At 42.6% G+C, this 144,179-nt stretch overlaps 2 protein-coding genes across 2 annotated transcripts; one reads left to right on the top strand and one right to left on the bottom strand.

Moving 5' to 3' along the window:
• Positions 1-36,454: 36,454 nt before the first annotated feature.
• Positions 36,455-76,309, top strand: LOC104382191 (amine oxidase [flavin-containing] A). Its single transcript, XM_086615419.1, has 15 exons — positions 36,455-36,668; positions 48,357-48,451; positions 51,041-51,178; positions 58,219-58,323; positions 59,519-59,610; positions 62,226-62,367; positions 64,184-64,333; positions 65,640-65,799; positions 67,056-67,152; positions 68,720-68,773; positions 69,697-69,754; positions 70,271-70,368; positions 74,061-74,172; positions 75,622-75,684; positions 76,154-76,309. The coding sequence occupies exons 1-15, from the start codon at positions 36,455-36,457 to the stop codon at positions 76,307-76,309; spliced, it is 1,734 nt and encodes a 577-aa protein (XP_086471545.1).
• A 13,890-nt stretch (positions 76,310-90,199) lies between these two features.
• LOC104382192 (amine oxidase [flavin-containing] B) lies at positions 90,200-123,894 on the bottom strand. Its single transcript, XM_086608505.1, is given in 18 exon segments — positions 90,200-90,355; positions 90,773-90,835; positions 92,504-92,615; positions 93,740-93,837; positions 94,795-94,852; positions 99,763-99,816; positions 100,610-100,706; positions 102,125-102,284; positions 102,835-102,909; positions 102,911-102,942; positions 102,945-102,978; positions 104,280-104,421; positions 106,828-106,919; positions 107,677-107,781; positions 120,320-120,457; positions 121,402-121,423; positions 121,425-121,484; positions 123,839-123,894. Coding segments are annotated over 18 exon segments (1,554 nt in total).
• Positions 123,895-144,179: the final 20,285 nt, after the last annotated feature.

Raw genomic sequence — 144,179 nt, 5'->3', positions numbered from 1 at the left:
AGTATGTTATTTTTTAATAAGCAGCAGCTAAATGGATTGACATTCCTGCCAAAACTGGGGGCTATGTCTGTGTGGGTATCCTGCAGAGGCACAGGGATAAAGTGTGCTGTAAGCTGAATTCCACAAAAAAAAAAAATGTGCAGGACATTTAGCTTCCAGTTTAAGATAAGAGAAATGTAGGTTAAGTTCAAGCTCTGCCACACTCAAAGGAGAGCTTTTCATTGCTGGGTGACCCAAGACATGCAAAGTAAAACTTAAGCACTCAACTGAGATGAAGTATTATCTCACTGCAGGGAACAGAATCATGCTTTCTAACAGAAATTATAGAAATGCAATTCAGAAAAATTTTCTATTGCTGAAAGCATCACAACGAGCTCTAGTCTACATTTAAAATGCAATTATGTGTGTGCAGCTACCCATCGGCTGGTCCTCCCCTTGGAAAGTAAGGATTCTGTGCTAAACTGTTTTTTGCAATGTGTCAGAGAAGGAGCCTGCATCTGTAGGGTCACTGAAGCCACTGCAGCCCACGATGAAAGGCAAGGGAAGTCTCACAGGACCTGTATCAGGACTGCAAAGACAAGATGCCTTTGGTTTCAATCTGTAAAAATTGTGATTCTTTAATATCTAGAATAATTTTTATTCTTTTTGACAGAAAAGGAAAACACGGAGAAACAGCCTGCAGTGTGGAGTTTTGCTTCTTTAGAACTTGCGTGTCTACATTTCTGGGGAATGACAGAGGCTGAGGGTGAACCCGTCAGCGGGAAAGGCAGACACATCCAATGGGGGAGAAAGCAGCAAAGCAACACACACGAGAGAGGAGAGAGAGGGTGGGGCAGAGGCATAGGTGTCCAACAAAAACCATCATTAGAGAAGTTGTGGACTGCAGAACAGGAAGGCTGTGTGGCTGAATAAAGTACCAGCGCCACCAAAGGACACCAAATAGCTGTCAGAAGAAGAAATCAGAAGCGGAGCAGCAGCCAACAACAAAACACGTGAGGGGGCTCAAGGCTTTGGTCAAAGGAAAAGATGCAGCGCTGCACATCAACACCGAAAGAGCCAGAGAGGCACGGAGTGAGAGAAGAGGGATTGTCAAGCAATAAAGCCAGAGGAATCAGGCTGAGCAGTAGGAGAAGAAATGGATGGTAACTAAGAGAAAGACAAGATGGAGTGCAAGTCACAGGAAAAAGTGTTGGCAAATGAAGAGCAGGATGCTCTCAGCACAAGGCTGAACTGGTTTGGAGCAATATTGCGAAGAAAGCAGGTTATTTCGAGCTGGGGCTCCTGTAAGATGTTGCTGTAATTCAGGTTAGCCCATCAGCCTGGCTTCTGGCCAGGGGCTGCCAGGCACAACATCAGAGTGCAAGGCAACAGGCTGGATTCATGTTATTGAAATCAAATAAAATTTTAGAAATCCTGCTAGAGGGGTTGATTCATTATAATACTTTTCCATGAAACAGTCAATATTCTTTGTCAGTTCCTTGGCATTTTATTAGATGTAAAAGGTGAAGACTGAATAAACATATCCGAGTCAGACAAGGGAGGCAAGGTTTTACCAGCACAGGCTCCAAATGGCTGCATGGGCTGGAAAAGTAGGTGGACCCACCTGCATCTAGATAGATCGTGTAGGTTGTCCCAAGTGAGCACTAAAAGCCTTCTACCACATTTCATTTTAAAAGTAATCGTAAAAAGTAATTAAATGATGTGTATAATGCCTTTCTATCTCATCATTTCTATAGTTCACCTTTCTTTGGAGTTTGACCTTAGAGAGAAAGAAAAATAATAACTATTTCATTTTAGAAATCCCTGTAATTGACATCAACGGCTTTTTTCATACAAATGCAGTAGGATTTAATGGTAGGAGACTCTGGATGGCTGGGGACATGTTGGACTTTAAACCTAACTTTTGAAGAGTGCTAGTAGCATCAAGCCTAATGGGTGTGTAATATTAGTAGAATACAGCCAGGGGATGGGAAATGAAGAGAATATTTTTTCTTAGGGAGTCGAAATGCAAAGTATAATCCTACAGTAGATTAAAATTGGAGATATTAAAGGTATTTCAAATTATCAATATGTCTGTAGTTTATCACAGGGATGCTATCATCATGAACACAATAGATATCAGTGTAATTTCACCAGGAAACTTTTGAGATGTTTTAAGCTCTACTTAGATAGTTCTGCTTTCTGTTAAATCCTGCTCTCCAGAAGTCAAGCCAATGGGGACTGCAGTCTCCACAGCAATGTAAGCAAGAATAAGTGACGGTTCACACCAAGCATGTGTTAATGATGGCAGCAGAGCTACTGTTTCATAACAAGTATCACAAAAATGACATATACTCCCAAGGACAATACAAGGAATGAGGAATGATGCTAAAAGGTTTTGGAAGGAGTATTCACATTCTGAGCGCTTTCACTGTGTAACAACTTTCCTTCACTCCTAGCTTTCATATTTTGATGAAATAACACTTCATCCATATTATCTGTGAGATGAGTTTTCTGAGATGTTCATAGGCTGAAGTCTGCAGACCGAATCATTCAAGATTTTCTATAGGCCTGATTCTGCACCAGGAAAGTTGATGTGAATTTTACTGCTGATTTGTCAGGGCACCTGATGCTTTTATCTTAGAAAATGTTCATATGAAACAAAGTTTAAACTACTTTTGATATTACATTTTATTATTTTAATATGCTAACAGAAATTAAATGAGCTAGTGCTGATACAGACCTAGATGATGTGAACTGTATAAAATTAAAGGCTCTGAAGAGCAGACTGCAAGCAGCAGGCCACAATAGCACAAGTAGTAAGCAAAACTAATCTTTAAAAATACATTAATTTTTATGGAAGTAGAGGTTATTTGTTCTGGTAACACACTAGACACTTTTACAACATAGGAGGCAAATTGATTAAGCATTCCCTGAAAACTGCGGAAACGCGAATGGTCTGACCAACCTCATCCCTCCCTTCTTCCCTGCCCAAGAAAAAGCAATACATAACACTGAGAGTTTCTATACTTTCCTGGTTAGAATGTAGTCTTCAGTTGAAACTTTGATGTGATATGCAAGTTTTAAAGAGAAAATACTCACCTCTTAATGTAGATTGAATAGTAACTGTAAAATAGGATGTATCCTATAATTTCAGATGTGCTGTCTCCTGTTGTCTTCTCATGCTGTTCTGCCGATTTCTGGGGATATGGACTGAGAAGCCATTCACTGGACTATGCAAAATGAGCCAGGGAATTGCATGTCTTCAGAAATCATTCGTTTATTCCTTTCTGTCATTAAGGTTTGTATTATACTATACTATACTATACTATACTATACTATACTATACTATACTATACTATACTATATCATATAAATGATATATAATATAATTATATATAGTTATATATACTATAATTATATATTATGTATAATACACTATATACTATATACTATATACTATATACACTATATACTACATGCTATATCATATTATGTTATTTCATATTATATCTTATGATATGATGTGATATTATATTATATTAATTATATTATGGTGCTGTATCTATTAGAGCCTTATGGGTAAATGGAACAAGAATTTGTTTACTTCTGCCAGTGTTTGTGACAATTATTAGAACCACAAATCTCTGCTTTGCACTAAATTACATTTCAAGGGCTTCTGCTGTACATAAAAAAGGAGGCTTGTCCTGGTGACACAGTGCCATAGACCAGACCTTGCAATAGGTCCTTGCCACAGCACAGAGTGTGGGAAGGGCTGGAGGAGCAAGCAGGGCATCAGCCCTGGGCTCCCCCAGGCACTGTCTGCCTGGCAGTGCTTCAGCAGAGAGTTTCCCTGGGCTCTGCACCACTCCAGCAGTCCTGACCTCCCCAGCCCTCAGGTGCCGTAGAAGAAAAGCTGAGTGTCAGCAGTTGACTGGCTCTGACACTATTAAAAAGTCCCTCTGTAGGCCATGGAGATGGGTTTTATCAGCTGTGAATGTCCCTTGGTCACGCACCAGGAACCCTCTTACAAGCCTTGATAAATATAGAATAGTGAGTAACACTACAGAAATGCTAGCAGCTCGTATTGAGGCTGACTGTGTTTCAGTGTGGAAAAGTAAATGTTCAGAGATATTTACTTATTACATTGAGAGCTTTACTTTGAACCAGGCACCCATCAGACATTCATTTCACATCCCAAAGTTTCCCAAAATAAATGTCCAGTCTCCCAGTGAAGGCAATACGTGATTAAGGGTCTTTCTCAAAAAAAAGAGGATCATAGAATCATAGAATCATAGAAGGGTTAGGGTTGGAAGATACAGATACCACTCTTTATCTTTAGCACGCACACACCTATTGGGATGTGGTCTGATGAAGATGATCTGAAGAATAATCAGGTCCTTGCACAGCTAAAGGCTTTAAGCATGAAAAACTGAATGTGACTATTTTGACATCGTACACAGATACCTGCAATTTACCAGAAAGTAAAGTCCCTAGATATAGCTGTATTGGCTTCCAAAATGGATGCTATCAACAATCCCTGACAGGTTTCCAGTACTGATTATGCTTAATTTTACTCACATAAAAGTATACCATTCAAGGAGCTCATGCCATTTTCTAATGGACACCCATATAGGACAAAACCAACATATTTGACCTGAGCTCTGCCGTGATGTTGAGGAACCAGTGTTCCAGCAACAACATCCATCAGTGTTTCAGACAAAAAAATCTTACGATTGAAAAGAATGAGATTAAGCAGTAAAATCCTTTTAAAGCCAGCACATTGTCCATGTCAGGAACTGCAGCGGCAACGGCAGGGTATTTTAGTCTGGAAAGGTAGCTTGGGTAGTATCAATAATGGTCCTTGCTAGTGTAATCAAACTCCAAGTGACAAAACAGGACTGAATTCACCCACATCAGAAGCAGGTGCCACTCCATGGATTGCAGACTCTCAGCCAGCCTACATTTGGCTCAGCTCGTAAGACTGTGCATTTCTGACAGACCCTTTCAAGCCCCTCTCTTTCTACATACAGAAGATCCTCTCTTTCCGTATGTGGTAACATTTTTATCAAAGTCAACAGAGACTGGCTGAGATCTCTGGTTAGTTTGACTTCATTTCCCTGAATCACAGTGTAGCACCATAATTAACCCTTCAATTTGCTGAAACCCAAAAACACACACCGGGATTAGTATCAGACCGAACCATCCCAGCAGGCGCCTGTCAGAGTATCGCTTCTTCCTCTGTCTCCCTGATACCTTTATCTCTATAAGGCAGGTGTTTCCTGCTTAGTGTTTGTGATCTGTGGAGAGGTTAAAGCAAGCTAATGCAATTTGGTTCCAGTTCAGCAGAGCTTGTAAGCACGGAGCTTAATTTGATTGGAGTCCCCGGGACTATTACGTTGTGCGTTATTAACTGTGTGCTTAGATGATTCGCTAGCCTGGGAAAGGACTTCCCAATTTTGTAGATCTCTAATAGACAGTAAGACTGTCTAGACAGTGCCCAAAACAACCATTGTTTTTCAGTAGTTGTTTGGCAGGAGCTTTTCCTCCTCCATGCATTTTGCAATGACACTTTGCTTGAATATTGCGCTGAGCCCAAGAGCCCAGGGTCTGAATGCAGAGAATTTACATGAGTTATGTAAATTATGGATCCTGAAGTCCCAAGCTCTGCAGTTTGCCATCTCTGTTAAGAGAAGTCTCACAGGAGGCTGATTATACAGTTAATTCAACCAGTCAGCTGTGTTGTGTTCCCTCTTTCCCGCTCCATATTGCATTGTGCAACTGAAGTGAACTACTGTAAGTCTGTGAGAAAAATTGCATTGCCTACATGTTTTCATCAGCTGAGTCAACTGCTTACTCTTCTCAGCCTCACAATATCAAGACTCAAGACGGCCAGTCCTCTACTCCACAGACCTGACCTGCCCAAGAACGAGTCTAGCTTTTTACCTTCTTCTCAGTTTTCAACTATTTATTTCACGCATGAAAGATGACTGGGGATTGGGAGATGGTAGTAATAGAAGAGCAGTTCTTGTACCCTTAGAGGACAATCCTTCCATCTGAGCCCTGACGGTCCTCGCTATCCACTTGTTGGATGCTCTCCATCAGGGATGCCTCAACAGCACCGTGAATGCCTCCTCGTGAATGCCTACAGCAAGGCAGGCAGGTGCTGCTACCCCATATGTATCTCAAATGAACATTTAAATTAACGAAGCATAAAAATAGCCACAGTTCCTTGAAATCAATCGCAGACTTTAATGGTACGAAACCCTAATGCTGGAGCTTTTCCCTGGAAAATGAAATTTCTTCCAAGAGAACAGATATTAACATTATAAATTAAAACATACCAAAGTCATAAATCTCTGTCACAAAACTGACTGACCTTAGATCATAGAGTTGCTGTGCTAGAACACTCTCCTGTAAACTGGACGAGAGAGGGACATAACATTTAAAAGTATTAGTTATACCAATTGGGAAAAGCAGTGCATTTTTCTCTTCTATGTATCAGAAATTAAACATTTCAGTGTTCATTCCCTGGTTGTTTGTGCCATTTCAAAAGAGCAACCACAATTAAAGGAACATATGACCTTCTTTTGTCCTCGAAGGAGACTCAAGTATTCCTCTGGTGTAATGCAGCTGGCTGCAGCAAACAAAATCTTGTAAGCCATTTATGTAAGTGTAATGGTGTCATACTAAACCAAAGAAAACTTCCTCTTGCCCTGTGTGCCAATGCTGGACACAGGGATCATGTGAGAATATCAGATGATCAGTAATAAACCTCATGTGGTTCGCAACAAAAATGGAAAACGCAGTAAAAATCTGCGGATATTTTTCTACTCTTTGGACATTGTTTCCAATTCAGAATTTTCCCTGGCATTGACCTATCTAGATTTTTGATGAACATATCAATGATTTTCCATAGATACAAAAGACTATAAAGCTTAGTTCTTAAGTCAGCACACCACTTGCCTCCCAAAACATGCAAAGTAGACCGTGTAAAAATGACCTAGTATGTGTGCATGGATGGTGTGCGTGTGTACACAGAAGTGTACTACAGATTGCCAAGTGATTCTTTGCCATATGACACACAGTTCACCACCTAAACTAAAGGTCAAGCTTTTTTTTACACCTGATTCGAGCAGTGATGAGGCCAGAAGAAAAAGGAAGGAAAGAATATAAAAGTTTTAGAATATATGAATTATAGAAATACAGAAAGTCAGGCAACTAAAATAAAATTACATGCCTCTGAATTGATGCAGAAGGGCTGTGCTTCCAAGGTGTATTCTGGAATTGCTGTAAGCTTATGGAAATAGGAGGGCTGGCACAGCCAAAAGGAGGAAAAAAAAAAAAAAGAAATAAGTCTCTGTGTCAGGCCCACAGCATACAGATTCAGGCAACCCCTTTGCAAGAGAGGAGGAGAGATTCTACTGTTGTTTAAAAAAACAAACCCCGAAACAGTAGGGTCCCAGCCCTGAGTGAGCCAGACCAAGCTCTTGTACCAGTATACAAAACAATCAAAAGTGATCAAAAAGATCAGTGGGATTTTGTCTTTAGTTTGCCCTTCTAAATCAGGAGAACAATGTGAATCGCCTTTTATTCAGTGGGGTTTTCAGACAGAATTAGCTGAGACTGGTGTTCTTTCATTGTAAAGACAGAACCACCAAGGGGCAGATGTCTGTGGAAAAGCAAATGGTTCCCATTGTCTTTCCTGAAGGAATAACAAAACAGCGATAGTTCCATTTCTATTTCCTTGCCACAGGAGAGGAGTAAAAAGAATGAAACCCAACAGCAGGGATTCCCAAGTGGACAAGGTACAGAGAAAACATCATCTGACTTCCTTACACTTTATGGCAAATTTTGCACGTTTGAATTTGCAATTAGCTCACGGTGGAGCTGGATGAAACTCATAGGACACGCCTGCTGGGGGCGGCCAGCTCTAAGCAAATCCTGCTGTAGACCGAAGAATCCAAAAGGGGATGTCAGGGCCCCTCCGCGCCGCGGCGGCGGACCGGAGCATCCTCCCGTCAGCCCCCGTCGGCAGGAGCTGCCGTTGCCATGGCAGCACGGATGCTTTCAGTTGCATCGGCATAAAACCTGTGCTCCAGTGCTCTGCCCTTACAACCCTGTGGACCTTTTCTCCGCGAATGCGGGTGACTTTACAGACTTTGGGAGTTCTCCATGTCTGTTGAAAGCAGGGTGGACGATTCAGCCCTGAAATCATTTTAAATTATTTTCCGCCCCGCTGGATTTATTTTTTTGGAGGGGGGGGGAGTAGGGGCGGTGCAGTGTCCTTGTCATTTGAGCACACGCTGCGTGCGAAGGGCTCTGTAAACAGCCGGAGCTCGGTGCCAGGCAGGGATGCACGGAGACGCAGGGGGCGGGCGGGCGAGGCGCGGAGCGGCCGCGGGCAGCCCAGCCCCGCTCCCGGCCCCGCTCCCAGCCCCGCTCCCGCTCCCGGACCCGGGTACGGCGCGGTGCGGTGCGGAGCTGCCGGCGGTTTTCCCGGGCCGATGCCGCCCTCTGGCGGGCTGCGAGACCGGCAGCCGGTGCTGGGGAGCTCCAGGCAACCTTATTCCTGTAGCGGAAGAAAAAAAAAAAAAAAAAAAACAAATCACGGCTACTCCCTGCTCTCTGGAAAAATGCTGACCTTTCCAAACGCAGGGCGCACGCACGTAGAGTTAGCAGAAGCAGCACTTTTTTTTCTCTCTTTTTTCTCCATTATACATTCGTTTATATGTTTACGGATCTATTTGTATGCGCCTGTCACATCTGGGATACGTGAATGTCATAACAACTACTAGCACATATAGAAAGCTCCTGTCAGAGACAACCAGCACAGGTGGACAAATTGTGGGTCTGTGTAGTGTTTAATTAGAGGTCTGTCGAAGCAAACGTGCTCTCCCTCCAACCCTAACGCTCACCAGGCACTGGCTTTCCCGGGCAGCTTGCTGGAGAAAGCACCTTGTGTGAGAGCTTTCCCATGAGAGTACCTTCTCACCGGTTTCAGACACCAAAAAGCCCTCAAAAGCGGCCCTGTAGACCCAACTTGCATGTGTTGTTCAGCAGTTCTTAGGATACAGAAATCCTCCCTTCAGTAGGAAGGCTCCAAGAAGAAAGGATATCTGGACCCAGTCAGAGATTTCAGACACTGCTTTAAATCCTGTGAGCTCATCTGGTCAAAGCTACAAAGGCCAATGGTGTCCCTACCCTGCCAAAGCCCATGTTGCTGGGACTTAACGTGGGTGCCCGGACACGTCTGAGATGCTGAGCTGGGGCCTCAAGTTCTCACCTGGAAAACAGATAGGATTGTGCCTCCTTGCTTTGTTTGCATGTACAGGAAAGAGCAAGAGGACTCAGCTGGTGTGAGACAGGAGTGATGAAACCTACTGTGACAAAACTTTAAGCATCACAGACTGAAGTATCTCCAGAAGCAAAGGCGTTGGCTCTCTGAGCCCTGGCTGCACTGAGTCACCTTCTCAGGAACCGAAACAGGTGACTTTGCACTATAAAGGAGGGTTTACACCTTCTTGACCCACTTGGACAAAGATGATTGTGATGGGTTTGTGTAAAGGGGTTCTGGTGGCAGGAGAGGGGATTTGCTCCCTGTGACTTCCCTGGTTTCGGAACCAGGTCAGACCCAGTTCTGGCCACCAAATTGGACTCCCATCCCCCTCGGGGTTGAGCAATCAGTGCCTCTGCGAATTGCCTTATTTAAGTTGGGACAAAGGAACCGGAAAAAGGTACTTTTCCCTGGAGTGAGGAGAGAAGGGAGGAGGGCACTGACCCCGCTCCCCGGCTCCCTGACGGACGGCTGCCCACACCAGGCTGGCACCACCCTCTGAGGATGGCAGCAGCCGAGCCGCTTGGGGAACTCAGGGAGCACCCCACTCCCGGGGTGCCTGCTGGGCTGAGTTCACCCAGAGAGGACTGAGATCTGAGAGAAACGGCCACACAGACACCGGGTCAGTGAAGATGGAACGGGACGAGGTGTGCCGGAGCTGAGTTTCCCCTGCAGCCGGTAGTGAGACGGCAGGCGACCCCCCTGCAGCCAGGACAGACTCGGTGGAGCAGAGATCCACTCGCAGCCCATGGAGAAGCCCACGTGGAAGAAGAGATGCCTGGGCCTGAGGACGGTCACGGAGAATGGGACGCGCGACAAGGTAGAGATGCATCTAGAGTCCGTGTGACGACGCATGACGGAGCGAGTGGCAACAACTCCCTAAGAATCTGTGACTGTGGTAAAAGCCCACACTGGAGCAATCCGATGGGCAAGGATTGCATCCTGCGGGTAGGACTCACACTGGAGAAGTCTGTGGATTTTCCTTGTGAGTAGGGGATCCACTGGAGCAAGGGAAAAGGGTGTAAGGACTCCTCCTTCAAGAAAAGGAGCGGCAGTAACAACATGGGATGAACTGACCTGCACTCCCGCTTTCCCTGTCCCCCTGTGCCACTGGGGGAGGAGGTAGAGCTGGGAAGAAAAGGAAAGGGAAGGAGGTGTTGTTTTTAAGATCTGAATTTGTTTCTTTTTATCCTCTCAAGTAACTGTTCATGTTTCTCTTTATCCTTTCAAGTAACTGTTAATAAATTGTTTTGCTTTATTCCCAAGCCAAGTCTGTTTTGCCCGGGACCATGGTTGGTGGGTGCTCCCTCGCTGTTCTTGTCTCGACCCTCAGTCCTTTTTATTATATTTTTCTCCTCTCCACTTCACTGGGGAAAGAGTGAGAGAGCGGCTGTGTGGAGTTTAGTTGCCAGATTGACCTAAACCACGACAATGATTCATTCTCATTCTTTGAGAATCTAGGTTAAACACGAACTCCACTCAGCAACTTTGTAAGTTGGATGTGCATATTCCAACAGCTGTAACACTGGATGGTCTTAGATGTTTTCAGGCTGTTGTGCTCTCTAGGCGTTTCTCGGTTGGCAGCAGGCTTCAGGGCTATGGCAACAAGAAAGGCTGCAAACCAGCAGCAACAAGGAAGTCCACACTTGCACCCCACCCAGCCCCAGGCTACAGGGGACCAAGGCGCGTGGAGCAGCTAGGGGAGTGGATAACATTTTTTCCGCTAAATTAATCTTTCCCTGGAAATGGAATGCAAGAGCTTCCGAGACTTGATCTCAAGAGCAAATCCTATTTATTTGCTATGTTATTCGTAATCCCCTTGGATCAGTAACGCCCAGCTTTCCAGCTCCCAGCACATCTGTGCAGCTGCATCTCGGAGCTTAGCAGTGGTTTGGGCACCATGAGGAAATAACACAGCAGAGTTGCTGGTCTTGGAAGGATGATAGGAAAAAAAATGATCATTAGTACAAAAGGTTTGGAGGATAGAGCCATGGCACTAGAGGGACCTGCAAGCATTTTACACTGATATATTTCTCCCCGACTGTAAAGGGTAAGAAGGCATCACAGAAACAGCCCCAGTACAAACACTCACTTGCCAGTGAGCCTCAACAAGCGTGGAGGCTCTTCCCAAGGCCTTTATTGCTTATCACAGGCAATAACAATTTATTTCAGTGTCTTTGCTGTTAGATCTAATAGCCAAACAGAGGTATGAAAGACCCAAGTTGACACTCAGGTTGAAATCTATTGCTCTGCCTAATCATGGTATAACCAGTCACAGCTAAACAACAAATCACCAGTGTGGCTATAAATTGTGTATTTGCATAAATAAATAAACAGGCAGTCTTGTGCATTCAGCTTTCCCCTTGCATCACGTGGTTTCTCTACGACACTCCTGAGGACTTCTCAGTGTTGCTGCTCAAGCTCCCTAATCTTTAGTGACATCAGGATTGTCAGTTTTTCACCAGGTTGAAAAGCATCAATGTTTGGTTTTGCTGAGTCCAGAGAACATTCGGGTACATTTGGACTGCATCCATTTCAGAGAAAGAGATCCAAACCATACAGAAGAGGAAAGATAGAAGAGATGTCCTGAACATCTGTGGTCATGAAATAATCAGTTACCCTCCTTTACAAAGGTAGGGAGACTCACCACACTTTTCTGGGTGCTTCCCAATCCTGTCTCCCAACCGAAATCTCCCCTGCAGTTTTACTGTTGTGTGTGGTTAAAAAGCTCCTGCTTTTCAGCCCACTGTGGACATAATTATTGCTATGTATTCTCATTTGTAGCACACTTTGGTATCTTTGGGAAATAAAAGACAGCAAATGCCTACAGAATATGACGATTATCCATAGATTTCGTATTTTCTGGATGAACAGAGGGAGCAGCAGGCTATTAATCACATCTGTATGAACCTTTACATTATATTTGCTTCATCTCAGTCCCTTTGGTGTTCATTATTGCTTTCTCTTTCTGCTGTTGCTTGATACAGTGAAGTAGACTTGGACACTTTGCAATTCCTTGAATAGGATCAATGCAGCAAAGCGCTTTCAACTCATGCATAGAATCATAGAATCATAGAATAGTTTGGGTTGGAAAGGACCTTTAAAGGTCATCTAGTCCAACTCCCCTGCAATGAGCAGGGACACCTTCCCCTAGATCAGGTTGCTCAGACCCCCATCCAACCTGACCTTGAATGTTTCAAGGGATGGGGCATCTACCTCCTCCCTGGGCAACCTGTTCCAGTGTTTCACCACCCTCATTGTTAAAAAGTCTTCCTTACATCCAGTCTAAATCTACCCTTTTTTTAGTTTAAAACCATTGTCCCTTGTCCTATCAAACAGGCATGCTTCTCTTGATTTCAGGGAAGGAAAAGCGAATTTAAGGGCATCTGCACTAGTGACTGCTGACTCAGTCCTTCCAATTTTGCTCCAAATCCTTTTAAGAGTCCATCTAGTTCCATTTTATGTAGCCTTGCAACCATATTCTCTCCTTAAAAATGGCCCTTTGCCACAATTAGTATCTACAAAGAGTGAAGTACATGGCTGTTTTCCCCATTATCTTTTGTACACTCAGTGCCAGGATCTGCACTTTAAGTGAAAACACAAAATAGCAGGAGAGAAAGGGAGGCTTAGGAGGACCCCATGAGAAAGATAATATGACAAAGGGGTGAAAGACTTGGCAGACCTCAACCCTTTTTGTTTTTCTTAAATCGGATCATTGTGGCTCTGTTTAGGTATTTGTGCGTACTGCAGAGGTGGTTTACTTTTTCATATTGTTAATAACATTAAACATAGATTATTAAACATCTATCTGAAATAATGAAATTTAGCATTAAAAAGACATCTAATTTTAAGTTATTCTGTTTCTGTGGACACAATATGGTTCAACAAAAGGCGCAACATGCTTCACCAGCTTAGAAATTAGCTTTTCAGACAGTCCAGTCCTCTGATCTGTGCCTATTGTTCCAGCTGCTCCAGTGCCTGGGAGCTCTGAATGTCACCAGCCACAAAAGCCGTGCAGAGCTTCAAATCCAAGGTTAAGGCAAGCAAGTAAGGGAGATCATGGTATTGCTTGGTCCATATTAAAGACAGGTTTGTGCACTGAGCCTCGGATGCATTGAAGGAAATTTCGTTCTTTTATCCAGCTGAAGATCTCAGTGAGAGGTATTTACCAACATGTCATTATCTCCAAGATACCCTAAATAATTTACCTTGAGTAAGTTTTTCTGGACAACTCTGAGCAGGTCTTGTCTTGTACCTGTGCGACTTCCACAGCAAAATCCCAGAAGACAGCAACAATTGTCTGCCTCCTGTAACAGGGGTGTGAACTCCTACCCTCCTACCCATCCCAACACAGGGGACATTAATAGCACATGTCCATAATAGCCTCTGCAGAGCTCTTGGTAGTTAAAATACCAAAACACTCACTTGGGCAATCCTTGGCAAAAGCCACAAGAAGGCCTCAGGTCAGCTTCTCAGATTCATCACATCACGCGTTCCTGATGAACCTCTCCAAAAGATGGCTTTAGGTCTCTTTGCCAGCACACTGCGTGGCTCTGCAGAAGTACAGCTCTGATCTTGTTTTAACTGCTTAGCATGTCTTCTGCTAACACAGACAAAATATCTCATTGTGGTGTATTGACCCTGGCCAGACACCAGACACCCACCAAAGCAGCTCTATCACTCCCCTCCTCAGCTGGACAGGAGAGAGAAAATATAATAAAAGGCTTCTGCATTGAGATAAGGACAAGGAGAAATCACTCACCAATTACCGTTATGGACAAAACAGACTAGACTTGGGGAAATTAGTTTAATTTATTACCAATTAAATCAGAGTAGGATCACGAGAAATAAAACCAAATGTTAAAAACACCTTACCCTCACCCGTTCCTTCTTCCTGGTCTCATCTTTACTCCCAAATTCTCTGCCTCCTCCCCTACAGTGCTGCAGAGGGACTGGGAATGTAGGTTGTGGTCAGTTCATCACACACTCTCTCTGCTGCTCCTTCCTCCCCGGAGGACTCCTCATACTCTTTGCCTGCTCCAGCATGGGGTCCCTCCCACAAGAGACAGTCTTCCATGAACTGCTCCAGAATGGGTTCTTTCCACAGGGTGCAGTTGCTCAGGAACAGACTGCTCCAGCATGGGGTCCCTCCCACGGGAGACAGTCTTCCATTAACTGCTCCAGAGTGGGTCCTTTCCACAGGGTGCAGCTGCTCAGGAACAGACTGCTCCAGTGTGTGTCTCCCACAAGGACACAAATCCTGCCAGCAAACCTGCTGCAGCACGGGCTTCTCATGGGGTCACAGCCTCCTTCGGGCATCCACCTGCTCTGGTGTGGTGTCCTCCATGGACTTCAGGTCAATATCTGCTCCACCATTAACCTCTGTTAGCTGCAGAGGGACAGCCCATAGTCTCCTCCAGGGACTGAAGGTGTATCTCTGCTCCACTGTTAAACTACATGGGCTGCAAAAGTACAGCCATGGTCTTCTCCAGAGGCTGCAAGGGAATCTCTGCTCCAGTGTTTGAAACACCTCTTCCCCCTTCTCCTTCACTGACTTTGGTGTCTGCAGAGTCGTTTCATATATTCTCACTCCTCTCTCCAGCTGCAGTTGCCCTTGCACAGTTTTTTTCCCCCTTCTTAAATATGTTGTCACAGAGGTGCTACCATCATCACTGATGGGCTTGGCCTTGGACAGTGGCGAGTCTGTTTTGGAGCTGGCTGGCATTGGGCCTGTCAGATATAGGGGAATCTTCTAGCAGCTTCTCACAGAAACCACCCCTGTAGCCTCCCAGCTACCAAAACCTTGTCACACAAACCCAATACACTCACCCTGTTCCTTCTTATTTTAGAAAAGTAAAAGATTCCACTAGCGATCCTGTCAGACCATGACTTCTCTTGACTTTGTTATTTTTCCTCTTTTTCCACCCATATACCCATTAGATGTAGTCTGCTGCTGGTTTAAGGAAGACTTGAGCCTTTCTGCCAGAATCAAGCTTATTAATTCGAACATAAAAATTCAGAAAGTAACGCGAAACAAATTTTACATAAGCTACTGCCACCTTTTAATTCTGACTTGTCTTAATTTCTCCCCTCACAATTTCCTCCAATAGGGACCAATCATCAAACAAGACCCACTAACCTTCAGTCCGTGTCCTTACAGGAGCAGACCATCTGCAATAAACATACCGGTGTTCATCCGACCAGCGCAAAGCACCTCTACACTTATTGATGCTGATGTAATTTTAGTTTGGTTTTCTGGTCATTACATTGCACTCAATCGACTAAAAAAAGAATATCAATTGTTAGTACTTTTGCTGGTATCTTGAGCCTCAGCTTGGCTACAGTCTCTGACTGGAACAACCTGCATGAGACATACCCCACTGAAACACAGCATTTGCTGTAAAAGAGAAGAACAAAACTATAAAACAACAGAAAGCCCATAGGATATTTGTCAGTCTGAAAGAAACCAAAGCCTGAGTGATAAACCTGGCTCTTCTTTGTAAGGATGTAATCTTAAAATGACTTCTTCAGAGGCATAGTTTCCAACCCCAGGAGTGGACTGTAATGGAAATTACTCATGTTCTTGCTCTGTCAGGATCTTGCAGGTTCAGGGCTGTATTCTCAGCTAATACCAGTGAGCATCACTTCTCTACAGTCAGGCCCAGGCAACGTTACCTAGATCTGGTCCAGTGGTTCTTCTCAGACAGGTACTTATTTTTTTTCTCACTAACTCTCTGTCCCTCTAAAAGCCCATACAGCCTTCTTCTTATCAGTATTTGAGAAGGAACAGTGTGGGTTCCTCATCTCAGATGTTCTTCAGACTCTTCAGTATTCATTAGATATTCCCTCCAGACAGTCCTGTTAGGTAGACTTAAATAAGATACACCAAAGTGAAAGCTGTTATCAGAAGTGGAGGATTTAATTGATCCTTGCATTCATTCACCACATAGATATTTGGGCTTTGGGCAAAGTCATTCAGAGGTTTTGTTTTTTTCTACATTACTCCCTTTTCTTGGTAATCCAAGTCACGCATGAGAAATAGTATTTAGCAGTGTAATTTCGTGCCTAATGAAGCTTGAAATTATTGGTTGTGTCCACTGATGGATGAATAGTGGACATTGATCCAAATCATGGAGTTTAAGCCTTTTTAGTTCAGCAATTCGTTAGCAACAATTAGCATACACCATGTGGGACATAAGACGTTCTTAGCTACAGCAATCAGTTAACTTTCTGTGCAGCCTGCCAAACAAGTCATCTCAGGGCGTAGCTCTGTCAGCACAGGTGGGGACTGATCCATCTGTGAGCACAAACCAGAAGAGCTGAGGAAGACAGTGTGCGCAGAAGAACCTGATCCTGCATTAATGAGAGCATGGCTACGCAACCACCTCTCTGCTCATTGATGAGGACTTCATGTAATTCAGGTCATCCTGGGCATGTCTTTTCTTGTCCTGTTCTTCTTTACCTTGGAGTCTCATGGGATAGTAAGGAAGCCCACAGACATCCTGAGGTTTACTGTGTGGGGACTCGATGCAGACATCCAGCTATGATTTGATCCTCAGCAGGGGTGTCCCCACAGGCTCACAGGTCAGCACAGTCTAATTTTCACATCCAGTGCCAAAGCTAAGAAGATGAGAGGACTCAGCTTTTCTTCAGTTCAATAGATATGAGAGTAACTATTTGCTGAGCTGTTTCGACAGTACTGAAGCATTTGAGATGTGTACACCAGCTAATGTGCCAGTGCTTTTTCTAAACTCTTCCCCAGTAGGCTACTTTTCTTTAACCAACCTCTATACATCTTGCTGCATGAACAACTTGCTCTGTTGGAAACGTAGAACTGAATTTTGTCTCACAGCATACTTATTCTCAGTTAGCTAGTCACTTGATTTAGTCTAGCCTAGCACACTTAGCCACTCTGCAGCAGTGTGCAGGTCAGATCACAAAGCTTATGTTAGAAAAATGCCCATTTTTAATGCTCACGCTTGATGATCCCAAATAGATCTCTTCACACAAAGCAAACGAGACGAGAAGCTGGTGGACGAGAAGCTCAATATGAGCCAGCAATGTGCTCTTGCGGCCCAGAAGGCCAACCGCGTCCTGGGCTGCATCAAGAGGAGCGTGGCCAGCAGGTCGAGGGAGGTGATTCTCCCCCTCTACTCTGCCCTCGTGAGACCTCACTTGGAGTATTGCGTCCAGTTCTGGAGTCCCCAACATAAGAAGGACATGGACCAGTTGGAGAGGGTCCAGAGGAGGGCCACGAAGATGATAAGAGGGCTGGAGCACCTTTCCTATGAGGACAGGCTGAAAGAGTTGGGGCTGTTCAGCCTGGAGAAGAGGAGGCTCCGGGGTGACCTTATAGCGGTCTTCCAGTACCTCAAGGGGGCCTACAAGAAAGATGGGGAGAGGCTGTTCAGGAGGGCCTGTTGTGATAGGACAAGGGGTAATGGTTTTAAAATAGAGGGAGGTAGATTCAGGTTGGATATTAGGAAAAAAATTTTTACCATGAGAGTTGTAGAACACTGGAACAGGTTGCCCAGAGAGGTGGTGGATGCTCCATCCCTGGAGACGTTCAAGGCCCAGTTGGATGAGGCCCTGAGCAACCTGATCTAGTTGGAGATATCCCTGTTCCTTGCAGGGGGTTTGGACTAGATGGCCTTTGAAGGCCCCTTCCAGCCCTAACGATTCTATGATTCTATGATTCTATGAAACATTACCAAGAACCTCAAAACATGAGATTAGATCACGCTGATTAGACCACGCATGAAATACAGAAATCTGGGGGTGAAAAGTAATTATTTGTTGCCTGCCCAGGGGAGCCACTAATTTCTCTCAGCACTGAAAGCTCAACAGGTAGAAATGACCAGTGCCTGCCAACAACTCTTTCTCCAGATCCTTCTCCTTCCCCTGGTCTCCCTCCACTCACTTCTCGCACCCTATCCTGGTCTCTGCAGCCCCGCAGCAGCTGGAGCTTGGCCGTGCCTCGTCTCCCTGTCCGGACTCATATGTTTCCTCCCACAAGCGAGAGGGCTGCAGCTCAGGGCCAGAGTCCAGCTCCAGCTAAATCCACCTAATTGCTTCTTGTCTGCAGCATTAACAATCCTGGAATATCAATTACTGGGAGTGTACAAATCTCACAGCATCAGCCTAAAATATTCCCAGACAATCTCTATCAATATTAAACATGCTGGACGGTGCTCTTCTTAGAGCACATCAAAGTGGTAAAATACTGTTCGATGCAGAAACAACCTTTTTTTTTCTATAGGAATTAAGTATTCAATTAAGATAAAGCAAGAATGAGTCAATGATATTGGATGCCGGTCAGGTCCAGCCTTTGAGAGAATACTCTGCTTCAGGGTGCTGCACGCCATGGTCTACATAGGATGCAGGACTAAGAAACACCACCAGAGTGGCTTTTGTTGCCTCTATAGAAGGTTATCCTGTAGGATCCTTGAAAACACAAGTTTCTAGAGACTATCCAAGGAGAAAAGACCATCAGATCTTTCAAAAGACAAAAACACTTCCAAAGTTCTTGTGCCATCAAAAGTTATGACATCTTTTGAAAGAGATGATGGCATTTTGAGTTTCGTTATTGTTTACCTAATTCTGTGCAAGGGCTCGGTTGGGAAGGGAGTTTGAGTATTTTAACAGTATAAATGGGGGGAAAAAAAAAAAAGAAGCAAAGAAAAACCATTATGTCTGTTAATTTCTAAAATCTCAATTTAAGTTTAGAGACGAGGAGTGTTGTTAAAGATCCAGTACAACTCTGGAGTTTTGCTTTTCTGGCAGGCAGCCAAGCGTGAAGAAAGATGCTGATGCCTTTACTGCACTATTTCTGAAGCTTTCAGAGAAACACACTTTATGTCCTGAAAACTTGAAGTACAAGACATTGAGTAGCAAAGGGTATGGCAGCAGCAGAGTGTGGCAGGCTTTTTAAAAGCCTCATTATAAAGCCCCGTTCCCTACCCATCAGCCAAGGGGCTGCGTGCTCCTATGCCATAGAGGGTCTTTCACAGCCGAGAAGTGACCCATTGGGAAAGTAAATGCCTCAGCTTTTCCAGCCAGCCCATCAGAGGCGGCGTGGGGCCTGACATCAGCCTGGGCAGCAGCTGGGTACCGCAGGAGGTGGCTCCCCTGAACCCAACTTGGCTGCTTTCCTTGGAGAGGAGAGTGCCCAGGGAATCCCATGGGCTGTCCTCTTATTTGGGACAGTGCCCTCCTTGCTCACAGCTTACTCACCTCTCAACAAATTGCATCCCTAAGGCCCTTCAAGGGGCCTACTCAGCAGGAGCGAGGATGGTCTAATCCAGCCTTGATCCAGTTCATGAAGACACACACTACCCAAAACCACCCATCAGAAAAAGCCCCCCAAATTAGTCTGACAAAAGGTGTGTGAAGAGGTGAGGGGAAGAGGAAAGGGGAGATATCCAAAGGCACTGGTACCAGGGGAGTCACTGTGAGCATGTTGCAGGTGTCTCTGGGAAGAGCAAGGGGTAAGGTGGGAAGGGGAGGCTGATGAGGTGGAGGGACAGTGCTTACCCTTGCTGAAGAGGTGTAAGTCCATTACAAATGACAGACAGGCTATGTAAGCTAGAAGGAAGCTCTGGTGAAAAAAAAAAAAAGCTTGAGGGAGAGTGACTGGAAATCTGCCTGCCAGAAAAAAGACCTGGGAGTGCTGGCTGACAGCTGGCTGATCATGAGCCAGCAGTGTGCCCAGGTGGCACAATTCTACTAGATCAGGGTGCTCAGAGCCCATCCAGCCTGATCTTGAATGTGTCCAGGGATGGGGCATCTACCATCTTTCTGGGCAACTTGTTCCAGTGTTCCACTGCCCTCATTGTAAAAAAATTCTTCCTTATATCCAGTCTAAATCTACTCTCTTTTAGTTTAAAACCATTACCCCTTGTCCTATTGATACAGCTCTACTGAAAAATCTGTCACCAAATGTGGAGGTCAAGTACCAGGAGCTGGAGAGAAAGAGGCAATGGAGTGACAGCCTATGACTGCGTAACTCTTTACTGCCACTGTTTTGGCTTAGAAATCTTCCTTACTGTTAATTAGTGGCTAATGTTTACCACTGAGATTTTTATTCATGTTCTGGAGGAAGGAGAACAGATTCAAGCCAGCTATGTTGGACCACAGGAATGTAATTTGTCTTAGCTTGTGAGATGTCTGTAATCTGCTATTTAAGGTCTGCTACAAGGAGCACCTATGGCCCCTGATGTTAATTCTTTAGGTTAAGCTTAGCTAGCTTATGATTTTACCTCTGAATATCTACATATAAGCCACCGGTGTCTCAACTGCAATGGTGGCTGTTGAATGGCACATACTCTCTTGTCATTTTCTCTCCAGACACAACTGAGGTTGTAAATTTCCCTGAGAAACATCATGATGAGGGCTAAATCTTTGTAAAGACAACCCTTTCCGGTATGTTTAAGAATATGAAGTCTGTCACGTTTGTGCTCATTGCCATGTTCTCAAAATGTCTCAGTCAAATGTCACTGAAGCAAAGGAGGTGAATATCATTATTTCAATTAACAAGTTATGCAAAAGACCAGCAACGTGCTCTGCCGCTGGTGAGATGAGCAGTCTCAGAAAGCTTGTTCCACTTCTGTGGCTCTTTGAGTTTGATCAATTTAAACAGAAATAGATGTGAAACTCCACCTCTGGCTCATTTGTCCCAGCAGTACTTCTCCTACGCCTGTCCTGAACACTGGAGCACCCTGAGGAAGGGATACTGGTGGCTGTGGGACTTTCCTCCCTGCCTATGAAGAGCTCATGAGGCTTGGGAAGGGGAGTCTTGCTGCAGAGTGGGGTCCAGCCTGTGGCGACAGCACTTCAGGGGCAGTATCAGTGTAGGCGAGCACATCCTCTATCCCGGCCCCATGGCCTCTGAACAGGAACACGTCATGTCTTGGCCTGCATCATGGTGCCCTGGGAGAGGAGCGTGGAACCTGGCAGGGGTGACACAGGCAAGCTCCCATCCACCAGCGCTGTGCGAGCAGCAGATAAGGAACAAGGAGATAAGTGATAAACATAGAGATGTATTCAGTGCCCAGGCGGCCTGGGAACCTGCGTTTGCTGACGTCCCCGGGAGATAACTTGCCCTTTGTTGTGCCAGCTGTGTCTGTCCCTGCCTGGAAAGCAATACCTGGTTTATACTACCTGTCTTATAGTGCCAATAGCGTGCATGAAGTGGGTTTTGCGTAGCGTATTTGCAAATATTGTATAAATATTTCATATATCGTCCAGCCTGCGTTTTAGTCTGGAGAGAAAGAAGGAAAGCATTTATTATAGCTGAGTATTAGTACAAGCACTGTAGAGAAGTGTAGAAAGGGATCTGTCTTTCTAATTGTTATAAAACATCTTGTCTCCAGAAGCTTGCTCCGGAGGGTGCCATATATTTTTATATAAATCATTATGCTTGGACAGAAATTATAATTGCACTACTGCAAATGTTGTATTTTTATACCAGCTGCCTCAGACTTGACTGTAGAGAAACAGAAATAAAGAAAACAACACTTGAAAGCTCAGGATTTCTCTTCTAAGAACCATGCAAAAAATTTAGGGTGTTTTCTCAAAGTTACTACAACTCTTAGATTCCCCATACAACTCAGATGCAAAGCAAGTACTGCCGGTTCTTCTGACTCCAACAAAAATTTTATGGTTATGAGACTTTGTCTTTAAAGCTTTGGATTCCAGGTTCTTATGATTATATGAAAATCTTGGACTGTGCTGTTCTTAAAGAAGTGAGCTTCTACTGTCCATAGCTGCAGAGAAGAAGCTGCAGCTATAACTTGGTATAAGCTAACAATGCAAAAGAAGTAGTAGAAATACCTCTTTTCTTTCTGGGTTTTCCTTTTTTTCTAAGTCTCAAGAGTTTTAAATCCATTTTTTTATTTAGCAGGGCCTATCCGATGGTGCTGGACATATGCCACCCACAATCCTGGAAACTTTGTGAGAATAAGACCATGCGTACCCGAAGATCTGGGGGCAACCACTGCCCATGTGGTTCCCTTTTGTCACCTGCCTATGTCTCTAGCCATCAGGCTTTATACATCAACAGATGGCTTCAGCCTTGCTTTCATGGGTAGCTGGAGAGGGACTGCTTAGCCACGGACAGGTCGTTTCTCACAGATTACAAATCGCCAGATGAGCTGGAGTAGTTGGGAAAGAAGAACGTCACATCCACGGCTGTTGGGCTTCAAAAATGCTCCCAACATCAGTTCCAGAGCATGATGAGAAAGAAGCATGAGAGGATGTAGAGTTTCTCTGAGGCGTGAAGTCTCTTTGATGGTCCCCCCGCTTCTCCTCCAAAGCATACAGTGGAACCAAACCCATGGCTTGGAGATGCTAAGCATCTGGAAGAAAAAGTGGATGCTGACTCCTGCAAGAAGAGCCACCTTTGTAGAATCTCATCTTTTATATCCCATCTTAATCAGATGGACCGTGGCCATAGATGCATGAAAATGCAAAATAATCGGGGAGAACTATGGTCTTTTCCAGCCTCAAAGGTTGAACTTATCAAAAAGTCTGGCTTTGTGGAAGTTTGAAGGGATTCATCAGCAGCGTTTCACCCACACTTGCACCAGAGCCGCACATCTGCTTCTGCAACAAGCGCTGGGAGCGTGGGGTGTGCAGGCATGGCAGCTGCTGCGGCCTCCCTCCTGGTCAGACCCTGACATCCGACAGTGGGTGACAGCCTGTGCCATGGCTGAGTATGCCAAACTGCATGACAAAAAGCACTGCCTAATGCCACTGCATCATTTGAGTCATAGCTTTGCATCAGCAATTTGATGATTAGATTTTAGCCCTGCCTATGCCTAAGCAATCTTCAGAAATCAGTAAGCTCTAAGAAAAAGAATTGTTTCTTGCCCACCTGCTTTTGCAGTAGGTGTCGCAGGTATCTGCCTGCTATTCATGGAAACGAGAGAAAAGTTCAGCTGACTATTACATTATCTGTGCTAAAAAAAGTTCAGCAGCTGCTAACAAAAATTCAGAAATCAATTACTTTTAGGAAAAAAAATTATCAGTTAATAAAATGTTTGACAGGTACTCCAGGATTTTGATGTTTCTACATTCATGCCACCACAACTGCAATCCTAGACAAGAGAAAAGCATCCTCTCTCCTTTTTTTTCATTTCTTTTACAGTTGCATAGAAATTCCTGCTGCATTCTGGAATGGATTTCTGCTGGATAGCCAGAAAACACATTTGTTAACTACCTAAATATTCTGTTTGTTAATGCATTGGTTTATTTATAACAGGTTTTCCCTTTTCTGAATTAGGATTTCTTTTTTCAAAGGCTTTGTCAGCTTCTGGTGTAATGGACTGTGGAAGTAATCTTGGCACATGGACTTTGTTCGTTCTAAATTTCTTCAGACTAGTGCTGAGCAGAGGCTAATGTGTGCTTAAACCTTAAGGATTTTGTGTGCTTATGTGTGTACACATGTCTATATGAATAAAAAATTTTATACACACACAGTTCCTCTGTCACAAGGATGTGGGAACAAGAATAAGATTTTGGCTCCAGTCATCACTGCCAAGTTGTTGCTAGACATACTCTTGTCTGACAGATCTTGTGCTGCAATAGTAGCAGGTTGATGGCTGGCAGCTATCAAAATGCAGGTAAAACTAGAAGCATGAAAGCCGGATAGTTACCTGAGCTGTCCACATATCTCAAACTAAAAACCAGTCTGTCTTTATTTATTTAGACAAACTCGGTGATGGACTCAATAAGAAATTCCCAGAGGGAGCAGAATAAAATCAGCACATCTGCCTTGAGGATGATAGAGCGGGAAATTTTTCTCTTGGGACCTCAGCACTTCCCTTTCCAGTCTCAGCCATGCCAGAGAAGCACTGAAGTGCACAAAAATATAAGTAGGAGCCCTGATCCTGTCTCTTGAGCTCATGCATCTCATCACTCTACATGCCCAAAGTGACAGAGCACCTGAAGGCGGCATCCCTACATGCCGTGCAGGAACTTGTCTGGTCCATGTCATTTCTTTTCCAGTTCTAGTTGATGTTGGAAGGCAAGTTTTTATTTTTCTGAAGTATCTTTATTTTCTTTGCAAGAACGTATTTATATTGCCAACCGCTGCCACACATTTACCTGTAAATACAATTTAGGCTGGATAAATTGTTCCTGTGAAATATACTACTCTCTTTGGGAACTGTACAGACAACCTAGATGTCTTCTGGTTAGATGAAATCAGGAGACACGAATAGTACTCAGAATCACTCTCTCCTCAGTTGTCCTGACAATCAGGGATGCTTCTGGTTATAGGTGTCCTAGAAATAAATTAGTAATGTCTTTTCACATACAGGAGGCTTGAAACTGTTCAGTTCACATGAGTGCTTAAGCAGAAGCCACGCAAGCAGGAGATCCAACTTCTTCTCCAGGCTTGGGGGAGCGGACCCTGGCAGCCAGCACACCCTGCAGGTTGGCAGCTGGTCTGTGGATCGACAACACCTCTGTCACACTTGCCTGCAAACTGCTTTGCTTGCCCTTTGCTACTAGACTGTGGCTTTTTTCCTAGTTGGAGGGAAAGCCTCATGCTAAGCATGAGCTGAAGGCCTGAGACCTCCCAGGCAGGGGGTAATGCAGCACTGGCAGGGGACACAGCTGCTGCGAGGTACTAGAGACATGGGCAACCAGATCATCACCCCCAGACCACAGCAGCTCTGAGGGGTCTGTCACTGAATGGGTCCAAGTCTGCAGTGCGTCAACTGGGAGCAAGCGGCTCAGCTGCCCAGTCGTGCAGCCAGGAGAACCGCACTGTACCCTGCCCAGGGCAATGGATGGGGGGCAAAGCTATCCCTATGTCCCCTCTTGTTTCCTGGCTGTAGACAATCACTCACGCAACATATCTCCCAAATCATCAAGTCAGGGCTGCTCCACCCAAACAGTCAATTGTTCTCGGACAATATTAACCTGTCAGCTCTGCACGTGCACTGACTGCTGACTGCAGCAGGCAGGATAACCAAAGCTTTTGTGTCAAGAAGGATTTTCTACTTTATTGCACAGCACTGAACGATATACAAAAAAACACACCAAAAAAACCCCAACATGCAGATAATCAATATGTTTTACTCTACAAGTATCTGAATTACATGGCATAATACATGAACAGATATTTTTCTTCTGTGGAAAATAAGGTAAAAAGATCTAGCATAATCCTGATAGGAGCATATTTGATAAACAGGATTATTTCCAATCAGATTAGTCACCAAGGGATCTGAATGTGATCAGCACACCTCAGACAAACAAGGAGTCTGAGAAGATGGCAAGCACGAAAAAGAAAAGAGTAGCTATTGAAACGAAATGAAAACGAGCATAGCTCTTTCACAGAGCTGTGGTTCAAATAGGCACAGAAAAACATAACAAAGTGTTCTGGGAGCGGCTCACACTAATACTCACGTCCTAGCCCACAGGAATTGTAGATCTAAAACTTTATTGTAATTTTATTTATTCCTTCTTTTTCCAGGAATCTCCTGTCAACAGTCATTCCCTCATCACATAAATGCTTTCTCAGGAAAAAATGTGTAACTGAGTATTATCTCCTTAGAACTATATTTGAAAGCCAGTCAAATTGCAGAGGAGGTAAAATTCTCCTTTCAAAAGACTCTGTGATTCACCACTGTGTAACCTTCAACACCTGCAAACACAAAACGTCCTGCAGATAAAAAGTTCAGGCAGATACAAAACCTTACACACAGGAGATTGCCACAGTTCAGAAAGCACACTTTCACACTAAAGAGCAAACACACCGACTTGTTTGTTGCCATAGGCTCACTTAACAGCTCTATGGCATAGTAAAACTAAAACCTGCCAGAAGTCAAACTCCAGAGAGCACCAAATCAGATATATGGTTACTTAAGCATAGTACAGATGATACACAGAAAGAGTCCTTATGCTGAGGCATTGCATCAGGTAAGGCAAGCAGCTCCAGTGTGGACACTCCAAATTACTAGAGGCTGGTGAAGCTGCAGGAACTGCTCTCAGGTGGCTCTGTCATGTAAACAAGAGAAAAAGTCCAGAAAGGGAAATTCTTTTTTTTCCAGAAAAGGAAATGCAGAAAAAGCTGAAGTGAGACCCATAGACCGCTTGCTAATGGTTCTTGCAGCTTCTGGCTTGGCTGGGAGCTTCAGCCTGTGCTGTCACACTCAGACTCTGCAACCTGTGGTGAAGTGTCCTCAGAAGGGGCAGAAATCGGCCTTTGGAGGCACTGTCTTTCCTCCAGTGCCTTTTCAGTGCTTTGCAAACACACAAGCGAAGGTGCTGTGAGTCACTCCTCCGGGCCAGACGCCTCTGCTCCCAAGCCCCAGTGTAGGCGTCGCGTCACCCGGGGCTGATGGTGCAGACCCCTGTCCCCACGGCCTCCCGGGGCACTTTCCTAAAGACTCAGGAGCACGAGGGACCCACAGAGCTGCCGGCTCTGCATCTCTCGCTCCCAACTCAACGGACGGGACGCACAGCTTCACCGTCTGGTCACACGGTGACAGCAGGGACTTTGCCACCCTGACCGGGCGCCTGCGCTGGCACTGCACGTCCTACGCTGTAGCTGTGTGTGTGCAAGTCCTGCGCTGTGCTTGTCGTGTGTGCCAAAGGCATCAGCAGAACATAAACACAGCTGCCTCCTGCTGCTGTAGATTGTACTTACAGCTGTGCTCGGCGTTTTGGCTCTGGGTAAATCAGCGCCGCTGAGGCAGGCAGCAAGCAGCTCACATTTGAGAATAGTTTTCCTGTCCCTCCTCCCTGTTGCCCTGACACTACCAACTGAACTTTGGTTGCTTTGCTCTGCCCGTACCGTGCAGAACCCTGAGAGGCCCTGCAGGCTCAGGGTGCTTGCTGTGTGTGCAGCTGAAAGCAGCAGGGCTGCGTATCTATTTGGCAATCGAGAAGGTACACGTACTCAGGCACTGCCACCTGGCTTCTGGGACCATCTTTTTGAAACTGGCAGTGGTTACTGCTAAATAGAGCTCTGAAAAACTACGCAAGGTGGTGCTGATGGATATCATCTCAGAGTACAGCCAGGTTTTTTTCTTTTACTGGAAGCACGTTGCCGATTTACCTTGATCAGAGGTTAATTTCAGCTGGTTTTGTTGGTTTTTTTTTTCTTAAATTTAGAGACAGATTAAGACGTTTTTTCTCTGACGCAGTCAAAAAGTTTAATATGTTACTAAGTGGCACGAAGCAGAAGTAATCAACAGTATTCTAGAGCGTGTTTTGATAGCACCAGATAAGTGATTGTGACTATCGTAATATTGACATCATTTAGTTACACTAGAACTCAATAAAGATTGCTAACAATTCTCATTATTTTAACTGTAACCAATTTATTCACAGCTCTTAACTACAAAATCTGCTAATTCGTTGCTTTGGTTGATTTCTAATAATTCATTATCTGAATTTGAGCAACTGTGCAAGGGAAAAGGATGTGCTTACCTCTAAGTCAGACTTAGGAACGAGCATGATGTTATTTCCAAGGTTTGTTTTAACACCCAAAACCATTTCTTAGAAGCTTAAAACCGTTTTAGGATCTGAGATTCTCTATTCGGGTTTGTGAAAAGGAAAACAGGCAATTAACATTATTTACTCAAGACAAAAATGTGATTCCTTGGGTCACACTAGAAAGAGTGCTGAATCCAGAGGGTAGCTTCCAGTCAAGGACTTTCAAGAAAAGCAGAAATGGCATCTTGGAAATAAGCCTTTCTGTCCTCAGTTCAGCTACCTGACAGAGATGGGGAAAGGTGTCTCTGTGAGTGATTTCTACCCAGTGGAATTTGGGGGCAAGGCGCCTGGGGCTGCGGCACAGGAAGCGGAGTGCTGGCAGAAAGGGTTGTTAAGCTCCCAAACCCTGCAGTTAAATTTGCTTCTTGGGAGGGGTGCTGAGGGTTTTAGACATTCAGTGAAGTAGTCTTTAATCTAGAAGGGAGATGAAGGTGTTCACATGGCTTCAGCTGACTACATCCCATACAGGATTTGCAGAGGAGAACGGCCTTTCTTTCTTTTTGGATGCTTTCTATAGGCTTCCAACACTGGTTTACCTGATAGACAGTGAGAGGGCAGGACAAATTTCTCTGACCTACTTTTAGCAAAAGTTTTTGATGTTTTTTGTTGTAGTATCAAAGGCTAAAGTTCAGTCGCTCTAACTGGATTCTGTATTCGGGCTGGTGTTTCCACCAGGCTCTTTCTTACTCTCAGATCAAATCTTATTGTACTCCCTTGGTATTTAAATGCATCCACTAATGATCTGCGCTGATCTCCTCATATTCCTATAACAGCTGCTCTACTTCTAAAATCCTGTTCAAACTGCAGCCAGGGTTTGTGATCTATAACCAATTCTTGTTCTCCAGATGTACTATCACGTTCATATTGCTGTTATCTCTTATACAAGCTTTGATCTGCTATCAAATGATAGCAGAAATCCATGAACTGTATACAAACCACTTTTCTATGGAGCTGATAATTAAAGGAACATTTTGTTAATATCACTGAAAGCGCATTGTAAAACCCAATGCATAAAAATTATCTGATAGTGAGATGGTGGTGAAGGACGCGTACAAAACTTGATAGCAGCAACAACACTGTATCATATAAATCTGTTTCAGGTGCTTTAAAAAACGTGAGCAAAGTTCAGTTCTTCACACAAAGTCCTCTCCACTAGCTGGAGCATATATTGTGCAATATCAACGTTCTCCCCTCCAAAGGTCAAAAGGCACTTGCACTTACACAATAGCTGAAGACTGAAAAGTGAGTCCAGGCAAATCAGCAGGAGCTGCTAAACTACGAATAGAATTAAGTCAATGTAATATGCCCTCAGAAATATAATAGTGTAAGTCTGGCTTTCAGTGACTCAGAGATCTAAAATGTACAGATTGAATGTTAAACCCATGCCTGCTGAGGAGCTAAGTCCAGGAGGGAAGACTCAGAAAACTCTCCCCGTGTCCAGCAGCAATGGCTGCTCTGCCACAGCTGCTCCTTGCCATCACCTACACACCTGGTTAGGGTCTTGGTGTGCCTTTCGGCCAAAACCCTTGCAGAAATCTCCCACTGGCAGCTATTTGGGCAATTCCTTTCGACCACAGCAGCATGTTCTGAACTGCCTGGGTGGCCACTTTGCCTTAGCTTGCCCCTTCTGTTGTGCAATGAAAGCATCACGTGTGCTGCCTAGCAAGGTCTTTCCCCTTGAAAATGGGAGGAAGGAGCTCCAGAGGTTTGAGCAGTACCTGGAGCCCTTCTTACAGACCTTTCTTGCAGTCTCTCCCACTTACTGATCTCATATTGGACCTTCTATTGGAGCTGAAAGTGTCAGTGGAACTAAGCATCCAGAAGGATTTATCTAATTTAAGCTTGTTGAAATCATTGCAGGGTTTCTTTTACTTGAAAGCAAAGAAAGACATACATATGTTTGAAATCCTTATTACCACAGTCAGTGAATATATTTTACCTCATAGTTATAAAAAAATCTCCCTTTATAGACAAATGAGTCATGAAGATAGAGAGAAAGACTTCACGTCTGTCTTAAAAGTGGTGGTTGAACTAACACGTATAATTAAAGACAAAGGCCAGTGAGCTAAAGAGAATAAAAATGAGTTACCAGCATAATATTTTTAGTCACACGTATTAACTTTAACTGGAACTGCCTCTATTTGTTTTGTTAGCATGAGTCATATATCTGAAACTATGTTGCTTTCACATCTTATGTTAAAAAAAACAACCACACACCCATGGGGATTCTAAAATTTTAAAGGCAACAACAATATTTTGTGATCGCCTAGTACAGAAAATGTTTATCGAGAGATTGCCTGGAACCTGCTGGTGCCACTCTAGTGGAATTAGCTATGGAATTATAAAGATATCTAAAAATCATTGCTTTCTTTCAGAAAAGCTTTGTACAGGAGAAGGCTGAGTCCTGAGAAAAAATGAGCTTATCGCACTTCACCTACTTCTTCCTGAAGCACTGTGTACATGTCTTTTAATACCAGGAAGCAAACTCTCCTTGATCTGCCTATGGTCATATGGAACAACCGCTTCTTTGTACCAGAGCTGTCTGGGCATATCTGACTTCTTCTGGTACATGGAGATTTTGGCTTTATTTCACCCACAGATGAAGTCTGCCCAATGCTCATTAATATTTTTCAAGATCTACTTCATATCAAAATATTCAACAATTTTGAGACTTACTTCATATCAAAATATTCAACAATTTTGAGACTTACACAAAGATGAGAGTTTGATGCTGTTGAAAGATCAACAACAATTTTAGTCAGACTGCACACTCATGCAGGGAAGTTACTTCAAAAATTTTTAATGAGGTAGTTCAGTTTCCTTCCCAAACTATCTTCTGAATTTTTGTACCCCATATGCCTACGAATTTGTATTATAAAACAAAATAAAGAGTTGGAAACATTTTACAAAACGAAATTATTGATAGTATCCTCGCACAGAAAAAAAATATCTACCTAAATCCTTAGTGGCTAAAAATACTTAAAATTTTATTCCACATTTCTGTGAAGTCAAAAAATCTTTTGGTGGCTTGAGGTAGTGAGACTTTATCCAGTGAGTATGTAACAGGTTTCTCTGAGGGAACAGAAAACTTCACTGTGTGTAGCTGAGGGCATTCTCCTTTAGGGCACAAGTCTCAGCTTGTATTTTGTTCTGTTCCTAGGTGTAGAGGAGCACTTTGAAATTTGGATTAATGTTTTAAATATATTCTAGTAGATTTACCTAGGGACATTAAAGTCATAGTAGTTGACCTTTTCCTCATGGCTTTAAGAAAACTCATTACATGCGGTTGCTTATTTTCCTTTCCTCATCTCCACTGGAAGTTTCCAGGCCCCTAAATGCAGGGCAATCACATGAACAATGCCTTCTGCATCTGGCACTGCGGAGGGGAACAAGGTCTCTGGAGCAATGCAGGGGATGGAAAGCTGAAGAGCAGAAACTCTGCCAGTGATGGAGGCTGGCTTGGAGCACCCTGCTCTCCGCATGCCCCTCCGTGTCCCACTGCCACCATCTTGCACTCGGATGGACATCGCACCAGAAAATCTGTTGGGTTGAGGGATTGGGAGACATGGGTCAAGGAGAGGGTGAGCACTGAATTTTTATTGCCTGTGTTTATATTTCAAAAGATTCCTGATTGTTATTACATGATAAAATGAACTAATCTAATGTTAATAGCCACGAGCAGCAATAATTTGCCTCAAGGTGCTTATTCATTGATTAGAATTTAGCACAGAGCCTGAAATGGAGATAGCCAGGAAGCATGAAGTCGCTGTAGTTGTTGAAAACATGCCAGTAAAAATGAACAGTCATGTATAAACATGTCACAGTCATCTTTGTGTATGAAAACATTTTTCATACTAGTGAAGACTGTTTCTATCAGACTGATGATTGTTTTCTGACCGTTTAGAACACACATCTAAGTAAAAAAGTGGATTTGAAAACCTAAGAATATACATCCTAGTCAATAAAAATGTCCATTAGTACTCTACAATACCATTCACAGCTTACTAATTTGGTTCTTACCAATTTTTACCAACCTGTCACACAATCTTTTTTACAAATCCCCTGCTGGAGTCATTTCAGTTGGTCTAAATACCTACTTATTCGATGGACCAGAGAGAAGCAGAGACATTGCATGAACATCCCCTAGGATGGTTCTGCTGGATCTGCTTTGGGCAGGAGACTGGATTGCCTCTTCCTTGCTATGTGGGAATATGTGTTTTCTCTCTTTCCACTTTCGTAAAACCCTTGGAGAGACTTTGATCTGGAGTCGTTTGTTTGGATTTTGTTTGTTTCAGAGGAAAGTGCTCTATAGCTTGAAACATTTTACAGAACAATATTTTCTTTTTTTTTTTTCTGCTCATGGTGTACAACATTGTGCATTTACATGTGCTACATTGCCTTTTATCATTTCCTTTACTGATAAGGTCCTTGGAAGAAAAATTCAACTCTGTAAACATTGTTAGCACTGTGAATTAATTGATGACCCCAAATTTAGCACAAGGTAGTCTAAAATACTGTTCCAAAGTAGAAAACTGTCCTTAGAAAATACAGTATCACCTACAGCTGAGGCTCGAAGTTGCTCCATACTGTGCACGCTGTTGCACAACAAAAGGACTCCCAACAGAACTATTGAGCCTGATGTTTGGAAGAGTTTGGTTTATTTTTCGCAGTTTCAGCTTAATGTTAGAACAGAGTAGTAACCATATAATCACCAGAATTAAAATGTTTATGAATGGAAATTTATGTGAATCAAGCTTTGCAAAAGGCTCTGATACTCTCCGGGAAGCTCATCTTTGTGCCTGCTAAGTGGAGTGCTAATCAACACAGATGACGAGTTAATGGCAAAAATTTCAGCTGGCGGTAACTCTTAAGATGGCATGTTCTAGGATATTTCAGATAAGCTCAGTTGATATTGTTAAAATACAAGAATTATGTGACTTTAGAGGTGGCTAAGTGGTGGTAATTATGATCTTAATAATGACAGTCTTCTACTGATAACGCATTCTTGCCTTACAGCATTTAGGTTCTCTCTATTTAGCTGTCAAAAGACATTCATAAAACAAATAAAGAACTAAAAAGTTGCACGGTATACATGAATGTGTAATAGACAATGGTTTTTATTTTGACAAACCAATTTTATTTTAATGCCAAGGATTTTCCCTATGTTTGTATTCCAATTTTAAGATGCATTGGCAAAATAAAGTTAACAGTGAAATCAAGACGGAATGAAAAACATCTGTGACTTCCACAATGATTATGACTGATTTTACTCAACTTTTGGGGTACTGGGCAGGTGCAAAATAACACATAATTGTGACTACTGATGACATGACCTGAGGAGTTTGACTTCCTTACGTCAGTAGTTGGTAACACTGAAAGCAAAACACTTGTAATGCAATAAAGAAATTAGTGATGACACTTATCTTTGGATATTTTTCTTCATGTTCTTTGACCAAGAAATTGATGCATTTTTGCCCATTCTTGGGACTACATGACAATTTATGTTGTTGATGACGCAGCTAAGTGGAAGTCTTGCTCTAGATGTTCCACTGTATTTCTCAGTAACTTTTGTGGTTTTTTCCTGGTAAATGCAAAAATCTATGTTAGTCCCGTGACTTTCTATACCTTCACATTAATGATCATGTGCATTCTGCAAGCTCAGCAAATTATTACTACAACTTATTCAGTGAACCAGACAGATTGCTAGGAAATAGTTTCAGCAACAGTGGCTTCCTATGCCAGCCCTTCAGAGTTGTCCCCTGTCTTTTTATAGTGCATAAGGAATAGGACTCATTGGCAAGCACTTCTTTATTATTTAACTCTCTGTTCTGAGCAACAATTAACTTCTTTCCAAATAAAAACTTATTTGCTTGGAATAAAATTTCCTTTACTGTAAAGTTTGCCATCTCTATTTTCTGTTCATTTCTGAACAAATTTCAAATTTCTCTTTGAAAACATGGTCATAACATTTAGGAAAGGAGGATCACTCTCAATATGACACATCATCTGCTTCCTTCCCTGCATCTCACGTTTTCAGCAAGTCCTCAGCAAATCCTGATGGAGCCAACTGAGAGGTTGACAAAATCTCCTTAATCATCTTCCATTGAGTTCATCCTGTTGTTCTCAAGAAAGGCTTCAGCATCTGCTTGGGTTCTGGTTTGTTTTGGGTTTTTTTTTAATCCTAGATGTCTGCGGATCTATATGAGTTGAGGCAGAATTATTTCGAGGTCTCTTATTTGCATCATACAGATGCTAAGGGCTTAGCAGTTATGCAGTTCTGACAGCCATTGCTACCCCTGGAGGCTGCTAATGCCTGAGATAATCTCTGGTAGCCCCTTAGATACTTTTTCAGTCTTTACCCTAAGGGTTGAGGCAACCATAATGTCTACAATTCACACTTTGATGTCATCCTTCATTGTTAGAGCTGCTCCAGGTAACACCACTTCAATCTCCATTGTTCTTTAACAAGTCTGTTGCAGCTCTTTTTTAGCACTAGAGATTTTTTTTTGGCAAGCTTACCTATTAGCAAGTTATCTAGATACACACAAGTTTCCTGTTGTTATCACAGAGGATGTTTTTCTTATTTTCCTCCAGACTTGGCTTCTGGATTATGAGGGAGGTGCTGCTTGGTGAAGTTTTTTAATCGTCAGATTCCCTGTGCCCTGCTTCATGGGGTCAGCAGAGCTGTGAGAGTGGATATTCTTATCATCCTCAAGAAGCAAAGATTTTTTTCCCCAACAAGCACGAATGGCTGTTGGTACTTTGCATTTTCTGTTTCAGAATACATATCACTTGCATAGTCTTGGACTGTCCCTTTTTTGCTCACTTTGCTCTGGCATGCAAGCAGCGGCAATCTCAGTGATAATGAATTTCTGTGTCAGTAGATGATCTCTTAGAGCAGTAGGGATCTTGTTCTTATTTGCTATAGCACCTGACACTTGTGTATCTGCAGCTAGTGCAACACAATTAGCACTGCACATCTGCTTTACTTTTTAGAGTACCTGTTTTTATTTTGGAAGAAGATCCGTTATTTTGTCTCTCGTACTTTCAATCCATGTGGAGCTTGATGATTTCATAGGTATTTCTGCCTTCAGTCACTGTTGTCATAGAATCATAGAATGGTTGGGTTGGAAGGCACCTTTAAAGGTCATGTAGTCCAACTCCCCTGCAATAAGCAGGGACACCTTCCACCAGATCAGGTTGCTCAGATCCCCATCCAACCTGACCTTGAATGTTTCCAGAGATGGGGCATCTATCAGCTCTCTGGGCAACCTGTTCCAGTGTTTCATCGCCCTCATCATAAAAAATTTCTTATATCTAGTCTGAATCTACCCTCCTTTAGCTCAAAACCATTAACCCTTGTCCTATTGCTACAGGCCCTAATAAAAAGTCTGTTCCTGTCTTTCTTATAAGGCCCCTTTAAGTACTAGAGGACTGTTATAAGGATTCCTCAGAGCCTTCTCTTCTCCAGGCTGAACAATTCCAACTCTCTCGGCCTATCCTCATAGGAGAGGTGTTCCGTCCCTCTGATCACTTTTGTGACCCTCCTCTGGACCTGCTCCAACAGGTCTATGTCTTGCTCATTTGGCACAATTAGCACAACCCAACAAGTCTTAATTTTTCCCACTGTAAGAAAGGCCAGGCATTTCTGAGGACACCAACTATGTAATGTTGCACTCTCATTCAGTTCTTTGATCATACCCAGGTATGGCGTATCATTGCAGAACTGGGCAACTATCAGAACTTACATCAATTTTTAACATAGAGTGGCACTGGGATTTTCTGTAGTTGTAAAGGTCTTCTGTGCTTACTTGAAAGGGGACAGACAGGCTCTCTGTTTTTTCTACTTAGCTTCACAGAGATGACATTTACACTTTGGCAATAAAAATCGTACGAGCTGTAAAACGCATGAAAAAATCACAACCATCATGTATTTCAGAGCCGTAACAGCAGAAGTACAAACAAAATTGGTATTTTGGCAACCAGTTATTATTTCAGGCGTTCTCTTCGGGAAACGACTTTCGTGCAAAGGTTAACCCTTCACTCCCTGGCTCACGGACCGAGTGCTATTTGATTCTAGTACAAGCTGAGGCTTGCATACTGTTGTAACCTGTGACGCAGTAGCTCCATGGATATCCTCCTCTCCCACACTCACTGCTAGCATCATTTCTAAATTTTAGTAAATAATAAAGGCTTCGTGAGCGCAGGCTGCTAGAGCTGTCGCATCCTGCCGCAGGGACGCTGTCACCCACCTGCCTCCAGCCCTTCTGGTGACCCCGCGATGGGCTGGCGCGAAACAGCGCCGGGCCCGACCCGGCCCCAGGCAAAACGTACACTGAGATGCAGCGTTTGGCTGCGGATTTCCCCCAGCGGTCTCCGCCGCCCTCCCGCTCCGCCGCAGCCTCTCACCGCCCCGTCGGGCCGGGCCGGGGCGCAGGGGCGAAGGCCTGAGGGGCGTGGCTAGTAAAGACCCCGCCCCCAGGCGGCGCCCATTGGCGGCGGCTGCGCGGGCTCCGCCCAGGGGCCGGCGGGAGGGCGGGGCGCTGTCCGCGCGCCAGAGCCGGGTCGGAGCCGTCGCCGCCGCCGCGGGAGGGCGGGATGGAGACAGCGGCCGGGACGGGGGGCAGCGACATGGCCGAGAAATACGACGTGGTCGTGATCGGGGGAGGCATCTCAGGTGGGTCCGGGGAGGGGAGCGGCGCGGCCACCGCGCATCCGCCGGCCTCCCCCGGGGCATCACCCCGGGAGCGGTCCCGGAGCCCGTCCGGCGCTGGGTACGGCGGGAGGCACCGGGGCCGGGGTTCTCCCGGCTGGGCAGCGCGGGGCCTGGGAGCGGCGAGTCCGGGTGTGGCTCTTCCCCATAGCTGGCCTTAAGGATTGGGCGATGGTTAACGAGAGTGTCAGATCTTCAGGGGCTTCAGATACACTTGGGAGAAAAATGGGGGAAAAATATCCAGATCGTTATTTTCAGACGTATTCGCTTCTTCTTGCATTGATTTGTACTTCGTGCTTATCAGAAGACAGGCTGTAGGAAAACTGACTTTATAATGCCTACAGGTGCAGGAGAATGCAGAGATAGAGGATTTTTGCATCACAGAAATACGGTCTTTTTAAGTTGGGTTTTTTAGGTTGCCCTTGCAGGGCTGATGCTTGTAGTCTTTTGATAAATAGTGCAGTGGGAATATCTGTAAAAACAGGTTAGGTTTTGTTACTATGAGAAGAGCTGTACTACAGATAGCCAGATTCCTCCAGTGCGATGGACTCTTCACACTTTGCTAGGAAATACTTCCCAAAATACTCTTCAGATCTACTTTAACACTGGCAAGTGCATTGTGGCCCCTGATCCTCATGCTTTAAAAAAAAAAAAAAAAAAGTAATTGTGGCACCTGATGGTACCTAAGATCAGAATGTTGCTATGTTGGAGAAAATCTGTGTTTGGTTTGTCCATTGGATAACTATTGTGTTAGCAGCTTTGGCCGTGTTTCAGTTTTCAGGGAGTCTTTACTTCACTAATGATTCAGAAAAGGTGAGTTCTGTGACTGAGTGACTTCAGTGATACTATAACCATTATTTCTATAGGTAAAATTAGTTGTTATTAGAATGGAGGAGGAGTCAGAGGCTTTCCTTTTTTTAATCTGCAATGAATTAATGCACGAAACAGCAAATTGTTTACTTAATTACATTATTTCATTTGCTAAACCAGCAGTAATTGTTTAAATAATTATTTGTAACAAAGTAATTATGTAAATAATCCGTGGTGTCATCAAACAGACCTAGTTTTGCTTGCTTTTTAGTTTTACCAGGTGCCTGGGCATTTTCCTGCTGGCAGGAGTCATTTGATCTTCATCCTTAAGGTTCCTTCATCCTAAGATAATGCACAGAGTGCATTTAGGGAATTACCACCTGTACTGTGTGCAACTGATGGTGACGTGGTCTTAGTATGGTTTTTAGGGCTCTGAGAAGCTCTTCTTCCCTTAAGGATCCCTTGATCCTCTGACTTTCCAACCTGTAGCAGTGTTTTGGAAAATGCATCGAGCATTTCTAAGTTGTATTTTGCCTCACTGGTACAAGAATCAGTAAGTTACTTCAGAACACTTATGCCTTGGACTAAAGCCTGGTGTGCAGTCTGAAATGGAGCCCAGCAGGAAATTTCAAGGCGTTACAGTCCTTGAAAATTCATCAGCGGCATTAGGAAGACAAGTAAATATGTCACAACACTGTTGGGGTACGGGGATGTTTGTCTTGCCAATGGAAACGCTTATGTCATGCCAGTGGCATAGAAATTGCTGTTTGCCTGTTACAAATTAGAATTGGCATCATTTTAAGAAAGCAGCCTTATGAAAATGAATGCTTTATTTCATAATTAATCCATCTTTATAATTCCTATCAGCTCTTGGTTGTTTTTTTTTTTTTCACACAGCTGCTCTGTCACTACCATTCCTGTACCAGTGTACCTACACCTCAGTTCTGTGAGGGGTTAGACAGTGCTGCTTTCTAGTCTTAAAAAAAAAAAAAAAGTGATCTGTATCTAGAATTTTGGTTCTGTTGAGATAAATAGTAAAACATGTTCCAGTATAGACAGGCTTTCACCCTCTACATCTCTCTGACTCCAGTCTTGACTTGCTACTGCTTATTTCTCTGAAGATACGTTTGCAATTGCCAGTTCTGATAAGATTGCTGTCTTCTCTCCTACTATATCTTAAATAGCCATTACCTGATGCTTGCAAGAAAGGATAGGAAACTTTGGGATAAACTAGTTCTTTACTAGAAATACAGGAAATGTATATCAGGTATAAGCAAGCTGCTTGTTATATTAACTGAGCTTCCCAGGAGTGAGATTGTGGCTTTTAAAAATATTTGTAAAATATTTGCAAAACTAAGCTCAAATCCTGACTGGTACCTCGGGAGATATCTATTCCTCCAAGTAAACCATGATCTTGAGAGCCAGTTTCTGTACAACATAGGGCACACTTCTTGTCCGTGCTCCTGGCCTCTCTATGCACACATCTGTACGTGGTCATTCACGGGGACACAGAATCCACTCTGCCTGTAGGAAGCTGCGAACTAGGGATGGAGGGAGCTTCTGCAAAGAGTGCGTCACAGTCGGGAAGCTCTTGGAAGATGAACTCGGCTCTGGTGGCCTCTACCGCTGAGATTTTCCTGCTGTACCCTATGGAATCATGTTCAAACTGTCCAGTCTGCATCAGCTAGTATGTTCGGACCCCTACAGAGAGGGAGCTGTGGAGCTTGGGCTGGATTCCTCTTTTCACATGGGCGTGCATGATAAAAATGTGGATGGTGGCCAGGAAAGGCCCCAGGCACATGTTTGTATCATTCTTAATGAACAGTGTCCCCTGTAATACAGTTAATGTTAATTATAATATTTTATACTCAAGCATATTAAATAAACTGATGCCTCAAGTTAAAGACTTTCCTCATACCCACAAGGAGTTCTTATTAGTGTGCCTTGAATATTGCTCCCGTTTTCTATTTATAGGGTTTTTCTACTGAACTGAAGAGGGTGTTCTGGTTTGGATTGATTTTGACCTTTTTCTTGTGCCTTTTGGTTCAGGCTATGTAATCTCATTTGTTAAACACAGCAAGCTGACAGCACGTGATGTGCCGTGGATGCGTGTTTGGTTAATCGGTAGGATCGTAACCCTGACATCCCATGAGAGAGCCCTCTGACTCTTGAGTTAAGGGGCTGCACTAATTGAGGACTGGGAGATTGTCATCCTCTGTGTGGACTAACTACTATATTGACAGCTTCCAGAAATTGTCTCTTTTATGCAACAAGTCACTGTCATACCTCTCCTGACACTTTGTCCCCATCCCAGCTGCATTACCTGCTCCACAAGCTAAGGCCACAATTACAGGCAAATTCAGATTTTGGCTCCTTAGCCCTAGCATGGAGCATGCACAGTTGCTCTGAGATACAAGATGGGTTCTGAGGAGGGCCAGGAGGCTCAATCACTGCTCGTTAATGGACAGCATTAAGTGCTTGGAGAGTTTTGACAGAAACCTCACATATTTCAGCTTTTCAGATCTAAAAAATGGCTGCTGCCTCCATGTGACTTGCAATTCCTCAAAACTTTCTAACTGACCTTATTGGGGCATATTTTCACATTGATAGCAAAATGCGCTATGTTGACTCAAAGGCTACCTCCTTGCCAAATTTCAAGTTGCTGCCAGAACTTCCAAAATAGGAAAGGAAAAAAAAAAAAAAGCCATCAGTTTTCAAAATCAAGGAAGAATATTTGTTTCCTGGAGGTTTAGACATAGCCAGCCAATTTTGTCCCAAGATTTTCCAGCAAAAAATACTCAGCCTGAAAAACAGACTTTGAAAATTCAAGCTTAAATAGTTTGAAATTTGCCAAAAAAGAGCATAAGCAAAACACCTCAACTTTTTCAGTGGGAAGTATGGGAGTACATTTGTATGCCAGCCTGAACTTACATATGAATTTTGGACACTGGAAGGTCCACTTTGTCAAAAGAAGGCATAGAGAATTAAGAATGTTTGCCTACATAATGCAAACCAGAGAATCATCAGATATGGAGAAGTATGTCCAGAGGCGGGCAAGTCCAAGAGAACTTGTACACAAATATCTTTTGGAAGAAATTTCAGGACATCGTGTTACAAGAGCAAAGCATAAGGGAAACACAGCCATAATGGAAACTTGCACTGAAGATTATCATTCTCTGACATGGAAAGTTCTTATTTCCAAATAAAACCACATTTGCTCCTAGCTCGAAACACGGAGATCTCATGGCTCAGCAGAACGGCTGCTTAGGTTTGTCAGCCGTGTGCAGGAAACAGCACTGTTTTCTATTGCACTTATGGAGGAGGCCAAGGGCCACAAATTGTAGGAGAAGCTGGGATGTAAAAATAGTAGTAATTAGTCTTTATATTGAAATAAAACATATGATACACTATTAAGGCTTTTTTTTTTTTTCCCTCTCCATGGAGGAGCGCTATGCGTTGGCATCTCCTGCGCCATGGTGCGTGATTGACAACCTTACCACTTGAGCTGCCTACGCGTTGGCTGTGGTCTCTGAGTGAAAGACTGAATAATGAGGAAATGCAGATTTTCCTTGCTTGCTATAATGGCAGCACAACGTATGTTGTATACTGCTCTGTTTGTTTTGACAGCATGCCAAGCTGCTGGTGGGTGGTAGTGTCAGATAAACTGTCAAATACAGAGTTACTGGAGGAAGATATAATCAGTCCCACCTGTGTAAATCTGGAGTAGTTTTCAGTAGTTTTTTTTTTTCTAGTATTACTTCTAAATTTACCCAGAATTTGACCTGTAGAAGTGTAAGAGCTGGTTCCTAAAATGTATCCTGTGTTTATCTCTTTACATTTGCCCTGTGCTGGGCTCCGGCCACCTGGTTCCTTCCCACTCGCTTTCTGGATCCAACAGGAAAACTGATAATCGGTGATAATATTGTCACTTGGTACCATAAATTCCTAAAGGCCATTTTTTGAGATGCAGAAATAAATAGCAATGTTTCACAGAGCTCTCTGTTCCCCATGTACCACTAGCAAGCTGACTGCCATTATGAGAATAATTTACAGCAGAAGCAAAACAATCAGACCCTCGTATAAAGTGTGATGGATGTTATGTACAATGCTCACAAATAAGCAGAAATAGTAGTTTCCATTTGCTGCCTTCTTCATAACGTGTTCTAATATTTTGCTACTAAAAATGCAAAACCTTTTGACCACGCCATGACGGTGGGGCATGGCTTTTGGTTAAGACACTCCTTTGTGTTATGCTCAGTGCTAGATTTGGCCAAAATATGGTTGTGATGTGTTCATTATATAACCAGATGTAGAAATATTATTATTTTCTTCATCTTTCATCATGGTCTTCGTGTGGCTTTCTATGGTAAATACATCATTTATAAGCATTGTGTAACCCAGGAGGTAACCTGAGTGGTCACAGCTGGTTCTGCTTCTGAATGAAGAATATGTCAGGTTTGTTTCTGGCAAAACCAAAATGTACACCAGCATGATTCATAGGTTGGCAAATTCAGAGCTCCTAAGACAGCACTGTAAACCCATGGTTCATTCTTGATGAGTGGATTTTGCACCATGCCTCAGGCTTAGGTGAAAGGTGTTGAAAGGTGGGAAAGAGTCTTCCTGTTAGCTAGATGGGTCTGAGGTCTCGAAGAATGTTATTCACTCCAGTGAGCAAAAGAAATAGCCAAGAAGTCAGGACAGATCTCTAAATATCCTAGCATAACAAAAACAGGCATGGGACAGGCATTATGTCTTTCCAGGAATACCAATGCTGATGTTCTTGATATTTGTCATAATGACATTGAACATAGTTTTGCAGCAACAGTTTTTCACATACGTATTTAGCTGAACATCATTGATTAACTCACAGGGATTTATTCTGCATACTGACCAAACCAATGATCAATAGTTAAAAAATGTATATAATTACCTTAGATGTTTCCATTAACTAGATGGTATCAAACCGTTGTCATCTTAACTGATGCTATTAATTTTGTTATGTAAGGAGAAGGTAGATGCAGCATTTCTAACCCCATGCTTATACTAGTTAACTTTATTTTGGGGGGAGGGTGTTATCCTGGGGAAGAGATGTTTACTGCAACGGGCTTTGGACTTGAAAATCCCAGTGGGTGCGTATGGAGGAGTGGATTCATCCTCGGGATACAATTCCCTCTTCCTGCCCACTGTGTTTCTGTTAACGCTGTCCATGAGAATCGGGCTTTGTACCCTTCAGAACAAGGCTTGCATCTGTTGAAAGTGTTTAGACAGTAGTGCCATTGAAACCAGTCAGAGTGGCTGGGTCTCAGTTGGACAATGTCCTCTATAATAGAAAATATTTATTATCTTTTGGTTGAAATCTTTGATGAAACAAAAATTTTTATTATTGTTGTTGTCAAAGGGGGAAGAAAGAATTGATGAAAAAGAAATGAAAAACATTTACCTGAAAATGACAAAATAAATAAATGGAACCTCATTCACAGTATCAAGTATTCTACAACAAGGATTGTGAAAGAATGTATGGAAAGCTAAAATACAGTTTCTGACAAACAGAAAGTTAGTGAGTTTAAACTGTATTAGGCAACATTGAAGAAGAAATGAATGTAGACTTGTGATCTGCACTGTATATTGTTGCTGTTTTGTGCAAATTTAAGGGACTGTAGTTTAATTAATAAGGGTGGTGGGTTTTTTTTTTCATTTCAGTGGCAGTTTTAAATCTTCGAATCCTTAATCTGTGAAAGAAAACAGTTCTTTCATTCTCAGCCTTCTATATGTTGTTGACCATCAGTGTTTCCTGTGGTCAGTCTGATGTAATTTAGTATATTTTAACTATATTTTAAAACTTATTTAAATACCATGGTGTGCAAAAAAAATTCCAGTGAAAAGAAAATTGAGGAGGAGGGAGAAGGACAAGAAAGAGGTGAGGAAGGGAGATTTTACCCTACGGTCACAGCAGAAATGTTTTGCATCTCTTATTGACAGGTTCATGTTTACTTGGCAAAGAGACTTCTAGCTGAATAATGAGAGCTGATTCTAAGGTCACCATTGCCAGATTTAATTACTCAATTGTGTTTGGAAAAAGTTAAGTTTTCCGTCAGTGAAACAGTAAAAATAATCACAGCATTAGCATGCCATTAGAGTGGAACTTCAATGAAGATATATTGGCAATCGTCTTACTTTATTGATGTGTATTAGAATAATGAGTGAAAAAGTTTTGAAATTATTCCCCTGCTTAAGATCAGAAAAATGTAGAGATTTTCCAGAAAGACTTTTTCCATATGTTATTCAAAGCCTGCCAGAACACTGTAGCAGTTAGCCGTCTTTCACACAATGTAATTATCCCACTCTATGTGGGATAACGCATGGATTAACAAGGATTTTACAAAGGAATGTTGTATTAGTTTGGTTTTGGTAAACTTTCAGCCTGATAGTGGATCCATAAAAGGCAAATGCACATTGTCAAAGAAGCTAGCGAGTAGGCAACCAATGCATCTAGAAAACCAGTAGACAGTTACCTTTTCAAGAGTAACTTTCTCTGCCTTTGTTTCAGTATGCTCAATATGGCACATACATAGCGGCCTCAGTTTGAAAGGTTGAAAGGTTAAAAGGTTAATGGTCATCACTCCCTTGCACTGCCCTTGCATGTTTTGGAGATGTTCAGCGTACATCATGTAAGGATTGCTGTCTCTGGGAAAGATGCTGGTGATTTTTGCTTCCAATCACAGTGTATCAGTGAATCTGTTTGATGTTGTAGATTTACAGAGCCTGGATTTTGAACAGCAGAATTACTGTACTATGACTACAGAATTACTATCACATTTCCAATAAAATAACTTTTTAAAAACTCCCACCATTTGTGTTACAGAACTCATATCTGCTCATATGTCCAATATCAACCCCAGTCAGTATTGAGGCAACTTGGAATTATTCTTACAAACACTACCCTTATAAAGGTTTCACTACAAAATAGGGAAACATTTCCCATATTACAGGGCTCATTTGGGAATCAAGCTCAGGTCTCTTAAGTCTCAGAATTGTGCACTACCTGTGGAGTTGAACCTTTCTCTCCTACAAGGTAAAGACATGCTTTGTTGTATTTTCCATCAGGCTACATATAAAATTCAGTGTTGTTCAGCATTTCTGCGTTTCAGCCTTGGTGTATGACTGGTAGTCTGCAGATTGGCATAAATTCATCGTAGTTTCTTTTTTCAAAATTTTTTTTAAACTATATATCCAGTGTTTCGATGCACTTGAAACTACTTTGCTTGATAGGATTATGACAATTTTCTGGAATAAAAGCAGCAGCAGTATTATCTGTGGCAGCAGCGATTTTGAATCCTTAATAGCACTGCAAAATCAATAGGAATAGAGCTTCCCTGCATGGCATCTTCAGATAGAGGGAGCTTGGTGTGAAATTGCCATAGAAACCCTCGTGGAGGATGTATAAGTCATCCCACCTTGTTTATTCTCATCTAATAACAAGCGAATTTCTACAGCCAGATACTTCAAATGAGGCATGGTTTTGGCAGACTCCTTTCATCATTCTGAGGCGAGTAGTGTATTTCTAATTCATAGAAAAGAGAGGTCACAGCCCGGTGCTCGGTGCATCCCGGCATGGCGTGCTCGCAGGACGCTGTGGATATCCACAATATCCCAGGACGTTGTGGCTGGTGTCTGAGGCCACGCATGGTGGAGGATCGTGACTTTAGGGCAGTGCTCGCGTTGCGGGAGGCCCTTGTGGTGTGGAAGTCCTGCCCTCCCCCTTGGCAGCTCCAGAAAGGTGCACGATGTCCTCTGGGGAGGTAGTGGAGATGTCAGAGAGGAGGTGAGAGGGTAGTTCTGTGGAGCCTGAGGGGTGCGGAGCAGGTAGAGATGGGGCAAGCAGCTGTGAAGGAGTTCTCTCTCTCATTCTTACCCCATTGATCAAACAGAAATGAACAGTCGCTCTCTGGTGTCCAGTCCTGTAGAGAGTACTTGAAGAGCGACAAAAGTCTTGAAAATTCAAGTTATTGAGAAAATAAAGGGAAAGTATGCAATCTGTTTAGAGGTTAATTGCGTATCAAAATCACGTGGGCTGCAAGACCTGTGGGATGCTTAAGACATATCTGGGGAAGCACCCATATATATTCGATCACACCATAGCAGAGCTGAAGAGTTGGGTTCCATAGACAGCAACATAGAGATATCTTGTGTATGAGTCTTGTTGCTAGTCCTCCATTTTGAAAGAAAACTGTTCCCGTGCTTTAAGCAAATAAATGCATAATAACACTCCTTAACCAATGTGTTTTGCATTGTTTTTATTTCTGAGTTGGGTCCGCTCCCAGTTGCCAGTAGGTCATCACTGTCCCCATGTATCTCTTGCCCTTGCCCAACCTATGTAGCTGTGAAGCCTTTTGGTTTTTTGGATCAGTGTCTAAGGTGACACTTGAGTTAACAAAAATGAAACTAAAAACCTGTAAGGCTGGAGTGTGAGAAGTACAGTTTAACAAGCAAACAGGTCAGAGAACCTCCGTCATATTACCACATGTTCTTCATCCTTTGGTAATGCTTGATTTCATAGAATCATAGAATCATAGAATGGTTAGGGTTGGAAGGGACCTTAAAGATCATCTAGTTCCAACCCCGTTGCCATGGGCAGGGAAACCCTCCACTACACCAGGTTGCTCAAAGCCTCATCCAACCTGGCCTTGAACACTTCCAGGGATGGGGCATCCACAACTTCTCTGGGCAACCTGTTCCACTGCCTCACCACCCTCAGAGGGAAAAATTTCTTTCTTATATCTAACCTAAATCTGCCGTCTTTCAGTTTAAATCCATTGCCCCTTGTCCTATCACTACACACCCTTGTAAAAAGTCCCTCTCCAGCTTTCCTGTAGGCCCCCTTTAGGTACTGGAAAGCTGCTATAAGATCACCCCAGAGCCTTCTCTTCTCCAGGCTGAACAGCCCCAACTCTCTCAGCCTGTCTTCATAGCAGAGGTGCTCCAGCCCTCTAATCATCTTCGTGGCCCTCCTCTGGACCCACTCCAGTAGCTCCATGTCCTTCTTGTATTGGGGACTCCAGAGCTGAACACAGCATTCCAGGTGGGGTCTCACGAGAGTTGAGTATAGGGGCAGAATCACTTCCCTCGACCTGCTGGCCACACTTCTTTTGATACAGCCCAGGATACGGTTGGCAATATACGATTTGCATATATTGTATACTTAAGCTGTAAACCAGTAGTAAGCTTATCTTCCAACCCAGTCCAGTGCAACCATTATTCTTCTTAAACAGCTGTGGCATGAACATAGCTATAGTAAACAGCATGAAATGATGGTCTTAGGCTCTGAGAATTTGCATACTTTTTTTTTCACTGCTTCATTTCCATAGGGTAATGCATGAATGCACTGTGCATTTTTTGAAGAGTTTTATATCTACAGTAAACTTTCTTACAAAAGAATGACCTACTCATGGCCGAGTGTCTAGTGGTATTTATGCAGAATAGAGGAATTCAACCTTTTATTTTATGCATGTAGCAAATCCACTTTTTGTGACAAAATCCACTATGTATTTTGAAAAATAATTTTTCCTCATATAAAAAATACAAATATTTGTAAGAAAATACTGCAGTTTGTGTTCCCAACATTATAAACTTATGTCTTCTATGTTTATGTTAAGGAAGAAGAGAACACCATCACCCAAAGGATTAACTGTAAAAAAATTGTAAAATTTTCTCTATAGACTTTCATACAAGAAAAAAATGATCAAAAACTACTGAAAAAATTAGATCCATTTATAAGGTGTTCACTCCACTGACAAATGTCTTGCATTTTTGAAAATTAGAATATTAAATAGATGGAAGAATCAAGTTTACTTCTGCTCCAGCAGCAATCTAAAGAATATGGTGCAAGGATGTAAAGTTATTTTTAGATGAGTATGGAAATTGTATATATAGTTTTTGTCAATGTAAGACATTTGAACTTCCTCAGTTCTGGTTTCGAGTGAATGGTGTTCAACTTCCCCATTAAAAGATTATGTGCACAGAAGTTTATGGGCTGTTCTGTATTGTCCTCAGACTAAATGAGTACACTTAATGCTGCCTAGAACGATTTCTCTCCTCTAGTCTTTTCAGACGTGCATTCTTTGTAGGCTCACAAACAGTTGCTTTTAATCACATTTGGAGGTAGTGTAATAAACATGAATATAATATTATTATTCCTTACTGCGGGGTATCTTGGAAGTTCTGATCAATAAGGCTGGCTTTCGTATACTTAAGGAGGGGAAACAACTCCAAAGAAACAATGCTTCAGTGCCAAATCGGCCTGCAGGGCAACGGGATAATCTGATTTCCCAAACTCATGATTGCTTTTTACAATTTCAGGTTGCATCTGTCAAAAGCAAAGAGGACTCCTGTCCTATTGAATTTTCAGTTGTCTCTAGTGCCTCCATCACAAAGTCCCATAATTAGATGATTTTTGCTAAGACCATAATTCCTTTTAGAAAGCATCTACATACAGCCTGTTTGATTGCCATGGTCAAACTCCATTGCTTAAAATGAATCTTGACAGTGAGGCAGACTTTCTTTCTGCATATGAATGAGGACAATGGATAGCAATAGTGTGGAGAGTTGATGAGTGAGAGAAGTTGGAAGCCTATCTTGATGGAACATGCCTATTTAGTATATTATTATTTCTATCACTCTAGCACTGCAAGCCCCACGAGCTGGGTTCTGCCTTTCTATACACTGCACAAATGAAGAGTAAGATGTGTGTCCGTTAGCAATTGAGATTTTACTGGTTTTAAAATGCAAAATGCTATCCTGAAGGAGGAAACTTCAGTCTGTGAATGCCATTTATGGAGATGGTTATAACATGCAACTGAGCAGCAGCCACAACATGAAAAGTTTCTGACTTCTCTCAGGAATTTTTGAAAACAGTATTGAAATCTCTGACCTTGAAGCTTTGGTTCAGTTTTTGACCATTAACATGGCTGATCGCTGCCACTTGCTTTAAAGCACTTTCTCTTTTTCTGGTAGGTTTGTCGGCTGCCAAATTGCTGTCTGAGTCTGGGGTCAGCGTGGTGGTTCTTGAGGCCCGGGACAGAGTTGGAGGAAGGACATTCACTATCAGGGTAAGTGCTTCATGAGGTGCTGGACTCTCACGTGTGCTGGTCTACGAGGTGGCAAATTTGACTCCTATCTTCAAGAAGAGCAAGAAGGAGGACCCAGGGAACTGTAGTCCGGTCAGCCTCAACTCAATCCCTGGGAAGGTGATAGAGCAACTAATCCTGGACACCATTTCCAGGCACATGAAGAACAAGAAAGTAATCAGTCAGCATGAATTCACCAAGAGGAAGTCATGTTTAACCAACCTGATAACCTCCTATGATGAAATGATTGGCTTGGTAGATGAGGGAAGAACAGTGGGTGTTTACCTAGACTTCAGTAGTTCAACATTGTCTCACATAAGATCCTCATAGACAAGCTGGTTGAGCAGACAGTGAGATGGACTGAAAACTGGCTGAACAGCCTGGTCCAGAGGATGGTGATCAGTGGTACAACGTCTAGTTGGAGGCCAGTAACTTGTGGGGTACTCCAGAGGTCAATACTGGATGGGATCCTGTTCAACATCTTCATTAAAGATCTGGATGATGAAGAGACTGAAGCATCTCTCCTATGAGGGAAGGCTGAGAGAGCTGAGACTGTTTAGCCTAGAGAAGAGAAGGTTGAAAGAGGATCTCATTAGTGTATAGAAGGGAGGGAAGGAAGGATGCAAAGAGGATGGAGGCAGGCTCTTTCCAGTGGTGCCCGGTGGCAGGACAAGAGGCAATGGGCAAAAACTGAAACACAGGAGATTCAAACCATCTAAACATTAGGAAAGACTTTTTTACTGTGAGGGTAACTGAGCACTGGCACAGGTTGCCCAAGGAGGTTGTGGTGCCTCCCTCCTTGGAGATATTCAGAAGCTATCTGGACACAGTCCTGGGCAACTGGCTCTAGGTGACCTTACTAGAGCAGGAGAGGTTGGACTTAGATGACCTCCAGAGGTCCCTTCTGGCCTCAACTATTCTGCAGTTCTGTTGAGTTTGACATCATTAACCAGGGGCAAAGAGGAAGAGTAGATTTCCCAAAGACGACAGATGTCTCAAGTTGCCATTACTTTTGTTCAGTAGTAGAGCTCTGTTTGGACAGGTTGCATTGCAATATATGCCAGTGGGCTTCTCTTGTCAGGAGGTGCTTTAAAATTGGTCTGGAAGCTACTCTGAGCAGGAGGTGCTTTAAAATTGGTCTGGAAGCTACTCTGAGAGCCATCAAATGGGATTTGGGGGCCTAACCAGAAGTGTGTAGTGCCATTTTAAAATGCCCTAGGATACCTTGCCTGACCTTCAGCTGCAGGTCTTCTGTGGGTCGTGAGTCAAATTTGTCAGCCTTGCATAGAAGTCTTGGATACCTTGGGCTGTCTAAAATGGTGTTAAACATCTGCGTTAAGGTAATTGAATTCCACTCACATAGTCCATACCCTTTGTCAACAGCAGGATGTGCTCTGCCTTTAATGTTACAGAGGGAAGCTATCATCTGAAACTGTGAGCGTTAAACATTTCTCCTCTTGTTCCCATCTCACTTTGCATACTGTAACAGGCATGATAACTAAGAACCCTATAAGAAGCAGCCTGAGCGGGGCCAGACATCATTACAGTTCAGACATACATTTTAAAACAGCTTAAAATTATCTGAAATAACACTCCTGCTTCTAAAAATGGACCGTGTCTTGATTGCCATTAAAAAGAAAATGAAAGAAATGACGAGTCACCTGTGGCGCAGGATAATGTAATACAGACATTACCTCTGCTTCCCGCCCTGGAAGTAAGGGAGGTTTAAATTATGTCAGATGCCACTGCTGGAGAACCAGAGATAAACAGTGGTGTTTCAGCAGAAATCATTGTCCGTGAAACATGAAGCATAAACACCATCCTTCTGTGACACTGAGAATGCCTAGCTTAAAATGCTCGCTGTAAACAGTGTTAAAAAGAGTTACTGTCTTGGGAAATCAGCCTGCTTTTAATAGTATGCATCCCTGCAGCTTTGTGCTTTCTTGCTTCCTCCCAAGTGCTCGTGATACTGGTCTGAGGGGTGTGTGGAGCACCTTCAGTGGATGCACGGCTGGGGGCTGCTAGCCAGAGCACACTGGGCTACAGCCAAGGTGTGCCATGCTGGAAAGGAGATTACTGTCCTTGAATGCTGCAGAGCTTTGCTCAGCATCTACAGCATTAAGTCTAAGCAGATAACTATATAGAGAAAACAAGCCTCGGTGCTGGAGGTGATTTCAACTTGATAAATATTCTGCAATGATAAGAAAAGTGACATAAATTCTGAAAAAAATGGGTTAGACTTAACCAAAGTATTGATTTAGTTGGATATTTCTTCATATTCTCATGTCTTCTGTGAGACTAAACAGCCAATACTGAAGACTATAGTGAAATTTAAACAAGAGTTAAGCCCAGTTGCACACATGTGCGTGACAAAGTGAAGACACTATGATCTCTGTGTGTCTGTCATTCCAGAGCTCAATACTGCCTACTTTTAAGTCAATCAGTGCACATTTTCTCCTGTACATATAGTTGCAGTGCTAGTCAGTGTGTAATAATTCTTCCTACTTCTAGGTGTTTGTATTAAGGAGCTTCCCACATGGTTTCTAATTCTTATATTCTTTCTTTTGATAGAACAGTCAAGTTAATTACGTAGATGTTGGTGGATCGTATGTGGGACCTACCCAAAACCGGATTCTCCGACTGGCAAAAGAGCTGGGTGTTGAGACCTATAAAGTGAATGTCGAGGGCCATATGATCCATTATAAGGGGGTAAGTATTGCATCTTTCATGTTGAGATACCTAAAGGTATAATTGAGCTTTGGAAATTACTGACAGTCATTAAGGAGATTTCATTTAAAGCTCGCTTTTAGTAATCCAGTAAGCACCTATATGAAGTGTTGTTATTCTATTTTCGCTTAGTGGGAGTGGGACCCATGGTTCTTGTTTTCTTTTGAAAAATGTTCAGAAAATGGGCTGACAGCAGTTAAAAAGTTTGGGATACCTTTGGCACCTGATTATCTTTGAACATATAACCTCAAGATTTTTTTCCTGAAATTCAGGACATACTTGTTCTGAAATAAAAGCCGAATTTAAGTAAGAAAAAATATATTACTGTTGAATACTGTTGAATGACGATAGTAGACAACAACATTATGGGTCTACTCTGGGAGCAGTATAACATTTTTGCCCCACATATATGGCAAGATTCACATGAGATCCCTCCCAGTCCCATAGTGTGGGATTCATCTTACTTACAAATGGATGTCTGGAAGTTGGGCATCTAATCTGAGACTCATTGAGATTCCCTCTCTAGCTAACGGTGAGAAACAGGCACCTCTCAAGGCTTGCTATAAACTTCATGTCTGAGATGTGGGGCAGCAAGGGTTCAGATGGCCACTCTTGAGTACGTACTGGTGTGGCTAAAGTAATCTGGAATGAAACTTGTCTTCAGAGGAGCCCTTGTCTTAGTTCTTCATCTCACCGAATTTTTGCTCGGGTCCGAGTCAGGATCTACTGCCCAGACCAGTGCAGAGGGAGAGCTGTAGGGAGAAGGACAAAGAGAGGCCTAAGGTCCATAGGTATGAGGTACAAGTGTCTATCTTCATAACTCACATGCTAGTTTACTTTCCAAAGACCATCACTTTTAAATTTTTTTAATACCCTTTAGTTTTGGTACTTCCCAGACTGTGGCAGAGCAAGGCCTGTACGAAACAGAGTTGACATATCTGATAGTGGCAATGCTGTACGGTGGATCCTTAACTGGTTTCATCTTTTTTGTCTTCTCACTTTTTCTTCCTAGGATTAGAGTAATGTGTTCATGCTGCAAAGTTTTTTCATCTGGTTATCATCTAGTTCTGTAGCCTCTCCTTATTAGGCAGATTCATGCCATGCTCGTAAAACAGTCACAGCTTAAATAATTGCATAGCCACTCCATAATACTCAAAAGAATTATCTTACACCACCTGGTGCAAAAATTGGTGTAATTCTACAGCAAGTGGGCTGGGCTGATTTGTACCAGCTGAATGTTTGGCCCACTGTATCTCATTTAAGCTCAGATATGGATCTCTTAGCATCGTAAAAGGCACTTATCTTCTGTATGTTAAATAAAAGGCTCTAATGGGTTACATGAATTTGAGCCCTTAATCTGTTTTGACACTGAAGCAGCAGCTTTATTTTGTCCCACAATTACATTATGGATGTTCTTGCTAATGACCATGTAATTTCGTAAGTTTTCTTGGAAGTGAAAGCATGTTTCTAAGCAAGTGGGAGCTATTTAGCTGGATCCCACGCTGTGGATCAATTCTAGATCTGGCATTGTGGTTGTGCCGAGATAACCAGGGTCCCCAAGGGAGGCATAGTTTTTGGACCAGGGTGACAGCAAAGGAGGGCTTTTTGGTCTCCCAGCATGGACAGACTTAAGTACTGGATAAATAACAATGATGCTTTTCCTGCATAGGTTTCATTCCTCCCACATCCTCTTCCCACGAATTGCAGGCCTTTTGTTCTCTTTTCTTTCCCTAAGGTATTCCACTGCTTTTCCTCCTTACTCTTTCCTTGACACCTCCTGTAGTCACCATGCCCTTTACTTTAGGGATCTGTTGTTGAACCCTCTCCTACGTCCCACTTCTACAAGAAGCCTGTCGAAAACAAACTGTGCAGTCCTGGCTATTGGCGGGGTTGGTGAGTGCTCAGAGACCTTAGGGCTTGCATGTTTCACCTACCCGCTACGCGCTGTTATCATGCTGTGATGGTGAGCTGGCCAGGTAGGGATTTGTGCTCTCCTGGCTGTAGATGGACCCCTCATATTCATTAAAGATGCTCCAGCACCTGTGGTATTTCCTAGATGATAGAACGTGTTAGCAAGGAGGTGATTTGATATTAAAGGATCATTGCCTCAGAAATTAAATATTAGTCTGAAAGATGGATGTATTCGGCTTCTTGGGCTAATACACTGTCGGCCGGGGGCCAGCTGCTGCCTTTCAGGTTTGAAGAGTATGACTGAAACTTTTCTCCTTGTGTCTTATCTGCTATTTCTGTCATCTGATGGCTGTTGGGGAGCGTGTAGCCAGGGCCAGACTGGAAGGTCTTTTCCCAAGGGCATCTCTCCAAAGTCTGCAATGCTGTGAGGTTTTGTCAGAGGCGAGAGGGAGAATATTCTGAGGAATGACTAAACATGACTTTAGATTTTGTCGTGACAGTCATTCAACTGCATATAATCCCCAGCATATTCAGATTAAGAGATTTTTGGTCTTTTGTTTGCCATACTAATCAGTTAAGTTTGGCTCTTTCTGAAGGTTTCCAGGATACTGCTTGGATTGAGTTAGGAGAAAGTGGGGAAATGGTTTATCCTAGCAGCGGAAGCAGCCAAGGGAAAGTGGAAATCCCCAGAGGGGGTTTAATGAGCTGCTTTGCTCTGAAAGATTTTCCCATATGTGTATGGAAAAATTCCATGGACTGCAAGCTTTAAAAACCACTTTGCTTCATGTTGGCAGGTTTCCTTTGTAGTTACAGTTTATTTGAAAAATCCAAATATGTAACTACTGTTTATCTTTTTTTGTAGTTTGTTCATTCTTTCCCATCAGTTAACGTGGTAACACGGACTGCTTTGATATCAATCAGGAATTTGTTTGTATCCTTTCATCCTGAATTTGTAACTTCAAACTGTAGATTCTGTTATGAGCCCCAGACTTTCTTTCCAGCCAAATTGCTCTGTGGCCGCTGTCTCGTAATTCATCGAGAATGCTTTAGGACTGAGAAGAGGCAGATTTGCTGGAGTTCTTCCTTTCCAGAAGGAGCAGATAGCTTTTTATGCTTACAGAGGTCCTTGAAGGTCACACTGTGCTCTGTTTTCACCTTCTCTTTAGTAGAAGACACTTGAAAGTAAAGGCATTAGGGCCTTGGTGTGGTATAACCTTCTCATATAACTGCAGTCCTCTAATATCTGACAGCAGCTCTCAGCTCCAGTATACATAACATTAGTAAATAAGGACTGATTTTCTTTATTTGTTTGCTTATGATTTTCAGAGCGAGGTAACGGTTGACAAAAGACAACCGTTGGTATGCAATGCTTCACATTGGTCATCTAGCCTTTCCTTTCCTTCACCTAGCTTTAAGATTAAGAGATTAGAGTGCAGAAGGTAAGTCTGTGACTAACTCTGTGCAGATCGACATAAATCTGCAGTTCAGACATGGCAATCACAGACCATCCAAGGCACTGCAAGGCTCCCAGCGCCAGACCTGCTGCAGATCCTGAGCAGGGAAAGATGCTTACCCATTGCTGCTCGAGCCCTGTGTGCTGTGCAGGGACAATTGCTCAAGGGCAATGGCAATCCCTGCTCTGGGATGCAAGGGATGCTCCTCCTGTGCTTCCTGACATGTAGCTTGTCCTCAGCACAGCGGGTGGGAGCCAGACTTGCCTTGCTCAAGACTGGCAAAATTGGCTGCTCCTCTTGCACAAATTGTAACTTGAGGTGGTGTCGCAGCTGGGGCAGCTTGGGCTTAATTCCTGTAGTTACAGCTACAAGCCACGGCAGAGCCCTGGGCAGGGAAAAGACAAGACCTTGAAGAGCGCATCTGTGCTGCCTGCTTTCTAACCACTGCACTACAGTGCTTGGGGATATTGTTTCCTTTGGATCGGTGAGGGGTAACTAATCCAGGCATGCAGCGGGACTCAAATCTGAGGTCTGCTGGAAAGCGTTCAACACACCAGGAAATTAAAAAAAAAGTTAGATAAACTCTGTGGGCCACTCCAGCAGCCTCGGGTTAGCATGGGAACAAAGCCAGTAGGTTGTTTGCCTTTCAGTTAAGAAAACAGTAGTTCTCAAAATAATACACCCAGAACACTATAAACTTGTTTAAAAATGGAATATTGCAAGACCTTGCCTGCTTGCTGTGAGCTCCTCTGTGAAACATGCAGCCAGAGCTCCTCTGCCTAGTAGGGAAACAATATTAAAAACAAATAACTTACCAGCCTCAGGTCATTCAGGCTAGATTTATTCCCTGCTGTGGAGATACTTGTGCAAGAGAGAGGGTTGGAAAACTGAGGTGAGTAAGGCTGTTTGGTGCTCTCCTTCTGATGGGCAATGGGAATTTCTTTCCTGGAATTCGGCTTTTCTCCAATCGGCTCCCACCTCTTACAGGTCCAGACCCACTGCACAAGGAGTTAGTGTCCCTGTGAATCATTTCAGGCTCCTGAATTCAGTCTCAGCCTTTTCCAGGTCTCTTAGCACTGTTGTATTTTTACAGCTTTTCCTGCCCTTGGTCGCTCTTCAATCTTACTGTAGTTGTTTTTTGCATACAAAAAAGAGCAGCTAGTAATGCAACTCTAGGCTGTGTTAATTATCAGTTGGCATTTCATAGTTACCAGGGGACAAAATGTGTGTTCCCATTGATCTTCCTGGACTAAGCCATTGACCAAGGTTGTGAGGATAATAATATTTTCAGATCAGTAGTGAAAGGGTAGTTCTTTTTTCAAATAGCAGAGAAGTAACTATCCAGTGTGATACATGTCATAGCAGTAGCTGAGGTCTTAGGATTTCTTGATTGGTCCTCAGCAGTTTGTGGTCATGGTGGTCTAAAGCTTGTATAAAGGTGGAAAATTTGGAGGAAAATACTAAGTAGCCAGGCAGTGGGCAGATTCTCTCACCAATTGCCCCATCTGCAGCAATAAGGATAGTTTGGGAGTTCCTGAACCTGTAGCTGCTGAACATGGTAGAGGTAATACTGGGAGTTGGAAAAGCTGTTTTGGCGCAATCTTCATCGTCGAGTTACTGAGCAAGTTTTCTTGGGCTGTCGTTTCCAGCAATATAAGGAATAGGTTTGGCTGAAAATGAGGAGAGGAGCCTTAGAAGAAGTGACTTTTTTGACTTTCTTGTTAAATAAGTTTCTTTTTTTGAGTTAAGTAAGCCAAGTTACAAGTTATAGCACTCACTACAAGCAGAGTCACTTATTGAAAAGCTGTGTGAACAGAGGTCTTACTGAACAGTGAAAAACTTTAGGAAGTTGTCCCTGCTACTCCTGGACGGTGGGCTTATCTTTTTCCTTTATCCCCTTGCAACATTGACATGACAACTTCAGTAATAACTTATCTTCACCTGTTGTTGGTTGGCCTGACAGCGCTGCACTTCATCTCTGCTTAAGGGCAGGCTTATTGGTGTTAAAGCACGCCAAGGAAGACACATTGATGGCATCTGCATTCCTGACCAGAATGAAAAGTCTAGCAATAAATGAACTTTGAAGGAGCAGTATTCGATGATCTTTTTGAAAAAAGAAAATGTTGTGCAATAAGAAGAAAATGATTAGCAATTTATTACTGCTTTGTATCAGGATTTCCTTGTTTGATACAGAACTGGTTTATGACAGTAAAAGCTGTAGCATGGAGTATATCACTTTGTGTGTGTTTTTTGGTCTGCTTTTCTGTGGCTGAACACAGAGTGCTCCAAACCGGCAGTGAGAAATGGTGCTCAAGGAAAAGGAAGAGAAAGCATTGTGCAGAGCATTTCATTGTACCTCCCCTGGGGATGACAAAAGCTGACCAAAATGTGGAAGTTTGGCTTTTTTACTGCTTTTTCCAAGTCTGAAAGCTCACTATGGTCTCCGAGTTTCATCTTGCACCTTTTATTTTTGTAACGGTCTTTGCAAAAGAATGTTCTAGGGAATATCAGAAATCCGTATGTATTTGCACACACGCATTCAATTATCAGTGGGGAAGACCAAGGAATTCTCTCTCACTGAGTTTGAGGAAGGGGCATTTGGCTCCTGCTTTGTGCCTCGTTGTGCCTGGGTCACCATCTCATGCATTTGCAGCACTGCGGCCTCTCGCTTGGTCCGTGACTCCCACCTGCCAGGAGTGCATACCTGTCATGGTATACATCACACTGAAAAGCGTATTGCACGCAGCTCGGCGTTACAGCTCCTACCTGTCGTGGTCCAGCGCGTTCGCTGCATCCTGCCACGTGAGCTCGTGCAAACTTTTAACACACCTGGAAGAGCAAACATTTAAGAGGTCTGATGAGAAATTTGCTGTCGACTTACACGGGGGAAGGAAGGTTCAAAGCAATTTAATAAGATAAAATGTTGCCTGCTCATCCAGTCGCCTTTCAGATTAAAGTTATCACAAAGAACCAGCTGCTGTTAGGTTGTTTCGCTTATCATTATATCGCAGATTATCTGAAACAGTCCATATTCCTGTTGCATCTGTGTGTCATACATGTTGTAAGTACTGATAGCATTTTTGCAAGTGTATGAAAATTTTTCTTCCTGCAGCCAAAAACTTTCCTTTTGGCTAGTTTTTTGAGGTTTTTTTTTAGGCTAGGTTTATCCCAAGGTACTTGACATATAAAGAGGTATGTTTGCTTTTTATAGGTGAGGTGTACCATAAAGGTGCTCAGATAGTTTAAAAGTTTAAAATTCATGCAATTTCAGACCTCTGCAAATTTTAGGATGCACATTTCAGCAGGCAGGCAAACATTAGATTCATTCATATGTAATAATGAAGCATGCTTAGGAACAAAGAATATTACCTTCTTGGCCGTTGCTTGAGTCTCCTTAGCCCAGAATTTTGACAACCTGCTGGGAACAAATGTACCCTCCCCATCCCCTCCAAATAAAAAAAAAGCATCATTGTCCTTTTTAATATCAGCCCTCCTACTTAGCTTTACATGCATATGCAGATTAAAAAAAAGAGAAAGTGAATAGGTCTTCTGGGGCATAAGGTCAACCATGTGATGACTTTGAGAATTTTGTGTTCTTGAGTAATGAAGGTATGCACTGTTATGTTTCAGTTGCTTATGTTCTTACATGTATTTTAGGGAAAGTCACGCTATTTCACGGGTATTTCCCCTTCAACATGGAATCCCTTAGTTTATCTGGATTACAATAACTTCTGGAGGACCATGGACAAGCTGGGAAAAGAGGTAGGCTGTGTAAATTGCACCTGTTTCCTATAATGCTCATGTCACAGTGAATAAATCTGGTCCATCAGGAAATATACCTATGTTACCCAAAAACTATTAGGAATAACAGGGCTTCCTCACTAAGAGGAGGCTGGACTACATGACTTTTAAAGATCCCTTCCTACCCAGACCTTTCTATGGTTCTACAAGAGGATATAAAAAGATCTGCAAGTGTCTAAGATATCTGAAAAAAGTGAGGTTGAACCTCAGTTTGTATACTTTGTCACACCAGGGAAAACCATTCCACAAGCTGGGAGACGAGAAGGGTTTTTACCCTTCCCCTGTGACAGCCTTTTTGAGTAAGGGTGAATCTTTTTTGTAGCTGCCTAAGCTCCGGTTTGGCTTCATAGTAATTTTATTTCTGAAGTTTTATTTCTAAACTTCTCAAACAGCAAATGCCTTCAGAATTCGAGGAGTACAACTGCAGATCTTCCTGTGTGCAAAAAGCAGCCCCTGGAGCATCATGCTGTCTTTTAAATATTTATCAGTTGCCTTATAATCTGGCTACAAATGAGCGGCCCTACCTTGCAATGACTTTCAAGCATAACTAACTGTATTCCTGCAAAGTTCATTGGGTTTATGTAGTTTTGCAGAATCAAATCTGTGCATGATACTACACTTTTTTTTTTTTGTCAAATAATATAAATTTTTTAAAGATTCAAATATACGATAATGTACTCACATGTCATGGTACTTACATGCAATGGATTATTGTTAAGAATTCAACTGTCTAAAAATAATTTAATAGTATCTAGAGATTTTCACTCCCTCTGAGAGACAGAGAGGCCTTTGGATACCCACCTTGTAACTGATTGAATCTCTGGCTGGAGAACAAATTTTTCTCTCAGCTGTTAGAGGACACCAAGACAACTAAATTAGAATAAACACCTCACTTCTGCACGACAAAAGGCCCAACATATGGATGTAGTTCATTAGTCATGCAAAGCCAGATTTGGTGGTCATGGTACAATTCATGTCCAAAGGTGTAAATGGAAACTATTCCATTTAGTGAATTTATTCCAAATTTACAGCCCCCTGCAGGGTAAAAAAGCAGTTCCTGGCTAACATATCAATCAGCTCTGTGCTACTAACTAGCTGTGACCAGGCAATGATATAGTACTGAATAATTTCTTGAATGTTTTGCCTCTGTCTCCAGATTCCTCTTGAAGCACCATGGGATGCTCCGCATGCTGAAGAATGGGACAAAATGACCATGAAAGAGCTGATAAATAAGATTTGCTGGACCAAGTACATAACCCTTTATTCGCTTTGAAATCCAGCTGCAAAATGATAGTGTCTCCCTGGCAAATTCTGGGGTACAGTGGAGTACAGCTGGGGCACAGGCGTTGAGAGAGCAGGAGGTGTTTGGGACGAGGCTGGTCATCGTGATGGGCTGTTGTCAGGCGGTGGGCGAGGGCCTGGGGAGGATAAGGTGGTAGGCAGCGCTTGGGTTGGCTGGCAGGTGGGATGAAAGGTGCTGGAGAAGCCTGGGGTTTGCCTCAGCTGGGCCCGCGCACATGGGAGCAACAGCGTGGGCTCTTCCCACCATGCATTCACATCACTCGGTTGGCGCACGTGTGCCTTCGTCTTTAGGAAAAGCAACATGTAAATAAAACTCCACTTTCTAGGCATGAATGAAGGTCACTTGCAGGCACAGAAATGAAGGCAGGAGGAGGTGAAAGGGCTTCCCCAGCCCCATGGCAGGCTAGGAGCTGAGGAGTTGCTTCCGCTGACTCTTGGCTCCGTCCTCTCCTGCGCGGTTATCGTGTGTGTCCACTTTTGCTGCCGTGGGTGCCGCTGTCACGTGGGAGAGCCATACACCTGCCAGAGGGCAGCTGCTCTCCTGTGGTTACTCAATGGATGAAGCAATGCGAGACCCCAGGAGGGGTCTGGGAGCAGCCGTTGGCTCTAGAAACTCTGGAGAAGTTCAGATGCTGCTCCTCGTTTCAGCTGCCTTTCACCTTCCCATCATCCAACAGGTCTTCCTTGTTTGTGAGTAGCAGGTCCAACAGAGCATCGACCCTCGTTGGTAGGAAGAGGTCCCAAGGCCTTGTATCCCCTAGAAAATGGCCAGTGTGTTTTGTACGTCCGAGGGACCACACTGTAGGAATAAAAAAGGAGCAATGTTCAATATGAGGTGACGACAACTGAAAATCCTCTTTTCTCCCTTTCCTTTTTCAGTTATCATTATGAGGCAAAGAGAAGGGTGCTCCTATGAGCACCTTTGTCCCCACTTGCTGTGCCAGCCCCTGTGCTATTCTGCAGTGCTGTCTTCCCTTGTATTCAGTATCTTTTATTGGTGTGGCTGCACTCTGTTTGCCCTTTCATTCTGACTGAGGTTTAGCACTGTTCCTGCAGCTTCCTGGCCAAAACTTTCCGTTTGAAATTTATTTTGCTGGCTTAAATCTTGCTCCAGCTCCATGTGATACAAGGTATGGCCGTTCGGACTTTCTCTTGCTCTCTCTGTGGCATTGTAGTTTTCTTTACAATTAGGAGTTTTATGAGCCATTTGCCTGCAAATTCGGTTACTTTGAACTACCCTTTCTGTCGCAAGTGCACTGGCTCTTCCTCTTCTGGCTTTTACTGTTCCTCTTAGCCAGGGAGCCGGTGGAGTACAAGCAGAACTGGGTTTATAGTGCTCTCTGCTGTAACACGCTTCTCTGCAAGACTGCTTTACTGCCAATGGTTTTGTGGCACTCTAGTTTTAATGGATGTGCTCCGCTGAAACACGTTCAAAAACTCAGTAAAAAGCCATTTTAGATCTTCGAGTCAAGCCAGATTTTCCTACACATAGTTAAAAAACGTAGTGCCCTAAACACAAAAGCTCTTCTGCAGCATTTTCTGTATGACTTGGGTCAAGATTATAAAAGAAGATTTGTTTGTCATGTGCCACAGATCAGCATCTACTGATCATGGAGACTCTCTTCACAGTTCTCAGGCCTGAACCTGCTACAACTGTTTAATGTCTTGGTACTTTCAGGATTGTGGCAGAGGGTTCTTGTGTGCAGGATGTTATTGTATCCTAGCTAATGAAATAGAGGTTACTGGACTTCATACCCAGGGAAATGAGGTTATAAAAGGTCATAAGTTACGTATTTTAGCCCATATAACTTGCAAAGTTCCTTCCTTTAGCAGATGATTATAAATTCATGTTGTTTTATGAAACTTCATCCAAATCAAAGACCTTTCACCTTCTTTGCAAGATCTCAATTCTTTTAGCAATCTGTACCACAAATGAAAGAAATGTGCATAGCCAGGTCCTCATTTCCTGCTGCTGTAACTTTATGTTCAGAGGACTTAACTATGGTAGACAGCTGACCCTCTCCTTACATTTATGGCAATGGTTGCCAATTTGGTTTCTCTGGGTTATTTACCATGTCTGGTTCTTGATTTCACAAAAGGTCTGTCCAGCAGTGTTACATGGGACACGAGGAATGTCTTGGCCACGTGGCTAGTTGAGTCCCTTGGGATCCGTCAGACCTTGGAAATGATGTGCCTGATGAGCTTCCCATGGAGGAGGAATGCAGAAGAAATTCACTAGTTGATTACCAAATGCATTCTCCCGTTGAGAAAGATATTTGTTCTGATGAAAAGAATAGCAGCTGGGGAACTCTTTAAAGAAGCAAATAAGGTGAAATCAGTGGGATTTCAAACTAAATGAGTACACGCTTTGGGAAGGAGGTGCTGATATAAACCCTTTGAAACAGTCTCGCTACAGACTGAAAAATGGGACTGATACAAATCATCCTGGCTTTTCTGACTTTGGGAAAGCAGCCTTTATCGACAATAACAAACAAAATCCCCAAAGCAGTCAGGGAGTCACGTTTACTCACTGCCTGTTTCTGCTCCTGTGTCTCATGCAGAGCTGTTAAAGAATTTGCCACCTTATTTGTGAACGTCAACGTCACTTCTGAGCCTCATGAAGTCTCCGCTCTCTGGTTCCTGTGGTACGTGAGGCAGTGTGGGGGCACAGCCAGGATTTTCTCTGTCGCCAATGGGGGCCAGGTACAAAATGTCTCATATTCTTCCTCCTCTCTTGAAACCATAAAGAGCAAGTGGAGTGTTGTACCCATCAAAGCCCTGCAATTAATGAAAAGAGAGTGAAACACCAAGTGCATGTGGCACCAGAGACAATCGTGTTCCCATGGAGTGGAACAGCCCTCTTGGCTAACTCTGTACAATGAGGAATTTTATTAGCTAGGCTTTGGGATAAATTGGGACAATTTAATCAACTGTTCTTTCCTGCATTCGCTTCAGCACAGTTCTTTTGTTGCTGTTTTGTTGCTTTTTAGCCAATTTGTTTTCTATGGGTTACTTATCACGTTTGAATGTTTTCAGGAGTTCAAAGCAAGTGTACCTCAGGGTGAAATACGTCTTTTTGGTATTGAAGCCTCTAATGACAAGAATTGGAAGTAGATAGCAAAAGGCCTTTCCTTCTACAGATAGCGTGTATTATGAGCTACTTCAGTGTTCCTCGCCTTGGTCATGGCAGGTGCCTGGTTGCCTGCAGAACGTCATGGTTTTCATGTGATTGTCTGGATGAAGTTTCAGAAAAGGAGAGAGGGAGCTGTCAAAGTAATTTGAATGTTGTATGTTGACACTCTTTACTAGCCTCCTACCTCAGTTAGTGCAGCCTTGGAAAACACACACAGCATTTCAGCCTTCAGCTATCAACAGCAAAACTGGAGACAGTACCACACCCTTCCAAGTGTGCCGAAATAGGGAGACATTAAGAGAAGTTGCCTGGAGAGATGCGAAGTCTCCATGAAGATCTGTCCATTTGGGTAAGAATAGACAACCATGTGTCAGGAAGGATACAAGCAGAGCAAATGCTGCATTGAGGTAGGAGCAAGACCTCTTCCTCCTCAGGAGCCCTTCAGCCACATTTACTGTCCCATGTCAGTGACTGCTAGATGTTACAGCAAGAAAGATACTTGTAGCTGAATAAGACATGTGGAGAGGGGAAAACTAGCCTGGGAAGAGCACTTCGTTTTCTTTGTGCCTGGATGGGGCAACCTGTCTTGGTTTCTACCATCCTTCCCTCTCCCCTCACCGCAGTCAAAGTCACTTGAGCAAAACCGCTAAGGGTTTCTGACTCAGTGGCCATGATGACTCTGATAAAACTTCTTCAGGCAGCCATTACAGTCTTTCAGCACAAGACTTTGTGGATCCTTTCCTCTCTGCCAGTACCAGCATCTTATGTGTAAAAGCGACCTGCTTGATGTAACGTTGGTGGCTGGTAGATAAAAGAGAGTTAGTGCTTCCCCTGAGCCTCTGCTCAGACATCACAAGGAAATATGTGTCACAGATTGTGCTCTTTTCCAGACAGCAATGTCTTTGTGTGTTCCTGGGGACAGATAAAGCTTGTTGCCTGCAGCACTCGAGGCCAGACCCAGTTAAAGATCTGTCTTGCTTCTGGGCTGGCGCAGGTTTTAGCCATACAGGTGCAATTTGGTGTCTTTGTCACTCATGAGTGTTTTGGTAGCACAGTCATGGGTAAAATACTCAAAACTTCTTTTTAACGAAGTGATTTGTTTATACAAGCTAGAATACCTGTGTTGTATGTGTTTGTTCTCTAGGCTTCAAGAGTCTTTAAGCCAGTTAATTGAGGAAGCCATTGCAAAAGCGGTTTCGGCAGCAATCCCCGCTGAGGCTCAGGTTTATGCCTTCGCTCCTCTGAAAGTCTGGGCTTCTTTACGCACACTTAGGACTTGCAGACTTGGCCTGGAGGTTCTTGATTATAAGCAGAAGTCATATTCAATGTCATTGTGATTAATGCTGGTGATTTTTTGTTTGTGTTTCTTTTTTGTTTGTTTTTTAGGAGAGGAAGTTTAAAGGGGGTTCTGGTCAGATATCGGAGAAAATAATGGGACGCCTCAAAGGCAGAGTTAAACTGGAAAGACCTGTGGTCGGTATTGATCAGACAGGTGATAATGTCATTGTGGAGACTCTAAACCATGAGATATATGAGGTAATTTGATCAGAATAGAAATAAAGTATGCATTTAGTGGGAGAATACATCTGCTGTAGCTCTTAGCCAGATGTAATCAGGAAGTACACATTTGTGTGTGTCTATTTCTCAGACGACGCTGACACTCTGTGAAACCTGCTTTACAGATTTATTTATGACTGGATCTCTTCTTGGTGTTCTGCTAGCTAGTTTCTATCATTACTCTAGCTTTTCTGCCGCTACTTTTCTGTGATTATACATTTTTACATTTTAGTTCTGTGTTGAGACTATTTCAAAGAAAGGAAAAATAACATTCCAGTTCATATCTAAGTTTGCGGTTTGCAGAAAAAAAAAAAAAAGAGACATTTCAAATGCCTTTAGTAAGATTCTGCCTCTGTACAGGGGTGCTGTGAAATGCTCCATCAGTACATGATTACCTCCAGTGGCACCCGTGGGGCGGCAACTCCCTCCTGCACCCAGAGCCCAGCCTGCCACGGGGGTTTGTGCAGATCTGCAAGACGCCCATCTCACTGGTGGCAGAGTTTGGAGGATATTTAGAGAAAGCCAGCCGAAAGGAAAAAAGCTGTTTGGCAGAGAAGCTGATCTAAGGGTGTCCTGGAGGAGGGACTCCCTCCCTCCTCCCGGGATTTTTAAAGCTCAGAGTTGAACCACTAGTTTCTCCCTCCATGCTGGCTGAGTGACAGCCAAGTTGGAGGAGCTGAGCTTCCTGCACTCAGTGGCCCCACCAGCGTGAGAGTGCCTGAGAGCAGCAGTGTCTGTTGTGACACAGTGTCACCCTGAGCCCCTAAGGAGACCGTCCTTCATCACTCCAGTTAGACACAGGACCTGTGAGAGGGACGGAGCACGTTCAGGAGAGCTGAAATCATTGTCAGTGTTGCTCATCCTGAAGTAGTAGCCTGTGAACATGCACAGAAGTGATTTTTTTTTTTTTAAACAGCTTATAATTTGGACAAAGTGGGTCATATTTTCCTGGAGATGATAAAAGGCAATTTTACTTATGCCATAAGATCTATCTTGTCACATTTCCCCCACTTGTCTCCAGCCAAGTTTCAACTCTGGTCTTGTAGTGTCTGGAAAGTTGTCAAGAGTCATCTCACCACAAAACAACATGTTTTCCCAGCTCCTTTTTCTGAAATGGCAGAATTATTTTGGTTGCCTGGAAATATCTGTGTGGGAAAGCCAAGTAGCAAAGCCAGGTGTGGGAAAGCTGTTAACAACTTATAAGAGACTCTTCCAAACATGTTGTGCGGGGCGAGCTCGATGGGAGGCATCGCCTTGTCTGTACTGACTGCGTTTTACGTTTCAGGGCAAGTATGTGATCAGTGCTATCCCTCCCATCCTGACAACGAAGATTCATTACAAACCAGAACTGCCAACAAAGAGAAACCAGTTAATTCAGCGTTTGCCTCTGGGGTGTGTCATAAAATGCATGATGTACTACAGAGAAGCCTTCTGGGAGAAGAAGGGTATGTGGGGAAAGTGAAGGAGTTGAGAGCCCCATGCTATGCAAATTTTGAAGCTCTGCTGTCTATCAGGGAATAAATCCAAGGAGGTGTTAAATGTGCAAAACCTCAAAACCAAACACACAGAAAAGTGAAAGGTAAAGCTCCTTAGAAAGGACAGCTCTCCCTCTGAGCTTGAATGCACACCTTTTCCCAAAGATGAGTCCAGACTCGGATAGGATCCCGAATCCCATCGTTGCTAGCTGAGGAGGGATGACTGAGAGAAGAAGCGAGGTTTCCCTGCGAAGCATTGCTGAAATTTGCAATGCACAGAAGCAGTGACCCTGCTGCAGCAGGTCCCTGCTTATCCCTGCCAGGGACAGAGTTAGGGCAGCCAAAGAGAATTTACAGCAGATGACAAGGAGAGCTTAAGGTGTAAGCAAGACCTTTCCCTGTTTTTAATCCTCTGTTCTACAGACTTGATATCTCAGAGGACTGTAAAAAGTAGATTAGCTTTTTGTTTAACTCATGATACTTTTTCCATGTGCTGCAACATCATGTGTTTCTCAGCTTTAACTGATACCATTTCCAGAACTATTTGTGTGAACAGATTAGTTTCCACTTCCTATGCAACGATACTGAGAGTTGCACTGGGTGAGAATATTTCTGATTCAAAAGAATATAATTTTGCATGTTTCAGGGCATAAACCAGCCATTGGGATTAGAAAGAAACATAGGCAGGTTTATACATTGTTATCTAAATGTACTGATGTGATACTATATCAGGAGGCACGTGTTTCTGCTGCATTACTGTTACGAGACACCATTGCTGACAGTCTCATTGTCAGCAAATTCAATACAGAGTGTAAATTTGAGCCTGCAGTGACCAGGTGTAATTACAGTGGGTTTTGTTGCTGCTGTTGTTGTTCTGGCCAAAGTTATTCATGGAATGAACCATCATAGTTCTTGCTAGATCTGTTTATTTTTTATGTTTATTGCTCCCAATATAGAAAGCCAATGGGACTTGCAACAATCCACAGAAATTCCTTGCTAAGTAATAACTGAATTTAAATATGACTTTTATAAGTCCATGTACAAAATTTCCCAGGGAAATGAGGAGAGAGACTGTTACAAAAACACTTCAGGCATGAAGATATTATTGGTGATGAAGGAATTACTGTGCAATTCCTGTTATGGATAATTTTTCCTGCTCATTACTATCAGAAACAATGATCTTCAACAAGTTTCTCTAACAATTTTTTTTTCTTTTCCTCCCCTAGGTTATTGCGGTCTCTTCATCATTGAGGATGAAGAGTCTCCAATTGGAATAACCATAGATGACACGAAACCTGATGGATCTTTCCCTGCCATTATGGGGTTAGGAGCTTCTAGTCCATACTCACAGATGTGAATTTCTTATTGTATGAAGGAGTGAGAGGAAGAGGGGAAATGGCCAGGTCACATCAGTGATGCCCACTCCCACAGTCTTCATAGATGGAGGAGAGCACTTCTGACAAGCCTCTTGTGCCTCTCCAGTCCACATAAGCTTTTAGGTGAAGCTTCTGCTACAAATAGTCTAATACAAAGGAGATAGTTGGGAAGGAGTTGCTGAATTCAGCTGTAGCTCGTTTTAAGCATTCAGTTAATGTTTTTTTGCTGTGGAATAGATTTAGAAATAAATCCCTTTTTTGCCTAGCTTTGTGAGCCTCTATTCGGCTTATGTTGAGCCTTGCATTTAGCACCTGGGCCAAAAAAAAAATGCAGTTGTCCAAGAAATCCTCATTTGCCTCCTCTCCCCAGTGAACTGAGGCAGGACAACGAATATCAGCTGGTGGTTGAGTGGGACAGCGGCTGTCCAGGGAAGAAATCAGGATTCTGAAGAAACTGCCAAGTAAAAAAGTTGTAGTTTGGACAAACAAATGGGAAAATATGTAGCAGCATTGACTGGCTTTTAAAACAGGTTAAGCCAATATGAACAAACAATCTTTAAAAACGTTTCCACTGTAATCTGAAGTGAGACTGCCAAAAAAAAGGCCAATATGAGTGTCAGACAACTACTCCTTAAGTATCTGGCAAGGAAAGCTTGCCACTTCTACTGAACTGTACATGTTTATGGGCATGTTCAAGGCTTAAAAAATTCCATGACCTGCGAGCAGCAAGTCTCCTCCAAACTCCATATGGCAAACAGTTTCGTGCTTTCTCCTCGTGGATTTATGCAACTTTCTAAAAGAGTTCAGGAACATGCTTCATCCCTTGGGTATCTCCACTAAGGTCAGATGAACTAATCACCAAATCTGTTTCTTTCAAGCTGGATAAATATTAATCCCACGTCTTATAGGACTGGCTCATGACACTTGCAGTGCAGTGCTTGTCAGAGCAGCAGGCTCCCGTCACTTATTAAAACACTAAGTGACAGGGACAGTGGTGTGGTCAGCTGTATGCAAGACTTCAGAAGCTCAAGAAAACTCAGGGTCTCAGTCCTTTTGGATAAGACTTAGGTATAAGAGGGTTGGCAGCGCAGGCTTGTTTGCTGGACACTGTTGTCTCTCTGCCCACTTTGGGTATAATTTTGGTCTGGTGAGTCAGTGGGGATGAAGGGTTCATTCCCACAAAGCAAAATGAGACCAGTGCTGGCAGCTTTGAAAACACACTTGCAATCCACAGCTTTCTCATCTGGTAGCTGCCGGGTAGTCTTCTGTGCCTGCTCCCTGGGAATGCGTGCTCTCCCTTTCAATTAACTCCCCAGGGTACCCTGTACAAGCCTTTTCACTCATGCAACCTGTAATTATTAAGAGATGAAGTATGATGAAAAAATGTCAAGCCCATTATGTACCGGTAAAGTGCTTTGCCCGTCTCTTTTTTAGAGTCATTTCAAGCAAGAGCTTGCGAATCAGCTGGGGTGCTGACAGTGCATGATATTTATATGCCTTATTTTTCTTTTCAGTTTCATCCTTACCAGAAAGGCTCTTAAACTGGCCCATCTCAGTAAGGAAGAGAGGTAAGAGTTCAGAAACTGTCAATATTTCAGAAATAAGTCATTTCTCTGGGATGCTTCCTTACAGGAACATGTGTCTGGATATATGTGTGCATATGCACGTATACACATGCTCAGTGCAACCACCAGTACTGGAAACAGGGGCAAAAAATAATCTTTTCGTATAAACAGACCAAGACATTATTGCTAGTATCCATTCAGTTATAGATATTTCTGAGTTTCCAAGTGCTGCCCACTCTTCCATGCTATCATTTATCAGCTTAGTGTGTCTATGTGAACTGAGAAGATTTTTCCAAAGACGTTCCCAGACTGGATCCCCACTGAATGATCCTTCACCCCAAGGATATAGGGAGCGCTGACATGTGTAGTTTTGGGTATCCTTCACGTTCAGGGTGATAAAATTTTTAAACTTCTGTGTTTATAACAGTACAGTTTTTCTATTAGTCTGAAATGAACAAACAGTACTTTTTAAATGTGATTTTTGATACACACATGAGTGAAAGAGGAGTTCTGCTTAGGAATGTGAGTAGTATTCTCCAGCTTATATTTTGTTCTCAGCTATAGTAAATCTGTAGGGATTTCATTGATTTATATTGCTTCTCTTCTGGTCTTACACCAATGAACATGAGAATGAATTGGCTCTGCATCCTAAAATAACTGTACGAAGATTTATTTTTTCAGAGCTCATTGCCAAAATCAGCCTTCATTTCCCATTCCCTGGGTCCATTTTGGATGTCACATTTAGGCATCAGCATTTGAAATATGTATATTAAGATAAGAACTTGAAATCAGACTTAAAAACAAAGCCAAACCCAACTTTCTTTCCAGTGTGTTGCAATAAATGTGATTTTTGTATAAGAAGAGCAAAAGCTGAGAGGTTTTTTCCCCACCATTTTTTTTCTGACTCTGATTTTGTTTTCATACAGGAAGAAGAAGATCTGTGAGGCATACGCCAAGGCCACGGGCATGGAAGAGGCTTTACATGTAAGAAAGGAATGCCTGTTTTCACCTCTGTTGTACAGTAAATGTTTCTCCTTTGTTCTGGAGGATGAAGTCAAAATTCCTGGTACCTAAAATTGCATGTTGTGCCATACAATCTGTACTCCCAAGGGGAGGGCGGCAGCATAGATTTCGTAGATTTCTAGGTTGGAAAAGACCTTAGAGATCATCGAGTCCAACCATCCCTAATCCCCAAAACATCTAGCACACGAAGAAAAGAGCTGCCAGTCTCACTCTTTACGAGAAAAGAGATGGCAGTGCATGGTTTTATTTGTCCTATCACTTCCCAATGGGAGACTAGTGCTTCTGTAAAAGTGCAAAGATTTGTTTTGTGCAGATTGATAGCTTTAGCCAGATGACATGGCCGTCCTTTGACAGGTGTCCTTAGCCTGTTTTTTCTCCTCTTCAAATGATTTTTTAAATTTATTTCCAATTTCTTTGCCATTGCTTTATTCTTTAATGTTCGCTAATTGTTTTACTCTTTAATGTTTGCTAATACAGCCTGTGCATTATGAAGAAAAGAACTGGAGCACGGAGCAATACTCAGGGGGTTGTTACACAGCCTACTTCCCACCAGGCGTAATGTATTCTTACGGAAGGTAAACCAGAGAATACTTTGCTTTCTAATTTACATTTCTTAGCTCGTGTACAATGATATACCTTATGCAACAAACTTATGGCATATGTAGCATATTGGGGGAACTCCAGCCCTCTTTCTGCTCCCCTGCTCCCTAGCTACCATGGATTTTGCTGTTGACTTCAGTAAGAGCAGAGTTTCTATTGTGACTTTCAAGGAAACAAAGCACAGTCACAAAGGGACCTGCGAGAGCCAGAAAACCTTTCTCCACTAGGTTACTTACAGTATTTGCCGCTATGCAGTATTTGCAGTGGATCCTTTTAATGCTTTCTAAGGTCTCCAGGGCACACATCTTGGACAGTTGTGGAGTCTCCACGGACTGTGTAGGTGGAGCACCAGGTTCTGGTGAAGCCCATTGAGTCACATCATGAGGGGAAGACACAAAACCCTTACATGAAAACTCATTCTCTCCTCCCACCCAGCAAAGCCTCCCATGCCCTCCCCATGCAGAATTATTGTATTCCTAAAGGAATGTGTTAGATAATACTGATTAATACTAGGTATATCACTGAAAAGCTTGTGGAAGGCATGTTTCAGCACGTAATAGGAACAAGCAGACAAATCTTGTATCCATAGCCAAAGACCAGACAAACCATGTAGCACATCACAGTGTGAGCTCCTTAGCAAGTCCGTCATGGATTCATAGATTCATAGATTCATAGATTTCTAGGTTGGAAAAGACCTTAGAGATCATCGAGTCCAACCATCCCTAATCCCCATTAAACCATATCCTCAAGTAGCTCATCCACCCTATTCTTAAACACATCCAGGGATGGGGACTCAACCACTTCCCTGGGCAGCTTATTCCAGTGGCTGACAACCCTTTCAGAGAAGAAATACTTCCTAACATCCAACCTGAATCTCCCCTGACTAAGCTTATGCCCATTTCCTCTTGTTCTATCTCCCATCACTAATGTAAAGAGCCCTTCCCCTACCTCCCCACCATCTTTTCTCAAGTATTTATAGGCCGTAATCAGGTCTCCCCTCAGCCTCCTCTTCTCCAGGCTAAACAGCCCCAACTCCCTCAGCCGCTCCTCATAAGTTTTATTTTCCAGCCCCTTGACCAGTTTAGTTGCCCTTCTTTGGACTCGCTCCAGGAGCTCAATATCTCTCTTAAAGCGAGGGGCCCAAAACTGGACACAATATTCCAGGTGCGGCCTCACCAGTGCCGAGTACAGGGGCAGGATCACTTCCCTGCTCCTGCTGGTCACACTATTCTTGATACACGCCAGTATCCCATTGGCCTTTTTGGCCACCTGGGCACACTGCTGGCTCATATCAAGCCGGTAGTCAACCAACACCCCCAGGTCCTTTTCCGCCAGGCAGCTCTCCAGCCACTCCTCCCCGAGCCTATAGCGATGCTTGGGGTTTTTATACCCCAAGTGAAGGACTCTGCACTTGGCCTTATTAAAGCTCATGCCATTGGCCTCAGCCCAACGACCCAGTCTGTTCAAATCCCTCTGAAGGGCCTCCCTACCCTCGAGCAGATCGACACAGCCTCCCAGCTTGGTGTCGTCCGCAAATTTACTGAGGGTACATTCAATCCCCTCATCCAGGTCATTGATAAAGATGTTAAACAGAACTGGACCCAGCACTGAGCCCTGGGGAACCCCACTGGTGACCGGCCTCCAGTCGGATTTAGCCCCATTTACCACCACTCTTTGGGCCCGGCCATCCAGCCAGTTTTTAACCCAAAGGAGGGTGTGCCTATCCAGACCAGCAGTTACCAGTTTCTCCACCAGAACACTATGAGAAACTGTATCAAAGGCTTTACTGAGGTCCAGGAAAACTACATCCACAGCCCTTCCCTCGTCAACCAGGCGGGTCACCCTGTCATAGAAGGTGATCAGGTTTGATTGGCAAGACCTGCCTTTCATAAACCCATGTTGACTGGGCCTGATCACCCGGTTAACCTGTATGTGCTCATTAATAGCACTCAAGATAACCTGTTCCATGACTTTGCCCGTCACCGAGGTCAGACTGACAGGCCTGTAGTTCCCCGGATCCTCCTTCCGCCCTTTTTTGTAAATGGGGGTAACATCCGCCAGCCTCCAGTCCAGCGGAACTTCCCCAGTGAGCCAAGACTGCCCAAAGATAATGGACAGGGGTTTGGCAATGACATCCGCCAGCTCTCTCAGGACTCTCGGGTGGATACCATCAGGCCCCATAGACTTGTGGGCATCCAGCCGAAGGAGCAGATCCTTGACCCGTTCCTCTTGGATCACAGGAGCTTCAATCTGCTCTCCCTCCCTGCACTCAGACACCAAAGGCCAGCTCACCTGGGAACTGCTGACCTTATTATTAAAGACTGAGGCAAAGAAGGCATTAAGGACCTCAGCCTTGTCTTCATCCCTAGTGACTAACGTACCCCCTGAGTCCAGTAGGGGCTGGAGGTGATCTTTAGCCCTCCTTTTGTTATTAATATATTTATAGAAAGACTTTTTGTTGTCCCTTACGGAGCAGGCTAGTCTAAGTTCCAATTGGGCTTTTGCCTCCCTGATTATCTCCCTACATGCCCTAACTTCCTCCCTGTATTGATTCCTGGATGCCTGCCCATTCTTCCAAGACTTGTAGACATCCCTTTTTCTTTTGAGTTGTTCCCAAATCTCCTTTGTTATCCAAGCTGGTTTTCTACCCCGGCGGCTCGACTTCCGGCACACAGGGACAGCTCGCTCCTGTGCCTCCAGAATTTCCTTTTTGAATAGTAACCATCCCTCCTGCGCCCCCTTACCCTTGAGAGCTGTCTCCCATTGGACTTTGTTAACCAGACTTCTAAACAGCCCAAAGTCAGCTCGCCCAAAGTCCAGCTTGGCCGTTTTAGTGTTCCCTCTCCTAACTTCCCCTAGAATTGAGAATTCTATTATCTCGTGGAGTTACAACCTGCCTCTGTGCCAAGATGTGAGTGGGAAGAAGTCATCCCGTGCACAGCCACTGCTGTTATAATTTACACTTGGGTAGCAATGGGTGAGACCTCTGACCCGGGGAAGCTGGTGTCAGGCAGACAGGGAAGACCTAATCAGGTTGGATGGGAGCCCTTAGAGCAAGCACATCTCTCTATGGGAAAGGGAGCTCATTACCTATGGCTAGGTTGAGCAGGATGCTTGTGAAGCTTTGCATAGCTGAAGGGCTGGCTTATATGACCCTATGGGGCGAATGCAGCTCCCTGAATGTTGAGGACTTCATCTGCCATCCCTGTTTGGAAGGACTTTGCAGCCAGGCAAGCGCAAACTCCAAATGGAAGCTAATATTAGTGACCCATCACTGCAAAAGCATTATTCACATCCTATTGTAATGGCAGGATAACAACAAAGCTGCCATGCAGAAGGCATAAATCTATCAGCTGCACTGCATTTCTGGAGGCTGTTAGGATTATCCCTTATCCCAGCACTAAAATAAGGCTCGTATTATTTTGCACAGAAACCGGGCACACTGATTTATGCCTTAGATTTTCTCTCTCTCTGATCTTGAGTTTTGTGTACAGAGGCAAGTAGGTGGTCCTGCAGGGACAGCTTATTGCACTATGCTCCCCAGCCCAGGTATGTAGGAATTCTGGAGAACTGACGTAGAGCGCTCCATCAAAACCCATAAATTGCTTTTAGAGGGATCATTGCCTTCCTGAAACTTGTCATCTGACATTCTGCATTTGTTTTGAAGGATCATTCGCCAGCCTGTTGACAGAATCTACTTTGCTGGCACAGAGACAGCTACCCAATGGAGTGGGTACATGGAGGGAGCCGTAGAGGCAGGAGAGCGAGCAGCCAGAGAGGTACAGATGATTGGTTTGCTTTCAACATCTCTATTAAAAGGTTAAAAAGGATAAAGTACAGCTTGGAGGGTCTGATTTCGTGCATCACACCCTGTAATTGTGCAGAGACTCCTAGAAAAGGATGTGAACCAAAGCCTTTTTTTTTTTTTTTTAATTTTACTTAGTTTGTTATTGAATAAAGCGAAGCCAAGAATCTCACCTGAATCAGAACATTACGCGGTGTGTTGCTGCACTGGAGGCTGAAAACGAAGCCCATGCTGTATACCTCATGTCTGGAGGAAAAAAACTCTACAAGCTGATGCTGCCTTTAGATATACTACCACAATTTCTAACAGATTAATCACTGTATGTTTTAAAAGTAATTTAAGTCATTACAAATGCTCACAGCTATTTCCTGTGCAGCAATCTGGAAATCTGAGCATTGTTCTTGTTTTTGATCTATCCGTTCTGTTTCTCTTTTTATGGGCGAGTGCCATTAGCTCAGCTTTATGAATTCGTAATTGGCGGCTCTGATAATGTCTAAATCTCCTCAGAGTGACATACATTGGGCTGGGTTCCCAGTCACAGTGAAATCCCTTTACAACAGTCTGGAGGGAGGGAAAAGAACCTCAAAGGGTGTACATTACAATTACAACTGCTGTATGGCAGAGCCATGGAGCTATTATTTAAGGGAAAATCAGCCCTTTGCTTCCATTTGACAGAACGTCATATTCACCTTATAATCCTCATTACTTGCTGTTTCAAGTCACCTAATTTCTCTTTTCTTGTCTCCATGCTTGTGGGTAGTAGTTACAAAGACGGTTAGCTGTCTCTTCCGGAGACGTTCATTTGCCCCTGAGAACCTCCATGATTGTTACAATCAATTTATGCTCAAGAATAATCCTTGATGAGCGTTGTACCGTCTGAATAGCCAAGAGAGAACTTTGTAATTGTATGCTTTGAAAGCCCCAGAGTTGCATCTCTCCTCTTTCTAGTTTGTGATCCAAGCAGCATCACTCCTAACAGGAATCCTGAGTATGTGGTGGTAACCTCACCTTGTTATTTCTCAAACTGCCATGTGAAAAAGCATTTTTACTTGTACTCAGAAAAAAAATTAAAGTAAACATCTGGAGAAGCTGTAGTTCATGTGGATTTCTTAGTGAACTCCTACTTTTTTACAAATGACTCTGTGAAACTGTCCTTTAATCCTTAAAACACTGGTTTGGCACACAACCGTTTGATGACCAGCTGTCATGTATTTACACAAACTACCAAAAGTGCCTCTTCCTCTCTTTGCTGACATAAACAGAGAAATCACTATACGTTTGCTAGTTCAAAGCACTTTCAGCTAGTCATCGTTATGCCTTTTATCAATGTCACCTTGCTCTCACTTCCTCTGCTTTTCCAAAACTGAAAGTAGTGTGGGTGTTAGTTTTTTCTCACATGGTAAAAATCTTTTTTTTCTTCTAGATATTGTACCGTATGGGAAGGATCTCAAAGAATGAAATTTGGATGCCGGAGCCAGAGTCAAAGGTAAGCCAGCCTTTCTCATTGTCACCCGGTCAGTCGTGCACCCTTCAGTCAGGCCGTGGTCCCTGCTTCAGCGAGGTTTTGGTTACCTCACCTGCTGATGGTATTCATTTTCTTGACTCGGCTGAGGAGTATTGTTACCCCTGTCTGAGAGGTGGATGGCCAAGACCCAGGGACAAGGATCTTGGAGCCTGGGGAACTGCAAAATGCAGGAAATCAGCCTAGTTCTGCCCAGTTCCAAGCCATGGTTTTAAGCCAAGTATAACCTCCTTCCAGTCACAAGTAACTCCTCCTTCACTGTCTGGTGCACAACAGAAAATGCATGTTTCACAGCCCTGAGTCTCCTTCCCCTCCCTGATTCGGCCCTCAGCAAAAACCTGTGATCTCCCCAGCCTAGCAGGGGACATTTGCCGCATCCCTGCTCAGGCAGCGAGGCAGACTCTGCATTGGTACCATCTCCTCTCTCCCTTAGGATGTCCCAGCCCGACCGTTCACCACCAGCTTCTGGGAGAGGAATCTGCCATCCGTTCCGGGACTGCTGTGCCTGCTTAGCTCTACCGTGTGTTTCACCTCCATGGCTGCTGTGGGCCTGTTTGCCTATAAAAAGGGACTACTAATTCGAAACTAGTGGGGACCATACATCCAGTGGAGGCTGCATACTCCCTCTTCTACCCTTTTAGCAGTCGAGTGTTCTTTTTGGAGAAAAGTGGCACGGGCAGCTGGAAAGGGCAAAAGTTGTTCTCCTTGTGATTTTTCTTTTTAATACCATAATTAATGCATCAAATCTACTGCAATTGCTACCAGCAAAACAGAAATAAATCAGCTGTGGGGGTGTTTTTCAAATTTGCCTTCTCCTTGTCCATTTGTTTTGATTGGACATGATAATAGCAATGATCTATTCCTAACAGAGGGAAGGCAAAATGTAGATCACACCTTTCCTAGAAGGCAAAGAGGCCTTGGAGAATGCATTCTATTTCCACTCACTGCTTTAATTTTTACCACAAGAGGTAATAAATACCCTGATGTATTCACCTCGGTTAGCGGGTCAGATTATCCGAGGTTATTCCTATAACATCGCTGCTGCACAGAAGAGATTAGTGTACCAATCAGATGTAGAGTTGCCAAATTAATTTCAAATGCATTTGATTAATTATTAATCATCACAACATGAAACTTAACCACGAGCTGGTTGAAAAGAGGCAATTAGCACCAAGCAGCTCACTAAACGGTGGGAGAGGAAGCACGAGTGGACTTTATTCTGCCTGTGACCGAGCAAATATCCGTGCTTACCTGTTCTGCAGGGTGCCTGCGTCAGTGCAACACAGCTCTCGGTTGCTTCCTGGGCCAAGAGCATCCGATCCAGCCTGGCTGTCCACTGTTGAAGCAGAGCAAAGTGAGTTAGCAAAGTTAAAGGCCCTCCGAGTTGCAGCAGGTGCTAGCTGTTATGTTCCGAGTGACAGCAGCTTCCTGGCTCCCCGTCAATTTGCTGCCCCTTGTTTTGCTCGTGATCTGTACCGCCTTCCTCCAATAAGGAGAAATATATTTGGGGCTTGAACTACTGCCTTGTAAATTACAGTAATTGGATGCATCTGCCTGTTCCGCTCTTATTATGTACATGACACACTTAAAATAATTACTTTAGTGTTTAACTGAAGTCTGGAATATGTGTTTCACAACGTACCATCATTATGCGGTCTTTTTACCATGAAATGTGAGCTTCGTATGTGTCCATGAACTCAACTGTCATTTAACATGGGTGAAATGTGCCTTTCAATAGTCCTGAAACCTTGATCAGAGGAGCTCTTCTATAAACTTTTCTTCAGATTCTCTCTCGCGTCATTTTTTGTGAGTTTGTGGAAGGTGGTGTTTGTCCAGCGCGTTGATCACAAAGCACATCACATGCAGCAGCCACCAAACCCTTGCTCTGCTCGATATGATCCATATGTGTATGTCAACAGAAATTCCTACCTATCTGAGATGACTTTGCTCCTGGCCTCTGCTTCAACCGCATTCCTATGTCCTCTCCTCTCACTTTTTTGTGCAAAAACCTTGTGGACACCACAAGTGCAGACCAGTCTCAGCCTAGGTGCTGGTGGGCTCCAAACCAGAAGCCATTTCCAGAGGGAAGGGGTGCTTCAGGCAGCCCCTTATCATCAGATGTGTGCAGGTGCTGACTGTGCCAGTGTTAAGCACCACACAGAAAAGGTAGTACAGACAGTATGTGTCTCCTGAGCTGCTTTGTTCATTGTTCACAATCATTCTGTGTGAGGATCAGCCAGCCACTACCAGTTTCTCAGGGGGAAAAAAAAAGCCTTAACAGATTATTTATAAGAAGACTATCTACATTTTCAGCTTCAGCTTTCCCATCTAACTTGAACTTACACATGCACTTCAAATTGCCCACGCTGGAAAGGAGCAAATAGTCTCAGTAGGAAGCAGCAGTGTTGGATATTGAACACACTAAACTGTAGTATAGTATTAAATGCTTGTTTAAGGGATTTTCGACAGGTCGTGTGACAGGTCGGTTTAGCCTTATCCACCTTAGGAACATTTTAAGAGGTGAAACGTGACTTAACGTGAATTGATGTTTGACTTGAGGGCTCCCTGCTGAATCTGTTCTCCCCAGCTCCAGCCTTTGCTGAGCAGGGATTCGCGTGCGCTAGGACTACCTGGTGCATGCAGCCTGGCACGGCCACAGTGCCTGCCTGCAGGCTCTGGGAGAAAGCATGCAGAATCGCTCCTGGCAAGCCTTTTGTGGCATGAAATGGTTCTGCACCATTACCCGCTTCCCCCAGGGTGGTATTTCCACTGCCTGAAAAACACTGTCTGTAGCTGTTCAAAAATATTCACCCACACTTGCATTTGTGGCATTCCATTTGGTTTTGTGCTGACTCGAAACTCGACGTCTGAATCTCACAGCTTTTCTGTGCGCTTGCAGAAGGAACCCCAGATCATCTGGGACACGCCTGTGAGCCCACACTGTCCAGCTTGGCTTGAAACCTCATCCACGCACATTTCTATTGCGATTTGTTTGGGTTTTTTGAAGGGCAAGTTCAATTCGGCTGAACTAGTCTCAAACCGTTAAACGGGGCCAGCTACAACGTTCCCCACTTCGCAGGGAAAAAGCAAGTCTTGTTGCTGTGGGAGTGGTAAGCAGCAAATGAAATGAAAGAGGTTGATTAAATTTAGCATTTCTGAAAGAGTGGCAGCTCCCAGGCACCACGCTGCTGCAGTGAAGGGGCAGCGTTTGGCAGAGATCACAGACCAGGTTCCATCCTGCTTTAACGCCTTTCCTGACAATCGCAACAATTTCCCTGTTTAAACATTAAACATTCAGCTTAAATATTAAACAGCCAGGCATCTTAAACTAATTTTGAAATGGAACAGGACTGAGTTTATCACCGCTGACAACTCTCCAAGCAAGCCGCCACCATTATTAAAACCATGAGGCTGAAGCACCATGGAAATACCTCTTTCTGCGGGGCACCAAGTGGAGTCCTCTCCCGGTCCATGGGGTGGGAAAGCCTTTGGTGACCTTCTCTGACCAGAAGTGCTCAGTGTCCCAGTTGGTGGAGGAAGAGCCCTGCACTCCCTTGGCAGAGGTGGGAGATGCTCTGTCCTCTCAAGGGAACGGGTGAGACGGGAAAGGCCAAGGTCCACACTGAGTCCATCAGCACCAGGGTGGGAACTGAATTGCGTCGACACACCTGGGAAACAGGAAAGACTCAGGTGCAAAGGCTGCTGTTCGGTGCTTGGAAATAAAGCAAAGACCAGAGCCAGCACTGGCAGAATAAGCAACAGAGAGAAAAAAGAGAAAAAAATTGACTAATCCTCCGTACTAGCAGTGAAATGAGAAGCACCACAGAGCAGATAGATCAGGAGGGCCAAAAGAAGCAAGCAGAGATGATGCATGTGAGAGAACCTGCCTCTTTTTTTAATTAAATTGCTGGTTTGGCTTACAGATACCACAGCAGCTGTGCCAAAGCCCCTCACAGCACGTCACCTAATTAGCCTTTCAACACCTTTGAGAGCCACAGAAACAGGCACCGGGGATGGGAAAACACTCCTGTGAGACTCATCCTTCCCACGTCCTTCCTGCCCGCTCCCCTCAGCTGCCCCCTCCCTGGCTGCTCCCTGCCAAAAACCAGCCCCATGGGGACAGGGACCTTGAAATAGGATGGGCTGCTGGGCTGTTGGGAGCCGGAGGCAGGAGGTGTGGGAGGAGAGCTGCCAGCTGGCTTTTTTGCAACATCAGCCCAGCGTGGCTTTCTGTCCTTCATCACCTGCACATCACACAACCCTCAAAATGCCCAGCGTGGAACCTGACCACCCAAAACGCTCTGGTTGGAAACCCACCATGTGAGAGGTCTGGGAAGGGGCCACCATCACAAGAAGAGCCGGGTTGTAGGGGCTGCATGCTTTGGCTCAGTGGACGTGAACCTCAGGCAGCATCCCTCCAGCCATGCGCCCCAGGCAGGGCCAGGAGAAGGTCTGACCGGATTCACTCAGGTGCCAAAGGCACACTCAGCCTCAAAACCTACTCTAGACAAGCAAGTGGTTGCAGCCTGTGCCTGGTCTCTCTGATAATTGTTCACCAGCGATACTTTGCAGTCCATGTATGTTTGTTCCAGCCTCTGGTTTCAGGTTGTTTCAACTCTTTTGCTAGGATGAAACACAGCCCCAACCACGGGCACAAATTAGCATTATACAGCAGAATAAAAATACCACCAAGGGGGCTTTGTCCACGTTGTGCAGTCTGACAGGTCGCAACGTGCAGGTTTCCCACCAGTCAGTTCCCGTGTCCTATTGACCAGGTTCTGCTGCCTGGCAGCAAGGGCTTTCCCTGGCCAGAAATCACACCAGGAACAAGCTGGAGGCTGTTCTTACGTTCTCTGCAGAGAGCACAGCTCCCAGTTCCTGACAGCAGCATCGTGAAACTGAAAAATGGACAAATCCAGAGGGTCCTCTTCTGCGGAAACATGATTTTAGTCGTTTCTCTTCTTTTCCTTTTAGGCTGTTTCTCTTCCACGGAGCAGTTGGAAACAATTTTGCTTTGTAAATGTTCCCTGCAACAGTTGCTTTCCACACATATACAGAGAAAGCAAATTTCATCTTGGTGAAAATCCAGAAGGGGAAATTAAATGTGCTCAATGTGCTCTTTGTTAGTGAACTGTAACTTTTTCTTTTCCCACTCAGCTCCTGCACTTGGCAATCAATGCTTTGGGCTCCAGCTGCAATTCCTGTTCTGCTCTTTATTTGTAGCACTTGGATTCCCAGTTTCTGTTCTGTTTCTTGCTCTCTTAGGGTTCTTTTTTTTTTTTTTTTGACTCATCTTACGTAGCAGAGCCAGAATAACCTGAACACAAAGGAGGGGCAGGGAGAAAAAGTTTCAGAAGTGAGTGTGCATTACTTATGTGCAGAAAGGGAAGCTTTTGCTTGCTGGGTGCCAGAGGAGAACAGCTATGCCTCGGAGCTGCCCATCTGTTTTTCCAGGAGTCGTAGAAAATGTGATGTGCCCTGGCCTATAAGCATGAAAGGATCTGATGAAGGTGTGAGTTTGTACTGCCTGTGACCTTATCAAGCACAAGACCATATAAGACAGACGTCCTTTGCTATCTCTATCCTCACACTGTTCTTCTTTCTCTGTGAAAAGTACCTGTGAGCTCCACCACCACACACAGTGCAACGAGACACCTTCCACTCAAGATAGAGTTGAAAACGAAGCAAAGGACACAGTTACCACTTGCGTTGGGATTTGGACTTCCATGGCCAGACTGTTCACTTGAAAACTCCTTGGACTGTAGCCTAAGCACTGCCGCTTCCGTCAAAACATCGGTTAAACCCAGGACATCTGGCTGAATTACGAAAGGCAGAGCTTAGCATTTGGTGGGCAGACAACATTCAGCAGACACCAGCTTCAGCACAGCAGCACACTGCAGTGGGGCTTAAGGCTGAGATACAGGCTACCATCTCCTGGCTACGTAACAGCTGTATTTTATCACCTTGAAAACAAAAAATGCACCAAAAGCTTTACGCTTTGATTTACAGAAAGGTCCCGGTGGGTATTTCTGCACTGGTCCTGTCAGGTAGCCAAAATGTCAAAGTCTGGAATGGAAGTACACAAAAGGAAAGGGATGTGAGACCTCCAGCTTCAAGGCCCAGTTCTCACCATTTCCAAGGTCCGATATGCGGCGTTGGAGGAAGCAGAGAAAAGCAGGCTCCATCTCTGCAGCCTCCACTTCCCAGCAATAGCCAGTTCCTGGCAGAAATCAGGGCGATGAAAGCGCTGCTGCACCACCCCTCTGCCAGTGCTTCAAGGCTTCCCCTGAAGTCTTAAGGCTTTTCTGCTGCTTAGCAGCACAAAGGAGCTGGGAGAAAAGGGTGAGCACAGATCCTAAACGCACCTGAATGCTTCCAACCTCTGAGAAGGGGGTTTCTTCAGGGGCAGTTTGCTTTACGGATAGAGCTAGAGGTGTCGGCTCAAATATGCAACCTCTGAAAATGCACTCTGGGCAAACTCCAGCTCATGAAGAAATGATTGGGAAATAACATAGTTTCTAATTCAGTTTAATATTCTCGTTCCACTTTGGGCTGAATTGGCAAGTGGAGGCTGGAGTAACGTCTCCCCTTGATTTTGATTAAGTGCAAGATGCATTCCAATTGTTTAAGATAATGACTGCACAGCCCGATGGGACATCTCACTGCCTCAGACCTGGAATAGATGTTTCCACATCTGAAATTATAATGTAATTTCTGCTAAATGCAATGCTGCTGCGCAAAGTGTTTTCTTACAACTTGGAGCATATGCAAATTGGGAGTGAACAGCCTGAGAGCTGACAAGGGTGCCTCAGTGCATTATTAATACGCTTCCTTTTCGCCCCTCCTTCCCATCCAAGCATTACAGCGTATTTGAGTGCAGCGTTGAATCCCATTAGACAGCGGTGCAGGAGCAATCCGAGCCATTTGACAAACTCCGTCAGCCAAAGGCTGGTGTTTCTGCTGGGTTGCGCTTCCTCGAGCTCTTCTTCAACAAGTCTCTGCCACAGCAGGGAAATGACACTTGATGAGACCCCCTTCTCCTAGAGTTACTACCGGCATTCAGTGACTTTACACCCTTGGGTAAGTGAGGCTGGTGTGTATTTTCTCAGAGCCATTCTGCTGTACGTCAGGTGAACAGATTGCTTGGATTTGGATGAGGCTTTTTCCCCCCCTTCAAAGTTGCTGGGGGGGGAGTCTGCAGAACCTGTAGATGCCAGAGTAAACAGAGCTGGACGGATATGGATTATTTCATTAGGGCTGTTTCACTAAGGAGTGAGTGTAAAAATTGCTAAGAGAAAATTCCCTGTGCACATAGCAAAAAACAACCCTAGGTGAAAGCTAATATAACCCTCTACTTCTAAATCAGAAAAGGGATCTATCTCTCACATACTGTCGAAACACAGAGTGAGGCTCTCTTTGACTCACAATGGACATAGAAACTCAAAACAACTTTGTTTGCCTCTTTCAGCAAGGCCAGGAAGAATGGAAAACTGGGACGAGCTAGCACAGCACTGGGTAAAGAGCTAGTAGGCAAAACCCTTAATGTGTATTTCACAGCTTATCACAGCTATTTAAAATTAATTTTTGAGCTTTTTCTAGCCTACCTTCAGAATGGCTTATTGCTCCTGACTGTATAAATAACGCAAACTAAAATCAATTTGCAAACCCTCTTAATCAGGTGTATTTTTTTATAGCTTAACTTGGCACTCAGCTTCTGACTGAAAGCTTTTCTAGCAACCAGCACTAATATTCTAACCTCCTAGAATACCATGCCTTTGTTTTTCTTTCCAGTGACCAACAAAATTACTGTATAGCCTGCCTGCGTAAAGGACAGCTGTGTATTAACATACTACATGTGCAGCTACCTATTAACATGCCATTTATTAACTGGCATCACATTAGATTCACGGGGCCTGTATTAGCCCTGTTTGCATTTCTCCAAAGCTAAATATCCCTAGGAAGCATTTAAGTACGTAATGGCTTTCAGCAGTTGGTGGGAGGCAGAAGCTGCTGAGTTCGGTATCTAAAGCGCATCTGTGCCACCTGCACAGGGCTGGTTTAGAACACATGGCCTCTGGAGAGCTGCCGCCTTTTGGAGCAGCAGCTGGAGGCTGAACATGGTGCCCTCAGATGTCTGAAAGGCCCAAGGCAACTGTGTTTCAGCTCCTGAATTGCTCTCTAGATGGGCAAATATCATGCGCTCTTTGAAAACATCTAGCCTTGTAATGAACAGCTTTGCAGAACGGGTGCAACACACGCATTAGGTATAAAAATCTCTTCTCCTAACCCGAGTTCATCCCATGTATTTGAAGGACATAACTGAGATACCGAAGTTAGTAACCCAAGCAATTTAGGTACCCTCCTACTTGGAGAGCAAAAGAGAAGGACGTATCTGCAGGACTCCTCCAGCTCCACGGGCTGAACCACCAGACGAGGAGCCGCCCTCTCCCCACTTACTGTCAGAGGAGGACCAGCCAGACCAGAACTGCGTCTCAGTAGCCCCATTGACGGAAGCACCTCAAACAAGGTGGCAAAAACGTGGACCTTAATGCATTGGTCTAAATTAAACAGAAAGCCTCCCCTTGTTTCCAGTAGATATTGAACTGTATCTTGGCTCTGTACAATCTGAGGCCGGTTTTGCCTTTCATTCTTGGATTCTTTTTTCCTGAGGCAGCTCTACAGGCCCAAGGAGAATTAATCCTGCCTTGAGCCAGAAGGTGAAACTCGTCAGTCCCTCAAACGTTTTGGGATTTGCTTCAGATGAGTAGATTGGTGCAACTATACAAGGTGAGATCCTCAGTTCTCATACTGGAAGTGAGTTTTGTACAATTTAGCCAAACAATTGGCAAACACGTTCTACCGTCTCCTAAACAATGAGTGGGATATCTAATTGGTTTCTCAGGAAATCACATTAGTATCTTCTACAGATGTTACACAAAATGCATCTCTCCTATATTAATCTGTCTAAATTAATTTTCTGTACACTGGACTGCTAGAAATAATGAAGTGCCCCTGGCTGACATAATCTCTTTGACATGCACACAGAAAGCTTTGTAAATAAATAATAAATTAAAAAATAAAAATACCATTTCAGTACCTTCTCTGGGATGCCACAGGATACATCTGAACAAAGGGTTAAAGAGGTAATTCAAATCTGACCCAAAGCAGCAACATTTAAGAGTCATAACTGTTTGTGAGCTGCTTTGAGGGCTGGTGAAGTGCGTTGCTGGTTCTCATACATTTCTTAGAGGACGGATGCTTTATAGAGCATGCAAAGGATTAGTTGAGGATATTTGCTTTCATGGCATTTGTGTTCCTTTAGAACTTGTAAGTAATACTGAAAGTTAAGCCTATACAAAGAGCACTGCATGCTTTTGACACGTTTTTCACAGGGATGGTTACGCTTTTTCCAGTATTCATAGACTACATTTTTGTGAAACACAGGTCCCTTCCCAAGGCCGCATTTGTTCTTTGGTTACGTTCTCTCTCTAGCACTGACACTGAGCTGCTGGATGAAATTAAGCCAGTGATTTTTTTTTTTGTGTCTCTCTTTACTTCCAGTTTTACTATGTTTATACCACACAGTATTTGGTATGAGGTCTGTTTCTTCCCACATTTAGTTACAGCTGCATACCACCTGCCCTTGACTCTGATGAGCACCTATAAAACGTGTCCCTGCCCATACACATTCTGGTAAACAAGATGCTGTGAGAGAGGTATGTTCGTGATGGGGACACTCCAAATTCACCTACAGCAATAAAAACTAATTCTTACGTGTAAGACAGTTGGCCATCTATATATTATTGCCAAATGTAGTTTGATTTTTGGGGTGTTTGGGTTTTTTATGGGATAGGAATTTGGTTTTGGCTTTTTTAGGTTTTGCTTTGTTTTTTTTATCCTTCTCTCCTTCTTTACAGAGCCTTCTTTAATGAGAAAAGTTGAAGATACCTCACTGGCTTCAGTATGAAATGCAAAATGTTGTGTTACTAAGTAATACTTACCACCACAACCAAGTCAGAAGGGGCTTTCGCAAAAGAAAAGCCTCAAACAGTAAATGTGACGTGACAATATTTATTGATTCTAATTAAGGTTAAAAAAAGTTCACAGCTGTCAGATAAAAATAACTGCAGAGCCTATTGAAATGGGAACTTAAGAAGGAAACCAAGGGAGACAGTCACCACAGAGGCACTTGAGAAAATGCTACAGTTATAAAAGGCACAAATTCATCACACACACAGCATATATATTCCTGCAAAGGGAAGTCACTCTTTTTTTCCAAAACACAGAGGCAGGCACCACTGAACACTGACCTGTGCATGACCACAGGAGCGGCAGTCTATGACAACGTCTAAACGATTTGACTGTAGAGATACTTTGAAGGCAAAAATGCTTCGGCCATCTCCTTTTTATCTCTATTGAAGAACAGATTGTAAGATCAAGGTGATCTTAAGGTTGTGGAGATGGGGGAGGGAATGTTAGCCCATTTAAACACAGGTAAGGTTTATTTGTGAGCACTTGTAATCTGCGATTTAAATGGGCTTGCTTCTTGCCTGAGAGCAGTGGCAGATCTGTTGTCATTTAATCCTGGCTCCCTTTTGCATCCAAGTACTTTTGGAGGACATACAATTCCTTCTTCCTCAAAAACAGATTTCTTTCATGTCTCAGGAAAAAAAAAATTCTTAAAATTTCTGCACTTCTTTAAAGTCTACCTCAGTGAAACAATAGTGCCACTGAGGACACAGGAAGATCATTTTAATAGAAGTCCCTAGCTTCTCCTCCAGGCCTTGGGATCCAGTGATGGACAATGCTCAGACACATACTTAATTGTGATTAACGTCTTTGTTGTATTGACAGCAGATGTGCTATTTGGAATCAAGATCTGCATTGAGAAAAAAAAATCACTAGTTAAAGGAAAGCCAAGGGGCTGCCTCAGATTGCTCACTTCCTTGTTATTGTCGAGTAATTTACACAACTAGCTTTCAAGTACTTTGGTTAACGCAGATTTTCATGCCATGACCCAACATCCTTTGCAACATACATTTGCTATCAGAACAGTGTACAAGCAAGTAGACATCTTTTTTTTTTTGCAAACTCTTCAGAGCCTTACAAAATATGCATGATAACACAATCAGTTCATAAGAGACAAATACAATTATTTCCATGGTTGTTCCTATAATACATTTTACGAAGCTGGTAAACCGCTGCAACTTTCAAGATAGCAGATTTCTCATCAAACATGTTAATAAATTAAGAATATAGCACGACTGGTTATGCATTAAACCAGACTCCACTCCTCTCTTTGAAGGGTTGGCACGAAGGAATTTTAAAAACGTAAGCCAGTGCTAACAGTTCCCTTTACCCATGGGGAAGCAACTTGATTCTCTACCTACATTTGTCAATTTTCTCATCACGCTGGCATCCACATACACAAAGTGCCACATATTCCTTTTATGTGGAAGATGTCGAGAAAACAGCAGCAAATCCTTCTTTTTAATCCCATAGTGGTGACAAGCTCCATGGCATAATCGTAGCGAGACACGGCTGTAAAGACAAAGAGAGCATTCCTAATGCTTTGGCAGTCTGGAAGGAAGAAGACAGAGACTTTCAAGAGCTAAGACAAATGTTGCAATTCAGACCTCCCAGCTCCATCAGATTTGGCTAGAAATCTCAGGGGATCCAACTGAGATTTCAAGTCACACCTACTTTTAGTTGTGGCAGAATAACATGAGAAACACTTTGTGGCTTTTTTTTTTTTTTTTTCACTTTTTGCTTCACTTTGAAACAAAGAATAAGAAAGATTTCTAACTATATACACTTTTTTGTAAAGCTCATGTAAAGCTTTGGTTATGATCCAGTTCAGTTCTAACTATACCTAACTTCTGTTCTTCGTTGGATATTCTTCCCCTGTGGCACACAACACTGTCTTGTTAGACTGGGAAAAACCTCTGCCAGATTCAGGAGCAAAGAAGAGAGAGATATATTTTGGACGTTAATAAAACCAATTTATCCTAATTAGTTTCATGGATCTGCTCCCCTTTAGAGACCTACAGCATATTTCCAGGGCAGAAGCTTGACTGCAATTCAAATAGTTTCGACAGAAATCATCTGCAAATGCAGCGGTTCTTTATATGTTAAGTATGTATTCACCACCTAGCACTTACAAATATTGGGCTAAAACTTTAAAAATGTCTTCCCAAATTCAGGTTCCTATGTTCATTTCTGGCCTGAGAACCATCTGAGTTGCAAAAGCTCTGAACTTACACAGTTCCCATTCAGCTTTCAGTTCCTAATTCATTTAGTAAATAAATCACACAGAGAGAAAGCCACACAGAAGCACTCCGTGGTAGGCAAATGTCCCAGCCAATTAGTGCTCTGTGTGATACAATGAGAAGGGCCATATGTACATGCTGCACTGTTCTTCTGACTTAAAGATCTTTATGTCTGAAAAGTTCCCCTATGCATTTTAAAAGGCTGTTATGAGGATATTCGTTTGTGATAAAATCAAGCTGCTGCTACAAGAAGACTTTTAACTGACACATCAAGTTAAAAAGAACGAAACCTAAGGGCCAGAAACTGATGCACCGTTCACAAATATTACAGCTTTGGAAGTAGTTCAGTGGATTTCCATGAGACTATTTGGAGAATGAGGTACTACTCTGCACAAGCAAGACCAGATGCTAGCCCAAAAAGCATGCCTGAGACTTGTGATACAGTTCCTCTACCGTCTGCTGAAATCAGTGGATGAATAGATTCTTATTATACTTCCCTCTATGGCTCTTTACTGCCACATAATTTTTTGCTTATAAATCATCACTGGTTGAAAGTAGAAGCGCAGCAAACGGGCTCAGAAAAATTCCACACATATGACTTTTCTCGAACTTCATGTGCACCAAATCCTGTTCTCAGATATACCAGCTTCCTGCTATACAGTAAACAGAAAACAATTATACCAGCAGAAATACCTAGAACAAGGTACTGTGATGTTGACAGGCAGGCACCTAAGGTTCAGTGGTTGGGGTTTTTTCTTTCTTTTTTTTTTTTCTTTTCTTTTTAAATCTTGTTTGAAAGGTACCAAGCTAAGGAGGACAGAACACTTGCATGTGACTATTCTATCCATGGTTCCCTTTGATCTCTCTATCTTTTAGATCCTTGATTAGTTACCAAAAGTGCACAGTCTGAGCAACAGAGCACAGCAGGCAGAAGTGGAAGTGCTAATCACATCAATATGGTTGTTAGGAGAGACTGAAGCTCTGAATCAGCTAAGCTGTGTTCAGCATGAAGCAAGTGCTGGGGGGCAGATAAAGTTGTTTGGCTTTTTTTTTAATGCTAATGCTACGTTTTCAAGCCCATTGTGCCCTACCAGGCAAGAGACAGCCTCAGGTGTTTGAAGTATCTATCTAAACAGATGAAGGAAAAGGAGGAGATAACAAAATGATGTAAAGGAGTTTTTATGAACAGCCTTACAACTTCCTGGGGTAGGCAGAGGTTAGTTCATTCTCGTGCTATCTTGCAGCAACTTAGAGAGCTAAAAGACGACCTTGGAGGCAAACAGATGTCAGACACGGTGAAAAAGGTTGGAAAGGCTGCGCCTGTACCATCACATTAGCACAAGACTCCCCATTCACGCGCACAGGTCCAACAGTCTCTGATCAGCCATACTGCTGTATGCATTGGCCACGTGTTAGCTACAGCCTACCAGTTTTCTAGGCAGAGGAGATCTGATCCTGCATAGGGAGGCACTTGACTTGGACACGAGCTCCTTTGTTCCAGGCAGTGTGGGCACAGTCAGGGAGCCTGAAATTCAACTCCATTGCCAAAGGCAGCAAAAATGTTGTCCTTTAACTCACTGTAGGACAAATACACCATTGGAAATGCTAACAACCTATGGCCACTCTTACATAGTTCAGATGGATAAATTGAGCCTGACTTGTCTCTTAGGTGCTGCCTGGGCTCTGGACATCTGGGTGGAAAATGAAAACCACTAAAAGATCCTCACCAGCAATTTGCATTAACTAGTTAATTATTCTTTAAGCTATGTATTTCTTTTCTCAGCCCACCACACAGGAAGGTAGAAAACCTTTGTTTACAACTAGAGATAGAAGTGCCTGTGAAGACTGGGAGTTCAGGGTCTAGTTCAGATCTAAGTTTAAAAACAACTGGAAATCTCATCAGAACAGGCTTCATAGAGGAATTTTGTCACTTCTGTTCTGAGATCTGGATAAAAACCTCAAGGTGATAACACCTGGCAGGGTATCCTAGAAATTCAACAACAAAGTTACTGCTAGAAGTAGGCCTGGATTCAAGGGGTTCTTTTTAATATGGATCCTCTTTCCTCTATCCCTCCCCTCCAGCCTCTTCTCTCTACTGTTTTCTCCTCTTCTCTAGTCCTGACCTGATTATGAAGGCAGGGAAGTACATGCCAAAAAACCCTCTGAAAAAAAGAAAACCACAAGTGTGGGGCTTTGCGTTGGCACCTTTTTCAGTTTCGAACCAGAAGTCCCTTTTTGTAGGCCAATAACCCTGCTGCAGCCACAGAGGTGAAGAAAGTGGAAAATCCAATCAGCTTTAGCAGTCCTGGCACAGATGGCAAGTTCCTCTCCCAGAAGGTTGTAGTGATGGGCAGAGCTGGAACATCCTGTGGGGAGAGCATCCATTATCAACATAACGTCTCCACTGTGAAAGGCAGGATGTAAATCAAGAGATTCTTCCAGCAGAAACGGAACTGGGTTGAAGCAGTTCACAATGTGAATAAGTACAGTGTATCAAAATTTTCAGCTCAGTTAAAGACAAGAGGAAGAGACAAATGGAAAGGATCCATAGGCCAGTTAAAAAGTACAGTTCTCTCTGATCCCACATTACAGCGTTGTCAGATGGATGCCCTTGCTGAACTTCTATCATGTTTCTGTTTAGGGAAGGGCAGTTTCCGTGAGTAAAGGGAAGATTATTGTGGCTTTGGTTTAGTGAACTTAAATAAAAACAGCCAGCAAAATTTTATTTCATCAGCAAAAACGCAGAAAAAAAAATAATCCATTTAATCTACAGAAAAACTTACAATTGATTCAGGTTCGGGCTTCCAAATTTCACTTTCTGGGATTTTCCTCATAGCAAATAGTATCTGAAAATAAATAACATTCTCTAGTAAGTACCATTCTTTCTTTGAAAGGGGGAAAAAAAGCTGGCTTCAATTTTTGTTTTAAAATGGCATGATGAAGATAACAACTGAGCACATAAATCTCTGTGTGTTCAAATTTTAAAAGAAAACTCAACCTTTGTACAACTCATTTCTGAGGAAGCCTGATATTTAATTAATTTAATAATTTAATATTTCTATGTTCCTAGTGGAACATAGAAACAGTAACAGAAAAACCTCTCTATGCTTAGTTAGTCCACGCAAGGTACCGGAACTTGACTAGTTCCATGGGAACAGGATAATATGAATATGACTAAGAGTCAAGAATACACTTATGGCAAAGTGCGGTGTGCATGAACCAGCCACTGCATGAGCAAGCTGTATAGCCAGGAGCAGCGTGTTTTGCAAACTTTACCATGATGTAGGAAGGGGAACAGAATCCTGTCAGTGATGACAGACCACCGCTTTCAGCCAGAGAAAAGCAAAACTAAAAAGAAAACCTTCACAATGGAGAAGTAACCATTTAAAGTATCAACAGATACCAGAGATGAGAAGGATAGCAAAGATTATCTGAAATGATAAGACATGAAAGATAGCAAAATTAACTTCTTCTACAGTAAAATAAAATGGAGGTGGTGATTTTAATGCTTTTCCTATTCCAGGCACTTGCAGATTTAACAAGATTCGCCGTCTTCTGTGATGGGCTTTTATTCTAGACAAGAATCACGGACCCTGCAAACTTTTCAGTACAGGAGAGTGAAAAACACTCTTGCACTGGATTTTAAACATATTTTCCTTTCAAAAGTAAATAAGGAAAGGAAAACAAAATTTTCTACCAGTCAAGCTCACTTGCCAACTTCTCTCCTGAGGCCTATGGAGGTTCTGCTGTAATGTCCTTACACGAGAGAGGTCATGAAGCACTACCTCTGGAGGGTTTCAGGAACAGGTTAGGTATAACCTTCACAAATGGGACAGTTTAGGGACAGTTGATCCCTGTCTTTTGGGGCAGAGATATGGGCTAGACAAACTCTCCGGATCCCTCCCAGGCTAATTTCTGTTCCATAATTGTAGTTTTTAGCCACAATTTTCCCTTCACCTCATAAAACAAAGACAAAATTTCTTTTGCAGCTCCATAAACTGTAATATTCCTGAAAATACTTGAGGAATTGGCATTTTCTCAGAAGCAAAATATTTAAGTCCTTGTTTAATAACTTTATGTAAGGCTGTGTCAATGGTATTGTTGGAAACAGTTGAGGAAGGAACTAGCTTGGTGTGCAGAGCTGCAGAACTGAGCTGATCCTAGTGAGGCTAATGGCCATTGATCTCTCAGTACAACAACTAATAAAGAGCCCATTTGGGGGAAAAAAAATCACTAGGTAAGAATTTGGGATTTCTGTTAAAGAAGAAAGGATTTCATATCTGGAAACAGAGCAGAGTTTGATGAAAATAGACAGAGCCCTTCCTAAGCATTCCAAATCTAAGTGCAAAAACCTTCATCCTTTTTGAAGCCTATCCCCTTTGCAGGGATTTGCATCAAGATTCCAGAACGCCTGAAGCTGTCAACACTCAGTTCTCATTCACTTCCAACCAAAAGATCTTTCATTTTCCACAGGATATTTGACAGTGCCCCCTGTTTTGGGCTTGTGTCCGTACCTCTCTGGCTGCTCTTTCTCCAGCCTGTACAGCCCCCTCCATGTATCCGCTCCACTCTGTGGCTGTCTCTGTGCCAGCAAAATAGATTCTGCCAATGGGCTGCCGAATAATCCTGGAGGGGGACAAGCAGTAAGTCACATCAGTCATACCAGGAAAAATAACTGAAATCCTTGGCTTAATATCAGAATAAAAGTTTTTTAAATAGCAGCAAGCACTTCAGGATAGTAACATTAGGTGAGCTGAGCTCAAGGGTGAGTGTGCATTGCACTTCATTTCTTACGGTAAACACACCAGTGTTCATATTTTCTAAACATTTACATTGCAATTCTTGCCATGTTATTTCTGGTTCTGAATTTAGTGCTCATAGGTGTGAAGGACAATTAGCTTGAGAGGAGGCTTATTCTATCTCATGATTTTAGCCAGTGTCATAAATACCAATGCTAGACATTACTGGCACAGTGTAGCATCCTGAAGTACATCCCCATGATATCTAAAGTAACATGCAAAAAAAAAAAAAAATTAACCTATTTTTCCCAGAATTTGCAATACTTATCATTAAAATTACTTCAAAAATTAAGGCCTCCATATGCTCTTCATTACAACTGCTTTATTGCTCAAAGTTCTCTTTAAATTGTGAAAACTTAAACTTCAAAAGTAGAGCTATGCCACCACATTAAAAACTATTTATCTGAATCTGATCACTGGTCTGACCAGCAAGCCTTTTTCTGTTTGGTAAATCTTATTTTCGTGCAAAAACTTACATTGGAAAGGACTGTATACAATGGCACACTGATTACTATATTAAGCCTTGACTGCTAAAAGGAAAGGAACAGTCCAAAGAACTCACTCATTACTGTCAGTGTTGGCAGGAATTAACTCTCTACCAGAAATCATGGAAAACCAGCTAAAGATGTGCCAGAAATGGTAACACCAATTTCAAATACCCAATGCCAGATTTGTAAACAGACTGTGAAAACTTCCCAACTCCCTTATAAGAACCTAGTCAGCTGTATTCAACAAATAGCAAACGTCAATAAAAACCCCTAATGATACTGCACTCATCCATCATAAAGCCCCAACTGAGACAAGTGGAAGGTTATAATATAAGGTTTAAAATATCGCCCAGTGATTTTAAATGTTTAAAGTGAACAGTGACAGAGGATTTATGACCCTTTCTGAGGATATTTATTAACTTGGTCTTATTACTCCAAAGCCCACTATAAATAGACACTGTACCTTCCATACTGAGTCATTATGCCTGGTGGGAAGTAGGCTGTGTAGCAGCCCCCAGAATACTGCTCTTCACACCAGTTCTTCTCTTCATAATGCACTGCCTGTAAAACAGAGATTAATTCACTCAAGGAAAGGACAAAGTCCTGAGGAAGCTGATAAAAGAACCGAGGAGACACCAGAGAAGAATGGCTTGTGATTTGTTGCATGTCGACATCTGGCAAGACAAGGACATGCAGCATGGATCCAACACAAAAAGCTTTCATTTTAGACACTGCTACCTATTTTTTAAAAAAACCTAGCTAATCTGGCCACTGTAGAACGTAATCCCTTTAATCCGACAATGTAAATTTTTCCTTTGAGCACAAATGTATGCTTTCAGTCTTGTAAAGCAAAATTAACCTCTGGTGTACACAGGTATAATACTTGCAATGTGTACACTGGACACAAATATATACTTTTAAAAATGCAAAGTCTGGCACTTGCACGGTTCTGCGCACAGTACTATTTTTTTTAAAGTGGGGTAACCTCAAGATTGGTGTCTACAACTTTTAACTCACATAAACTTGCCCTTAAAGGACAGAGGGTGTTGATCACATAAACTAAGTGTGAGATCACACAAATCCTATCAGTTATTTACCATTACAGAGAAGAGAAGGCAAGGGAAAGGCAAAACTAAAAACATACGCAGCAATGGATCTTAGCAACTAGTAAGAGGGAAGAAACACTCTTGCTCAACATAGACTGAGAGGGAAAGGCAATCCTGTCACATCTGAAAACAGTTGAGATGTATAGTAGTAAGCACTGTGAATGCCACCCATGAAGCTGCACATACCTGCCTTTTAACTGTTTCATAAGCTCATTGTTATCCTCACTGTCAAACACAACCCAAAATTTGCCATAACCTTCTCTCCACAAGGGCAGCAAGCCCTCCCATGGCAGGTACCTTTTCCAAATACTCTGCAGCACTGTGCTGGAGCACTGCTGCATTCCAATTTCTCTCTGCTGTTCCCCAGCTCAACGAGTCTGACAAGAGACACTGGTTTAGATTTTGTGCTTACATGTAAAGCTTCCTCTGATCCCAGAACTTTTGCATACAGCTCACACAGCCTCGTCTTCCTGCAAGAGAAAAGCAACAGAAGACTTCTTTGTAAGAAAAGAGAAAACAAACGGCTTCTAATATGTCCTAGTTTCAAGAGAACAAGTATTAATATCAGCCTGAACCTGAGGTTCCAGCTTTTTGGGATCTATCCTAATTGCTCAGCCTCTGGATCACTAGAAATAACTCAAACTTCTGTGCAGCAGAAGTGCCAGTTTTACTAGCAGTTATGCAAGCTGTTCCCTTAAGATACCTCTAGCAGCCCAAATTCATATATTATCCAAAGGTTTTCTAGGCTGTCAGGAAAACAAAGTAGTAAGGCATTGCACTTTTTTTGTCTTGGCACATAGTCTGACTTATGGTTTGTTCCTACAAAGATGCAGGTATTGATAGCCTGAGGCTCTCAGGGAATCAGTACTTTATTTCTGTATCTATAAAATTTACTCCTGTTTTAGTTTATGAGTCTATAAATCCATGAATATACTTCATTCTGTAGCAAACCCCAAGTGCAATTAAGTTTGCTCCTATGAGCTTTCGGGTCTTAACTGTTTACTGTTAGCCGCACTGCACCAATTCCCAAACACAAGAAGATCAAGATGAAATAGCAGTTAACAATTACAAAAAACAAACATGCAAACACAACACTGGAAAGATGTTTACTTCTGGAAGCAAATCCTGTGCTCCACAGAAAGCCATGCTGGGCACAGAAATACAGCAGTTCCAGCTCTGTAACTGTATGGGCTACACTTGCACCTATATAAGCATATGAGGAAACCATATCTATACTGCTGTATGAAGCAACTTGGCTACTCAGGGGCTGTCCTGGTTTTAGCTGGGACAGAGTTAGCTCTTTTAGCAGCTAGAAGAGCTCCGTGTTTTGGTTTTACACAGAGGCTCGCTCTAAGAATGCTGACAGTGCACTGATGTTTGTAGTTGGCACTGAGGTCTCAAGGACTTTTCAGCTGCCGTGTTCTTGCCAGTGTGCAGGAGCACAACAGGATAAGGGGGGAGCATGGCTGGGACAAGGGGTCCACGACTCTCCTTACGATTTGTACCTGAACTTAAGATTGAGGGCCAAACTGGCCAATGAAGTATTCCATATCATGCAGCGTCATGTCCAGTATAAAAGTGAGGGTCAGCCGGGAAGAAGGGCTTTTGCTCTTCCGGGACTCTCACTTTCGGACTCTCAGAGTGCTTTCTCTCTCTCTGTCTCGGGGCCTCCCAAGTTTTATACGTTTCGGGATTGCAGCTTCGTAACGAGACGGGCCTCAGTCAAGGGGTGGTGAGCAATCACACTGTACATCACTCGTTTGTATATGTTTATCCTTGTGCATATCTGTATATATATACATTGGTAGCGGTAGTAGTAAATTGTTCTTATCTCAACCCTTGGGTCTCTTTTCTTTTTCCTCTTTGATTCTCTCCCTCATCCCTGGGGGTGGGGAAGGGTGAGAGAGGGACTGTGTAGGGTTTAGTTGCTGGAGCGGCCTAACCCATGACAGGGGCCCAGCTATATCCATGAGTAGCTGAACTCAAAGAATGCTATAGAAAGGAAATGGAGAGAAAAAAAAAAAAAACAGGAAGACCTGAAGGGCCTTGAAGAAGGTTTCTTCCTGTGCAGGTTGGGGTTTGAGCCAGAAAGTGAAGGCTGCTACAGCTCAGGAGGAGCCATGGCCCTGGGGTGATTTTGCTGCTGGCAGGTGTCAAGTCCAGCAGCAGCAGAGGAAAAGGAATTGACCCCTTTCTTGTGCCCTGGGGTGGAGGACAAGGGTCAGCCTGCTCCAGAAGCAGAAATGCCTGGTGATGCAGTGACTAGCCAGGAGGACTCAGAGATCTGCAGGATCTACATATGAACATCCCTCTGCAGTCAGGGGGTTGACATGAATCCAGCAACAGCCATAACAGAAGGGATCATTTCCTTTACCTCTCTCCATCTCTCCCTAAGTGAGGTGACCACTGTGCCCTGCAGACCACCAGCACCTACCCAGTCTCTGAAGAGAATAAAGCCATTTTAACAGCATGATCCAGCAGAGCCTCTGCTGAGGTCTCTCACCACCTCTCACAATGCCCACTGCCTCCTGCTCTCAGGGCAGGTCAGTAACACCACAGGGCTCCATAGGAAAGTGAGTTATCACCTTGGGAGCCATCTGCTTCTGCTCCTCTCAGCACCAAGACAGCGATGAGAAGGACCTCTCTAGATCTGCCTGTGCCCTGACCTTTTTACACATGTGACTTGCAGACTCTTCAGGGAACCTGGAAATGGCATAGCAGAGGCTGTCAGGGATTTCTCACGTGTGGCCAACCGCACGGCTCCAAGCAGGTGCAAGTTCACTGCTGTTTGCTAACTACATTGCAAATATAAATAAAGTTAGTTTAAGATAGCTGTGCAAAAGAAAATGCTAAGCTTCAGGTCAAGGGCATCTTCAGACTCTTAAGAAATTTTTACCTTCAGAGGATTAATTAATCAAGAAGAAGATATTATTTAACAGAAAAAAAACCTCACAGAAATTCAGTTTCTGAAGGACAGAATTGTACCAAGAGTAATTTATCACTGAGGAGGACATTCCCCCTAATAAAGCAATCCTTGCAGATGCGCTGGTCTCTGCAACATCTGCACTTTCTGTCCTAGAACAGTTTAAATAAATACTTACAGATTTATGGCTAACGCTAGCATGGAACATAAGGATTTTACTGACTGCATATTCCTTATTTCTTGGCTTTGGGTTCAGCTGTGAAATTGTCACCAGCAATAAATAAGAGGAGTGTTATCCTGAAGCTAACTAGATATGGTCCTGTTGAGAGTTAGACTGTGCCCAGTGTGGAAGAAGTGCACATGCAGACACTCGGCTCTCTCCCTGGTCTTTATTCCACGGCAGTGTGTGATGTCATCACAATTCCTTGCACAGCTGTGAAAGGTAGTACACAATCTAACCGCTGTAATTACTCATTGGCACCTGACCTCTGAAGAGCAGCTGGAAGGCAGCAGTGAGTTTTACTCCCTTCAGTCTGGCTTAGGCTGTAAAACAGTTTCCATCCCCTCCCACAACTGCTGTTCCCAGTCATGATTTAGGATAGCTGCCACGGGCTCTACATCCTACTCTTCATATCCAAGGATTACTGAAAACCTATCCTGTCATCAGTGTGATAAAGGAAGAGTCCAGCTTGTGTTGATAGGTGAGCACAGCATCTCAGGGAGATATGTCCTCTGTAAGGTGCCACAAGAAGCCTGTCCTCAAAAGAGATCCCTCCCTGCAAACACCATAGCCCTCATCTGAACAACACAAACTGGTTGTACCCTGAGTGTACGCTGGGAAAAGGTCCAGGTTCACGCTTAGCCTTCTCCTGGACACCAGTTTCCACTGGAAGGAGACTTGTGCTCGTGTGCAGGAGAGGAGCTGCAATGCAGCCCAACGGGTTCCTGCCTTGGTCAGCCGTGACCAGGACTTTAGGAGCCAGAGGCACCCCTGCACAAAGGTACCTCCTTCAGGTACCAACCCAAGCATATTTCATAACCATTCTTTACCAAAGCAAAGCCCTTCCTAGTCTAAGGTTTATTCAAAGGACGAAGAGTTCAAAATCCTTTTGTTTAAAACTTGGCCATAGGCAGCAGCAGAGTCAGGTAACTGTGCGAGTGCTCTCAGTGCCCAGGGGAAAGCCACCTTTCCTTCATGGTGCCTTGCAAACAGCCAGGACAGCCCTTCATTTCACAGAAAGAGAAGCTGTTCTCAAATACTCAGTTGTATCTAGTATCCTGACATAGTGTACGACACAATTTGTTGTTTATGATGGCTTACAATATTGCGAACACTGGATTTCAGAATATCTACACTACTTTTATCATCAGTCACCTGCTGGGGGTCTATCTCAAAGCCTGAGCGCTGAGGAAATGTCTGCCTTGTCCATTCCTGCCAAAATTAAAAGTGCTCTGTGGTACCACGCTGTCATTTGAAGAGACTAGGACATTAACAACCCCATTTAGACCCGTTATCCACTGACTGCTAGACTATCTGTAAAGCTAACCTGAGATGACTACGTCTTCCCTAGTTAGACTACCTATTACTGTAAACATGTTTACTTGGACAGAGTATTCCTTGTGGCATGCTTTAAAAACAAATGTTTTTTCTCCATATCAAAATAAGACTCTCCTCATATCCACACTCTTTACTTGTAGCTTTAATTTGATCAGACACTGTGAATCAGTGTGGTGGAAAAATCTCATTACTTTGTAAAATTCTATTTTAGTAATAAACAAAAGAGCATTACTGTATGAAGAGGTTTTTTTCAACAAGACAGTAAAAAAGACCTCCATCTGTGCCTGAAGGGCATTTTTTCTCATAACTGAGTTTGCAGAGCTGGAGGTAGCTTTTTGACCCCTTCATGATGTCGACGTCTCGTTCATGGCAGCTACAGCAGCCCCAAGTTTACAGACACTGTAAGGACCCTCCAAGGTGACTGGAAAAAAAAAAATCAAGCACAGCAGCCAAACCTGTCCCTCCTGACAAGCTTTCAAAGAGCTCAGCACACTTGCAAGAAGTCAGAGAGGTAGAAGAGGGGAGAGATGAGGCTGACCATGGATGCTTTCCAGGGAGGGCAGCAGAATATCTACACTACTTTCATAGTCAGCAGCTTAGAGCAGTTCTTTTGCGAAAGTCACATAAGCAGAGCAGCCCTGCTGGAAAATGAGAACCAGGACCTGAGAGTGCCCAAAGGGCAGGGGCTAGCTACCACATCTGCTGCCTGTTTGTGGGAATTCTCTGGGGTCTTCATACAAAACAAATAAGAGATCTTCTTCCTTGAAGTGACGTGTCCTCCTATTGTTGCAAAATTACAGACAACTTGTTTGAAAATCAAGACATTTTTTTCCTGCACTACTCATTTATAACAAAAGTTTGACTCAGATTCCATGCAGATCTCCAGTGTTTGTACTTACCTTTCTTCTTTTGTGAGACCGGTCAGTCTTCTACACTTCCGAGCAAGAATGAAGCTGTAAAAAGAGGAAGACCACAAACAGTTTACTTCCATTATGTTACTACATTTTCTGCATTATTTAAAATGCCAATACCTTATGATGAGATGCTCATAATTCATAGTATTAGCTTTTGGGTCTCTATCCAAAAAATCCATTTCACCTCTCTCTATAACATTATATGCTATGCTTGTTGCTTGCAGGACTCACTGTTGAAGGAAGCACTCTGAGATTCAGGTTAGAACATTTGTATGAGCTGTTTCCCAATTGCCTTAATTTTATACAGCAATGCATGCAGGCATATAACAACAAGAGGTAAAGCCTGGGATTGAGCTGGAAATTATTGTTAAAAAAAGCTTTCTAAGACTGATCTTACTCTCTGGCTGTTTAAAAAAAAAAAAAGCAGAACAAAACAAAATATAATTCTAGAAAGCAAATTTTCATTTAAAGAACTGGAAGATTTGGGAGAGGCAAAATATTTGGAGAAAACTTCACATTTCTGCAATCACTCCCTTTTCTTCTCTTTTCTTTCCTCTTCTCCAATTTTGTATTTTGCTACACAAAAAGGCAATAGATAACAGTAAGAAAAGAGAAGAAAATTATAATTTATTATTTTTAAATTAGCAACTAAATTGTAGGAAGAATTGTTCTGAAAGTAAAGTTCATAGAACATATTCACCACACACTGAGAAAACTCAACTCTTTAACTATTTTAAAGCACTTTCCTTCAAAAGTAGCAGGTTTTCTGTTTCAATTGTTGCCTCTAAGGCAAAATAAAAAGGCATTAACTAGACACCTCTTTGTCTCTTACCCTATTATGGCAGGAAAGCTGCCATCAGGCTTAGTATCATCAAGTGTTAAACCAATGGCAGCATCCTCATCTTCAATGATCATGGTACCACAATACCCTGGTAAGCACAAAGAAGAAAAGAAGTTTGGATCCATGTATCCAAATGTAGGACCGAGCTTCCAGGAAGCTGTGAAATACTCAGAACTTGACTGCAAAAAGCCCTAAATAAATGGTCTAAATTCACCCTGATTTGAGCAAGGCATTGGACTAGATGACATCCAGAGGTCCCTCCCAATCTCTATTATTCTCTGATTCTGATTCTAATGTGGAGACATATGAAAACAAAGGAAAGAGAACAAAAAAATCCAAGTAAAGCGATCCCCATCAATTGACCGAGATTAGTGCACAGCTTCCTTGCAGTGTGGTGTTCCTTTGGCAAAGAGAAGTGCTAGATCATCTCTAGAAGAGAAAATTCAGATCTGAGATGTGCTGACAATTAACAATCCTTTTCAAGCATCTTTAAATAGAAAGTCAATAAAGGAATCTCCTATTGTTGAATTCAGGGTAGAAAAATAAATTATTCTGGCAACCTGGTTAGCAAGGTAATTATTATTCCATAGAAACAGTTTGCTCTCAGATACTGAAGATGTTCAAGTGCCTCCAGCACAATTGTTTCTGTATATGACATTTATGTCAGACATAGAAGGAGATATTTGTACATTGTTTTGAAAACATAATTGTTCTTAAAAGAAGAGTTTGAAGAAAATAAATAGTTCTTAAAAGAACAACAGTGTTAGCAAAGCACAGTATGCAAACTATGGTTCTACAGGAAATGGGAGTGACCTCTTGCCAATCCATCCCAAATCTAACAGCCAGAACACGCCAGGATCCAGAACTCTTAAATTCATTCACAGAGATGAAGGGTGGGTGACATTTGTAGACAAACACAGATGTGGACTCTTTATAACCAGTGAAGAGAAATGGGTGCTATTACATTGCAGACTGTTTTAGATTCAGTAAGTTCTAAAAAGAGATCTGAGAAATCGTGATGGAAGTATTCAGCATGTAAAGTGAGTGCGGGATGGTAAGCCAGCTGGAGATGTCTATGGGAAGACACTTTAAATTAATCCTGCCCAGTGCATCCAAAAGGCAGAGTTTTCAGAGGCTGACAACTGTTGGGATAAACGTCTCTCATCACGTATCACTTGTACCTTTAGATTACAAGTGGGAGAGACTTATCTCATACTCAGGTGCCTCTGAAGGAAAAGGAGAGGACAACAAAGAACAACCAAGGCAATAAGCACAGAGATGAGTTCTCCCTTCACGCCTAGCTCCTTCCTTTTTATTCTCATATCCACCCCTCTCTTCCTAACAGATCTCTCGAGTTTTCTCCAACAGGGAAGGCAAAAATGGCATAGAAGTGTACGACGTCTCCTTCTAAGGTCCAGCATCTACCAAACACAAAGTCTACTCGATTACCATGTACCTTCTTCCCTCTCTCTGTCACTACGATTCCCTTCAATTAAAATGTAATACCCTTCTTCCTCCAGAAAGTTTCCTTATAGTACACAATGCACTTGATGACTGAGCCCATGGGGACTCCGGTTGATGAGCTGGTTCTCATTGGCGGCAAAGGTGGGTTGAAATGAATCTTCAAACCAAGAGCTGGAGGAATGGCACTGATCACGTATTTGCTCTGGAAAAGAAATTAATACATAAGCCAAATACATTCTCCACTACTTCATCTAAGTATAGTGCTCTTATGATCTTGGCAGACATCTGGGGAGGCTGCAGGGTGTATCTTCTGAAGCAATTTGGCATTTAGCATAAGAATTGCAAAACTCAACCCTCACAAAATTCTGGTTGTTAAACAACAAACAAGCATTATATAAACAGCCATCTGTTCCAATGATGGGCAGCTGCTCTTTCCCCAGCACTTGAAAAAAGGCCAGCGGAAAGATTTTCTGTGTTACAAGAGTCCATAAGGTCTCCCTTCCATCTGGACTCCTCTGTTACGGCTTGGAAGCAAACCTTGAAGTGTTTTTCACAGAAAGTATATTACTAAGCTACATTTTTGTGTTCACATCTATTACTCAGGGACAATGAGAAAGTGCGACTTTATGTCATAGTCACTTTAACCTCTACTACATTTTTGTATAGGACTTTGGAGAAGTCAAAAGGAAAAGCTAAAGGTATTTTAGCCATCCCAGAACAAACAGTTGCTTAAATGTTAGAGGCTCCATTACCTCATATAATTCATGATCTAAGGTTTCCACTATGACACTTTCACCCGTCTGGTCGATGCGAATGACAGGCTTCTTCCAGCTTCACCCGGCCTCCCAGGCGCTCCATTATTTCTCACTGATCTGGCCAGAGCCCCCAACAATTTCCTCTCCTGAAACACAGGAAACAACACCTTGGCAAAGCAGAATGAGCAGAGCGATGCACGTGAAGCATTTATCACAACAAATGTTTTGCTTGGCATTCAAAACAAATTCCGTTCTTCTGTTGTTATCAAACCTTTCTAGGAAAGTTCAGCAGTCTCACTTGGAAAACATATTCACGTTCTGTTGTCTTTCAGCGAACTCCTCAAACATTTCCTGTATTTGACATCAGCCAAAACTAGAAGTACCAGTAACCTCATGAGAAAACCCTTCTCAAGTGGTCTCCAAATGGATTTCACAGACCTGTGTGAATCAGCAAGACTTCTGAAAAGCGCTTAACTTTTAAACCTTTGTCCTGAGTTTGCTTTTATACTTGTAGAGGTCTGTGCGTCAGAAGTAGGAAACCTCATCCTCATAATAAATAACGAGCTATAAGAAGAGATGTAGCTCACACCAAAAACGTATCCTGCAGTACGTAATCTAACCTAACCTGAACTCAAATCACCTCTACCACAACACAGAATTCAAATAATATTTTATGCAATGTATTTACAGTTAAATTACCTATAATCTTTGCTTATCTATGTGTATGTATGCCATTTTAACACATTTTAATAGTCTTTGTATTTTTAGTTATTTATGACTAAATAATCTGCATTTCTAAAATACAATTAGTAAAATTTGCATTTCTTAAGTAGAAGATAATCATTGAGTCTTTACTTTCTTAAAATGCAGAAGCAGCACTAATCTACGAGATTTTAAACATTTCAGAGCAATATCACATTAAGCAGAGGTGTTCACTTTCTTCAGACTGATTTAAAAATCTTAACAGTTTTAACCCATGGAAGCTTGCGTCTTTAGGAACCCAGCTCTGGGCTACATTTTCAGTATTAATTTGGAGCGCCCTACACTCTTGTGCAGCTAGCGTTGCCATCTCCATTAAGTGCTTCTGAAGTGGTAAGGCTTGCTTCAGCCTCATGACAGAAAGAAACATAAGTTAAAACTTTACTTTTTTCAACGTGGATAAGCAAAGTACGTGTTCTAACCAGAGCCCAAAAGGAAGCCAGGGTCAGGAACTGATACAAATCTGCTGATCCCTGGGCAAACATCTTCAGCACAGGAACAGCCTTCAACACTAGGTTTGCAAGATCACGATTAGCATGTAAATGAACAGAACTAGTTATCAATGTACTACTGGCTCAAAATCATGGACATCTCAGTTGGACTTCTGAACTAAAATAAACAAGCAAAAGAATGAAATTAAAACAGGGCCTGTCACAAGGTGCAGAAGGTGATGCTGACAGTACCTGCCCTCCATTGTCTGTTGAGAATATCCTTGTTGTCCCTCCACACTGCTTCACGTACCACAAAAACCAAAGGGCAGAGACCTCGTGGGGTTCAGACGTGACATCCACATTCACAAAGAGAGTTGCGAAACTCTTGGCAGCCCTGCAACAAAGACAGGGAAGCCAGCCGATTTAAAAAGGAATAGGGTGACAATCTTGGTCTTTAGTAGGGGAAAGACTATCTCGGCAACCTCTTCTTTCACTGAGAGCAAAAGATTCCTTAATTTCAGTTGAAGTAGGAAACAATATCAACTTCTTTCATGCAACATTTTAAAAAAATGTTAATCATTCACAGCTGTATCCCAGCAAAACCAGGGCCCCAGGAGACACAAAAGCCAATGAAAGCTTATGTCACTTTGTGCTACTAATGCAAAGTCAGCTTGTCACCCTAGACTCAGGATTAAGGGAAACAAGCCCTCCTGTCTTCACCAGACTCCAAAACCACCATGTCTTCCCATGGTTCCTGGGTTACATCCAAGATCTGCAGCTCTGTTTGCACCATAGGGATTATTCAATGTTTGTCATAAAAAAGTTAGGAATCTTGTCTAAGCTAATTATCTAAGCTCTCTGGATTAGTCAGCATCCCCTCACTGTCTACTTCTCTGCTGTGCTCAGGGAGGGTCCTGTGGCTGGAATGCAACGAGGAAAAGAAATGTAAGCAGGAAAGCATAAGTGAAGAGTCAGCATACAAACATTCATGAAAAAGTCTGACAAGAAAAGGAAAAGATATTTTCTTTTTCTGCTTCCTTTCAATCTTCAAACTTCAAAAAAAAAAAAGTGAAATGCGTACTCAAACTGCTATTGCAAGCAGCTGAAGATCTACATAGAAAAGGGCATCTTCTGTCCTTTCTAAAAATGCAAAAAAGCTGATCCATTTTCTGAAATACAGGTACATTCTGGTTTCATTCTTGACAGCCAAAAATAATACAGAAAATAGTTTGTCTGTATAGACACAACCTGTAAAATATGATCAACTCTGAAAGATATTTTGTCTAATGGGAGAATTAGTATATGTATTTATTATATTCCATAAGCAGAAGGTATTAGATGGTGGTTAAATCCTCCCAGTTTCTGCTGCCTTCTCACATTGCTTTTCAGCATTTCAGTTCCCCAGTTTCTCCTGGTGTCTTTCCTAGAAATGCAGTATGATTTCAACCAAGAGCACTCAGGTATTTCCAGCATGCAATTCTAGCCAAAAGCAAATCTGTACAGTCTGTTAGATGAGAGGAAATAGTAGAAGATTACCCTTCTGGATCATTACCTTCCAGGTTGGGAAGTTTCTACAGCACGTTACCTAAATCTTGAACAAACTGAGCAAATCAAGCTGAGATGCACATACAAAATCTGAAAAGCATCTTGGAATTAAGGGAGGCTGACAGTTACACCAATATTCAGGTAAAATGTCAAGTCTTATTCCATCAGAGTTTGAAAAAATATGACTGTAGTCATGTGAGCTATTGGATATGGAATGACTACTGGTGCGTGGCATTTTGCTAACTTCTATAGTTCCTCACCAAATCAGAGTTTCAGACGGCCAGCAGAACCACGAGCATACATTTCTATTTGGTTTACTGAATACGTACAGTGATACAAACGAGGCTCTCTATAAGCTTTTCTGCAATTGTTTGAAGCTAAAGCAAAACAACCAGAAGATAAAAGTTTTTGGACAAGACCTGCTGTCCGTTAACAACGATCATGTTGCTCTCTAGAGGCTGGCTGAAGCTGTAAAAATGCCCCTGTTGACGACAGCATCACCTTGAGCAGGTGCTAGCGGGCTTCTGCACCGAGCTCATGCAGGCTCGCTGCAGTCGCGTGTCGGGTGTTTAGCAATTCTGAAGAGGTTGCTGTAGACATCAATCTGCTTTACAGCAATGCAGAATTTATGTTGTGTTTGGTGGTTTTTTTTGCTTCAGTGCGAAGAAAACCAATCAAACTGTTGTTGAATGGCAAGTAAAGAAAAATTGCTTTGATGTATACATAAAAACAGGAAGCGTTTCAGTTTCCCTAGGTGGTATATAGTGCAGCAGTTAAAGAATAGAATGATGGGTGTTAAAGTGATTTAGTGCTGTTTCAAGACAAATGTTATTTTTATAGCGCTTTGGTAAAATCAGCTGGTCCAGCACAGAACAAATGTGTGTTGTTCCATCAAAGTTTGATTCAAAACCTGCTGCAGCCAGAGCATTTTTCTTGTAAAAGTTAAACACACAGTAAAGAGACAGAAGTGCATATAACAGATGAAGGTACTACCTATGTCTTCAGAAGTAACTGTCCCCAAATACGTTCTCCTTATACCTTTAATTTAGTCTAAAAAGTTACAGAAATATACTAGAATCTACTGTGTGTGCTGACAGGTGTCGTGGTCCATTATTACAAGATTTTCTCACCCTATTTCTTTAAGAAGGCTGTATTCTAGAGATAGTTATACCTGTTCACAAAGCAGTAACGCTTATTTGGAGCTCTAAGGTATATAAATATAAGCTATTATACTTCATATTAAAGAGTTTCTTACTTTGTCCAGCAGATTTTATCAATAAAATCTTGCATAGTCATTTTGTCCCATTCTTCTGCATGTGGAGCCTTCCATGGGGCTTCACTGGGAATCTAAGGAGATACAGAAGAGCATCCCTCAGCAAATGAATGAGTAGTGTAAGAAAGAGACAACAAACACAGTCACAATCAATCTCATCTTTACATAGTAATTCAGCCTACAAATTCCTGGCAGGTAATACAGCGAACTTAACAGAAGATGCTTTTAGGTTTTTGTTGTTTGTTTGTAGATTTTTTTTTTTTAGATTAAGAAAAGAGAATAATTTTAGAGTTAAGAACTTTGCCTAGAAAGGCAAAGTACAGTGCTAGGGAATGTCTCTGAGTTATTCCATATTTCTCCCACTCATCTATGCGAGTAACAGCAACCTCTTCTCAAAGTCTTGTAGCTCAGTTAACGGAAAACACAAACTACTGGTAACAAACTAAAATGGTTGAGCTGAATGTGAGGGTCGAGAAGGACGTACGTTTAAAGTCTGCAGGCCTCTTAAAATACTACTTGCCCAATCGTAAGGCAAAGTGCTAAACATCACATGCATAAACCCTGATGTTCATACAGCCAGAAAAACAGAAGTATGACTGCAGACAGCCTCAGCAGCATGGCCTTCAGAAAGCTTGCCAGGATGCCACTTATAACATATGCTTTCACCATCGGTGCGTATCGAAATGCATGGCACGATGCTGCTCTTGACAGCACCAGGTTTGCTCAAGGCAGAGCAGCTTGGCCTATGTGCATCCTAGTCCCATCTTCACTCTGTCCCTCATGGAGACAAAGTTGAGCTGAGATAGTCAGCTGCAATTCCTCATGCCATACCTCCTTTCCCATTTCATCCATGGTCCTCCATAGGTTGTTGTAGTCCAGGTAGGCCAATGGATTCCACATAGGAGGGAATAGACCTTTAAAGGGGTAAGACTTACCCTACAAGATGAAAAACAAACAAAACATCATAAAAATTAAATAGCACCATAATCATGGCTTCCATGTGCAGGATGCTGCACCAAATGGTTAAGTGTTCACTGGGAGAAAGTACAAACTAAATCAATACATATAACAGCTTCTGACAGATCATTTCTGTGTGTGCACGTAGAATAACAGGCAATGAGCACAAAATGAAACACGGGAGCTTCTGTCTGAATGTAAGGAAGTACTTTTTCACTGTGAGGGTGACCGAGCACTGGCACAGGTTGCCCAGAGAGGTTGTGGAGTCTCCACCCTTGGAGATATTTGAAAGTTGCCTGGACATGGGCCTGGGCTACTGGCTCTAGATGGCCCTGCTTGAGCAGGGAGGTTGGACCAGTTGACCTCCAGAGGTCTCGTCCAACCTCAAACATTCTGCGATCCTGCTATTCTACACGCACAACCTCAGTGTGATACACAGTTGAATTAAGTCAGCTGTGTGCAGAACTAATACTGTCTTGTGTATTCAAAGCTTCATATTGGGCACTTCTGCGCCCATACTGGCACTGTGCAGTAGAGTCACTAAGATCAGACCAAAGAAATTAGATGGAACAGCACTGCTCAACTGAGATGAAAAACTGGCTATTTGTTACTGAAAAAGAGGAACACGTTATATTTTTTTCTCCTAAATGTTCATGAAAAGACCAAACTGTTAATTGTATTTAGTGGGGTTTTTTTCTTTCAAAATCAGACAAGAATGGCTTTAATGAGCTTTATTATACACTAAAATCATAGCTCAGAGACCTTCCTGGAAAAAAATGGTTTCAGCTAAACTAAAAATTCCCAGCCCTACAGAAAATTTAGCATTCACTAACAGTGACTCATTCTTCCAATCCAACACCTCTGGCCATAAGTTCCAGACAGTGATAGTGTGGCCAATATGAATGTCCTAATTACATCATTACATATTTAATAGTTAGATTTTATATATCTATATCTCCACTACTAGATATACAGAAAGTCTAGCTGAATTAAGAGTGGAAGACAACAGGTATTTGTAGAGCTATTTTATTTACATGGGATTTCTCTGGCCGGCTATATGGATGGCAGCACAATAGCTTTTAAATTCACAAAGAAATGCTCATTAGTATTATGTAGTTACTCATTTTTTCATAATGCATTCTGGACTCCATAAAATGGATAAACAATAAAGGCCATATTGTGTGTCATAGCTGATTTTTCAAAGCTTATGTTAAATTATGTATTTAAGTGGGCACTGCATCAGTATGAATGTCAATTCGTAGAAGTACTAACTTTTAATAAATATTTGATGTAGTGCCACACCAACTCATCACTAAAAAAAAAATATTTACACTGGCTTCAAAAGAAATACTGCATTAAGATTTAATATTTAGAACCAGGAAACAACAACACTGTGTCTTGTTGACAAGTGTCTGAAGACCACTTATTCGAAAAGTATGAGGCTTGATTTGATTTAGCCTCTTTATTAATAATGTGAGAGAAGGAACAGAGAGTATATTATTCAAATCTGCAGGTGTTTGCAAGCACTAGAAGAAACAGTGAAAGGGTACAAAGGGATCCTAAAAGACTTAAAATTTGGTCCAGAAATAACAAATGAGATACAACTTTGAAAAATGCGGCTAATAACTTTGAGGACTTCTAATTCAAAGTGAGGGACAGTTAGAAAGCAGTTAAGGAAAAAAAAAATCAACCCTAAGGATAAGAATAAGAGAAAACTGGTTTACAAAAAAAATAACAGAACAGGTTAGAGAAAGTGAAAACGAAACGTTTTTTTCACTGTCATGGGTTAGGCCGCTCCAGCTACCGAACACCACACAGCCGGTCACTCACCCTCCCCCACCCCCAGGAATGAGGGAGAGAATTAAAGGAGAAACGGGAAACCCGTGGGTTGAGATAAGAACAATTTAATACAGATGATTTAATACACAGTGTAGATGCTCACCACCCCCTCTTATCCGCAGCCCGTCTTGTCCTGAGGCTGCAATCCCAGATGAACGCGAGGCCCCGAAATAGAGAGGGGCAGAGAGAGAGAGAGAGTACTCCGAGAGTGGGAGTACTGGGAGAGAGAGGAAAAAAAAAAGGCAACAGAGCAAAAGTGCAGAAGCGCAAAATAGCAAAAGCGGTGAAAGAGCCAAAGCGCAAAAGCCCTTCTGTCCGGCTGTCCCTCACTTTTATACTGGGCATGACGCTGCACGATATGGGATACTAATTGGCCAGTTTGGCCCTCAATCTTAAGTTCCACCACAAATCACAAGGGGAATCATGGCCCCCTTGTCCCGGCTATGCTTCTGCTCTCCGGCACACTGAAAAGTCCTTGGAATCTCATGTCCAACCACAAACATCAGCTTGCTATCAACATCCTTCTCAGAGCGAGCCTCTGAGTAAAACCAAAACACGGAGCTCTTCTAGATGCTAAAAAGAAGAGCTAACTCTGTCCCAGCTAAAACCAGGACATTCACCTAGTCTTTGTATGGACTCAGGACTAACAGAATCCTTGTCAGAAACACCAAGGTAATGAAAGTTTGGAAGAAGTTAAAGCGTGGAAAGAATGGAATTAATTCTTTGGTATATGGACATATAAAGAAGTAGCCGCAAAACAGCAATTTCATTTTGCAGTGCTTTTGAGGAGACATTATGGTTTGTAAAATACCAGAACATCAAAATTTTTAAAAGTTTTCAATCAGAAGTTTTGTCATAGCCAGGGTAGATCTCCAGTCACTTCATAAGCCAGAGGTACCAAGGTTGAAAGCTTAGCATTTCTAATTTAAGAAAGGACATCACAGAACATGTTCATAAGTACTCTAGAAAATAGAGAGGGTGTGGGTTTTTTGATTCAGCATGGAACCAAGTGCATTTCTACAGCTCTTGTGCTCAACCACATGAAAATACATTAAATTGGAATCAGGAAAACACATCTGTGTAGATGGAGATGAACTCCATGAGTTTGTCTCATAAGAAGCATTTAGTCCTGATGTTTGGGTACTAGTATGGCATCTCTTAACTTGAAATTAATTTGAACTGGGGCACACCTTCATAATCTGCTGCCAAAGGCTGTGAAAGAGCAGCACAAGCTCTCAGACTGAGTACTGTCCCAGCTAGTAACATCTGAACCATGTTGGTAATTACCTTTTAGCCCTTTTGGGCACCTTAAAATTCCATAACTAACTCCTATGGCAGCAAGGAGTCAGTTTTACTGTGCTTTCTTCTGAACACTGGGGCCACCCTTCACTAGCGTAAACACTGTGCAGGTATTCCCAAGACAGAGCATATCAGTTTGGTTTGAAGTACTTAGTATTGCCCAGATTTCAATTTATGAAACACGTATACTGCTGTGCTCAAGAAAACCAGGACAGCATCAGAATGGGCCATTCCAATCACTGATTTTGTTCTGAGCTTCCTGCACTGCCAGAGGCAATCCTAAGTTGAGTTATCCCCTCTGAGTTAACTCAAGCCTTTACGAATTTCCTGTGGTGCTTCCTCCTGAGCATATGGCTCAGAGACACACAGAACATGTCTTTGTTTTAGTATTCTTCTATTTCACTGCATTTGAACAGCCGAAAGCGAAATCTTGGGTATGTCTCTTGTGCAAAAATCTGGGGTGACAAGTCTCACAAAGAGCAAGAACAAACTTCGACCTGTGAAAGCTACTTTCAAGAGCTGCTAAGACATTACCTAAGGCCTGACTCTTATTTCCTACACAGATAAAACTCCAGGAGCTGTCAATCAGAATTTTGTTTGAGAAGAAACTGCAAGACTAGGCTCTATGCAAACACAAAAACAGCAGCACCAAAGAAAGCCTAGACATAGCTCTGAGTAGTTTCCAACAAACTGAAACATTTCAGCTCTATTTCTGATGAATTTGCACTTTTGCAAAAACAACAACCTTATTGATATTTAGGCAAAATTTACCTATTTCTATCATATTGCTGGGAATAGCATTCTCCATACCTCCTGGTGCTGTATAATCTCTAAAGAAAAACAAGACACAGATGAAAAATATATCCCAAGATGCACAAAACATCTCCTTTTCAAATATTTTTTATACCTAAATCAGAGCTCTATAAAACCAGCAATAATAACCACCCCTTCTGACCACTTGACATGACATTTCAACACCAGTACTGTAATACTCAGAAATATTTCTTGCTTTTTTTTTTTTTTAGGGCTTAGTGGTATTTAACACAGGCATATATTTATTTTTAGAAAACTGCTTCATGCTGCCATTTGCGATGCTTCCAAAAGCAGAACACCAGCATCAGCAGCTGGAGGTCTACCTGCTATTGTATGGGCCACTTGCTGCGCACAAAGGCTGTTGCTGCACTATGAGCTAAAGCATACTGAAGAAGTTGAAACATTCGGGAGGAAATTTATGCAACCAGCTGTCTCAGGAATAAAGAACAGGGAAATGAGAAATCCAGTGTTTGTCACAAATATTACAATTCTCAAGAGATTTTCTCAACCATCTGTTCCACGTCAACAATGTTTGCTTAGTTACACGGGACCCATGTAATGTAGTAATATAGAAATAAACTTTCTACATATATCAGTCTCTTTCAGGTCAAGTAGCTGACATAAGTGGGTTATTACACGGGGAAAAAACAGACAGGGCAACTGAATAGTTTCTCCTGAGAGGATGGAGGGGTGAGTGAATGGTTAGCTGAAAAGGACATTGCTCTGCCAGGAAATACCCATTAATAGCTCAATGCAGAGTGGGATCTCAGGAGAAAGTCTGCTTTTGCAGGCACAAGATAACTTCATGCTCCCCTAAACGTTCTACACCCAGGGACCGTACGAGTGGGATGCAGTATTGTGAACTGAAGCCCCTGGTGCCTGTGATCTATTCATTTTTTATAGCATGGTATAAACATCTTATAAATATAGTCAGCTTTCATTTGAGAAGAAACGAGATGGTGTGGTGCATTCTCTGCATCACTGAATGAGCACAGGTATTCCCTCAGCTAAATCGTCTAAACCTTGGAGTAAATGATGCTAACTTCACCAAGACGTCACTCTGCATGTAATTCACAGTTACATAGGTTTATAGGCACGTAGTGCCCTCTGCTGATTCACAGCACTGGTACATCACACACACCTTGTTCTCTCAACTTAAAATCCTAGTATGTCACTCATATAAAGCACAGAAATGGTGAGATGCAAAGTTGTGAGAAGGAAAACGAGAAACAGAAAAGCATCACTTCAGGCTGTAACTCAGTATCTGTCTCAGATATTCAGATTCTCATCTGTTGCCCATGTGGAAAACTATCCTTTTGGTGTGGCAAACCTATCTTTAGGTTTGTTTTTTTTGTTGTTGTTGTTTTGTTTGGTTTTTTGTTGTTGTTGCTGGGTTTTTTTTTCTTTTGTTTTTAAGCCATAGCATGTAAGAATAGGCATTTTTGTGACCAAGCCTCTTGTGTAATCATAATTCTCAATAAAAGTGGCAACTAGCTGGACCAAGTGGTATCTCCAGCTGCTAAGAGAGATATACAGGCATACTTAGAAAACTATAACAGTGTTGAGCTTCATCGAAGTTCCATCTTTGAGCGATTGTTCATGAGCTCATATGCTCTGCTGGTTACTATACTGACAGATATCCCAAAGGTAAAAAGATGTAAAGGTTAGAAATATAATGCAGCACAAGAAAATCTCGATAACTAATGGTGCAAAGCTACAATATTAAAACATGCCAACATATTCTCTAAATATCTTTCAATATCAAATTTGAGATCATCAGCTGCGGATGCCCAGAGTGTTTTGAGAAATTTGGTCAGCAAAAGTAATTTCATTTTAAGTGTAACAAAGCCATACACATTGGCTTGAAACATGCATCCTGAAAAGGAAGGAGCTAATTGGGAACAATTTGTTTCTGCCATATTATAGAAATAAGTCCATCTTCACTTTGTCACAACGTTAGTCACACAATCCACTGGAATATTTTTCTTATCTGAAAAAGGTAGAATAAGAAAAAAACAACACTGAAGTGATTTAAAACGGGAAATTGAGGTTCTGCTCTGAATTTAAAAGTGACTATAACTATTTGTTCCAATCAGCTGAAAAGAGAGTTGACTACATCTTCCTACTAGAACAGGATTTTTTGTTTTCAGACATTAAGAAATACCTTTACAAAAAGCATTCAGGTGTCTTATGAAGCAGAGATTTATAGAGACTTTGTTTCTAAATACTCTCTGAAACTGGCTTGCATGTGGCTTTCAACACCTGAATTAAACCTGGCAGCAAAGTGGATAAAATCAACAGAAACCTTTCAGTATTTCTAGAATTAGTCTTAAAAAAATTCATTCCCCTCCCAAAAGCAGATAAATGGGCAAAAAGAAATGAAACAGGAGAAAAGTGGAGTTTCATTTGGGAGAAAGCCATCTATTGAACTCCTCCCACAGATAACATAACCAAACAGACAAGGCACACATGCTCTCTCACAACTAAAACACTGTCTTTAAAGCAGAAGATAATGTTAGGCCTCACTAGTTTTGTTTTTGAGATACTCCAGGTTATCAAATTTCTTACCTAAAAAAAAAAAGCTTACAGAAAATTTTACAGACGCGTAATACCCAGAATGCTCAGCCAGCTGTTCCTGTATGAAATACACATTTCTCTAATTCTGTTTTTCTGTAGACCTCAATCAACTTCTCAAGGGAAACAAAATCGGTTCTTACAATCAGATGCAATCGAAGCTTTTCTCCCAGCAGCCTGAATTAAATAAGCTAGGTGGGAGCACAGCTCCTTTTCCTTATCTCCTAGGGAACAGACCCTGGGGTCTGGGAGGGCTAAGACTGAGGAAGTTGCTTTCCATGCAGATTTAATTAAGAAATGCATACTTTATTTCCAGTTCATTTTTCTTACTACTTTCATCTTCGTATTACTGCTGGGTCACAGCTGCCAGTCTTCCAGTCAATCTTCAGGATCAATAAACATCCCTTGCAAGAGCTTTCTTTGCAGTCCCCTTTGACAGAGATCACTTTGCAGATGTGCTGTACATAATCTTGCTTCTTTTAGGCTGCTGGAATACAAATATTACCCATCTTTTAATTAAAAAGGCCTAATTATGAACTTTGTTCTTGCAATTACTGCCAGGTGGCTGGCACAAAAGAAAGGAAGATGCCCTTTTATTTACAGGGCAGGTCCAATGAGACCGAAACAAGACTAGCCTTTCCTATACTCCTGCCAATGACCGCTCCTCATGCACAGCATGGAGGACATCCCTTGTGAGAGTCTGGAAGATGCTTTCACCAACCTCAGCCTATTCAATCCTCCAGGCTTGCTTTCAAGGCTGTCAATGAGTGCAATTATTGACATGAAGTCTTGTGACAGGAATGCTTTCCATTCTCGGATCTAGTAGAGAGCTAAAATAATTTAAATCTGCATTCCAATAATGACATGTGCAACTACCATGGCCCTGTAGTAATTTAACCATCTTCAAATTTCCTTGGCTTCCTTTTCAAAAACACCAGATGCCCAGCTTCTCAAAGATTCAGATATATTCTTCTCAGTTCCCCAAGTTCTTGCTTACAAACAGTCAGCAAAAGGGAAAAAAAAAAAAACAAACAAAAGATGTGATGCCATTTCGCCTTCATTTAAATTGATAGAAACTGAGAGTCTTGCAGACTTTTCATTCTCTGACGGCACTCTAATTAAGATACACAAAGAAAAATGAAAGCACTTTTATTCCTAGTTGTTCAAAAATCCCTTTAAGCTGTTATGCTATAACATACTATATCAGGAGATACTGCCCTTAGATTTGCAAGAGGCCGGTCAAAAGCTTAAATAAAATCATATGCCTAGCTTTAGTGCATATATCACTGATATCACAGAAGAAGCACCCTAATTCTATAATTGTAGATACCAGCAGTCACTTATCCAGCTGCTAATTAAATCCCAATACAATGGGACCATCACATTTGTATCATGACAAGACCACAGCAAACTGCATTTTACTAAGCCAATAGTGCTGAAAATGAATGATACTCAAGAGGGCCGTAACAATTTTTTTTCTGCAGATCTATTGTAGATCAGCATGTAACCACTAACATTAGTGCAGATTTGTGGTCCTAGGTTAAATGTATTGCATGTATAAGACTAAATATTCACCTTCAGTGACATGCTGCAGACTAGGTTCAATTAGCCATTCTGCCCAGAGATGCTGATTGTATATGAAAGTTGTTGTTAAACTTGAAGAGGACAAGACACGCATTTGGACACCTCTAGCCAGTGCTGCTGGTAGATAAATGGGCATAAGAAAACTTCATTCTTTTACAGGGAACTTAACTGAGGGAAACGACATAATCAGCAACTCACTGTCAAGAACCTGTCCAGCAAGTAGGGAGAGATGCTTCACATTTCACCCAGCATTTTAACCTGAAAGAACCTTCTGGCTGTGTGCAACGCAAAGTCTGCCTTTTGGGTGCTAAGGAAACAACCATCAGAACTTATCTTAATTACCAGCACAGGAGGAATGCTTCAGGTGCAGCACACTGTCAAAATAGCCAGTGACCTAAGTCAGCTGTTAGCACTATCCACAGTCTGCACTCAGACAACACAGAGATTAAAAGGAATAAATGTTACTACCATTTCTAGCAACGATGCTATAATCTGGGGAAATACCAGGAAGGATCATGGCATTACCTCATAGAACGTTATGGTGGAAAAAACATCTGGAAAGAAAATGACAACAAGCATCAATGGCAGTCTGGTTCCACAGGCTAATGTCTAGATTTGAGAAACAAGCTTTGCTGGTCTGACATAGCCAGGTAGAGGGATCTCATTGCCAGTCTATGTTGCTGGGTTTTCATTCAATCTCTCCATCAGCGAAAACGGGATCAGAAGGTGCTCAGATGGCACCACAGCAGGACAAAGGGCAGGTCATCCTGATTGTGTATAGAATTTCATAGAATATCTAGGTTGGAAAAGACCTTAGAGATCATCCAGTCCAACCATCCCCTAACCTCCCATTAAACCATATGAAGGAATCAAGTTTAAAAAGACTAATTTGGCAAAACAAGTCATACAAAGAAACGTTTCTTTCCACAGATTTAGGGTAACGGAGTAAACCAGTCCGCAGTTATCTTACTTAGCGAAGGAATTTGTGTTACACTTGATAACACTCGAGAAAATTGTGGTTTAAAATGCAATAAATTTGCATGGCTATTGGGACTGCACAAAAGTGAAGTGCAGTTTGAATTAATGAAGAAAATATGCTGGTAATTAACCCTCACAATAATTTATATGTTTTCGTATTTCAATACTTCTTTCCAGGGACTGTTACATGGTAAAGGTAAAATTACCCAGATTATATGTATTTTGGTTTGTTTTTCTATGACAAAAGCTGTCATTTCGGTGAGGAAAATAACCACCAGTCAAAAGCTACAAATCTACCTATCTAAGGTAGGGCCCTGAATTCTGTCTTGGGAAAATAAGGAAAAGTTATCCCATTTTAAGAAGTGTTTTACATCTGCTTACCAGTCCAATGGTAGCACTTTTAGGAGGTGACTTCTCAGATAGTTCTGCTTTTGCTTCTTAAAACTGGATTTATGAATCTAACTTCAGTTACACCATTGAAAAGCAATGGTGTTCAGGCAGCAATTTGCCTACCAACGCTACTTGCAAAGCAATCCTAATTTCTCACTAAGGCTGATGAACCAGTATTTACACAAATGAAAAGAAACATACTCATCTCCTTTCAAAGACCATGAAAAAGGCTGCTTAACAAGTAGAGGGAAAGAAAAAAAAAATGTAGGGCAAGAAATATAATTTTGAGTTTCTGTGAAGATATCACACCAATATAAGTGAGACCAAAATAATCTCACAATAGAACCTGACATTAAAAAAGATTAAAAGCAAAAAAACCCCACACAACCCAATCAAGCTGGTAAAGCCTAATTAGCAAAGACCCACCCAGAGATCAACAAAATGCATTCTTTTCATTTGTAGTACAAAGAAGCTGCATATATTACTTGTATTAAAAAGTCTCTAAAATGAATTTAATTAACTATGAAAGGCTTGATTATGCCTTTGGGTATATGTAAAAACAGCAAGCTGATTTTACAAGATGCACTGTGATGCCTGAATTGTAGAGAGAGAAGAATTAAACCTTTAGGTTTCTTCACCTCTCTGGGTTCAGAGAGAGTTTGCGGGTCCAGAATGTAATTAGATTTGGCCACAATCACAAAGCTTAGTCAGCACGTGAATTCAAATTCATGCAGGGGCAACAGACCTTTGTATCTTTTGGAATCCAATTTGCAAGCTATGACTTGAGAGTACTACTTAAATTTCAGGAAGCACACAAGAACACTGTCCACTTTCAGGGAACGCATGGGCAAGCCACATGGCTGAAAGTCAGAGATCTGTAAGGAATGTATTACAGTTACATGAAATGCAAAAGGCTGAAGATCATTACATTGACTTTGCCCCAAAACAATGCATATGTTTACCATACACTGTTCATCTTCCAGTTCCTTAACCGCGAGTAATTCTTTAGCCATGATAATACTTCTTTTCCACAGTTGTATAAACACAGAGGCAAAAGGAAATAAAAGATTTAAAATGAGTGAAATGAGGGGATCAAAGGAGTAGCTACTGACCGTAGAACATCTCTCTACTTGATTCTTGGTTAGCAGGAGTCCTGGCACACAGTTCTCTCCCTCCTCTCTTGAGAGCTCTCCTACAGGCAGCCACATTGGGAGCCTGAGCCTACAAGCTGAATCCAACCTGCAGGCTCTCAGCATGCCTTGGGAGCACCTCAGCCAGGAGGTGGGATCTCTCTCCTTGGAGACTTCCAACACTTAACCGGAATGGCCCCCAAGTAACCTGACCTAACTATGAGGTAGACACTGCTCCAAGCTCAGGTGGAGTTGGAATGTCCAAAGGTCTCTCTGCCAGCCTGGGACACACCCCTGAATGCCAGCAAGTCCCATCAGTGCTGGGTAGGGAGGGAAGCTGAGAGCCTTGACTCACAGCAGCACTCACCAATCTGACTAAAAGGTATCCATAGATGACGGTAAAAGGCTATGCACAACTACTGGCAACTCAAGCGATAAGATACTTGTGATCAAGGGACAGAGAGATTGTCCTTGGCAAGAGCCCAACTTCTACTTTTGTGCCGTTCTCTGTTTTCCTCACTCTAAAAGCCTGTTGGAAAAGGCTACTTCAACCAGCATAGTAATACCAATAATTCCCCCACAAGCTGGTTCCTAGAGATCCTAAAAGAATCTTTTAGGGTCTGGCTTTTCAAACAAGCAGCCATGTTTGACTGGCTGCTGATAATAAATCAGGCCCAAGTGTCAGCTTCAGCATTGGCTTCAGTGACTTCTGGCAGCATTTGGAATGTCCCCATGCTAGGACAGCGAGGTTGTCCTGAGAGCTGGTCATCTGACTGGCCGTGTCAGTTATCTTCTACCATTAAGGTCCTCCCCTCACAGCATGACCTCCTATCACTATTGAGGAGGACTGAAGGCTAAATAGTATGAATACACATAAAATTTGGCTTTGAGGATGATGCCAGAGGCACACGAAACATCCACACAGCATGAATGTACTCTTATCTACACAGAAGAAGTAATTGTGGACAGTCATCATAGCAAATCACTTTGAGATACACTTCTTTTTTATAACAATTGAGTGGGAAAAGTATTGGAAAACATGGCAAAATACTTTTTCTCTATTGCTGTTTTTAAAATCGGACAATGTTTCTTTACCCTTTGATCAAACATCAACTACTATCTGACAAATATTTTGCCAGTCATTGCACAATGGCTTTCATAAGCATATAATGAAACTCACTGTTAATTTGCTCAGGACTAACATAGAAAGTTTCCTTTCTGGGGAGTGCAACACTGCTCTATATCAGGAAAGGAGAAAGGATGTTCTTTTGGAAGAAGCACAGTACGAATACTGAGAATACGTGGGCTTTTCAACAGCCTTGCCATAGCTGTCCTGTTTCAGATCATGAACCGATCGTTTAGATTTGCCTCCCAGGAATGTCTGAATCCCAGAGCCTTTTGCAATTACTATTACAATGCCTTTTGCTACTCTGCAGGTTAGTTTCCCCCAGCAGCAAAACCAGACTTAACCTCTCAGGTTTTCCTTCAGTCAGCATTATAATTGTCACTGGCTTAGGAAGCCCATCCTGAGAAAATGTCAACCTGATTGAAGACAATTCTAGGACTCTGAAAGCGACTTTCAGATACCTCAGGCAGGGTATATGAGAGCTGACCTGTACAGAAGAGTCACAGTTGTACTGTTCAGAAACAGTGAAGCTTCTTGAGAGCTTTTAACTAAGAGCTTAGACCTGAACCAAGGCATCAGCACAAAATGCATCTACAGGATACATATGTAGATGTGCATGCATATAGTAATTTGTATAAGGTCTTCATTACCAACGGACTTATTTTTCGAGAAACTCAGATGATGAATACCTAAACAGGTATACTCCGCTGTAACATGGATGGAAACGAGAAAGGACATCACTATAACTTGTCTGTCTACAGCAGCATCCTTGAGAGCATCTTACCTTGACATGGTGTATCAGGTGCTCAACTTCATTCACTTTATACGTCTCTATTCCTAACTCTTTAGATAACCGCAGGACACGGTTTTGTGTTGGCCCCACGTAAGCTCCACCAAGGTCCACATATTTAACTTGCTTATTCTAGTTTATCACACAAAAGGGAAAAAAAAAAAAAGAAAAAAAATAAGCTCTTTGCAAATGGCACCAAGTTAAAAGATCAAGCCAGAGGAACTCTTAAGTGAAATACTCCCAGAGCACTTTGGCCAAGATTCCTCTCCCCATGGAAAACTTCGTTCTTGATAGAGGTTCTGGTGTGGTAATTATTGAGAATCTCAGATAAGGAGTTCATAACCAGCTTTTGCTGACCTGTTGTTACATACAGCCTTAACAAATATGAGAGGAAGAGCCTGACAGGCAGAGAGAGAAGTACAGAGTCAGAGACATCTGTGCTGTTCTTGCTCTGTCGGCATCTCGCCAATGGACTAGTTCAAAACAGACTGTACTAGGAAATAGCACAGTTAAGATTTTCTAATGAGCAGAGTGGGAGGAGGTCTCCCCGGTCAAGGTAGGGCAGAAGGTGAAGGAATGATGGGAGACACGCCATTCCTCCAACCTATGTCACTCCTCAAGGACTTGTTATGGTTCAGCTCAAGGCTCTTCATGGCATGGTCGGCCTACAGGTGTTTTTTTTTCACAGAGATTTCTCCACCTGTCTCTCCCTGGGAAATGATTTGAAACGAGCCAATCATGTTCTCCTTGTCAGAGGAAAGGACTGGTAACTCCAGAGCCTGCAGTTACACGGAAAGTATTCGCCAGTCTTTCCATGGCCATTCTGCCATCATGTCAGTCCTCCCTACTCTTGCTGGTACACTATCAGGAAATTTTCCCACCTACTAGTTCTCTAGAAATTCTCCTCAAGCAGGTCCTCTAGCAGGAAATATAAATAAATACTTTAGATACACTAGCCATACAGTATAGTATCCTATACTATATATACACATACACCATACACGTGTAATTATACTTACGCATAGTATATACTATATGTATGTATATATAGTAGAAATGGGTTTGGAGATAATTACCCTTACAGTGAAAGTTCTTCCCCAATCCTGTCATGGCTTCCAGCAGCACCACGTTCAAGCCTGACTCAGTCAGCAGTTGGCTGCTGAGAGGACCTAAAAGATAAAAACAATTAAAGAATACTTCTTTATTACACACCCCATGGCTTTTGTGACTTGGTATGTAAGCACTTACATAGCTATCCATCAAAATCCTGAGTTTTCATTCAAACACGTTAACAGGGGGGTGATGTGGGATTAAAAAAAATTAATAATCATGAAATGGAACTGAAGTCACATATTAAAACAGTTTGCAGGCAAATTTTACATATGCTGAGAACGTTTTGCACCACATGCTCAGTGCTTCTGATGCAGAAGTCCAGCACTTGTTATGATGGTCATCCAGCCAGGCAGAGAACTCAGGGAGAACAGCTTTCTGTTTTCTAATACAGCACGTCATCATTTAAAATCTCAAGAAAAAAAAAAAAAAAAAAAAAAAAAAAAGAAGTGAAGTTTTATCAGGATTGTGCTAATTTTAAAAGCAAAAAACTGGTCATAAGTGTCTGCTTTCCAGCTTTGGGTATTTTAAAGTACAACCGCAAAGTTCCCACACAGTCAGGTCACAGGTTTCATCTCCTGAAGAGCCATGGTCACACTTGGAAGAGAAAATACACTGCTTGTATGTGACAACAGAAGAAAAAATATGGGTAAGTGTACCCCAAAAAACTGTTTCATTCCTCATCCATTTTTTTCTTACACTTTATTTCCATCTCACAATTCTTGAGGCTGAGATATCAAGACAGGAGCAATGGGCGTAAAGGAGGGAACACCTCATTTTAGTTCCGATGCCATAAATCCTCACGATTGCACAGAAAATATTAGTCAGGCCTCACAGCAAGTGAGAATGAAGGGAACTACAAAGAGTGCAGAACATGGAGTGAACACAGCCCACAACCTCTCAACTTCTAAGATTACCTCTGCCCTTGGTGCTTCAGATACAACATGAGATTTTTATAAACTGATGTTCTCATTTTGACCACATGTGGTGAATTTCTAGTGGACGACAAGAGAGATATTCTAGAGGGTTGTCTCATCCTCTTGAACCGATAGAAAGTGTTGAAGTTCAGCACAGACCAGGCTAGAAACCACACTCATGCATCATAATTTAGCTATCCTTTCTGGCTCTCTGCCTTGTCACCATCAGCAGGCAATCAGTTTCCTCTCTGCGTCCTAGTACATACAGTTTTTGAGAAGGAGGTGTCCTGAAACCACGACAGGAAGAGACCAAGGAGATTGTTCCAAGCATAAGGCAGTCATTGAAGAAATAGCAAAAGCACTTGCAAGAAAAACAGATGGGCGATGCTAGCATGGCAGGACTGAACGAAAAGATAATGAAAAAAACACAACAGCCCTGGAGAGAGAACAATAGTATAAGAGCTACTGAAGGTGCTACAGAAATCCTGGCGGTCAACTAGTGGCTTGGGAGTAGGAGAGATGAGTCTTGTTCCCAGCACTGCACTGAACCAGCTGTACCATGCTGGTTAAACCACTTATGCTCTTTGTTTCCCTATCTGTAAAAAAGAGACCATGGTGTAAACCTATCTTTTTAAAGGTCAGATGTTTTCTGAAGAAAAGCAGCAGATGTTTCCATTAAAAGATCATACTGTTCCGCTTTTATTTCTAGCTTCATGGGCTTATTTACCTTGGGTTTTCACACAAGTGCTAGTGAGAAAACAGTAATGACACTGATAAAGGTCTTCCCATATTCCTTATTGAGGAAATTATATTGCGAACATCTAGCTGGATCAGTGTCCTTGACTACACTCACAAATATTTGAGGATACCAAGAAAGAATAAAATACAGAAAACAGTCATGGTGTGCAGACCACCTCTTCAAATAACTTGCAAAAAGAGGCTGGTTCTTGAAGGAAAAATAGGCAACGAAACCCCTAAATAAATATAGTTTCTAGTTAAAGGGAAAAAAAAAAGTTGCTCTTCATAAAAGACAAATATTTCAGCAGTTGGGACAAGATCAATAGTATTTTATTAATAATTTACAGAATGAATACATAATCTGAGGCTGTTGTCGGTGCGGTTTATGTTAGCTTATCCCATCCCTGGAAGTGTTCAAGGCCAGGTTAGATGAGGCTTTCGGCAACCTGGTGTAGTGGAGGATTTCTCTGCCCATGGCAGGGGGGTTAGAACTAGATGATCTTTAAGGTCCCTTCCAACCCTAACCATTCTATGATTCTATCATGCTAACAGGTAGTGGCAATCAATTAATAACACTCAGTTACCAACACTGATTAAAGAATGTGAAATTTGACTTTCTTTATCAAAATCTAATGAATAAACACTTCAGTACAGCTGGGAACAAAGGCAGTGTACTCCCAAGAGCTGAATAGACAGAGAAGCTTGTGAGAGGATATCTCTCTAGACTTTACTGAAATACAGCTGACACACAGAGAGGTCTGCCCAGATACCACCTCCTTGTTTCCTTACACACCTTTCATCCATCCTATCACACCTACATACTATTTACTCCTACGGTTTATTTTAGGGCAGGTGCCACCTTTTTTAATCCATAAATTCACAGATGTACCTGTTAAGAGATGACTAACGGTTTACTCTTTCTTGATGCAAATACAAAAACCCAAACTAGTGTGGAGGGGAGGACTGGGCTCATTAATATCTCGCTGCCCTATGCCCATCCTCCAGCAGATCAGATCTCTGTAAGGGAAGTAACATGTCCCCGGGCTTGACTCTGTAGTGGATGTTGCAGTCTGCAGGATTCACAAACTAAGCACCACCCTGACCGCTTACTTCTTTCGAAGAGTAGGTGGTCCACCCCCTCCTCTCACCTACATGACAGCTCTCTTCTGGACCAAAGTTTGCTGGAGAAATTATGCAGATAATTGCTGACAGAGGCAGGAACACAGCCAACCTCTACCTCCTCCTCTCCCTCATCACTAATGGAGATGCCAAATGTGTAACTGGGAAAAAGGTGGAATTGAAAGTAGAGGCTCGGGAGGGTCAGATGGCACAGCGAAAGACCAGATAGGTCACACAGCATGCACAGTACAGGATAAGGCAAGACTAACCGTCACAGATACCACTTACAGTGCAATATTGACAGATGGGAATGTTGCTATTTTTGGCATCTCATCCATTTGGAATCACAGTACTGCCACATCACCCCGTACCTGTTCCCTGGAGCTGGACCCAAGATCTCAAATGGGCTCTTGAACTGTTTCTATAATAACAGCAAAAGAACTGGATGCTGCAGAGGGAGAGCTCTCAGTTAAAGTGATACAAGGACAGATAAGGTGCCAGGAACGGCAACAAAACATATTAAAATGGAAATTAACACTAGAACATCAATACTGGGGCACAAGGTTGAGGTTTGCTTTTCAGAAACTAAGAATTGCTGCAGGAAACTCCTACAAACCACAACGTCTTTTCTGGGCAAGAGTCTGTGCTTAATACTCCGATTGCTGCAAACAGAGCATGCACGAAGACTGTGAAGTAAAGCCTGGAAAAATCTGTCATACATGATGTAAAATCTGCTCTTGAGAAGTTTAACCCTTCGCAAGTTTCACATTTCAGCACTGCCTCTGGCTTACCTCTCACTCTCTTGCACATCACCAAAACAAGGCAAATCTTGAATATTGCCCCCACTCCTCACAAGTGAGGCAAACAGCCAGATTCAAACGTAAAGTTCATCAAAAACCGTGACCGATGCTGTTATTACTCCCATTTTGTGCACGATGTTTTGTCACACAGTGGCACGTTCCCCTTCTCCCCAGGAGCATTTCAACAGAATCAGATCTGAATTGCAATATAAGGGCTCAGCCACTTTTGCCACCACTTTGCAGAGGACAGTAACCAGGTCAAGTTTCCATTGCAGGTCAGCTTTCTTCAAGGGGCAACAGAGAATCACATATTTATGGCAGAAAACATATGGTTAAGCAGCCTCACCTGCAGTTCTTCTCAGAGAATTGATAGGCAGATAATTATTGCAAACAACAAAGAAGCAGAAGATGATAGGTCTTATTTGAAGCCCCAGACTGAAAATACCATTGTGCTCAGAGGATGTTTAACCGGGCAAGCCTTCATCTGTTACCATAGCAACCTGTACCCAACCGCAGCCACTGAGAGATACTGGAGAGAGATTGCCTCCCTCAGAATTTTATACTGCGAGTTCAAGCCATGAGCATTGTTACTCCATCATGCAGCACTCTGCATTCACATGGATCTCACTCAAATGTAATAATCACAACAATTATTCCATCTTGAGTTCCAACTTACTTCTTTCCTGTTTGAGATCTCTGTTCCTGGTAAACATCTTAAATTGCACCATTGATTAAACAGTTTCATTATAACCTCACTTCCTAACATTAACAGCTTTCTTGTATTGAGAACCATTAATTAGGATTTATTTATTTATTTATTTATTAAAGATAAATCTTGAATTTCTGTGCTAGAGCAGAATCCAAATACACATTTGGATTGACAAATGTGACAAGAGTCACATCTTTCATTTGACCCCCACGTATTATGGGTTACAATGAAACCCTAGAGTCAAACACAGCCGACTGTTTTAAAAATTTTTTAACGTAAATTTTTTAAAAATTGATCGAAATCTTGTAACATCAGTCTGATTCTGCCTGGAATCAGCAAATTTACTGAAATATCCTTTTAACCTTAGCATTTCCACAAAAAATCACTAGAAAGGACATGATTGGAAGTTTCATATCTGCTACATCTCTAAATGATACTTATCTCTTCTTCCATTTAGCACTTTTTTTTTCATAGGATACTTCTGTCATTCTCTGGACACTAGGCAACCAATACACAACAGCAAGTCCATCAGCAAGATTTTATTTCTCCCTCAGGCTACACCCAATTCCCTTGCAGTGTACAAGGGACACAGCAGGTAACCTAGAGAGGGATAGATTATAAAGCTGTGAAAGTTTATTTCTGAAGGCATTCCTGCAGTTCCTGATGTACTTACTCTGTATTATTCACTACTTTATCATGTTCCCCCATATTTATTATCTCCCTTCTAAGGGAAAAAATAATATTTTCTCTCATACATGTAATTATGAAATCATCTACGAATTCTAAATTTAATTCATGTAGGTAGCAAAGAGCCTCTAAGCCTCTGGTGTTCATTTAATAGCTTCTAAGATGGCTGTCAAAATATTGTTTACTTTATAACCTTACAATTTTAGTTGGAGAGAGAAATTTTTAAGTTGAGCAGGAAGAAAGGCTGCCATCGTACTGTACTTACTTGTAGGTCTTACTGCAGAACTTGTGTGTCACACCTGGATGCCCTCAGATTCATGAAATCTGGTGATATTTCTCTCTCCTCCTCTTTATTTATTTATTTTGACACCAAAGTTGTTTACAAAGTACTGTCCAGGGGAGTTCCAACATTTGTAACAGATGTCAGAGGCTTGGGCTCTACACACAAACACTGGCTGTACACGTAGATTAGAAACATTCAACACTTAAAAGAGGCAACGAGTTGATTTTGACCTTTGTTGTGCCTCCATTACTTGGATATGCACATGTGAATAAGCTCTACACTGGCTGGGTGAACTGCTGACAGCATCCCCCTGTTGATGTTGATGACAGCATCCCTCCCAACACCACGTGCTGGAGCAGGTGCTAACATCTGGTTTTCCCCACGTATTTGCAGGTGCAGCAGCTGCACGCCAAGTCGCCCCTCAAGGGCGGTTGCATGAGGGGTGGCTGGCGCAGCGTACCTTGTAAATAAAGCCAAAACCACTGAGTTTCTTGAGGACTTTTTCCTTGCTCTCAACCTGTTCAGCCACATCTAAATCACTGTCCGCAGAGACGTCAGGTAACAGATGCTCCTTTACCCAGAGCCAGCGGGCAGAGGAGCCCACAGCACCGGAGCCGGAGCCTGAGCACTCTCCATGAGGTCCAGGGCAGTAAACAAATGTAGCACAAGGCTCGACATGAGGATCTGGCACAAAATGCACCATGGAAATGGCATAATGACTCAGCCTGCTGAATGAGCACCGTCCTCTGCCCTGGGGTGAATGGAAATTGTAGGATGTAAAAGCCTTGCACAAGACTGATAGCAAGAAAAGGAAACACACCATAATTTATTATATATAGACCAATAAGAGTTGAGTTCAGGGTCACTATGGTAAACGAACTCAAGTATTTCTTAACATAAGTGTTCAAAACCACCAGTCAGACCACCTTTGTCCATGGACATTTCACATCTCAAAGTTGTTATTTTACAAGTCTCAAGATTTGTATTCATCTTTTGATTTTGAGTCTAAGTCTCATTTTGATCAGAGGGGCAGGAATTTAATTTCTTTTCCTAATGAAGTGATGACTCTCAAAAAAGTCATGAAATCTAAAGTAGCTGAAATGTTAAGAAAAAACAGCAAATCTGTCAAAACCTGCACAAGTTATACAAGCTGGCATTGCTGTGGGATCACATTGGGAACACAACTTCCCTGACTATTAGTTGTCTGCATACAGTAACCCTTACCTACCATCTCTGATCCTCCATTTGTCAGAAATACAGACAAAATGCACACGGTAAATACATGAGTCTGACCAACACTGCTGCACTGTACTGGTGAAACAAAATCCACCTGTCTTAACACTACAGAACCTTTGAGGAGAACCCTTTTGGTAGTGGTCAACACAACTGCAGTGTTTGGACTGAGGGTAATAGGAAGAAATAAAGAGGAATACGCCACAAGGAGTTGATGTAAAGTGGGGGCGACACAGAACAACAGTCCTTCGACCCATAATAGCCTCTAGGCAAGTTCCTAGCATCTAACAATTAGAACAGTTAATAGAAGAATCCTGTTTGATGTTGCTTACACCTAATTACTCTAAAGTTCAAACAAAAAGCTTCCTTGTTTATACTCAGGGTTCTCTGACCTCCTTTTAAGAGATGTCCTCAAAGCATCCTGTAAGTTCAGTACCATTAGCGTAATACAGTTTGCACACCCGCTGCGGCACTGAAAGGATGGAGGGCAGAACCAGAGAAAAGGCACGTACTTACCTGCAGCTAAGCAGCCATTTTGCACTGGTGAGTTTTCTCCTTCAAATCTTCCACAGTTTCTTTATTGCATTACTGTGTTAGAAACTGCAATGTAATAGCATCGGTTCTGTTTGTGTTGACTGGTCTAATGAACACAATCCGATTACTGCTCTGTCACTGAGAGACTGAACCTGGCACTGGTCACCTTTACCCCTGTCACTCATCATTAGCCGGCTAAAATGTTTTAATTGAAATAACGGCTTGAGACAATATACCTGTAAGGCGTTACAGATAAGGACTGTAAAAAAAAACAAAAAAAAAAAAAAAAAAAAGGCAAAACCAACATGGGCCCAGGGTCTGGGTGAGTTAAGGTGATACAGGCATTTTTTGTAGCTTTCCTCACGTTATGGAAAGGTCAAGAGATTTTGCTCTTGTGAAGAATACTATCCCTTTACAAATGGAAGGGACGTGCTCAGAATAGTAACAGGAACACTACAACAGAGATAGCTAAGAGCACACTGCCTCAAACTCAGTTCACATCGGGCTGGCACAGTGCTATCAAAAATAGCAAGCATGCACAAGAAAATAGTCAGTTTTCCTGCTTCGGTGCTTTCTTAGTCCTCTGCAAGACAGGGTACACAGCATCCAGATTGCTCCAAGAATTGTCCAGGTGACAATTCTTCTGAAAAGCAAAGGGCTACAAGGACAATGAGACACTGCAACCCAACAATGCCTGTTATTAACTTAGTGCCTCATCTAAATCCATATGCTTTCAGGGTGAAGGTAATCTTTCAACTTCTCTAATTCAGGCCATCTCTACACAGGTGCTTTAGATATCCGACTCAATCTCATGGAAGAAAGATACAAAAATTATAGTTCAGACCTTAAAAACCATGGTACAGCTGGGTCTCTGCAAATTGTCACTCTTGGCTATTCTCAATGCCTTACCTCCACGTGCCAAACAGTGCAGTAAAGGGTATTAAGCTACTCTTTTTTGATACAAGTAGTTTGACCATGGGGGGAGATACTCTCTCTTCCTAAGCTGTACCACTGTGCAGCAATGAATGCCATTAAAACAAATATCACTCACCTACAACATTAGAGAACTAAAAAAAAAATAAAAATTAAACTTACAGTTTTCAGAAACCCCAAAGAGCAAAAAAAAGACATTATCAATCTGCCTATCTGTTTAAAATGAACATTCACTTAAATATTTGTACAAAGGACACATCATTTGTGCCTAGGATACAGCACTCTATGAGCAAATGTAATTTATTTCTGTTAGCGTTTCATTGTCTGGCTGAGGCTATGAGTCTTTCTGTCTGAGCAACGGTTCTTTAACCTTCTTACTGAGGGTCAGTATGAAGGTCCCCACGAGTTAATGTGACTTTACATGCACATAAACTCTTCCCAGCTTTCTGTGATCTCTCCTCCCTGGCAGCGCTCCTAGACGGTTCATCCACGGGCCAAGGAGCAGTATTTATTAAGCAGAACTCTTAAACCAACATGGAAACATTCAGTCGGCATTTGTCCCAGGCATCACACTGATTAAGCGATACAAAGGCTGGCCAGTTATGAGTGAGACAAGCAAAGTGATGGTGTCTTAAGCTCAGTCCTGCTGAATGTGGCGCAAAGACAGCTTGTTGTGTTTGGGGTGGAAACCCACCACCTGCAGTGTGGAGGTGCACACGCTCAAGCACTGAAGCCACAGCTGTTCTTCTGCCCTTGCCCAGGGCTTCCCTCTAGTGTCCACTGTATTCTTACATACGAAGTTTCCAATGAAACTTTAGATTGACAAAACCAGTATTTGAAAGGATGAGGATTTCTGGTATCAATCATTCACTCAGTATTCCGTTCATTTTATGGACTGGTCATGTCTTACATATAGAGCAGTACACCAATTCAACACTAACCTCCTTTAAAAGGAAGTCAGAAGCCAGTTCGTAGGCTATAGTCAGATAAAAAAACCCAAACACATTCTGCATGTCCTTTATTATGGCCCCAGGATATACTGAAGAGTTAAAATTAATTGCATTATTATTATCATCATCATCACCTGTACTGCAGTATTATCTCACACTTTCAAATCCAGGGCCTGCTTTGGCTTAGGTCATTCCTTTCTGCTAGTTTAAAACCTAGGCTGCCTCAAACCACAACAGACAGAAGTAAGAAACAAAGGAGATAAAGATAACAGAAAGACAAGGTACCACTACAACAAACATACTGTAGCACTGGAATAAACAAAGCTTAGCACAATGAACCGGCTGAGGCACTACGTAAGTAGTTTGCTAAAAGTATCCTTTTAGGCATTACTATTATGAAAAGATATACAAGCAAATAAAATGCCAGCCAGATTTAATCTGAAGAAGACTTTTGCCTTCCATACACAGCAATGTTGGAAAAAAAGACTAAGCTACGTCTGAAAAATTTTGCAAAATTAGGCAGCAGTTGCCTCAGAAGAGAAATGCTTATCTGTTTTGCTGTCTTGCATGTTCTCAAGCAAAGAATTCCATTTTTTTTAGTCTCCTGAGAAAAGTAAATGCTCAAAATACGTGATCAAATAGAAGATGTGAACTTAAAAAAATAAACAGAATATAATTCTCATATCTTGACATTAAAGAGTAACATGTAATTTCCCAGATTTCTCAATATCTGATGACTCACAGGCAATCGTCTAGAGAAGGTCACTTCTCATGGCAGCTAGCAAAGCCCGAGCAGAGCCTACTTGCCCTCATTCCCTGACTATCCATTTTGTTTCATGTTTTCCTTGATCTTCAGCTATTTTCACCCAGTTGCACCTAATAATTATGGATTTATATTGAGCATTTCTCTGCATCACTTTCAAATATCCACCAAGCCGTGCCCCAGTGACTCTATGAAAATTCCTATCATCATCATAGCACACATAAACAAGTAGCTAAGTGTACACACACAGGCTAGATACTGGTAGCTTGTAAACTTACAAAGATTTGTGAACATTTTGTCTATTTCAACAACTGAAAAATGAAGACGAACCCCACCAGTTCCCAGCATCCTGTATAATCACTTCACATGCCAGTCAGCTCTTTGTTGATATCCCAAAAAGACCACTTAATTTACTGACAGCCAGCTCAGGATGAACCATTCCCTGGCTGACATACCAAAGGCTGAGAACACAGATGTCATACAGAGAAGCCCAAAAAGGAACCACTGAATAAAAAGATTTTCCAGTGACTGTCTTCCCTCCACCTCTAAGTGCAGGCAGGAGAAAGTTTGAGCCAAACAGCTCATAAAAACATCAGTGTTATGAAAGAAAAAATGCTACCATTAGATTTGTACCATTCTGATATAATGTGTGGGGAAAAAAAAGGTGAAGGAAGCATAGAGGGAAAGAGAAGTATCTAAGATGTAAAATAAAAGAATTTACAGTCTTTCCTTTCCTTGTTTGTGCATAGCATAACGTAGTGATTCAACTTCTGGTCAAGCTACCCTCATGAAGAATTAATTCGTATTGGAACAAAAGAGCTGTCTTGCTCCAATATTTAATGCATTCAAACACAGATCTAGCACTCAAGCAAACAGGATGCAAGTTTATATGCAAACTATCCAGGTAATCAGGATGTATAGTAGGCACTGGCTGTTTGATCAGCTGTTGCCATATGCAGTCAACCAGACAGACTTCATTCAATGTTTTATGTGTGAATTACACCATCAAGATAAAGACCAGCTGGCTGGGAGGTAGGAGGCTACAAAGGCATCTTTTCTTCCCACTGCTCTTACTCCCAGCTGAGTTATATAGCAGAAACTGAAAAACATAAAGAAGTTGAATAGTACAACATAGTATTTGTAAGACGGACAGGTTTCAAAGGAATTGAAACTTCTTGGAACTTTTAAACCCCCTGAAACATTAAGTCCCAAACAGTGGTCACCACCATCACCTAATGCTTGTAACTGCAAGATGCCAGAATGCATGCCCAGGCGAATGATGACCACTTTCAAAAACATAAATGAGAGCTCTGTAAGTCAATCAAGACACATTCTCTGTAAAGCAACACCAAAGGAAGGTCCTCAATCCACCATGGCACTGCTCAGTAAACCTTTATAACCATGGTAAACTTTACCATTGTGTCAGTGCAACTCTGAAGTAGCTGCTACGGAACTGAGACAAAACACAAGGCAAGCTACTTTTGTTCTGGGAAGCGGCAGTGAGACAATATGGCTTTTCATCTTTAAGTAACAGAACTACTTAACTACAGCTGTCTGTTGTGCTCCAGAGAAGGAAACCATGCCAGTGGGAAGCATGCCAAAATCACTCAGATTGTTACATACAGAATAGTAACTTGTGAAGAAGAAAAGCCTTCTCAGTTGACTAAATTATGCATAAGACCTAATTAATTGTCATTAGCTGCTGTGTAAGATACATAAACATAGAGCAAACTTTCTGCTGGTTGATGATACTACAAGCAGCGCTGGAAGTTTACTTCTGGGACTATCCAGGCTGTGTACGCCCACATTGCTCAGGCTGCCTACTGAAGCAGGACGAACATGCCTACTTAGCTTTTGCCACAGCTCTCCACCTTTTGATAAGACCACCTCCACTCACTCACTAGCCGTCCTTAAGTCCTTGCATACTTCTGAGACCACTTTAGACAGCCTGAACACACCCAGGATGGAGCCAGAGCAGTGGGGTGCTCCTCATAGCTCCTGGGACTGCGGGCACCAGAGTCTGACCTGGACTCGTGTCACTGTGGTGACTGACTTCTCGCTATTTGCTGGAGACTGACACTATGGTCACTCACTACAGATGGGAAGTAGTCGAGTTGTGTGTCTGTAAAATTATTTCTGTCCTTGATGGAGCCAAAAAGTAAAACAGATGAATCAGTATTCACGAGTACACAGGTGGTGATCTTTCAGCAATCTCTTAATGGTACAAGAAAACGAAAGAAAAAAGTAAGCAAGAAGACATGGAGGGCAGAGACAGAGGATGTAGGTGCACACCTGTGGTCAGGATGAACAAGTAAATTATTTTTGACTGTCCCTTCATCGAAGAAGAACCCAACATTGAAATGCTTACTCTTTCCATATTACTACTTTTGATCTGCAAAACTAAAGGTACCCCAAGAAAGCAAGTGTGCAGTGTCTATGTTAGCAAGTAGTGCAGAACAGCACATCTGCAGAGTAAAACAGTTGTAACCTTAATACCCAGTATCCATACCCTACACATGAAAAGGGCTTTATTTCAGACTAGGTCCTACAGCCTGAACATCCCATTACGGGCTGGAGCTTGGAAGGTGAGCTCCTAGAGCATGTCTTCCCATTTGGTCTCACGCAAAAAGGAATCCAATGCATATGCTCTGAGTCTGCTCGGTGGAGCACACTGTAGAGCAGTAAGTAGGGTCAGTTAGGAGATCTGCTCAAGGTACACACTTGTTCCGAAACCAACACATTAATGCAGATGAATACTTACCACCACCTGTAATTTGATTAGGTTCTAGTCAAGTGCTAGACTAGACTCTGACCAACCTAATGAACTAAAAGCATCACTGCAGGTGGTTGTCCAAGTAAACGATACACTGAACTTTCTTAAAACGAACTTTCAGCCTTTCCCGTGTCTAATCTTGTCCATCAAAAAATATGCAATTCAGCAGTAAAGATATGAAAATCCTGTGGACTTTGCGGTTTGTAAATCTAACATCAACTGCTATGCACAAACTAGGGTTCTCCACCAGTTATTTCCATAACGGCTACTCAGGAATCCCTTGCCCAAAGTTTTACCATCCTAACTTACCTTTTTTGCCCCTTCCAGGGTGGTCTTCAAATTTTGCTTAACAAGCAGAATGAACTTTCCCTAATACTACCCTTTCGTAATGGTTAAATAAGCTAATGGAAAAGCTTTCCTTAATGATGCATCACTTTGAGCCTTGGGAGATGAGATGGCTCCTGCAGGTAGAATGGAAAGCTTCTTACCAAACCACCTTTCAGACCAATTAAGACTTATCAGTCAGTGACTCAGAATACTGTCCTTGCTGCCTAGGCTACCAAACGATCTCACAACATTATGCAGCTGCTTTCTGTCCTGTTTACTGTGTGTTGCAAAGTTTTTTGTGAAAAATCTAGAAGTCGAATGGCAGGCTCCACCTAATTCCCTCATATTCCTTTGCAGTAGCTGTGACAGTAGTTGAATACAAAAGGAAGAACCCCCTGATGGCACATACAGAGACAGACGATGCAAAATGAGAATGAAGAGCTTCATCATGTCAACTGACAGGGAAATGTCTTGGATTCCCTTTGCCTGAGAGCATCCCAGAGAGGGTGGTATTCCTCAGAGAGGGTCACAATGCTCCCACAGACAGGTCCATTCCATTTCATCACGCACAGCTATTTCATCCATGCCCACGTTTTGTTTTGGTTTGAGGTTTTTTTCCTCTCCAAATAGGCATCTAGTACAGGACTGCTAGATTTGGAATGTTCTTCAAAAATAGTCTCTCATTTGGCAATCTTATCTTTTCAAAGGAGGACTATTCTGACACTGTAAATTACTACCAGGAAGCAAAAAGAAAACATTGATAAGTAAGTAGTGAAGGTTATGATCTCTTGTATAGTTTTCTTACTACACGTCCCAGATTTCTTTTGAAAAACTATTTTGCCTTCTGCTTCAGTCTATTTTAAATCAGATTGAACATGTTCAGATAATAGCCCCAAAACATCTGACCTGTTTTTGTTTTTTTTTTAAAGTAATTTGAAACTGGCTCTCAGATACAGTGAGAGTTACTGTCATTATAGAGCATATTAGATCTTCATACAAATACACTGCAAGACTTAAGAAGAAGAGTATAGAGCACAGTGGTATCGCAATAACACAGGAACAGGTATGTAAATATTTTAAAACCCTAACATTTCAATAAAAATATTTTATCTTACAGTCAGTTTTGGTTCTAAACTTATAGGAACATGACAAGTTGCTTGTGAACAGGAAAACACTCAGCATACTTCAAGTAACATTTGCCATAATTAAAAAAAAGGCTTTGCCTTTCAGGGGAAAAAATAAATAAATCAATTAACCTCACTTTAATTGTAAAATCTGTGTACCAGTAATTTAAGAGAAGCATTTTCTTAAATAGGACCATCATAACATTAGGTTAAAATCTGGTAACCTCTTTTAAAACAAAAAAAGAAAGAGGTCCCCATGGCAAAGCAGGGACAAAGGGAGTTTTGAAAACTATGTCGAGGAAGTTTTTAAATAAAACCTCTGAACAGATTCCAAGTTTTAAGAAAAATTCTGTCATCGCTGTCTCAATTAATTAAGAAGATAAGCAAGTTTGATGACACAACCTCATAGTTTTTTTCTATCTTCATGCTTAAGAGTCCTTCCAGGAAAAAGAGATCGCTCTGAGCAAACAGGGGAACCTGTTACGATGCAAGTCCCAGCTCTATGAGGACCTTTTACATTTCTGATCTAAATATTCTTTAGTACCAGGCATACTACATGAAGTGTGTGGTGAACCGTTTTCATTTTTGCATTTTTAAGTTGGGGAATTTTCTTTTAAAATATTACTTTTTAATCCTCACCATTCCCTAAAATCTCAAGGGCTTCAGCAGAAGTTTTACTTATAAACCAGAATCTACTCCATAGTAAATATCCCTGTTCCTCAAATGTGTTCATTGTCGTAGTAACTGTATTGAGCTTATTTGAAATCTTCAGAGAAGCCACAGACGATTTTTTTAGACTTGAAAGAATCATAGAATCATAGAATCGTTAGGGCTGGAAGGGACCTTCAAAGGTCATCTAGTCCAAACCCCCTGCAAGGAACAGGGATATCTCCAACTAGATCAGGTTGCTCAGGGCCTCAGAAATTAAAGAAATTAATGAAGTCTAATTTTGAATAGTTTTTCACTACATAACACTTAGATTAGCCAATTCTTCAGTTTTATTCTTTGCTTTTCAACAAACTTGCCATAGAGGACACTGAAAATGATTCAGCAAAGCAAGTGGTATCTTCAGATAAAACATCAGCCCCTTCAGAGGAGAACAGTAACTGTCAGGGTTGTGAAGGCCTCTGCACTGCTATTCCATTATCAGGATTTTTTTTACTTTTTAAACTCTACTAATTAAATCTGGATAAAAGATGGGCAGAACTGCTGCCAAAGAGGGCAGAACACTGCAAATGGACAGATTTCATTAACCTGAATATTTAAACAGCCAAACGGCACCTCTGCAACATGCCTTCTCACACCAGCACAGTAACTTGTTTTTTTCTGTGATGACCTGCTTTGCTTACAGCTGTAGCAGCTAACTCAAGAACACCTACTCTGAAGGTCACGAGAGCTTTCTGCTGTTCTACATCCACGCACCGACTGATGCCTTCCTCACCTAAAGGCAGTCACAGTAGAGCCTCAGTCGGCTGCGCCTCAGGCAGCTTAAAAACAGTGACTTTCTGAAGGAATGCACATCAAATCTAGAACAGTAACAAACCTGGTCTCCAAGGAGCAACCTGCTTTAAAAATCATATACTTCATTCTCAAGCAGACAGGAGAAAAGATCTCTGCAGCTGTAAGGCATGTCAGCAGGAGTTTTCAATCAGAGCAAGGAGATACAAAACCACAGTTCCATCACCTGGCTGCAAGGTCAACGATGCACAGAGAAGTGTGTGGGCAAAAGACAGAGGTGAATTGGGAGTGGTACCTAGTAGCTAAAGGAAAGTGACTGAAGAGAGGTGCTTAGTCATTAGTAATTTCTCCGTGTGTATATTTTTCCAGCCTCTGTGTGAGGACAGGAAAAAAGTTGCTACAGCATGAAACCAGAGTGGTCTGGTGAAGATTGGGTGTAAAAGGAAGTAAAAAGAAAACTGGTTCCTTCCACACACACACCCTGCCACTTGCTGCTGTCTGCAGGTAGCAAAGAGCAAAGCACACAATTTAATAGGGCATAGCACTGCCGCTCTGTTCCAAGCGCTTTCAGAAAAATATAGAGGCTGTGCAGGCCTGCCATGAAAATATTCCCATGGCAACCATGAAAAACAAGGGTATATTAAAAGCTGTTACCCTAACTCTTTCACTCCAACTCATTCAACAGATGGAATCTGTAGCTCTACAGCTGTACAAAAACACGCCCCAGGAAACGTTTTCGTTTTAGAAGGCATGAAAAGATAGTTTCCACTGCTTAATTTTCTGTAGTCAACTTTCACTGTGGAACATGGTGTAAGTTAAAAATTAGCTATAACACAGTGGTCAGAATCAACTGTGCTTTTATCGAAAAGCGGTGGTTAATTTTTGCTAATAGCATAAACATGCTTGAAACATTCAATAATTATTCAGCAGTTTTTTATCAGGGAATCGTCCTCAGGAAATAATGCCAATGATTTTGTTCACTGCATTTTGTGTGTCATTCAAATTGCACGCTGCACACCTAATATAAACAGACATCTAGAATTACATATAAATAAAGTAGTAGAAATTAAAAGCCATGTAAAAAAAGGATTAATAAAATCACGTTTCGTAACACTTCTCCAGCCATTTGTTTGCAGTTTGGCAAGAGATACTACTCAGATCTGCGGACATATACACACCCATTACGCACTAAGGAGATTAACATACAGCACAGGAGCTATCACACTGCACACCTCCCAACGCCAGCAGGACAAAAAGCAACTGTTTGGTATGCCAAAGGCACAGAAATAAAATAGAAAAAAAAAATACACTGCACGTACACTATTTATTTGGCAGGCATATCTCGGAACAAAACAGACGAGAGACGTTCACTCTGGGCAGGCACAGAGGTCTTCGAGCCAGGATTAGGTTAAAACCAGCAGATTGCCACTCCGTGCAAGATGGCTTCCAGGCCTGCTGTCCATTTCTGCCAGACTGCTCCTGCTCTCAAACCCAGACCCGTGCTGAACGGCGAACTACACACCTACCCAATCTAGCTGATTTCAGGCATTTTTCCTTTATGCTTTAACCTGCTCTAAACAGAAGGTACCTCAAGATTTAAATTAGTCATGTATGACCGAGGGCCTCTACATAGTGCCCCTGGAATGGGTGCAGAGGATGCAGAGTGTGTATAGCCTCATCTGCCCAAAACTTCCAGGGGCTTCGGCGGGAATTACGCTGGTTCAGGGGATGCTGGGGCTGGATAGTGGAAGAACCAGAAAAATGAAAAATAATAAAATTTAAAACTAGTAAAATAAAATAAAAATAATAAAATAAAAATAATAAAATAAAAACAATAAAATAAAAACAATAAAAATAATAAAATAGAATGAAATTAATAAAACAAAATACTAAAATAAAATAAAAGTACTGCCTGCACCATGTGTCATTCAGCCTGAATTACGAGGACTCTACTCAGCCAGCTTTACCGAGCCGGCGGGGATGTGCTCGCTCCCGGGGCTCCCGGAGGAGACCCGCTCGGGCCGCGGAGGAGGCGAGCCCCAGCGCCGTCGCTCCCCCGCGGCCGCCGCGATGCTCCGCCACGCCGGTACCGCCGCCTCCCCCCGGCCGGGCGGGCTGGCGGCTGCGCGGGGCCCCGGTGGGCGACGGCGCCCGCCCCGGCTGCCGCCACCCCGCCCGGTGCCCAGGGTCGGCGCCTCAGAGCCCTCCCCCGGGCCGCCGCACCCACCTGAGATGCCACCCCCGACCACCACCACGTCGCATCTCTCAGCCATGGCGCCGTCCCCACACCTGCCGCTCGCTCCCTCCCGCAGCGGCTCCAGCCCGGCTCTGGCGTCCCTCTGGAGTCCCCCGGGCGGGCCCCGCCTCGCACCGCCCCGCACCGCCGACGGGCACCGCCTCCCGGAGCCCCGTGCGAGGCCGGAGGTTGGCGGCGCTGCGCTCCGCCGCGTTCCCGGGGCTGAGCGGAGCCGGGCGCGGCCCGCCGGGAGGTGGGCTCGCCGGGGGGTAGCGAGCGAGGCTGCTGCTGAGGGGCCGCGAACCATCCAGATGATGGCTGGCCCCTGGCATCAGCCCCGCTCACCCACAGCGAGAGCCATGTGTTTTTCTACTACCTCCCGTAAGCTCTGGGGAGAGAATGTGCCCTCTGGTTGTGGAGCGCAGCCCCCGAGGCACAGCAGCCGCGGGCTCGCTGCCCTCCACGGATCTCCAAAGGCCATGGAAACGTTGGGGTCTGCTTCTGCACCCTCTGCAGCTGCCCCAGGGTCGCCAGAGGGGATCTGTGGCTGCCAAGGCTGGTAGTATGGACTCTGGAAGACCAGTTAGGGCTCTCCTTGAGAGCACCTCCACCTTGTGCCAACTGCAGTTTGTGCTGTGTGACGGTGGCGTGCATCAGTGCCCCTCCAGATCAGCCTCCACGCTGAAAGTGGTCTGCTGAGACCCCTCAGAGACTCACCTGCAGGGAAAAAGCCTGGCTCATCCAGAAATGACGGTGTCATCAAATTCACCTGGAGCCTTTCGGCTGGTCCCCTACACACGCAGCAGGGTTTCCCATCACTCACGTTTCTACTTTACCATGATGGTGGCTCCAGGAGAAATGGCTTTGGGAATGGTCCAAGCATGCAAGCATGTTTCATCAGGTGTATCTGTACAGATTACACACAGCGGTTATGTTAGTCATACCTGACCTTTTACACTCAGCAGGCTCATGGCAGAAGGCACCCAGCTCCAAGGCTTCTCTGAGCCAAAGACACTTGTTCAGCCTGTGTCATTCTCTGTTTCCTGGAGCCGTACATCGGGAGAAACTGGCAATGAGAGTCTGGACAGGATTCCCCATCCCTCTGCCGTAATACATCCAGTGACAGTTTATGGTGTGCAGAGACAGAGGCACCTGTGATGCCTTTTGAGGGAGAATGTGGGGGAAGAAAATGTAGGCGTCAGGAAGAAGAATAAAAATAGGTCTAGATCAACTGTCTGCAAAGTGAACAGATGAACCCATCTTCTTCACTACTGGGAAGAGCTCCGGCTCCCTGCCATTCCCCGCGTCTCACCCAGGTGTTGTGTGGCGCTGTGCTAGCTGGCATGGGCCAAACACCGCCAGAAGGTGTGCTAACATCTAGACAGTAAGATGATCACAGGGCACTGCCTGAGCATGTGTCCTGGTCATGCTTATTTTGCTAGGAGACCTGTATCCTATATAGCATGCACAGTGAATGACATTTTGTTCATGGGCATTAAGTTTAATGTCTGGTGCTAAAGCTTTAGCATCTTCATGACACTCCAGGATGAAATACCTTTCATCTTGCAAATATACTGTCTAATAAGCATTCTCTGTTCACTTATATTTTTCATAGAATTACAGAGTATTACCATACCTAATATGTTTAATGTCTAGGATATTTTATTGTATATGAGATTTGGGTCACATTTCATCACTGTAGTTATGAGTATCGTAGCTGCAGTTAGGTTCTGTATCTGGAATTGCAGTTCCAGATAATTTTATACATTTGATTCTGTTTTGCACTGGTGAAGCCTGCTTTGATCAAACCAATCTTTTGCTTTAAAAAACTAGGAAAATTTGTGAAGAACATTTACAGCTTCTCACACCGTTATTTCTCTATTACTCTCATTCCATATATCTGTTCTCTAGATCTTCATCTAGGTGCTTGCTTACCCGTTCTATGTACTTTTAAATGTGATCTCTTTCTTCTTAAGGCCATATATGTATCAACTTCTTACAAAGTAAAGTAGCCTAATGACAACATCTACATTCTTGATTTTATTGTTTCATTTCTACCTAGAAGATATATGAAAACAAGAACATTTGCCTTATTAAAAGTATCATAAATGTCTCCCTCTGAAAACAGTTTTTCTGAGTGATACTTGCCTGGCCTGAAGCAGTGCCATATGATTAATCAGTTACAGGGAGAAATTCCTTAGTTTTGAGAGAAGTGGTTAATGGAGAAGAGAGAAAGAGGTCTCTCCAAACAAAATAGATAAAAGTTAAAAGAATAATAAAAGTTACTGGGAGACTGAGGAGGCTGAATTAATAGAAGATGAATTAATAGGAGACTTCTAGTTTCTGCTCAGAAATACATATTCTTACTCTGATTAAAAGAATCCATCTGATTTGAGGACGGTTAAATCAAACTCCAAGACCTCTTCATACTGAGACACACAATTATCAAATGGTGGTCAGAAATAATAGCTGTAGAGATTACTTTAAACCCCATACGAAACACTGAAAGGTAGGGAAGGCTATTCCAAAAGAAGAAGCGGGTCATTTTACTTGGGCTATTGGTGAGGATAGCTATGGTTACATCTATTTACTTCATGCCAAGTGCCACAGATTCAAAATGTCCACAACATGTAACACTTAATCCTGGGATTACTCTGGACGTTATCTTCCTTCTGTGACTCTAAGGAATAATACTTTTTGTTTCTTTTTTTTTTAATATGAGTGTTTGAAACAGAGAGGGCTGTATTGCCTGCAGTTGGGGATATGTAGTGCATGCCTTAAAGTCACATGAAGATTTGTGGGAGTGTTTGAGGGCACAAAGCCCTTAAAAGGCTGTTGAGATACAACAGAACAAATTTCTGGATCTGGTTTTCTGTCATCGTGGACACATTATATAATCCTTCTGATTAACAAATCTAGCACTGTCTAGAGCAGGCTAAATCTCTCCCGAAGCCAGATTGGTAGTTTTTACCTCCTCTCTCCTGCAATAAGTCCATTTCAAAGGTTAATTTTTTCATTTCAGTTGCTTCTGCTTCCAAAATGTTTACTCCACAATGCATGTAAACAGATACCATATATGCCTTTCTGCTTTTCTGTTTGCAAGGCTGATGCTTGTCAAGCACTTTAGTAGCCTTACGTACTGGGATACACGTTTGCTGATCCTAATAGCTCTTTTCTACATCTGTCTTAGTCCAAAAGTATCTTCAACAGAACACTATGCGTAATCCTAATAAAGCCTCTTTGATGGCATAAAGATATTTTTTTTTATGTCGGGAAACATCTTTTCTAATCATATTAGGATCCTGTTTCTGGTTTTTATGGCCCCATTACTTCTCTCATCCCATGTGGTTCTAACTAATTGAACAGATAAAGAGTCTTCTACCTGGATTTTGGTGCATTATCCTTTGAATGCATAATGTTAAATAAAGCAAAGCAAACTTCTTAAGCAAACAGAGCAACTGAGAGCCTCCACATATTCTCAGCTTGGAAGAGAACTCATCTGAGACAAAGTATAGTTTTCATAAATTTTGTTAGGCATTTACGCACTGTGGCAATGAGATGGCATAAATAGCTACAGAGTCTCATAGAAAATGTACTGACAGCCTTGGGTTAAATTTTGAGAAATGAGTGGAAAATGGATGGAGTAGGGGTCAAAGCCAAAGATCTCCAAATCTGCAAAGACTAAGAGGTAGAATTTAGGCACGTTTCATGCCTGTCTGGTCAGTGGCTGGTAAAGACACAGTGCAGCCTTTTAAATTGCACATCGTCTCAGTTTCTGCTGCTTAAATAGCAGTGCATTTAATAAGACAGCTTTTCGTTGTTTGTTTTGTGTTACAGTCTGTCTTCATCATGTTCAGTGGGAAAGTCTGCTTCAGGACAAGCCAGTTTTCACTGCTGAAATTTCCCAACAGCAGATAATACATGCTGACATCACCTTTAATCGAGGTGGCAGAATAGATTCCTTCATTACCTTCCAGCTATATCAGCACCTGCATCAGGGCGCTTCAGAGACAGCGTTATAATCAGAGCCAGGAATTCTTCTAAATTCCTGGGTCTGGATGCAAACTCCCACTGCACTAAGTTCATGTTAGTGAGGCCTGGGCGTTTATCCTGTCTCCCACCCTTCCTCACCACTGCCATCATCTCCTACTGTGCAGGGAGGAAGCCTGGGTACACAGGATAGATGGACGCTACGGCACACCACAGTGGGTCCCAGACCTTCATAACTGGGGTCAGGGCACAAGGACCCAACAGGTTTTAGGCTGCCAATGGTCAGAGGTTCAGGCTCAGGAGCACAGGTAAGTCTAGACACAGCCTTAGGGCATCAAAGTCACATGCAGAGAAACCCTGTGAAGAGAAACATCTTCCATCAGCCACAAGCATACACAGAGACTTGGTGCTTTCAGGCACCTAGTAAATTTGGTGATTGTGCTTCATTACCGGTTTGTGACTGAGAATCCCTTGAAGGTAGCATGAACATGGCTTGCTGCCTCTCTAGTCTGCAACCAGGTCATGCCATTCTTCTGGTTAGCACCTTTGTGTCTACTGAATACTGATGTTACAGAAGACAGGCAGGTTTAAACACATTTTTGCACATACATTTTACATAATTTCAAATTTCTCTAAAGCGATCAGTGCAGAAATTGTGAAAGCACATGTCAGTGCTTTTGAAACGCTGTATAATTAAAAGAGCATAAGCTCCATGCCAGGCTTTCCAATAAAAGAAAACTGCTGCAAGGATTCTCAGGAGGTTGTCTGGTCTGTCCCTTTGCCTTACGGCAGCCTCAGCCATGACCAAAATGTATCTTGATTAGCAGTGAATGTTAACTGGAGAGGCTAAATGTTAACAGCCAAGATTTTTAATCCAACATACAACAGTCTGACATTAATCTAGACCTAATAAGCAAAATTTTAATATTTTATCAGTTGGATTCCATTCAAAGTAGGACTGATCATTAAATATAAAACTTACAAGATTAAGCCCGTTAGTAAAAGCAATAAGCAAATGTTACTTGTGAACACATCAAGCCATAGCACAAGGACAGGTCAAGGGTCCGAGTGCCATGGCACAGCCAGGCTGGCAGCTGCCTCGGGCCAGGGGCTGGGACCGTGGGGGCTCCCCATGGGAGGGCCGCAGGGCAGGACCAGGTGGCCCAGACC

This window comes from Tauraco erythrolophus, chromosome 1, assembly GCF_009769465.1.
Source record: "Tauraco erythrolophus isolate bTauEry1 chromosome 1, bTauEry1.pri, whole genome shotgun sequence".
In the NCBI taxonomy this organism is placed as follows: Eukaryota; Metazoa; Chordata; class Aves; order Musophagiformes; family Musophagidae; genus Tauraco; species Tauraco erythrolophus.
Note: the sequence above shows the minus strand (reverse complement) of the source record. Positions and strands in the feature narration are given on the sequence as shown.

Bases quoted from the DNA above. Each gene is read 5' to 3' on its own strand.
- LOC104382191 (XM_086615419.1), top strand. From the start codon at position 36,455: ATGGCCGAGAAATACGACGTGGTCGTGATCGGGGGAGGCATCTCAGGT. The intron at 36,669-48,356 runs GTGTGGCTCTTC...TTTTTCTGGTAG, and splicing joins CCTGGGAGCGGCGAGTCCGG to GTTTGTCGGCTGCCAAATTG. The intron at 70,369-74,060 runs GTAAACCAGAGA...TTTGTTTTGAAG, and splicing joins GTAATGTATTCTTACGGAAG to GATCATTCGCCAGCCTGTTG.